The following is a 144,179-nucleotide window of genomic DNA, read 5'->3' on the forward strand; positions in this document are numbered from 1 at the left end:
ACTCAATCTTAGGATGAAGAATACCTTATTTAAGCAATGACACAAAAATAGATACTATAAAGGTAATATTGTATAGTACTTAAAAATATATTATCAGATGTCAAACCATTCTAATTCTGTCTCTATTACTGAAAAACTATGTAACTTTAGGCAAGCTGTTCAACCCCCCTGAGCCTTGATTTGCCTCTTGTAAACTCAGGATAACAGCAGTACTCCCATCATGGAGTTGTTAAGAAAATTAAAGGAGACAATGAATGTAAAGTATGTAGCATATATAATGGTAAAATTATTACCATTATGTTTATAAAGAAAAAAAATTGAATAAATTTGACTATATGCCCACATTGAGGAAATTAACATGAAAGCAATGCATAAATATACATGGCTGCCAGTGAGTTAGTATCCTTAAATATAGAAAACTCCTAATAACCAATACATTAAATTATGAGAGCAAATCATTTTCACCAATTAACTTGTCAAATAATTATATTTTCAAGTTATAAAAACAATTTTGGTGTTTGGGCAAACTACTTTTAAATGCTATAGATAGATACATACATTTCTGGTGAACAATGATATGTTTTCTTATTTGCACATTTCCTTTTATTAATAGTTAAAATGTTTCCTTAAAAATTTAATGTATTTTATTTTATTTATTTTTAAATATCTTATTTATTTGTCAGAGAGAGAGAACAAGCAGGGGGAGTGGCAGGGCAAATGGCGAAGCCAGCTTCCTGCTGAGCAGGGAGCCTGATGTGGGACTCCATCCCAGGGCACTGGGGTCATGACCTGAGCAGAAGGAATACAGTTAACTGAGCCACCCATGCATCCAAAGTTCAATATACTTTAGAAATTGAAATTATCTCTGTGTATCTATGTGAAATACATAATGCATGCAGTATCTATAATATCTATACATATATAGTATTTCTCATTATAATTGTATACTATTTGAAAGAATATATTTTTAAGATGGAACATGATTCTAAGTTACCTGATGAACTTGTATTTGTGGGAAGCCAGTCAAAGAAGGACTGTGAAAGAAAGGACACACAAACTATTCTCCATGATTATTTTATCAATTTTTATTAAATATGGATTGATTTATTTATTGGTTTATTATTGTTGCTTTTACAAGTTTGACATATCCTTAAGCAAGACGCTCTGGGAGAAAAGAGGTAATTATGCCTGAGAAAGACTAAGAGGGAATAGTTGAAGAAACTGAGAAAAAGAAAGGAAGAATTTGGAATGGGAGCAATATGGCAAAAATGGAGGATCCCCAGAAAATGACAAAGGAAGAAATCTGGGGTGGTAGAGTGGTTGAGGCTTTAGAAACAGGATTTTATAATGTTCTGCTACATATTCAGGAATTTAGTTCCCATTCTCTGAGTGCAAACTTTCAGAAGTATTTGGCTGAATATAACTAAATATCTAATGTAAGTTACGACTTTGGTTAATCTTAGAAAAGGGCAGAAGCAAAGAGAATAAATGCATGGCCAAGGTAAGTAGTGGCTTAACTGAGAGATCATCAAAACAGAGAAGGGAATAAAGAAGACTGTAAAATTAAAATTTCCTGGGAGTTTATAAAATCACTGCAATTTCCATAGTTCACAGGATAGGACTGAAAGATTACTATTACCTAACTTACTCAAACAGGGTCCAGGCATCTTAAGAAGGCTAATAGTGTTGCCAGGCATGCAAACAACTAATCAATTAATAAACAACTGCTAACTTTCAAGCAAGAGTAAGTGCTATGTACTTAAAATGTGATGGGGGAGGGGCAAATACTTACAAGAACACCCCCTATTTTCTAGGTCAATTCTGAAAGTAGATAGAAATTCTGAGAGAAAAGAAAGCAGATCCAGGAGCTGTTTCAGCTTGATGAGGCTGTTAGCTAGACCAATGGGCTGACAAAGGCATTTCAAGGACAGGCTTACAACTGTAGGAACAACTCTGTAGGTCCAAATGAATATGGTTTAAAACAGTATTGTTAGCTTTGCTCTAAAGAGTAATTAAAGACTTGAAAGGTAACCAAGAGAGTATATACAAAACCCAACCCTGGGGCGCCTGGTTGGCTCAGTGGTTTAAGTGTCCGCCCTCCTCAGCATGATCCCAGGATCCTGGGATCAAGCCTGCATAGGCTCCCTGCAGGGAGCCTGCTTCTCCCTCTCCCTATGCCTGCTGCTTCACCTGCTTGTTTTCTCTGTAAATAAATAAATAAAATCTTAACATTTAAATAAATAACTCATGGGGATAAAAAAGCACCCATCCTTGAGGATCTTTCAATATGTAGATGGTTAAGAAACTTTAAAGTTAAAACTTAAAATTGCAACCAACAGAGAATCTTCTAATACAGAGAGTCTTCTAATTCACCGTATTAAAACACAGTAGGTAACATGCATTGAGGTAATCACACTATTTATATTTTCTCTTATCCTTGCCAGAGAAAAAAGTAGAGTTGGGGAGAACAGGAATGGCAGAATATGAGGGCACAGAAGATTTAAGGGACCATGAAGATGGCTGGACCACCCTATGTGGAGTTGATGTAATTAAGTGGAAACCCGGTGCCATTGGATTCAACCTCAGCTCTGCTACAAACCCCAGCTATTTATTTTGCCTTATTAATTCTCTAACATTAAAAAGGAATATTATACACATTGCAGGGCAATGGCATAATGGTGAGAATTAAACGATATGCAAGGTCCCTGGTACAAACCAGTTCAATTAATGGATGCTATTATATCCTGTGGAAAGAAGGAGTGAGCATACAGAAAGGCAAATTTTGGGGCCTTCCTTGTCGCTTCTGCCAGAGACAGAGTAACCGTTTGAGGTTACTTTCTGCTCTTTGATCCTCAGTTTTTCACAAAGGCAGTACAAAGGGAACCTATTCTTCCCTTTGCAAAGACAAGGAAATAAGTACTTTAAAATAGGACTTTTTTTATAGCTTTTAAAACATAAAACAACAAAGGAAAATATCTTCATCATTTAAGACCTAAAGCTTTATCCACAAAAGTCAGACCAGTGTGCTGTTTCTCCCCATATTAATCTTAAAGATTCAGACTTTCAAAAAAAAAAAAAAAAAGATTAAAAAAAGAAAGAAAAAAACATTAATATATCTCTTTGCTTTGGAGCAGTAATCATTTTGGCCTTTCTCTGAGTTCTCCTTAGCTGCTCCCAGCATTACTACCTGTTGGCTCTTTCTTGCCTTTTGTTGCAGTTCTTTCTTCTCCATGCCCTGGCGTTTGTCTGAGACCTCCTACACTCTTACTTAGTTTCTTTCTCTTCAATCCCTGATTTCTTTTGGACTGCAGACATTCTATTTTTATTTTACCTTAAATTCCCTTGGCTGATAACACTTGTTCCGCTGCTTAAAGGTACAGGAGCAGACCCACTACTTCAAGAACAGAAATCATGTGGTGTATGTGTGTGTGTGTATGTATAAAATGTTGGAAATCGATGATGTTACATATTAAGTACTATCCTTAGAATCAATGTGAAAATAAAATTTTGGAATAAAATATTCCTTCAGGTCTTTGGCAAAAAGCAAATATTTTTCTCAGTGTCTGCTGGGCAAATATCATTAATGATTTAATTTTAAAATTTCCTTTCTAGTTACATTATTGTAAGTGTCTGGCTTTCAAGACCTGCAATCTGTGTTAGCCTGTCATATGCAAACTCATTCTTTTCCTGTATGCATGCCTTCTTTTCTAGTCAGGCCAGTTTCTCAATGAATCTTCTAGAAGCAAGACTAATATTTTCTTTTTGCCTTTCCTTACTCCACTACTTTGAATTGTCCATATATCTTTCCATTTAGCCACAGTTACACATTTTAGACAATGTATTTCAGGCCATGCATCCTCCATAAACCTTCTCCAACATAGCCAGCCTACAGTTGCTTGTCCTTAACTGACCTCACACAGCACCATATGCTCAAGATGATTTCCTTATACTGGTACATTATCCACCTTGGCATAAAGATGGGATTTCTACCTGGTAAGAACACGGAAGGGAATGAATCCAATATTCTACTCATAGTAGCATGAGCATGACACTGGCACCATGTAAAATTGGAATTAAAGTCCACCTCAGTCATTAACTGCTTTCTTTTAACTTTCTGATTATTCTCCCTGTGAAATGGTAATAATGCCATAGTAAAGTATTGTTTTGAGATATGAAAATGATATATAACTTATGATCAGACAGTTGATCAAGGAATGTCAATGTTTGGTACCAGTATACCTCACTGAAAACCCCACAGTGCCTGCAACATAACCATGAGGACACACATTGTATTAATGGCATTACAAGTAGAAGTTAGCCAAGACATAGTAAATCTTCGGGTAAAATCAAATACTCTGGTGCTTATCCCCCTCTGTTTCTAATTATATTTCGCCCAAATGGAGCTTCCACTTCTGACCTCTCTCAAGACTATGTTTGGACATATCCTCAAATGTTCCAATGCTGATGCTTTTTCTATTACTCCTGCTTCAGGAACACCTTATCACTGTTTTACAGCTTGTTTTTATCATGCCTTTCAGACTGGAGCAGTGGTCCTCAGCTGGAATACACATAAAGAATTTCTAAAGAAGTACAAGGACATGGATAGATTTTAAGAGAATTTCCAGATCCTCAACTAATGATGAGCCTCAACTACGTGTAGTGTAACTTTATCTTTCCCTACTTTCATTTCAGTCCTAAACTGATTCACTGACCTGAGGAAAAAGCCAACAGAGCACCAAACCAAGTGCAACTAGATAATTTTTAAAGTCAGGTACTGTAATTGTCCTCCTCCCTTTCTTTTTATAGTTGCCTAAAGTCATATAACACGTTATACTCAAAACTAGTGGTTTAAAATAATAATTATTTCTCATTGTTCTATACATTCGGTTGCTATCCATCTTGCTGGGGTTCATTCAGCTGATAAGTTGGCTAGGGAGGGGCCCTGTTTATATGCTGGAAGGACTGGATTTACTCTCTCCATATGGTCTCAGGACTTCTTTCTACATAATCTCCTCTAATTCAGTAGTTCAACTGGAGCTTCCTGACTTGATGAGCGCATTTGAGAAAGGCAATGAAAGAAACTTCAGATCCTTTCAAGACTTAATCCTGGATGTTTCACACATTTCAGCTGCATTTGATGGTCAAAGCAAGTCACTGAGCCAGCCCATAGGGGAAGAAAATAGATTCCTCCTCCTCTTAATGGGAGGAGATACAAAGTCACACAGCAGAGGAGCTGCAGGATGGGAGGAAAGATTGTGATCATCACTTCAAACCATCTACCACATATCTCCAACCATCTCATTAAATGATATTTCAACCTGTATACTACCTTTTACAGTAAGTGATTATTGGTTAAAAATTTTATTATATTTATGCTTCGATGAAGTTCCTAATAATAACTGTAATGATAACATATCCCAAAAGTATAATTTTAACACTTAGAACACTCTAGTTAAAGAAATATCTTAAAACTTCAACTTATGTACATACTTCATTTCAAAGAAATATGGTAATTGAGAAATAAAATATCAATGAATGCCATCTGTATAATTTCTAAAACATACAATTCCATGACGGAAGAGGAACAGAAATAGGATTTTAAAAAGAAAAAAAAATGGATGTAAAGTTTCCATCTGTAAACAAAGCTCATTTGTACAGCCTAGTTAAATAAACATGGGTGAATATTAAAATCACGTATGTAATTATATTTCATTGGAAATGTTACAAGAATGATTTAAAAGTTTCATTTTAAAGTATTATTTAAAGTATACCAGAATTTACACTCTTTTTAACCAATATATAATGGTAAATTTTGAAGCCAACTTAAACTATCCTTTTAAGAGATACATAACCAAACCAGTATGAAAATCCCTTTGCCAAAGCACATTACCAACTATTGTTTTGTCTATTCCATTGCTTTTAGGTTGTCCTAACACTCATAGGTGACCACTTTTTGTTAACATTCAGTAAGTCTGGTTTCCTTCTGGAACTACCCAACATACTTAGGCTTTTGCATAATATAACTCCAACATTACACAATAATCATGTTTCTTGGGGCACCTAGGTGGCTCAGTGGGTTAAAGCCTCCGCCTTCGGCTCAGGTCATGATCTCAGGGTCCTGGGATCGAGCCCCGCATCGGGCTCTCTGCTCGGCAGGGAGCCCGCTTCCCTCTCTCTCTCTTTCTCTCTCCTGCCTCTCCATCTACTTGTGATTTCTCTCTGTCAAAAATAAATAAATAAAATCTTTAAAAAAACAAAATAATCATGTTTCTTTCTCCCTCAACTTATCTTTTTATTTTTGAAATTCTTAACCTTTTTTGTGTCATGAATCCCACTAGCAGTTTGGTGAAGGCTACAATTCCTTCTTAGAACAATGATTCTAAGTGATAAAATAAACTACAAGTTTATACAAAAATCAATTATATTATAGATGTATTTTAATATAATTAAAATTATAAAAACTAAATTTATGATGCAGTACTATGTATGATTTTTGTATATATAATGCTATTTAGCAGCAGGTCTAATAACTACTATAATTTTGAATGATATTTCAAGGTTATGTTACAATAGCAATGTAATATATCTGTGGTGTCTATTATTGACAGCCTCAAGAACTGTTAATAATTCTGTGGTTTGTAACCTATGTCGTAATTGAGGGAAATGATTAAATTTAGTTACAGGTTAATGAAGAGAAATACATAGTATTTCCTGTCCAAATTCATAACCCACTGAAATCAACACATGATCTTTTGAGAGGTTTTTGGGCTCCAGGTGAAGTGTCTCACAGGTTTAATATGTTAAGTTTTTATCTCCCCAGCTAAATTAGGGCAGTTCTTCAGAAACTACATGATTATATAGGTGACAACAGTGTTCCTAGGAGATGCAGAATGTATACGCAGAGAAATAGTTAATGGACTATTAAGTTCAGAGTACATTTGGTCATTTGTCCAATACTAGTTATGCATTTCTCTAAGATATAATTTTCTGTTCATAAATATACTTTAAATTCTATAACTAGAAATTGTAATTTTCTTCTATTTATGGTTAGTGGTTATTAAAAATATCACTAATGACAAAAATGAAATTAGTAAGAAAAAACGATATTTAGCTGGCATATCTTACCTGTTGGGCCTTTTCCTAAAATTAGGTATGTATGTGTATACATACGTATACATTTTTCTCATTAATCCTCAGAAGATAACTATTATAATCCCCACTTTAGAGATGAGAAATGGGAAGTTGGTAAGAGTCAAAATTACTGGACCTAGACTGCAAAAGTAGAAGTCCCTAAACTTAGACTCAATCTTTAGGTCTGTCTCACACTAAATCGTATGTTATACTATTAGTCTATCAATCTTTTATCTAAATATTTGTCCATTTTTAACAAATATTAATTATACCTTAATTCATGCCGAGTATGTTCTAGGTACTCAAAATGAATGTCTGATTATTGATCCACTCGCCTTGCTCTCTGTTACCTATGGATATGTTCATACTATTCTGTACACTATACTGCCCGATTTTCAGGCATTTTACTTCTGGACTCCAACAGAACACACTTTATCTGAAGCTTCTATCATGTTTCTGAGATATGTTTAGGGATTTCCTGGCCCCTGAATGGAGGCATAAACTCTAGTCTAGTCAGTACTTTTAATTACCCTGGTCCTATAAGTACAAGTCTTCATAGTTTATGTATTTTATTATTTTGTTCACTGGATGAAAAATTAAATAGCCTCTCCAAGAAAAGAAAAGGTAAGATCAAAAATGAAAGGTCAACTAAAGCTAAAAAATAAGATATTCTGTCTTTGATATGAAAGAAGCTACCTGTGACCCCATATTCCCCAGAAAATGCATTGTGTAATCATTCATTCATTCAAGTGCCTACTTCCTACTTTTTTTGATAACTCAATGTGATTATCTAACATACATGAACATTCACTGCTGAAAGTGACATTCCAAGACAATTTGTCAGTGAACAAAATTTTCCTGTGTGAAAGCTAAACTTTGCCACATAAAAATACAAGCTATAATCGAAATCTAAGTTAAGTGGTATGATCTACTGAATTTGCCTTTAAAATAACAGATCTTCAGGTACACCCTCTCTTTATTTTCAACCCTTAGGTTAAGGCTGTTCTCAGGATATTAAAGACATTTGTAAGGTATTTGGCCTTACAAATATATATAATCTAATCCATATATATTGTTTCCTGTAAATTCCCTCTTTAAGCCTCCAGGTAGAAAAAGGGGGAGAAGTGCTTAATGACCCTTCTTTAAATATAAATAACAAATACCACTTGCTGCTCTTTTTTGAAGAATTAAAATTGATTTTCTCTTTCTGGATGAGATGATCTGGTTTGAGTGAACACACAGTGGCTCCTATCACAAATGATTTTGCAAAATTTGCTCTGAAGAAAACAAAATGTGGCTATGGCTGAGATACTTTTTCAAGTATTGAACTAAGTTCAAGCCATGAAAGGGTACAACCTTCTGACAAACAGAAATCATGTCAGAAGGGTTGCCTTGTGGGTCAAAAAAAACTCTTCCAAAACTCTTGTTCTGAGGCTGCAACAGGCAAGAAAGCCCATACAATTCTACAACAGTCTAGTCAACATTTAATGTGGTGACTGAAGTCACTGGTGAAGAAAGCCTAGCTTACTGTTAGTGGGACGATTCATCTATAGGAAATATAATTCTTTCTTCTCTTCTCACTAGTTTTAGGGATCTGGGGCTGAGCATCTCTGTCTCAGGAGTAAAACTGCCAAGGAAAACAATACATGTGGTCAATGAACCATCCTGGGCAGAGACCATGATTTTGTGAAAGCCACTTAGAAATGGACTAAGAAATACAGTTGCTATTCCATAAAAGAGAGCGACTGCCCAAGAGACTTCCAGGATCAATAACAGTTCTCCAAGTACAAATCCTGTCTCTTCCTCTTATGTTGCGAAGTTCCATAGATTTCTAATTCTAAGTATAGTTAAAAATTACAATATATTGAACATTTGGGCATTGCATGAAAACTTAGGCCATTCTTTTAATACTTTTCTCTCTCTCTCTTTCTCTTTCTTTCTTTCTTCTTTCTCTTTCTTTCTTTCTTTTTTTCTTTTTAAATTTCACTACCTTAGTTCCATAACAGGCAAGTGAAGGGGAATAGCATTTACATTGTCACCAGAAAGCTACAACCACACATTGTGCTTTGCCGCAGTGCCTCACATTTGGGGAAGGTTTTTATCACTCAGTACAAATACACTTTAATTGTTGCCTGAACAAAGACATCCCAACCAAGCTCTTTGTCTGGGTGTGCAACGTTGTATTTCTGAAGTATGAATTCCTGGCAAACAGTGCACCCACCTGGCACCAAAGAAAAATTACATAACAATGTGCATGCATTCAGGGCCTCGGAGCTCTGAGTTGCACTTGCTATCTCAACACTGCATTTTCTGCAGTGCATAATCTGTGGATGACAAATGGTCTTTCTCTCTAATAGACCATGAAGCAAAGGTATTCAAATATTCTTTGTGTCCTCCTTCTCCTTCCTTTTCTCTTTTTTATTTTCCTCTTTTAATATTAGGAATTACACTCAGTTACTTCTTTTCACAAGTGATAAAACTGAGGCTCAGAAAGGTTAGTAAGTGGTAAAAGAGGGCCAGAATTAGAAACTATGACCTAAAGACAGCTTTGATCCACAAGTATTAAAAAGGGGTCAGAGCAACTTCTCCTGAGGCTCTGTTAGAATCAATAACATTTCAATGAAAAACCCATTCAGCTGATTCTATAATAGACACTATAAAAATGTAGCAGGCAATAGCAAGGATAGAAAAAGCAACCCTCACAGAAATTTAGAAAGGAGAATCTTCCTTTAGTCTTCAAACTGGATATCATTCTCATGGAATTTCCTCCATAAAAGGTGATAATGTATTACAGATCTAAGGCACCCCTTCACACTCTTAGTGATTCTGTACATACAAGACTAAAACCATTAAAATAATTTTTTTCTTGAATTACATTTTCACTGAGACACAAAAATTTCCCATGCATAGTCTTATACTATAGGTAGACTGACCTTCCAATGTTAATCAATCTTTATTTCATACTTATAAGAATATTTGCACTGGTCAGTTTGTGATTTTTTGGACATACATACACATGTGTGTGATATATACATACCATAAATTCAAAATGTCATTAAATATGATGCCAGTTTTAAATTTTTTTCTAAATTGCATAATTTCTGTATAGAAACCATCTTAGTAGACCTCTTCACTGTGTCTTCATTTTTGTCACTATCACTAAAAATGGCTTTTAGTCTATCAGTTTCATAGAGAGCTTTCTTGGTCAAGCTTTCTTCCCCCCCCCCCCGCCCAAAAAAATGAGGATTACCTTCCTAAAAATATCCTTGTGCGCAGACTATAGTGGATAGTGGAGATACCCTTCAGACTTCTTTCATAACTCAGTCCCCAGTCAGACAGTCAGACAAAACACTCTTAAACAACCAATCACTGTAACTATTATGGTGTCCTCCAACCTCAAAGGTAAAGAGACTGGACCCTGTTTTCAGTCCCAAGTTATAGTTAAGATAGAATAGAAACAATTCTCACATATCCCTAGACACATACACACACAGAGTCAGGAATAATAAACAGAGACTGTAAGCCATGTAACAGGAAAAGCAAAGTCAGTGCTATAAACATGGCTTCCTGTTATTCAGAGAACAACCTGAACATTCATTCATTTTGGTTATATCAATAAATGATACTGCTACAACTACAAATCAGGTCATTCTGCTTCCCAAAACTTGCCAATACAAGAGAAAAAAAAATGTTAACAAGTTTGGATAAAATATACAAGAGGGAAAAACAGGGCAAATGTTTTAGTACTTATAAGACTGTTAAGACCTATCAAGAAGTGGTATAAATATGATATAGTCTGCTCCATTTTGTCTAGTGTTTATTCATTCCCTGAAGTCTTATCCCTATGCTCATTGTTTCAATTTTAATTTAGACTCCCTCTTATCTCCTCAAAATATCCTTTCATCCAAAGACCAAAGTTAATTTTTATTATTAACTCTCCTTTTATTAATTGGCATGTGAAGGACAGTGCCAAAAATATTTACTAGTCCAAATTCCCAGTACATTTTAATTTTGTAGCAGATCTTTATAGTTACTTGGTTTAGAGACTGGATTCCTTACTCATATTCTTTTTCTGTTTTGGGTTTTTTTATCCCATACAGTGTTAAAAGCCAATACTGCATGCTAGCCTACCACAGGGTCATACCCACTGTGGGCATCCAAGTAACTCTCTGGACAGCAATAAAGATTAGATGAATAGGCACAAAGCTATTGAAAAGGTCAATTCGTATTCATCACACATTTTTATCAAAGTCCTTTCTTTGGTTGATGTTCAAGAATAAAAATATAAACAAAACAAAACAAAAACAGAAAGGAAAAGCTTTCTTAATATTTTCAACTTTTTCAAGAATAAGTTGTTTTGCTTTACTGTAGTTTGAAAATATGTCATTTTGCGAGATTGATCCAATGCTGGGATAAAGAATATGTTCTGAAAATCTCTTTTAGAAAGATTTATAATATTAACCTCAGGCTATTTTAAGTCCCCGTCGATCTTTATGAAAACAGCCAAGAGATCCATTTGTTTTCCAAATAGTAGAAAGTCTCTGTTACCTTTTGTCAACCATGATTGAACAAATGACTTTGGGTCAAAGTGATTCAGTTGTGAAGTGCCTGGGGTCCTGCCAGCCCCCTGGAATACAGACTCAAAAAGCAGTCACTTTGGACATGAGCTGCCCATTACAGCCAGGGGCTAAGTAGTCCTATTCAATTTTTCTGGAACTAACATCATTATGGACCATCTTAAACTCAGGATTAATAGGAACTAGTGCAGTAGCTCTATGTCAATACATGGCCAGAATGCCTGGTCAGAAACTGAATGTTCTATCGCACTACTGAGTCTGATTTTTCATTATTGTTTTCTGTCTATGCAATCAATTAATTATGTGATAATTTCAGTGAAACACTCAGTTTCTTGATTGTTCTTTATTTTCCTAAACATTCTAAGATCTGTCCAAGGCACTGAACTAGGATAACAGACATTCTATTTAGCCAGTAGGAAGTTAGAATTGCTCTACAGTCTTGTTCAAATCAAATCCCTTATGCCATACCTCTATTCTCAAAGAACTTCTTCTGTCACATTTTACCACCATTATGACATTTTTCTTTTTAAAACAAGTTGATGAGCTTAAAACATCACTAATGGGCCACATAAAAAATCATTAATGGGACAAACTGCTCCTTGATTTTGTTCTAAATCTTTGCCCTCTACATCACCCACCTCCCAATGAGCATTCCTCTGTGTGAGCATGCACACACACACACACATACACACACACGCGCATAAACACACAAACACCCCATTATAGCTACAGTTAGCAGCCTAGACAATTTAGGATTCATTATGAGTCTGAGGTCTTTTTCTATGCCTGTATCCTGTCTTCATTTAGCCTTTGTTGCTAATATGTTTGAGTTGGTACCAAGACTACCTAATATATGCCAATGATGAAACTATTTTCTCAAGACACAATCAGTTTATTAATTTGTTTAATGCATTGTATATTTATACCTGACTTCAAGAAGTTCACAGTTTGGTTTTGGCATTTGTCTTTGGGTGCCCTTGAGTATATTTTTCTTTTACTGTGTTACATCTGGATGTGTCATGCATTTTTGATTGTCAGCTCCCAGAGGACAAGGAACTTGCCTACTTATCTTGCTCCACGGAGAATCACACACATATCAGTACTTAGCAAGTCTTTTCTCCTGCTGCTACTGATGATGATTAATAGCATTCTTCTCCAGCATTCTCCAAACCCTTACAAAATACATTAATTATTTCCACAGGTACCAAGGGAGGAAAGAAAGTATCATTATTGACATTTAAGGAATGAGGAAAATGAAGTACTGTGTATTTAGGTAAAGTGTCCAAAGCTGTATAATAAATAAGCAACAAGAATCAAATAAAACAGACTTGGTTGCCTCTTCTTCCAGTTCCTATTCCAATTCAACTCAATTTGATTAACACTTTAATGAGTCTTTATGCAGAGTATTTTGTTAGGTGCTGTAAAAGGAATAAGTAAATATACTCCATCTCTTACCTCAAAGAAGAAAAGTAAGAAGATCAGATATACAAATAAGTAACAATTAGATAGCATTTTATTTCAGTTTAGAGTGGATTTAAGCAATACTACCATATGAAAAATATACTGCTGGGATATGAGGGATACAAATAGGAACAAAATACACTCTTTATCAGTACTCAAAATGTGGCAAAAATGACAGAAAAATGGAATGTTTTTCAGTTTGTGATAGGTCTTATTTAAATGCTAAAGAGGATACAAATGGAAGATAACAGTTCTGATTAGTAGGAGATAAGGATCTGAAAAGGGTTAGGTTCAAAGGTGGCAACTGTAGACTCTTGAGTCACATTAGTCTGGTGGCAGACTGTATATATATTGGAAAAGAAAGAGAAATGAAGATAAGTCACTGGGGAAGAGGTATCAAGTTTCAAGTGGGAAGGCTTGTTAAGCAGCTATTGTGAAGTTAAGGTGTGGATAATGAGGGTCTACATTACAAAAGTATAATAAGATTAAAGAGAGGAGAATGAATTAGAAACTCCAACTTAAATAATGTGAAGAGAGAAGGCAAAGTGAACTAAAAGTCAATAAAAACTTTCTGCAAATAACAATTAATTTCCAGGTTAATTATGCTATATTAAGTTCAAGAAGAAGGTAGAGTTGTTGGGAAAGTTCTGGAACAAAGTCAGATTTAAGCTTAATTCTGAATGATGCCTAAGGGCAGATGTGTGGGAGTTTTCATGGTGGTCCTCAGTATTTCCTTGGCATCACAAGTAAAGGCTGTTCTCGATTTTCATTGAACCACTACACTGCCTTCTTAAGATGTGAAGAGGCTTGTTCAACTTTACCTTAGTTTCTTATATGTATTCTACAGACTTCCATTTTTGTGGATAGAACATTTTGCTTGACTTTTTTCATCTTTTCTTACTCAAAACTTCTCACAAGATAATAAATATACTGCTTTTTACTCCCTCCAATATTCAAAAATCTCATGAAATTTGGCATCTTTTGTGACGCTTTTCTTAAGTAACTGATAGAAAGAAGTTTCTGATATTTTTTTGAATGTTTAATAAGGGTTAAGCACTGTTCTCAGCTCTTTACCAGTAACTCTTTCCATCCTCCCAATAGTTCACTGAGGTTAGTGACATTAACAGTCCCAGTTGAAAAATGAGAAGTCTACATAACTTCCCCAACGTTTCATAGGCACTATGTAACAAAACCTGGACTTTTTTTTTTTTTTTTTTTTTAGGATTTTATTTATTTGAGAGAGAGAGAGAGAACCAGAGAGCACAAGCAATGGGAGTAGCACAAGGAAAGGGCAAGGAGCCTGATGTGGGGCTCAATCTCAGAACACTAGGATCATGACCTGAGCCAAAGGCAGATGCTTAACCAACTGAGCCACCCAGGCATCCCAAAACCTAGAATTTGTTTGTTTCTTTGTTTTTGTCTTTGTTGTTTTAACATATAATGTATTATTTGCTTCAGGGGTACAGGTCTGTGAATCATCAGTCTTACACAATTCACAGCACTCACCATAGCACATAGCACATCCCATAGCACATTCTTTCCCCAAAGGAAACCTAGACTTTTAAACACAAGAATGCACTATATTCCCAGCAGCACAACACTTTCAATAAGAAAACTCCTCTTATCATCACGTTCAAGTTTGGTTGTATAACTACAACTTATTTCCTTTTAAACATAGGGCTTTGGTGGAAGGTTACTAGTGTGGGAATCCAGTTCCACAAAACACCTGGGGACTTAAGTGTCCATTCTTTGAAATGGTCAAGAACCAGAAAATTCTGAAAGAACATTAAACAAGAATTGGGACCACAAAAAGACTATTAGGACAACTGCTTTACAACTGGAACAGGCTGGTAAGAAAGCATCAATAAGTATGCTTCAGATAATTTGCTTCCAGATATTCCCCAATCTTTCCATAAATTTGCTCAGGATTCAAATTCTTTAGCAAAATGACTATAACTTAGTTACTAAACTGTTCTTTCACTGACCCCATATAAAGAAAATGAAGACTAGATATTGTCTCAACAGGAAAACTGGGCTGCTATTAGGGAAAAGCAGAGAATGTTGAAAAAGAAAAACTAACACAACCTTCTAGCAATGAAGGCTTCTATCCACATTCATAGTTGTGTTATAGAAAGACTGTCCAAATAATTTATGATATTTATAGGTAGGATAGTCAAGAAGCTCACAAACTATTTTTTATGTTTCAATGTCAAAATGAACTATTATTTGTTTTCCTTACAATCCTTACATTATTCTTTATACTGTTCATTTATTACCTTACTTCAATTAATGTCTATGGTTCATATTAGATGAAACAAGAATTTATAGTTTATAATTTTGCTAACTGAATATCACCTTCTATATTCTGGGGCAATAAATAAGCCTCAGCACATTTAAAATCATTGGAATTTTATGAGTGGGTCTCTCTACCACAATGAAATCAAACTACAGATCAATAACAGGAAATTAAGAAGAAAATCTCCAAATACTTGGATATTAAATAATACACTTCAAAACAATCTTTCAATGAAACAGGAACTCTTAAGTGAAATTTTAAAAAATACACTGAACTGAATAAAAATGAAAACATAACATGTAGAATCAAAACTTATAGAATGTAGTTAAAACATTCCTGAAGAAATAATTTATTATACTGTACTCAGTTTATAAAAGACAGGTCTTGAATCAATAATATAAGCTCCCACATTAATATTTTTTAAAAAAGGAAATGAACCCAAAGCAACCCCAGTAAAAGAAATAATATAAAGCACAAATCAATTAAATTGAAAACAGAAAAACAATAAAGAAAATAAATAAAACAAAAAGCTAGTTCCTTGAAAAAGAAATCAATAAAATTGACAAACCGCTAGCAAGACTGATAAAAAAGAGTCAACACAAGTTACCAATATCAGAAGTTAATTAGTGATCATCACTGTAGATTACAAAGACATAAAAAGGATAACAAAGGAATACTATAAACAAAATTATACATGTTAATCTGACAACTTTCAATGAAACAGGAATGAAATAGACCAATTATATGAAAAGCATAAACTACCAAAACTATTCTAATATAAAATAGGTAATCTGAATAATCTTATAACCATTAAAGAATGTTATAATCCTATAACCATTAAAGAAGTAAAATTATAATCAATAAACTCTTAAAAGGGAAATCTCAAAGCCCAGATTATTTCACTGAAGAATTCCACCACACTTTTAGTGGTACTCTATCTCTTCCAGAAAAAAGAAAGGGTGGGGAATGTCAAACTTAATTGTATAAGATGGTATTACCAAAATGAAAGAAAGAAAATTAAAAAAAAAAAAAAGACAACTATAGCTCAATATACCTCATGAACACAGATGCAAAAATTCTCAACAAATAATTAAATTTAATGCAATAACACATCAGAACAAATGGGGTTTGTTTTAAAAGTCAGTCAATCAACCCATTTCATTAATGGGCCAAAGCAAAAAATCGGAAGTCCTAGCCAGTGCAATAAGGCAAGAAAAGGAAACAAAAACATAGATTGTAAGGGGAGAAATAAAGTTGTCCCTATTGGCAGCTGACATGATGGTCTGTATAGAACACCTCAAAATATTAAAACAATAAGTCCAGATTAGCAAGCTTATTAGATACAAGATTAACAAAGAAAAAAATCAGCTGTATTTCTATAAACCAGCAATGAAAATATAGAAGTAAAAAAAAATTCATTTTTTTCAATTATTTAAAATAAAACACTTACATCTAGATTTAACAAACCATGATCAGAACTTGTATGCTCCAAATTACACAACACTGGTGAAAGAAATCAAATAAATGGAGATGTACTGTGTTTGCAAACTTAAATGTTGCATATGACAATTCTCTAAAATTAATCGATAAACTTATTGTAATTCCTATCAAAATCCCAGTAAAAGTTTTCATGTAAATAAGCCTATCCTAAAATTTGTGTGGAAATGCAGAAGAATTAGAATAGTTAAAATGATTTTGGGGGAAAAAAAGAATAAAGTGAAGGAATAACTCTACCAGATTTTTAAGACCTAAAACATAGCTACAGTGTTCAAGACAGGGTGATATTACTGGTGAGATGTCACAAAGATTAATAAAGCAGGAGATAAAATCCATAAAGCAGATCCATATAAAAACCAACTTATGTTTGACAAAGATGCAAAAGCGATTCAGTAGATGAAGCATACTCTTTTAATAAATGGAGCTGAGACAATCAGGTATCTACAAGCAAAAATAGAGGAATACAATTGAATCCCAACCTAAACATCACATATTATACCAAATATAACTCAAAATGGATAATAGATTTACATGTAAATGTGAAACTATAAACTTTTAGAAGGAAACATGGGTAAAAAATCTTTAGGACCTAGGGTTAGGAAGAGTTCTTAGATAGTACATAAAAAGGAAAACCCATAAAAATATGCTCAATTGGACTTCATCAAATTAAAAATGTTAGATTTACCAAAGCCTTGGTTAAGAGGATGAAGATTGGGAAAAATATCTGCAAACTTTATAAATGACAAATAGTCTATATCTAGACTATATAAAGGACCCTCAAAACTCAACAGTAAAAACAAAGAAACAGCAAAAAGAAAAATATCCAATTGGAAAATGGGTAAAAGATATGTACAGACATTTTATTAAAAAAATAAAATATATATATATGGCAAACAAACACATTAAAATATAGTCAACATCATTTGGTGTTAGGGAAATGCAATTTTGAAATCGTGAAGAGATATCAATACATACATTTTAGAATATCTAAGATTTAAAAAATATAATGATAACACTAAATGCTGGAAAGAATGTCAAACAGAATTTATCATACATTGCTTGTGGGAATGAATACAACTTTTGGAGGGGAATATAATTCCTTTGAAAAACACCTTAAACATATGTATATGCTTATATACACACAAAAGTCTGTACATGAATGTTCATAATTACTTCATCTATAACAGCCAAACATTGGAAACTACCCAGATATCATTCAATGGGGAAATAATTAAACAAACTGTCACATCCATATCATGGAACAAAACTAAGCAATAAAAGGAACAGACTACTGATATACATAACAAATTGAATATGTCTTAAGGGAATTGTGCTGAATAGGGGGAAAAAGTGTCTATCTCAAAATGTTACATACCATACGATTCCACTTATATAAATTATCCAAATGACAAAATTATAGAAATGGAGACTAGAATAGTGGTGACCAGAGGTTAAGGATGTAGGAACAGTGGGAGGTATTTGACTATAAAAGGACAGCACAAGGGAGATCTTTGTGGTAAGGGAGGAGTTTTGTGTTTTAATAGTGGTCATAGTTAAATAAATCTGTTTCTGGGGCACCTGGGTGGTTCAGTGGGTTAAGCCACTGCCTTTACCTCAGGTAATGATCTTCAGGGTCCTAGGATCAAGCCCTGCATTGGGCTTTCTGTTCAGCAGGGAGCCTGCTTCCTCCTCTCTCTCTGCCTCCCTCTCTGCCTACTAGTGACCTCTCTCTCTCTTTCTGACAAATAAATAAATAAAATCTTAAAAAAAAAAAAACTGTATCTGGTAAAACTTCATAGAAACATATACACACATACACAAGTTCATGTACAACTGGGGAAATACGGTAAGTTCTGCAGATTGTGTTCATGTCAATTTCCTGATTTGATATTATACTACTATACATCTGTAAGATGTTACCACTGGGTGACAGTTACCTCTCTGCACTATCTTTGCAACTTCCTGTAAATCTATATTTATGTATTTATTTTCTAGTCTTGGCAAAAAACAGCCAATAAAACATTAAATAGAAGTAGCAAAAGTGGGGGCACCTGGGTGATTTCAGTTGGTTAAGCATCTGACTTTTGATTTCAGTTAAGGTCATGATCTCAGTGTCATAGGATTGAGCCCCACATCAGACATTGTGGTCACTGTGGAGTCTGCTTGTCCCTCTCCCTCCTCTCACTTGCACACTCTCGCTCTCTCTCTTTTTCTCTTTCTAAATAAATAATTAAAAAAAAAAGAAGAAGAAGTGGCAAAAAAAAGTGGCAAAAGTGTACATTCTTACATTGTTCTTGATTCTAGAGATTCTAGAGTAAAGCATTAATTTTTCACCAGTATGTATAAACTTAGGTATTGGTTTTTCATAGACACCTTTCATCGGTTGAGGATGTTCCTTTTTATTTCCAGTTTTTGAGAATTATAATTACGTATAGGTGTTGGGATTTTTTTTTCAAATGGCTTTTCTGCATCTACTGAGGTAATGAATGCGTTTTGAGCTTTGTTTATTAATATGATTCCTCACATTGATTTTCAGATATTAAGACAACCTTGCATTCCTGGTATATAAATCACATTTGGTCATGGTATATAATCTATTTTATATTTTTGCCAAAATAAAAGCTGAAGGCTTTTGTATCTCTATTTATTAGGAAAACTTATCTACTGTTTTCTTTTGAAGTCTTTATATAGTTTTGTTGGGGATAGCACTGACATTTTAAAATTTGTTCGGAAATTTTCCATCCTTCTCATTTTCTGAAAGAGTTTATAAAGGATTGATATGATTTCTTCTTTCATATTTGGTAGAATTTATTATGAATTTGGGTCTGGACTGTAGGGTAAGTTCTAAATTTTCTTCTAAGAACTGATCTGGCTGAATCTCATATATTCTAATTTTATTTTTCATATATACTAATTTCAAAATATTTTCGAATTTTTCTTGTGATTTTTTATTACATTCATTGGTTATATAAAAGTACATTGTTCACTTTTTCAAATGTTAAGATACTTCTCAATTTCTGTTACTCATTTCTAATCTGATTCCATTACCGTAGTAGAATATGCTTTGTATGATTTTAATCCTTATACATTTGTTGAGACTTGTTAAATGGTCTAAGATTATGGTCTATCCTGAAGAATATTCCATGTGCATTTGAAAAGAATGTGTATTTCTTCATGTTAAGTGAGACATTCTAAAAAAGTCATATAGGTATAGGTGATTGACAATATTGTTCTTTTATGTCCTTGTTAATGTTACCTATTTTGTTCTATCAATTATTAAAAATAATATATTTAATTTTCCAACTATTATTGCTTAATGGACTATTTCTCTTCTCAACTCTGTCAGTTTTTCTTTCATACATTTTGGGGCCCTATTATTAATTATGTTCATTTATAATTATTATATATTCCTGATGCATTAATATATTACCACTATGAATATCCTTCTTTGTCATAACCATCTTTGAGTCTTTGTTTCATAAAGATTTTAGCATTGCTCCTGGCATTTAGTAGACTTTCTATAAAAAGTACATAAATAAATAAATATATATAGTGATATAGTTATTTAATAAATATTTCTTCATCACTTTATACCTAGAACTATTCTAGGCCTTAGAATATTAACTGTTATTCAATATCAGCTTTGTTCCTGCTATTTCATGTCTTTATTTATGTACAGGTGTTTTAAAATATTTATTCGTTTATTATGGTGAGTATCTCCACTAATACTCTGTAAGACTATAAGTACTTAGCAAGGAAATTTGCTGTTTGGTTTAAGGCTTACTATTTTTTTTTAATGAATAATAATATGCTGGAGATTGTTGTTTGATGAAACAATATCCAATATCCCATGAACCTTTATTATATTGAGGTAGCTATGAACTGTGCAAAAGACTACATTTTCTAGCCTCCCTTATAGCTAAGTGTGGACATGTGACAAAACTCTGATTAACTAGTTATAATCAGAAGTTGTAGGGTTGAATTCTAACTCAGACATCTTTAAAAAGTACATAAACGTCACTTTTATGTTTTCCTCGTTCCCCTGCTATCTTCCTGGAATACAAATGTGATTAGTTATTTCTGAGTCTGCAAATGGAAAAATATGAACGCCAAGGAATATGGGGCATAAACAGAAAAGGAGCTTGGATCCACTGTGGCTTAGTCTTAAGACCTAAGGTTAGATTTTCTATTCAGGTCTCTATTACATGCACTCAAATATAATTTCTAACTGATACAAATGATGGCCACAATGTTGCTGATGAGGAACAAGTTCCTGTTTAGGTCTGCCCAAATGACATATAATAAAGGAGAAGTGAAACATATGATATCCTAAATCTCGCAGGTTCTAGAGCCATCCAAATCTGTGGAACATTTATTGCCAAACATTCTCTCTTATCAGTGGGCTGTAAACAGATTTTGGCATAGCTGCAGAAACTCATCTTTTCTTACATTTAAAGACTATGTACCTGGAGTCCCAGAATAGAGTGACTAAGAATAGTGGCCCTATACAGGATTGCTAGAGGAGGTCACCTTTTCCAAGGCATTATTCATGGAATGCAAATTTACAAAGAAACATACTCACTTAAAAAATTTCCTAGATATGCTGACCTTCAGTCTTTGTTGAACACCAATTTTCCCTGAATATTTGCTATTGCCAACGCACTACATTTTGACAGTGATTCCTGACCTTAAAACAGCCTTTACGGTCCTGGAACTGCTGGCTACTCAGCAGATACTGAGTCTGCCCTCATCTCTAGATGCTCCAGTGATGCCACATCTGCACATTCAGCTAGCTCCTGCTGACTTTCTATTCTTTCCCTTTTTGGCTAGCTAAAAGCATGACCAAGTTTATTTTTTTCTATAAAGGTCTCAAAAAATGACTAATTTTTAAAATATATTTGAACTCTTCCTTAACTGCTAATTGAACTCTGTGTGCAAGGAGGCCAGAGGTGTGCAGCGAGGTACAGCCTTCTCACAATAGCATGCGAAATCCGCCCTTTACCACAGTCATTACTAATATAGAGAGCATAGAACTATTTCAATGCTTCATAGTTTGGGGGCATTTGAACAATCTGTCCTCCTTTATCTTTCTAATTTCCCTCTCAACTTGATCCCCCCAAAACAGGCAGCATCTGAATAAAAGTTAACTACTACCTTGGCAGATGAAAAACTTGGTTAGTTCTAATGAAAGCAGGGGGTGCTGTTGACATTTCTTACTTCCAGTTCTTGCATCATGGCAATAAGGCCTAAGGACTGATTTATCAAAGAGAGTGTGCCCATCAAGCATGAGTGAGACAGAGAGAGAAAGTTCACTTTGCACAAAATGAGCTGCTAATTTCTTTTCCATTTCACTGACAATGTGCTCTATGAGTTCAGAGCAGCTGGGATGAGAACAATGGATGTTCCCAACCTGTGCTCCATTTAACTTCTGCAACTCTACAAGGTCAAACAGCAAAAGAGAAAGAAAAAAAATCTCCCTCTCTTTTTCTCTCCATTTCCGTATCTCTCTCCCCCACTACCTCCCTCCCTCTTTCCCCTTTCCCTCTGCCTTATAGTGTGGCAAAGCTAGGAGACTGAGGGACTATCTAAAAGACACAGTCCTTTTTGTTTTTGTTTTTTAAAGAAATCCATTTCTAGCCAAAGCTTCTACTGGCAAAAGTTTAAATGCCATTTTATTGCCATTTCTACCATTAAGTTAATATGATTCAAATAAATTCTGGTTTACTACTGTGAGTGTGTGTGTTGGGGTGAGGGAAGGTGAGCACGAGTACTCTCATTTAAAGAGACATGTGATATGTCTGTTGCCTAAACCCTCACTGACAAAAAATGAATTCCAAATGACTTACTCTGCCCTGGCTTTACTGCCACTAACAGGAAATTTAAAACTCCCCCCCCCCCGCCCCAATTAGCAATGTACCAGATAGCCTTACTATTCAATATGCTTCCCCATAATCCATACAGTCAAAATGGTAGAATCCTTTGGGATATAGGCTTCCCTTCTGTGGTATGATTCATGTAACTTGGATCTCAATTAACACTGGTTTGTAGCACTCTGATATTAAAGGATGGAAGGTAGAAGAACTAAGAATGTGAGCTAGTAATCAGCAAGAACATCTTCCCAGAACAGCAGTTCAGGAACCATCTCCCACCATTAGAATTCACATTTCACCACAGATTGACTTTTCTCATGTTGTAATCCCACTTGACTTGAAGCTTAGACTAACTTCTACATTTCAAAGCCTAAACTTATCCCTATTTATCTCCCCTGGTCCATTTGAGAGGTATGGATGGGACCCCTCAAGTTCTTTATCCGAGCATACCTCTACCAATCATAGCCTGTATACAATTCAAGTGTTTAGGTAGCCCTTTCCTATCCAGGGACCATGTGTGACTTTTTACTGTATTCCCAGGACCTATGACAATTCCTGACATAGAACATGGTTTCAAAAATGTTTGCTAAGTGACGAAGTACAGACTTTGCATCCAGCTGACTTTCTTAGGCTAATTAATCATTTGCTCATTATAAAATTTGCTTTCCGAAAGGCATATAGGTCTATTTAGAAGAATTATTTATCTTAATCTTAAATTTGTATTTTATTTCTTTCTACACCATATTTAAGGAAATAAACTACCCATTATAAACTTATTGCTACCAAGTTCTGATTACTGCATTTGTTTTCTCCCATGGCAACCACTGGTTGTTGTTCAGTATTTTAAATATTTGTAATATTTAATTTAATAAATAGAATAAATTGAGACATTAAACAAGTATTTCAAAGTTTTATGTCAAACTGTAAAATGTATTTAGAATAATTTATTATCCAAGACCAATGATTTGGGAATAAATTAAACTAGAAATACACTGAAAAACTAAAGCACTGTCTTCCAAGAAATACATTCACTGTCTTTTTCTACTTTTACAAGAAATTGCTTTTGTCTCTGTGTCCTACTTGAATTGAGGATGAAATGTTCCCTTGAAAACAGTCTACCAGCATGCAATAGGAATTGCATAGTTAATCTCTTTGTTTTTATCTGATGAAACTTCCTAACCTTGAATTCCATGTCCAAATTGATAATATAAAATTAAAATGAGATTATACACACACACACACACACACACATACACACACACGTGTATATATATACACACATTTCGGCAATTAGTAATATGTATATCACAGATCTCAGCAATAAGCAAATATAGAGGATTAGAGCTAATTCTGAGAAGATACTGCAAATAAGAATGGCTATTCAAAGTAGATATTCAATTTCAAATCCTGATAGAGCCCAGACTATGACTGGAGGAAAGTAAAAATGGTAGCAGCAATCTAATAGAAGAAAATAGACTTCACCAGAGATATTAAACACAAAAGCTCTAAAGTGTGAATTATACTCATGATCTAATTCTTCTTTATGTACATGACCTCTAATTTCACTTTTGATAATATAAGTAATAACTCCATAGCTTCAGAAAGTTTCCCAGTCCATTCCATGCCACCATCACCTCTTAATTCATTAAATTATTATAGTACACAGATTTATACTGACCTGGACTGGTTCCATGTCTGTCACTTAATAACTATATAATTTTTTCTGAGATTCCATTTCTTCTTTACAAATGTAGCCTAGTGATATCTCTCTCTGTCAGGTTTCTGTCAGAGAAGCAGGACTACGATGAGTGATATAGAATAAGGGATTTTCTAGAGGAATTTAACTTTACACCGCTTAGAAGCTGGTTACACAGACTACGCAGGACTGTTATCTGTGCCTTTGGTTCTGGGGACTGATGCTGGGAGTTTGGAAGGAAAGATATAAAATGAGGAAAGGTGAGGACAAGAGGGACCCACAGGATATACTGGAACCCATGAGGATATCTTAGCCACCACCCTTGGGTCTTCACTCTGATGATACAGATGACTCACAGGGGAAGCTGGTACTTTTTCTAACCATGAGTTAGAAAAGGTGACATGGGATCTGACATTAATTGAAGTGGCTGTGGGCCTGGCTGCTACCCCCGGACAGTCCGGTGAACCAGGAGATAATCAACAGTATGAGCTGAAACAGTCCTGGAACTCCTGTACCAAACTTATGATTGTTAAAGGAATATGGCCATGGCTTTATTCCCACCTTTCAACTCTAAAGGAAATAGTCTCTCGTGTCCTACATTAACTCAGAACTACACAGGGAAGAAAATTCTGAAAAATGTAGACTCAGCTCAGCTAACATGATAATGCAAATCCATTAAAACATCCTGTCAACTCAGAGTGATGCGGGGTTGATGAAAGAAAATACATATGAAATCATTTTTAAAACTTTAAAACAAAAATGGTACAAAACTGTATTATTTCTACAAAGTCTTCTCTTTATAGTGAGCTGGTCTTTGTTCTACATGTGTGTGATCTTTTCAATACAACTAGCCATAATCATAAATGGTAGATTCCTGTGCAGTGTGATTTGACAGGAATCACTAAGACTGAGTAATGAAAATTTCCAACTAAATTGTCATCTACAAAAGGATACAGACAATAGCATGGCCTGATTAGTATACTCTGATGATATTTAGTACGCAGCCTGTTTCAAACCAATAAAGAGGAAAGAAGAAAGGAAGTGAAAGGGAAAGAAAGGAAAGGAGAAAAGAAGAGAGGGAGGAAAAGAGGCAGAGAGGGAGGGAGGGAGGGTTGGAGGAAGGAAGGAAGGAAGGGGAAAGGAAGAGAGGGAAGGAGAAAGAAAGACAAATATGTCACATTAGGATGGGAAACTGAGTCAGAAATAAGGGAAAGGTGTTACAAAAATAACAACCACTGTATTTTTATTCCATAAATGTTCTGGAGAATAGAACTTCCCCAAATCTCTAACTGCAAATTACAATCCATAAACAAAAAACAACTTCCCAATTTTCTGGAACTTTTAATTTCAGGTTAAAGCAGGAACTATAAACTTATATAAGAATAAAAATACTACTGAGGTAATAGTACAGTCCATGCAAATGGGCTGAAGCAGAAGTCACTTTATAAGAAAAAGACCAATATTAATATCAGCTCCTTGATTTTTTTTAATAAAGCACATAGATTTCTAAGGGTATAAGAAAGCCTTAGATCATGATATTTCTTTCCAATTCTTAAATCAAGGAAGTTCTGATCCATTTTTGATAAATGCCTTGTATCAGTAGGATTTTGAGACAATAAGAAAAGGATTTGGGCTCTTTTTACTTTCTTTGAGATTAAAACCAGATCAACTGCTACAGGAGAAGTCACCTTGAAATTCCCAACAATTGAGTCAAATTGAGTTTAAGGAAAATTTCCAGCTCTGAATGTCAAGGTCAATAAGGATTTCAGTCACCACTTACCTTCTTAGTTATACTTACCTTTTCCTTCCAGACCCTTTCTTTATAGCAGGATTCTTCTGAGCACCAGCAATAGTTATGTTCCTTTCCTCACAGACCCCAGGCTCCAGGGTTTGCTGAGGTCTTAAATGAAATTCTCTAGCTGGAAGAAATGGACCTACTATCTTAGGCCAGATGCTAGAGGAAGCCTATAGCAGGAAAGGTACCATGGCATGTCACTACCAGTCCTCTGCCAGCATACACATTTCTGCGATCGCTATTGCCTAAAGTTACTCCAGTTTCTCCTTGCTGGAATTCTCAGTTGCTGCTCAAGGTAGCTCAAGACAGAAAGTATAAATGTATATGATGAAAGGAAAAGTATTACTGAAGGTAAAGGGAAGTCCATCCAACTGTGTAATTTGACAACATTTACCAGTTTGCTATATGCTTAAAAAAATTGATTTGTGAACAAATGAACAGAGAAAAATGAACTGGGATATAAAACTGAGGTGGACAAAGGAAGAAGGTAATCCAAAAAGCACTATCAACTATTATATTCAGAAGCCAGCAGAGGAAGTCTGTTTAAATTAGCATATGTAATAACGTATCATATAAAAGAAAAAATTATCAAAGAAAAATAATAAATATATATTATTTACAATAATTCTCAGGGCATATACTTAAAATCTTCTACAAGCCACTCCCAGTTTCACAAGGGCTGAAACCATGCCCTTTTTGTTCATTAATAAAAACTAGTGCTACTTAACATTTTTAAATAGATAAATACATAAGAAGAAAAAATTTCCAAACTATGCACAATGGAAAGCATCATACTGTCATTAAAATATGAATTATTATTTCAAAATATAATTGGGGAGAAGACTAAGTACACATATTTATTCATTTTTTATTCCTTCTATAAAGATATATCTAAACATTCATCATGTTATAAGCACTGAACTATATATTGGGTGAACAAAAGATCTAGAACTTATGAGGAAAATATACAAAACATTAGAACAAAATGAACTTGAGGTTCTAACATATGTAACCAAGCACAATTTTTAAATCCTTATATATCAAGAAAGTATAATCTTTATAGAAATCCACGAAACTGTTTATATAAGAGTTGCTATTTGACTCTTAATTTTGACTAGAAGGAGAAAGAAGAAATTAGAGTACATTAGTTAGTTATTACTATGTAACACATGGCGCCAAAACTCGTGCATGTAAAACAATGTGCATTAATTATTGTTAACAAATCTATATGTGGGATGAGTGTCTATTCCTATTAGGGGTGTGTTCATTCATTTACTTTCAAGTGTGTATCAATCAGGTAAGCACCTCTCATAATTCTGGTATGTCTGGCAGACAGCTAGCTCTGTGCTAACTTAGGATAGCTCACGTGGAAAAACTGGACTCTCCTCTTAGGTCTCTCATCCTCTAGCAAGTTATCTCAGTCTTGTTCAAATGACAGAAACAGAGTATGAGACAAAAAGAGCAAAAACAAATAAGACCTTTTAGTCCCATGCTCGGAACTGGAAGACTGTCAGTTCAGCTGCCTTCAATTGATCAAAACCACACAAGTTCAACTCAAATTCAAAGCATGAAAAAGGAAGGACCATATCATGATGGAAAGAGCTACAAAGGTACATAGGAAAGAGTTTCCGATAGAAGGAAGAACTGGGGCCATCTCTGCAATAAATCTACCACATAAGGAAAGAAGAGAAAATGACAAAAATACCAGAAGGAAGGAACCATGCCATCAAAATATAATAAAGAGAAAAGCATAATAATGGTCATGACATGGTTTCGGACCTAGTAAATAAATTCAAGTCAGTAAGAAAATATTGCACCTATTTTTTTTTCTATTTAAAAACGTTTATTGTGGTCAGAAAGTGGGAACAACCCAAAGGTCCACCAATGAAAGAGTGGGTAACAAGATATGATCCACCCACACATGGCAATATCAGCCACAAACAGGAGCAAGGGGCTAACACAAGCTGTCCTGTGGATGGACCCTGAACACATGACGCTCAGTGAGGGAACCAGATACAACAGGCCACACGATGTGTGACTCTGTGTGTGTGACATGCCCAAAACAGGCACATCCATGGAGACAGAAAGTAGATTAATGGTTGCCAGGGGCTGGGAAAGGATGGGGGCGAAGGGGTATGGGGTTTCTTGGGGGTGGGAAAGAAACGATGAAAATGTTCTAAAATTAGGCAGTGGTGACAGTTGCACAATCTTGTGAATAAACCAAAAGTAACTGACTTGTACAAAAAATAAATAAATAAAAATAAATAAAAATGTTTTTTGAGCCAAGCCTTGTTTTACGCATAGGGTATATGAGAAAAAAAAAGAGAAGTAAAGTTTTTCCTCTATTTTTCTTTGACAAAAAAGTTATTAATACAGATGAGATAATTTTAGAACCTGCTAGAAATCAAGGAGGACATTGGAATGGTAGGTGCCCCATTTTTGGTATAGTGAGATAGTAAAAGAGGGAAAGGTGAAAACAGCCATGGTCTTGGGAACGAGGTAAAGCCTTTGGCTTTTGCTCTAAGTGTAACAAGAAGCCATTAAAACATTGTTATCAGGGACGCCTGGGTGGCTCAGTTGGTTGGGCAGCTGCCTTTGGCTCAGGTCATGATCCCAGCATCCTGGGATCGAGTCCCACATCGGGCTCCTTGCTCCGCAGGGAGCCTGCTTCTCCCTCTGACTCTGCCTTCCACTCTGTCTGCCTATGCTCGTTCTCGCTCGCTCTCTTTCTGGCAAATAAATAAATAAAATCTTTTAAAAGAAAAAAAAAAAAGAAAAACATTGTTATCAGGTCAGAAAGGATTTTAAATGAACATTTGGTTATTATGAGGTTGAATTAATACAGAGGCAAGGTAGAAGTGGAAAGACTATTATAAAAGTACAGGATGGGCAAGAATAATAAAAGAAAGGCCACTAAGGAACTAGTTCTATAACCTATGGTGAGAGTTGGTGGTCGCACAGGATGCAGTTAGACTTTGTGAGAAGGAAACTAGTGGTCAGATTCTTGAACTATTTTAGAGCCCATTAGGTTTGCTAACTGACCAGGGGTGTGGTGTGCTGAAAGGAAAAACTAATGTTAAGAATGAAGCACTGAGGGGCGCCTGAGTGGCTCAGTGGGTTAAAGCCTCTGCCTTTGGCTCAGGTCATGATCCCAGGATCCTGGGATCAAGCCCCACGTCGGGCTCTCTGCTCAGCGAGGAGCCTGCTTCCTCCTCTCTCTCTGCCTGCCTCTCGGCCTACTTGTGACATCTCTCCCTGTCAAATAAATAAATAAGTAAATCTTAAGAAAAAAAAAAGAATGAAGCATTGAAATTAGCTGAGATGTAGATAGTCAAATAGAAAAATTAAGTCAGCACTGGGTAGGTAACTGATTTTCAGAGAAAGACCAAAGAGAGAGAAATAATTTTAGAGTACCTTCATGGAAATGGAACTGGATAAAATAAATTGAGGAAGACATTGTATAGAAAAAGAAGCCTAACTTAAAAAAAAATCAGAAATATTTAGAAATGTAGACATAGATAGATAGATAGATAGATGAAAATATCTTTTTTTCCTAAGGGGGGCAATTGTATCAAATGTTTCTGAGAAGCTGGGTAAAAAGAAGTTTAAGATGCTGTGTGAACCTTGGTATTGGGCATGAACTTCCCAGCATAGAGATGTCCTCTAAAATTAATGGGCTGTAGCATTTACGGAGAAGGAAAAATCTCACTTGGATCATAAGGTGACATTTAACTTCTAGTTTTGCTTTAGGCTAAAGTTGAGTTTCCAATGGTGAGGGGAAAGAGACAAAAGGAATGATAGATTGTAAGGGTTTGTCTTACAGAGATTAAATTCTGATAAAATACTTGCATATCCTGCTGATGAAAATGTCTCTAAAAACATTTATGTTGATCAGGGCATTTTTAGCTTCCATTCAAGAAGAAACAGGAATGGGGTTTACTCTCCCAAATGAAACAGTCAAAGAAGCAAACAAAACATATGAAACACTGGTTTTCAGGACCCTAGTTATCAAGCAATAAATAACAAGCGATGACTAAGAAACAGAAACCGTGTAAGTGAAATGAACACTATGATTGCCTTAGCTTATTGCTTTGAGAGACTTTTCAGGACATGAAACGTCTCTCCAAAGGGTATGGTTACAAGAATAAAAAGATAAGCAATAGATATGGAAAAATACTTGAAATCACATATCTGAAAATGGACTTGTATCCAAAGTAAATACAGAATTCTCAAAACTTAATGAGAAAACAAGACAATTTTTTAAATGTACAAAATATTTAGCATTTACTTTCCTTTACCAAAGAAGATACATGAATGGCAGATAAGCACATAAAAAAGATAGTCAGAGACATTGGGAAGAATGAAGTGAATTCCAAAAGTGAAAGTTTAACTCTTCGATGTTAAAAGCATAGGCCTGAGCCAGTCCAACAGCCATGGGTAAAAATCCTTACTACCATAGCTACCTCATGCAAATCACTAAAACTTATACCTACAGCTTCCTCACCTGAAAAACATAATAATACACTCCAGGCATTATAAAACTTAAACAACATGGTACAAAGATCTTAACATTGTCTTTGACATGTAGTCTCCAGTCAGAGATGTCAACCCCCTTCACTTTCCTGACTCTCTTTAATGTGCTCAAATTGCCCAAGTCAAAATAGTAGATCCCAGAATCCTGTGTGAAGTTTCTAAAGATCTCAAATCTGGTGAACTTTAACAGAATCATAAATAATGTTGAATCTTTGGGAAAGCAATAGCAGTAAAGGTAAAATCTCCCAACCGTAAAGAGTTAAGCACATTAAATTAGATCATCTTCTAAAAGGAGGTGTTAAAATTATGCCATAAAGAAATACCTTTATAGATAAAATTAAGCCATTTTGAGTTAATAAGTGTCTAACTGATTATCTTCCTAATGGCTTAACTGATTATATGTTAAAGATGTGATTTATAATCAATGCCAAATAATAGGAAGGTGTGAATCATCATGTTGAAAAGCTGTAGTCCAAATGTTGACAAGAACAGCATATTGATTAATTATTCCATTGAGAATATTAGGTGTGATATGATGTGGCAAGTGTTGAAATTAGGTACCTATGTACCACTCTGACCTATAGAACTATCTTACCAGTGAGGTATTTCAGAAGCCAAACACCCTGAATTTATATGCAGTGATAACTAATACATTAATTATAGGTATTTATATTATAAACAAAGTAGAAGGAATATCTTCCTTACTAATATCATGCAGAAAATCTAATGATTTAAATGACAAAAATGGATGTGAAGTCACCTTTAATCTAAAGTTCAAATGGTTACCCAAATCCTTACATCAAGACCATTATGAAATTTTAAGATAAATTGAATTTGCAAAAATATAATAATGCTGAAAGTACAGTATCCAGCAACTTCCTCTGTAAAAATGTAACAGCTATTGCTCTTGCATTGAACACCTACTGGGTAGGGAGATACAGTCTTATTTCATCAAATGCAGAAAAAAATGCAAACATGTTGAAACTCTCTTTTGCTGCCTTCTACCAACCTGTGCCTCAACCAGTCTTACTCCTTAAAATGAGAAGCAGTGGAAGAAATAGAGGAGAACTAAGTTACAGAGTGGGAGAAATTTCTGTTTCAGTCTAAAGAAATTTTAAAATAGACCTTTTCTGAAGCCAATCTAGCCCAATAAACAAGTATAATAAACCACTATATATCTGATGTAATATAAAATATCTCCTACTTTCTGAAAGTTATATCCTCTATTAACCTACCACAGTGACTGGAATTTCTCCAGTTAGAATTTGTATTTGTATATTAATGGTTAGGCTACAGCAATGAATAGCTCAAAGATCCCTATTAAAAGGCAAATCACTCAGAAGAGATGATATAATATGCCTTGGACCTGGACGTGGATGTGTCTATACAAAGTCAATCCTAGAGAAATAAGTTGTACTGTAAGAAATTTCTGAGTGAAGAAAACTATAAAGGAGAGAACAAGAACTTTGGAAGTTGCCACAAGAGAGCAGTTGAGTAAAAAAAAGAGTCCAAGAAGGTAGAAAAAGCAGAACACCAGACCTCTGAAAAAGATGTTCTAAAGGGAGAGAGTAGAATTCAGCACAAAAAAGTGGGAAAACTCCAAAGAAAAATGTTACCTATATCTTAATGTAACTGTAGTACTTTCATTGTTCTCACATAGGTCTTTGATATTTATATGATTTCTGAATTACCTACAATACACTGTTGTTTTACTCCACAGGATTTATTGAATACCTACTGTTTTACAACTACCTTAAATCAGATCCCCTCAAAGTTGACTTTATGACAAGAAATTTGGAGGAAAATAGCAAGGATGGAAATAATATAAAAAACATAATTAAATAATTATTTATATACATAAACATATATAATTTATATTATTTATATTAAATAGTATAAAAACATATATTAATGAGAAAATTAACTGAGGTTCAATACTTTAGGGACTCTCTGAGAAACTGTGGATTATGTCTTTGAAGTATTGTTCAGAGGCCAGGGAAATTGGACCATGTTTCTACGGATGACTTTTGCCCAGTTAAATCCCTGCACTTCCAGATTATGCTGGCTAGTGTGAATCAAGAACTTGTGGTACCAAAGTATCCTGGGATTTATCAGGTCTTGCCACAGATGATCTCAAGGATGAAGTTGGCATTAGTAGTGTCTAATACAATGGAAATTCCACATTTATGGTCAGGGAGAAATAACTAAAAAACAGTCATAATAAAAGCCCAAACAAATAATACGCAAACTGTGATTCAAGTTCATGTTAATTCAAAGAGTTATCAAATAAATTAAGGAGGGCTTCCTGAAAGAAGTGAGATATGACTAGCTCTTAAAGGTGTTAACATGAATTAATAGTCTTAATTGAGTAGTAGAGGTGGAGTGATGAGTATCAATATACTCATCAAGTATATTTTTTATTAATTTAGAAATTGAAAGAGAATTTGTTGGATCTTAGAACCCTTATTGCCCCATCCTGGATTGTGAGGTTCAAACAATACCTTAGTACAAATGAATAAGATTATAAAGTTCCAGAACTGAAAAAAAATCACACACACACACACACACACACACACACACACACACCCAGTCTTAATTTTAAGCAGTGAGTTTTTGGGTTTTATTGTACTTTACAACACTTTTATGGGAAACACAAATGTTACCCAAAGTTTTCCCAAATTCAAAATCAGACATTTCTGAGATCATCAGCCTAGATGCTAGAAGTGTTCAACTTCAGCCTAAAAGCAATTAAAGAATACATTAAAGAATTAAAGAATACATTAACTATATGTTCTAACCAGTTATTTCTGAATAACGCAGGGTGAATTTGTCTTTGGAAAGGTTGCTTGCTTCATTAAAATGTGATTTGGAGCTCTGAACATGGTATTTTTCTCCTAATAATATTCACACTTTTGTTGATCTATGTATGTGAATATATATCCATATTTATTAGAGCAGACAATTCTCTGTCAAACATTTTTTTCTTGCTTTTTTTGTAACCTATATGAAAGTAAGAAAATATGCAAACTTTCACTTTATACACTAAACTACGAAATATTTTTATAATTGTGTATATTTTAATTTGTGTTGTGGTACAACATTCCAATAGGTATTATCAGGTTTAGATTTTTTTATTACATATAATGTATTATTTGTTCAGGGGTACAGGTCTGTGAATCATCAGTCTTACACAGTTCATAGCACTCACCATAGCACATACCCTCCCCAATGTCCATCATCCATCCAACCTATCCCTCCCACCCCCTCCAGCAACTCTCAGTTTGTTTCCTGAGATTAAGAGTCTCTTACAGTTTGTCTCCTTCCTTGGTCCCATCTTGTTTCATTTTTCCCTCTCCTTCCTTTAAGGTACTGAGTTTCAGATAATCAATCTTTATATCAAGTACCTTTCTCCAACACACCAGACAACAGTGTTATTTTTGGTAAACCTAGTTGTGTTTTGATTATAACTAAATGTGCAGGGACGCCTGGGTGGCTCAGTTGGTTAAGCAGCTGCCTTCGGCTCAGGTCATGATCCCAGCGTCCTGGGATCGAGTCCCACATTGGGCTCCTTGCTTGGCAGGGAGCCTGCTTCTCCCTCTGCCTCTGGCTGCCTCTCTGTCTGCCTGTGCTCGCTCGCTCTCTCTCCCTCTATCCCTGACAAATAAATAAATAAAATCTTTAAAAAATAAATAAATAAATAAATAAATAAATGTGCAAAACACCGGAATAGGAATAATATTTTTAAAAATCCAAATTATCCTATACTAGCCTAGCATAATCTATATAATTTATTTGTTTTATAATTGAGACACTATAAATCAAATTTTAGGCAATAGCCCAAAATTCTAATTTTGATCCTAGGATAAGACAAAATAAGATAACATATAAACAGTTCCTATATATATGGCACATACAATGTGCCACATGTACCATATGTCATGTAGATAATGTTATATAGTTTATTTGGAAAAACAGAGGGCACTAACCCAGGCACATTTTGGTAATGGGAAACACCTAAAGATTTCTAAGTGTCAAAACAAGTCAGAGTGTCATTTTATCTGAATACTGCTGGCAGTTCTTCTGATGATAAATTGAAGGGTGAAAATCTGAAGACAGACTATGACATAGACTGATACACATAAGAAATAATAGGAATGAAGGCAAGAGAATGAGTGAAATGGATCATAGATAGTACTTAAGAGGAAAAATTGGCAGGAATTGATAACTGATTGTGGCAAGAGCAGAGGTATTATTAGAGGCCTGAGTAGATTTAGGATAAAGGTCACAACCACACATGAGTCTTTAATTATTAATTAGTGTAACAGTGGTAAATGGTGATATATAAAACTAAGAAGAAAAACTACATCCCAAAAGAGTTCCTTTAGGAGGCATTATTATAAGTTTGGCATTAGCTTTGTATTTGGACCTTTACATTAAAAATATTCAGCAGATGGTGAGTGCTGTGAAGTGTGTAAACCTGGCGATTCACAGACCTGTACCCCTGGGGATAAAAAATATATGTTTATTAAAAAAATAAAAAATTATAAATAAATAAATAAATAATATTCAGCAGACATATACATATCTGAAATATTGGGATTTAAATCCATGAGTATAGATGAGCTTTCCCAAAGTAAACTTAAGAGCAATTGTCCTATCTTGAAATTGCAGACATTCAGCCTCCAGGCACCATATTGTAGGAACAATTTTCTGTATGTCATTGAATAATTTTTCTCCCATAGGGTTGAAATCCACAGAATTCCCAAGTTTATGAATCCATTTGTGATTACTTTTCCTCTCATCCTTCTCATCCAATCCATCAACAAATCTAGTTGGTTCTACTTCCAGATATATATGCCATGTCTACCTACTTCTCTCCATTTCCACTTTGACACCTTTATACATGTTCATGTATTTTTCTCTGTCATAGCTAATACCATATTTCCTTAGGAAAAAGGCCAAGAACAACCCAAATGCCTATCAACTGATAAAGAAACAACTACATACACACACACACACACCCATATGCAGACATATAAGCCAGCAATAAAAAGAAATGAAGTACTGATACATGCTACAACATGAACGAATATTGAAAACATTATACTAAATGTAAGAAACTGATCACAAAGGCCACATGTTGTATTATTCCATTTATATAAAACGTCAAAAAGGTAAACCCATAATGACATAAAGTAGATTAGTGAGGGGCTGAGAGGTGGGGAAGGGGAAGTAGAATGATGAGTGATTACTAATTATTACAGGGTTTCTTTGAGGGTAACAAAAATATTCTAGAACTATATAATGATGATGGCTGCACAATATTGTGAACATATTAAAAACTATAAGATTTTACACTTTGAAATGATGAATTTTGTGGTATATAAATTGTATCTTAAAGCAATCAACAAGTGTGCTTAATTTGGGAAGGAGGGTGATGAAAAGCTTCACTACAGTGATAACAGTAAAGAAAGGGGTAAAATAATAGTTATATGGCAAAATTTTCAGGAAGAAATGAAAGAACTTGGTGGCAAATAGAAAATAGAGCAAGGGAAGGAAACCAGTCAATACAATTGCCTTACTGGAACAAAGTAATATGAAAGAGAATACAATTGTAGCGAGAAGATTAATTCAGTTTCAAATATGTTGAGATTTGCACGAATATGAGGTTTTTGTTTTTGTTTTTGTTTTTAAGCAGAGATGCCCTTAGGCAACTGAACATATGGGACAAAAGTTCAAGCTGCTGGAGACACAAAAATGAGAGTCATCAACTTAGAGGAAGCAGGAGGAGGCATAGGGATAATGCAGAAAGAAGAACAGAAAATTAAGGGCTGGAATTCTTATAGGAGTTTTCTTCACTTAGGGGATGGTCTTACAAAGGGGTCTCAGAAAAAGAAAGTGAAAAAGATGGCAGAAAAGTGCCTTAGCAAGGAATATAAGAGGGGAGAGTTGCAGGAAAGAATAATGGTAAATACTAAAGAGCTGTCAGAGAGTCTGGGTAAGAGTAAACAAAGTGAAGCAAACTCTTGAAACTATTTCATTAAGTTATATAATTAATGAAAGGTTAGGGCATGTCAAATTTGGATCCAGAGGAGGGAAGAGAGGTCTTAAACTTCTTCGAGATTGGACTTTTGAAATGAATGGGGAGAATTTTACCTAAGAGAGGCACTGGGCCTGGCCATGGAGACTAAGCGTGAAAGTAAGGGTAAGGGGAAAATCACTGAAACTTAGAACATAAACAGAGTGTACAGAACACCAAGTTGGGGAAACGATTTGAACGAACAAGGCAGACAAGAGAGAGGCCAAAAGTGGCATGCCTCAATCCATTCTTAAAAGCTGAGTTTAAGTTTTTAGCAATTGTGAGTTTAACTGTTTTAGCAATTGTGTTAGAAACTCTCTAGTGACTAGAGATTGAAGAAAGTAACCAGGATGGGGTAGGGAGATGGACGTAGCCTATCTAAGTAGCAGGAGAGTCATGGGTATGGTTATTTGGCAATGCACACAATAAAAACAAAATCAAGATCTCAAGTGCAGAAGTAGATATGATGTAATTTTCTCTTCATAAACTACACATATTTTTGGCTATACATTAGCAGAACACTGATCTTACAGAAGACATTTTGTGGATTTCTGCCTCTCTGATGTTAATGGTTTTTGAATGCTACTGACAGTCCATCTTTTTCCTACTACCCCTCTTCCCTACTGTCCCACATGAAAAGACAGTCTGTCAAAAAGTGAAAATGATGTAATATTTACAAGGCAAAGGAACCTTTAAATGACCTTAGAGGTTTACATGAGGTAGTCACAGCTCCAGGATGATCGGTAAGTTTGCTGTTGACAGATACCACTTGATGGACTGGAAATCAATTTGATTAGATGTTTTTATGGATTATAGTGGCCTTGGCTAATTACAAAAGATTGTCTTCCTAGATCCCACAGTTTTCAGAGCTGACTTTGAGCAGATGTACACAGGATTAAGCTGCAGGCTTGACAGTTTTCCCTAATTATCTGTCGCAAGGGCAACTCTTGGATCATCTTGACACTTATGTCAAAAACAGTCTGAACTTTTATTTCTTAGGCCACATGCCTTTTTGTCATAGTCATCTATGTTTAGGTGATGAGGCTGATCACATTATTATCAGTTACCTGGATTTGAAAGAGTGAAAGAGTCTGCAAATATGAATAAATGGATATAAAGGTTTAAAAATCTACCTACAGCAGATAATGTGACCATTGCCATGGAAGAAAATAAAATAAATTTGGGTAGCTGTAGTCATTCAGATACAACTAGAATATGTGAGTTTATAACATGATTTTTTTTTTTTTTACAAAAAGGTTATTATCTTATTAAAAGAAGGGGAAAAGCAAAAAAATGTGCTATATGTCTTGATCAACAAAATTCTTTATCAGGCCTAATCATAGGTAGGTCTTATGAAAATTTACATTCACCACCAGAGGACTAAACTGTGTCATCTCTAGGAAGATTTTGACCGATGTATTGTTGAAGTAAATGTTTTACTTTGCACAGGTAACTATTTCAAAAGAAAAAGCAATCCTTTGAAATGGAAATTATTATATATCTGTTAATTTAAGAGGGTATTGCACCTGAGGTAAATTAAAATTCCGATATGACTGAATATGAGGAAGAAGAGTTCCTGAAGCATTAGTTAATCTGCACATGTGTAAGAGAGTCTGCATGAAGACAATTTTGTGTGGAAACAGTAAGATAGAAGAGAGAAAGGATGAAAGAATGACAGAGAAGGAGAGCTAAAAGTCCCATCTTTATGTTGGCTGCATGAATGGGATCTGAGGCTTTGGAAAGTGAAGTTTTAAACTGGAACTAAAGAAATTGATATCACAGAGATTTATGTGACATGATCCAAACATTTTTGCTGGGGTCCATGAGTGGCAAGATACATCATTGAACAGAGATGAAAATTCTTCTTCCTTGTCCAGTCCAGAAGCCAACATATGCCTGGCAACATGAGAGGTTTGGGAGGGCTAGGTGAATTCCTGGGAGCAACTGCTGAGGAAGGTAGAAAGTAAAGGAGACAGCGATACTGCTTGAGCAAGAAGTGCCGTTCATAAAGACAGACTCTTTATATCTGGCTGGCATGGCAGAGTGACTTTGTTGAGGGTTAAAAACTTAAGCTACTATTCATTCAACATATGTTTTTTATAGCACACGCTATGTATACTCCTCATTTAGGTATTAGAGATTAATAGTGAAATAGAAAATAGACAAAATCCCCAAATCTTATGAAATTTGAATACTGGGGACTTTTTTGCACTGATAATCTTGTGACAATGGTGAATATTAGGTAACATTAACAAAATGTTAGAAAACATAAATTATATTATTATCCCATTGACTGAAAAAAGGATTTAATCCGTACTTTGTTCCAAAAACTAATCATTAATTCTGAAGAATTTACTCATTGAATGAAACTTACTCACATGATATGTTAGATTCTTATCTAATGGTAAGGTTTTAAAATTTTTGTTCAGATAATTACTTTTAGAATTAGAAATAGAATTACAATGGAGGTCAGTAACAGTAGGAAAAAAACAAAATAAAAATATTTAAAAGCTTATTCGTTACAAGATAGCTTCCTTAGAAGGGACACTTTGGATTGTGCTTTCAGATGCTAGATCATAAAAACAGATGACGTGTAGAAGAAACTACAACCACTGGCCCATAAAATGGCTGTAATCCCATCAAACACCAAGAACAATTATAGTCCAAACTTATATCACTAGGCCTATCAAGTCATAATTTGTATATACCTATTTTAGAAACTGCATCATTTAACCTCACTCACAAAGGTGTTAGGAAGATTAACTAACTAGATAATTTCACAAAGTGCTTAAATAATAAAAGGTAAAGGGATAAATGCCAAGGATTATTGCTTTAGACCCTCTGCCAATGCTAAAAGACCAAAGTTAATGTTTTGTTTCATTTTCCACTGTCTAGGTAGCTCAAGTTCATTAGTTCCAAGAACGGGGGCGGTGGGAGGTAAGAAGTGCCTCTACAGGAAAAAGAGAACACAGATTCACATCCCAAGGGGAGTCAAAGTCATGGGATTTTTCAGAGTATTTCTTGACTTAAAAAGTGTCAGGAGACAATTTTCCATGAGTTTTCATATATCTTCATGTCTTACAAGTAGAGGCACTTCTCTGAATGGCCTTTATTTTTAATTATTTTTTCAAGGAGGTTTATATACTCAAGAGCCTTGGAAAAAAGAGATTTTGTCTCCTTCCAGAGGCCAAGAGCAGGTTTGCTTGCAGTCTTTCATGATAAAAATAGTCTCCCTCTGGAATAAAGGGTAGGCATGTTTATTGGGCATTATAAAAGATCCACATTCTCTCTATTCAAGGTTCTTTTCCTTCAGTGTAACTTATAGGGACCTCTTGGTATCATCTGCTTCTCTGTGTCATTCTGTAAGAACTGAGGCTTAGGGAACTATGCAAGAAAATGCTGGTAATCTGGCTCTAAGTAATAAAGATTTTTGTTTCTGACCTAAGAGTCTCATGTCTTCTGCTAGCATCCATGAAACTGAGGCAGGATAGATAAAATCTCAAATCTTGACAGTACTTGAACATATACAATGCATATATTATTATTATATATGTAATTACATATAAATAACACATATATGCCTTATATAATTTATATGATATATATTAATTATATAATTAACATACTAACTATATTTTTTAATGAATATTCATTTAAAATAAGTATCCTGTATGGGTAAGTCTCTGACAGGATTTGAGATTTATTCTCAAGATTGTCCTTAGACCCCTGTAGAGAAGTAATCATAAGTCAGAGAAGGTAATTTTAGAAGTTGAGCAAAACAACATGTAGCCATGAAGCATTATTCTATTTGATGTGGGGGATTAGCTCATCAAGGTCTGGCTCAGTCACGCTTTCCTCACGCCATTCCACTCATTTTCCTTCTCAGCCTTGCACAGCTCCTCACCGAATGATTGCTACCCTGACCTGTTCCTCTTCCACCCTAAGGCTGATAGACTGTGCTTCCCAAAGCTCATTCTCTGACTCCTGATTTATGACTCTGATAGCACTTCACTGAGTGAGGATTTGTGGAAATTTATGTCATTATACAAGTTATACAAATTGCCATTAATTGATGTAATGTACTATAAAGAACTGAAAGCATGAAGTAAAAACTATCTGAATTTCTCTTCTACATGTTTGCAATACTTTATCACTTAATCTTTCCATTCAATTAATATAAATGTATACTCTTTTTTTTTTATATAAATGTATACTCTTAGAATAAATAGCATTCGGGGTGCCTGTGTGACTCAGTGGGTTAAAGCCTCTGCCTTTGGCTCAGGTCATGATCTCAGGGTCCTGGGATCGAACCCCACATTGGGCTCTCTGCTCAGCAGGGAGCATGCTTCCTCCTTTCTCTCTCTCTCTCTGCCTACTTGTGATCTCTGTCAAATAAATAAATAAAAGCTTTTTAAAAAAGAAAAAGAAATAGCATTCTGTTTATCATACCCACCTTACCCCCTCTTAATTTTAATTAGTTACATACTTTTCTTGTTAAAGTACCTCTTCTTAAGGATTTTTTTAAACTAATAAAAAACTCTAAAATATTAAATCTGCTGTTACAGCTAAAGGTTAGAGAAGGAAAGACAGAAGATTGAATGATATATTTTAAAAAAAGAAAATTTTACTTAGGGTGATTGGGTATTGAGGAAAAAAAAAATTCCTGATTAAGGAAATCAGGCTGTGTGGGACTTTATCTGATGGATGATATAAGTAAAACTGAAGTTCAATGTCAGATCTTTCCTCATTTCCATTTCCCCTGCTTCTCCTTATATTAGCCCTGACTGTTCACTTCCAGGACATGTGAATTTGGATTCTGGTCTACTTGTTTCATGTTTACTGATGGCAGCAATAATTTGGAGAAGTAATCCAATTACAGTGTCTCAGAATAGTTCAGGATCACCTTATGTAAATTCAGCTATTCTTTTGTTGCTAGGTAGCCTAACGTTGAAAGGGAGGTGAAACAAGAAGACATAACCAGCCAATCAAATAAGCATCAGTGAGTATCTATTTCATAGTACAGGTCTAAAAGTAGAGGATATTTAAGAGAAGAATGTTGGAAGTGGAAGAAAGGGAGAAAGGGCTTTTGTAGAGTATATGGTAAGGAAACAGAGACAAAGTATCTTAATACACGACTGCTCTGTTTATGATTTCTTCCTTACCCAATTCTACCTGTCATGTCACATTTTATCCAACTTTACAACATGCTGATTAGTCATGCCCCTCCCACTTACCTTCAAAGCTTAATTTCCATTGTCTAGAATCCACAGACTAGTCTTTCTATATCTGTGAAACCTTCTTCTCCATTATTCTTCTAAAACTAACCTGTGACAGTGAGATTGGCTTGACTACGTCTACAGATAAGATAGACTACCAGCTGTCCTTCAAAAAATTTTCCTTATCTGCTTCATATTTGTCAATCAAAACAGATATATCCTCAGGAAAAATAACAAATCAGATTACATTAACATTGAGAGACCCTTTCCCAAGGGAAGGATTGGTTAGAAAGAGAGAATAGAGAACATTAATGCATCTAAAAAGGACAGGGAGAAAAGAGAAAAAGACAAAGAATGAAATTTGGAAGTGATGAAGATCAACCTCACAGTGCTTATTAAACTGGAGGATCTGAAACCTCATCTTGAATCTTCACTTCCTACATCAAATGTAAATACAGCTACAGGAACTACTAATACCAATACCTTAATTAAAAAAAAAAAAAACTTGTTTATTTTTAATTTGAACCCCAATGTCTTCTAACTTAAGGGATCTGTGATTTGATTTTTTTTTTTAAGATTTTATTTATTTATTTGACAGGCAGAGATTACAAGTAGGCTGAGAGGCAGGCAGAGAGAAAGGAGGAAGCAGGCTCCCTGCTGAGCAGAGAGCCCGATGAGGGGCCCAATCCCAGGATCCTGGGATCATGACCCACTGAGCCACCCAGGCGCCCCTGTGATTTGATTTTATGAATCATCATATATCAGTTTTATTAAGAGTCTAGAATTGTTACTTAGCAACAAATGTTATCCTCAACAACCAACAACACTGAGATGCTATGGAGGCTGAATATATAAAAGCTTAGAAAATGTAACAGGTAGGAATGAAGCCTGAGGCAAGCATTCTGATGTCCCCCCTTAAGTCTTAGATTTTATTGTTTATTAGTGCTTTCTGTTAATAGCAAAATTCCTTAAAATTCCCAAAATGTTTCTAAACTGGATTGACTTGTAAGTGCATGATTTCTAAGAAAAAATAGGGTTATGAACAAGATTTGGGGGTTCTTTGAACCACTCCTAAGTCACAGAATTTGGATATAGTCCTGAAACTCAACATTGTTCTTCCCATCAGTAAATCCCACCCCTCCTTACGACTATAACTGATTTAAAGAGAGTGAGAATGAATTATAGGACAATGGGAATTGATAGACATGTACATGACCATAGATATAGAATAAAGAAGCAGAGAAGTTAGAGAAGTTAGAAGTTAGAGAGAGAGAAATCACACAAGATTGGGGTTTTTTTTTCCATTTTTATCAATTATAGGGTTTTAACATCAACATTTGATATTCTGGGCCTTATATTTCTTTATTGTAGGTGACTATTCTGTGATATTTATGAACATCCTTGGCTTCTATCAAACTAGTTGCCGGTAAAACCCTTCTCCCCCCAAGTTGTGAAAGCCAAAATTGTCTCTCCATTGTCAAATGACAAGCAAAATCACCCCTGGGTGAAAACCACTTACGGGGCTACCTAACCAAATCTACACAACTACTAATACAACAATGGAGATTGTGAAGGATTGACTATGTGCCCTTTGTCAAGTCATTTTCCATATCTGGGCTATTCTTTCTTCTTCTGTAAAATTAAATACTCCAAAATACTTTCTAGTTCTAAGACCAGATGAATTTCTTTTTTCTTCTTTCTTTATGATTTCATTTATTTGACAGAGCAAATAAGAGAGAGGGAAAACACAGAGGGAGAGTGCAGGGAGAAACAGACTCCCAGCTGAGCGGAGAGCCCATTGCAGGACTTGATCACAAGACCCTGAGATCATGACCAAATGCAGATTGGCTCTACTGACCTGGTGGCTCTACTGACTGGTGGCTCTACTGACTGAGCCACCAGGTGCCCCAAGACCAGATGAATTTCTATTCCATGAAGGTGTTCTGAACATTTTCTGGTTGCAATCAGAAGATTCAGAAGATTCAGTGGCAATTTTATATGAGCTACCTGGAATAGATATAAAACTTATATTGTGGAGTCATTTTTTTTCTGGTATAATTTGGAGTTATCTGAGAAGGAAAAACATAGTAACTGAGAATGGTATTTACAGTTATTTGCATAGGTTATGAACTACAATAGTAATGACCCCTTAGAGGGGGAACATAAAATGTATTCGTAATATTAAGAATCATATAAATAGGAAAACATTAAGTCAGGGAAGGAGTCTGTGAGCCAGGGAAGTTCTATCCAACTTTCTCTCATATGCCAAGCCATCCATAAATTAAAGGGTACATCATTCTTGTTTTTTGTTTTTGTTTTTTTAAGATTTTTATTTATTTATTCGACAGAGACCACAAGTAAGCAGAGAGGCAGGCAGAGGGAGAGAGGGAAGCAGGCTCCCTGCTGAGCAGAGAGCTGAATGTGGGGCTTGATTCTAGGACGCTGGGATCATGACCTGAGCTGAAGGCAGAGGCTTTAACCCACTGAGCCACACAGGTGCCCCTTTGTTTTTTAATACATTTAAGTCTCAATGTGTATTCTTCCATTCTCTAAAACATCAGCTAGCTCTGTCTTTTGGACTAAAAATATATAAACAGTATTATGTTATTCAATTCAGAGAAAAAGGAGCTCCTCAAGCCCCTAACATATCTTCAAGGCCTCACTTGGTCACTAAGAAGGACACAGAATAAGAAGGAAAATAAAGCACAGGAGCTGTCATTAAGAAGCTCAAGTCCACTTAAGGTGATGGGATTAACCCAAGAAACTCAATAACAAGTGATAATAACATACCATATACTTAAGTAAAAAATTGTACTTAAGTATTATGGGAGGGTTTCAGAAAGAGGTGCTATATTAGGTAAGAGGCAGAGCTTATTCCACCGGACATACTGTATTTGAAAAGTCCTAAAACATATTCTTGGATAATATCTGAATATCATTTTGCATTATATTGAATCATAAAGATGGAATTAAAAATAAATACACTGTGTGATGGGGAGCTGCCTAACAAACTTTTAAAAACTAGTAATATAGCTTTTCTAGATTTCATTGAATTTATTTGTATTGTTCTGGTCCTTTTGGAAATCTGTTCATATTTTTTAACAATTCTGCTTCATATGGTATGAGTTACACAATGTTTATCATGTGCTATTATGAGTAGGAATGCTTTTTATATTCCCTGTGTTTTTGTGTGTGCATGTGATTTTTATTTTTTAACTTCTTAAATTTAATTTAGTTTTATTTATATACAATTAATTAACACATAGTATATTATTAGTTTCAGAAGTACAGTTCAGTGATTCATCAGTTGTATATAACATCCAGTGATCATTATATCTTATGCCTCCTTAATGCCTGTCACCCAGGTACCTCATCTCCCTACCCTCCTCCTCTCCAGCAACCCTCAATTTGTCTCAGATGGTTAAGAGTCTCTTTTGGTTTGTCTCCCTGTACATGTTATACTGAACTGCATTTTGTCGGGATATGGTGACATGGCCTAGAGACCAGAAAGAGGAAGAACTTGCAAATGTAGTAGTTGCTAGGGAAAAATGAGTTATAATGAAACGTTTCTTCTCAGATCTTTCTATATTCCACATGATAGCTGCCTACTAGTCCACTAAAACTGCTTATTGGAAAAATCTCATTCTTATCTTTTCTGTCCTTAGAAACACAAAGTATTAGCTTTTGTTAACCATAAAAATAAAGGAGTTGGCTTCTAATACATCTTAATAACTAGGACATCTAATCCATAGTCTGATATTTCTATTTTTCGTTCCTTTTCTAAAAAGATTTGATTAATTGAAGCCATATAACACCAGACTTTGATGTCAAACACTGTGCCCCTCCTAGTCTAAAGTAATCATCAATTTGGAAGTTCCTCTTGAAACTATTAATAGTGTCTTTGAACCTCTGTGTTTATGGAATATCCCAGCCAAAGGGGGTGACAACAGTTAATCTTCATTGGGTAGCTTTAAAGATGAATCATTCTCCTCATACAACACCCAAAACACATTACCCTCTGTTTGTTCAAATGGTTTTAATGTTCATGTCACAATCAGATGGACTAGGTTTGAAAGTAATTTTACATGGGTCAAAGGGGTATATTTGTATACTAAAGCAATTAAGAATGAATTAAATGGACTTAGAACATATATTCTTTCACTGAATATAATTTAGTGATGTTACTTCCATAGAGATCCTGTTTCTATTCTTACTTCACTTAATTGCTCTGATACTAACAGCATGACTTGGACAAATCACATCATATGTGTGAATCTCTATTTTATCATTTTAAAATGGGAGGGTTAAAGTGAATAAACACTATGACTGCCACCCTACAGCCATATCGAAGAATTTTAAGTACAATTTTAACCTCTATTTTCATCAATCTTATATGCATTAATATACATACTAACCTTACCATTTCAAATGCACTGTTTGAAATGTAAATTAGATATTCAAAGCATTTTTATTTGCTCAATTATAATTATTTCTATGCATATCTTACTTTTTCAGTTCAGTTTTAAGTATTTTAGGGATAGCTTTAGTATAACGTACACTTTATATATTTTCAGTGTCATGATTCACAGATACATATATAAATGGCATTTGATTTATTTGGGCACTTGATTTCATAATAAGGTATCTCTGGGGTCCAGGAATGGAAGAAAGGAACCAACATTTATTTAGCACTTACTATGGCAGACATGTCTGCGAGGTGACTTTTTTTTTTAAGATTTTATTTATTTATTTGACAGAGAGAGAGATACAGCGAGGGGGAACACAAGTAGGGGGAGTGGGAGAGGAAGAAGCAGATTATCTGCTGAGCAGGGAGACCAAGATAGGGTTCAGTCCCAGGGCCCTAGGATCATGACCTGAGCTAAAGGCAGACACTTAATGACTGAGCCACCCAGGTGCCCCACATGTTTGTGTTTTTATATCGAAGTAAAATAAAGAGAGTAATAAGTAGTACATCCAGAATTTATCACCCAAATGTCTTATTCCAACAAACATACATATTTTCTATTTAACATATCATTAATTTTTTTCAGAAATAACATTCTTTGACCTTACAATTGTGCTTAAATTGCTTTACTTTGCCAGTCTGAGTCTAGTGTCATGGCTAACTATAAAATTACTATGACACTGCCTTTCTCTTCTTTAACATACACACATGTATACATACACACATACACATACAGAATACTCACACACTCCTTAGAAACTTAGAATTTACTCCTTAGAGAAAGAAAAAGGAAATGAAAAACAAAAGTCATTTCACCTAGTCTACCTCTTAATCTCTCACTTTGTCTTTTTATATGTGTGATATCAGAAACCACTTGAATCATTACTAAACAAGAAAACTCATAGTGAAAACAAAACTAAACAATGTTTATTGATGATAACTGGCCAGCTCTTGAAATTCTGGAGTATAAAGGACACTTTAAAACTCTTAAGCTGAAGAATGCAGGGAACTAAGTGAAGTTAATTAAGACATCTTTCCAACTAAAGAAATAATTAAGACCTTGCTGTAACCATTGGAAATGGAATGGTGAACAGGGAGTATGCCCACAGGTGCTTGGGTACTGACCAATGCAATCATAAAGGCAACCAACACCATGGGGTACAGAAAAATAAGAAGTTAAGAAAAACTCATCAATATCTCTCTCTGCTGATGTGGTCTTTCCATGGTGAAATCCCCTAGGTCCTGACACCATAAGTTATTTTACCATGGCCCTCAAATTATTCTCATGTTTTATTGATATACCAAATTTCATTCTCATTTCTACCAGGAACCACATCTGGCCAGAGATTTTCATATCCCATTATGAAAGTAACATTTTGATTCAATTCTTAGATTCCCTAGCCTGTAGTTTACTTAGAGCAATCACAGAGTTATATGATATTTTTGCAAATTTTGCTTAGCATATAAACAAAGGGACAGACAGGAATATATCAGAATTGTGAAGCCCAAAAGGTCGGGACAAAGTTATGCTCAGTTCTTTTTTTGCACATGAAATTTACCTCATCAGTGATACTGAAACTTTGATTCAGACTCTGTTCTTGCTGCTTTACCCACTTTTGATGATGTTGAAATTTAAGTACTGAGCATATTTTTAAGAATTTTCTTATAAAAAACACATTGGTTTTAGTATCTGGTACTAGTCTCATTTAATGCACTAAGAAGCTTGAATTTTGAGTAAAATGAAAAATTTGTTCTCTTTTAAATAGATGGGGAAGAAGATACTTTAAATCTTAAGTGAACTAATCTGATGAGAGAATGAGGTATGAGACTTGGAAGGTGCGGGGCAGTCAGAGGGATCAGGAGCCATTGATTGTTGTACAATGACAAGCACTGAAACATTGGCTTAGATTATTGAAAAATGTGAAATTCTGTGTTAACTGAGCATGGGAAAACTAATTTCCAACTCCTATAGCGTTTAAACTGCATTTAGAATGTGGACATAATTGTGTTTATTTGCTGACCTAAATACTCACTTACAACTTACAAAAACTGTAGTCTACTGAGTACTAAGAAGGAGAGCTGAAGTAACTGATGAAAATTCTTAACTACATTTCAGATAGAATGGTAAGACTATAATAACATGTTAAAGATCAACAAAACAGATTAAAATAGTAATACATACTCCTCCTAAACACACTATGAACCAATGCCCATTTTCCAGGCATAGAGAAGAGGGAAGCTGAAAATAAGCTGAAGATAGGAGTGAACAATGAATACCTGCTGTATACTTTCAGAGTGTGACATATTTTTCTGGTCATTTTAAGTTGTTGTTCAATCCCAACATGGGAATAAACAGCTTTGAAGGGTTTCTAAAGTAAGGACACATAAAATGTCTGCTTTTCAGCAGCTGGCAAATAATAATTCCCCTCTCAGAAAAGCCTTCAGCAAAAGATCAACTTAGCATATAGACAGTCTCCCAGTGACCTGCCACTTAGCTGAGAATAGGTCGGGGTTGGGGGAAAGCATCCATGCCAATGAAACCTGCCTCAGATCTAAAACTTCCACTCTATTAATTCTTTTCTTTGGCAAACATAGAAATGAAAGACGGAGGGAGGAAAAGCTGAGAAGACAGTGAGGTCTAAGAAACAAAGAGCAGTGTCTCTCTTTATCCAGGGCTTTGCCACAGCCTCCCTCATTTCCTGGGTATTGTTATCCAAGAAACCAGGTGGAGTGCTGTGCAGGCAAATATAAGATTATCTCAGACAATGAGTGGTAGTGCATCAGAGTTAATCTATGTGCAATGGATCAATAGCATGATCCTTAAGATAGAGAAGTGGCCAAATCAAATGGGCTTTCTGTTTTCTTTGTTATTTAGGCTTTGAAGCTCTATTTTTAAAATTTCACTTTGTCTTGCGTCTTAAAGGTGTTCATGCAAGTAAAAGACCATGCATTTTAGTCTGGGCTAAATACCCCTGGGCATAATAAAGGCAAGTCAGTGCTAATTTGTAGCCTAGCTTTTTTAGACACAAAAGCACAGTTTGAGATAGACTGAGTTGTACAGCACTTGTTAAGTATCAAATAGGAACTGATTTTTTTGTATCCTTTGGAGATGTATTTGGACTTTGAAAATATTTCCATTTTAACTTCTATAATCCACCTCTCTTTTCAGTTCTAGCCTTTAAAAAGAACCATATTTATATCATGCACTCACCCTACAAATGATGGATGAAATTCATCTAGACTAAGCAAATTTAATTTAGACTTTATGGCACTTACCACTGACAAAAATCAACTGGAGAAAATATTGTGACTCACTTTATATGTTTCTCTACATCTCTTACCTTAGAATTCATATCTTTCTCTAGTTCCTATATAATGTATAATCATCTATAATCATCTGTTGGCATTCCTAGTGTTCAAGCTGCTTAGAAGAAATCATGAAATTTTGCACTTATTCCCACAAACTTCTCTAAATCTGCTTTGAGAGATAATAACCAGTTCATTTAGGGAGGTAAGAGAAACCAGAGTATCTATTACATGTACAAAGGAGGTTGCTACTCTTGAATTAAAATGGAAGGTCTCTAGGAAGGCCTCTTGACCTGAAATTTTACCACAACAATCTTTTACATATGAAATCACTGGATTGAGCAATAAACTCCACTCTGTCCTCAGATCTGCCATACCCGCTGCCTATTCACTAGCATGTTTCAATGCCTTAAAGAGATTTAGCCATGACTTTTAATAATCTATTTAAACCTTGGAGAAACTTTAGTTACTGTAACAGCAGAGTATTTCAAACACAGTATTTAGTAACTTTTATTTTTCTTTTGACAGCTGTGGTTTTTGAAATATGATCTCCTAGGCAGCATCAGCATCACTTGGAAACCTGTGAGAAATAAAAGTTCTCAGCCTCAGTGTGGACCTAGTGAATCAGGAACTCTGGGAGCAGCGCCCTTCAAAGAGTGTTTTAACAAAACGGAGTCTCCAAGTGGCACACTCAAGTATGAAAACTGTTAGTTTATAGCATAGGGACATTTTTAACCACAGGAGTTGATTTATGTTTGCTTTCATTTCAAAATATATTTCTTACATTACCTGAGTATAGAGACAATAGAAGCAATATTGCCCCTAAGAAGTGAAAATTGTTTTGAGGTGAAGATGGGAAAAAAAAAAAAACCTTAGATATTACAATGATTATTGCCCTTAAAAGTCAACAATACATAAACATGCATATTGTATCTTAAAATTTTTTCTGGGTCTTCAAATTTTTTCAGGGAGGAAAGCAAACAGAAAAAAAATTCTAAAAAGTCTCCTGGGGGGGGTCAATACTGGAACAACAACAAAAAAGATTTAAGAATCCCTAATCTGAGGAAACTCTCTAATTTAAAACAAATTTTATCCTTAACCCCCTTCTCCTCTAGATTCCACAGACAAGATACTAGATTTTGGATTTCTGCCAAGAGTACATTTAATTTAATGATAGGTAATTAATTCCAAAGTAAAGACTTACTTAAATTACATATATCAAAAAATTATGTGTATATATGTATACACACATACCCATACACACGTGTGTGTATAGGTATGTGTATATGTGTGTGTTTGTGTGTGTGTGTGTGTGTATATATATATATATATATATATATATGGCATATAAAAATAACCATTTGCCAGATTAGGAAATCAAAGATCTGAAAGATTGAATTAAATATAATTAATCCATTAATTAACTCTAAAAGAATTGTTGAGTGCCTAGTATATGATACAAGCTATTTCCGGCACTAATGATTAATAATGAACAAAATGAACAAAAGTCCCTGGCCTCTTACATCCTAATAGGGAGATACTCCATAAGCAAGACAAATAATTAAAATGTATAGATTTGAGGGACAAGGAATGGATAAGTCTGATGACTATAGATTTTATGGAAAGTAAAATAGGTAATAATAATATTAGAGAGATATATTAGAATAAAACTGTTGAAATCAAAAGCCAAATAATTGCTGACCTCTCTAAAATAGGTTAATACTGAAGGTGGTTCAGGCATGAAAGAAATATGATCCAAATGGTATGTTGATGAAATAAAAAGTAGTAGGCAAGATGTATTAGAAACAAGGTAGGCAGAAAGAGGAGTCAAATATCCATCAGAGTTTATTAAACTATAAACTCCTAAGGATAGGATCTGTGTTTATATAGCAGTTAATTTCCCACATTTAGGTTTTAGGTGCCCAATAAATATTTGCACAAAATTGATCTATATACAAATGTCTAAGGGCTAGAACTAGTATTCTGTCAATGAAAAAACGTTAATAAAAGACACCTTACAAATCAAATATTCAAAAGATTCAGTGAAAGAAAGTGTGAAATGAAAGAAAAGGACATTCCGATGGTTGAGTCGGATGGAGAATTATGAAAAAGAGTATGATTATATTAGCTGAAATTGTAAACCTTAAAGATTGGGGTAAAAAATAAAAATGATGTCCCAATATGGGGTTTGATCCAAGGACCCTGGGATCATGACCTGAGCCGAAGGCAGAGGCTTTAACCCACTGAGCAACCCAGGCACACCTACAAAAAGATTTTCAATAATCCTTCAATATGCCAAAACAAGTATCATGTAAGCTACTGTTAAATATTTTTTGTAGTGGAAGAAGTTAAACTCTTGTGCTATTTAATGACACTCAATGACATTAAACTCTATGTGATTAACATTATCAACTATATTGTCCTTTCTGAGGTCAGAATGAGCCCTAGTCAAAATCAAGCTGCCCTAAAGTTCATTTTTGATAGCCCCAGTTCCCAGTTTTAGTACCTCCTATCCTACCTTAGGTTCTTTTCTTTTTTCTTTTTTTTTTCTTTTCCCTCCCTCCTTTCCTTCCTTCCTTCCTCTCTTTCTCTCTCCCTTTCTTGTTTCTTGCTTTCTTTCTTTGCCTTTAGTGTGGCCATGTGCTTCCATCTCACTATTCAGCCGTTCCACGGAATTTTTAGCTGACAAGTGCTTGAAGTATTAGCTCATTGAGGATATCTGCACTTCAAAAAGGAACTCAGGAAGACTAAACACTTTGAGAACCAAAGTGGAAATGTACAAAGATATACTCTCAAGCACTGAAGACATTGAGGTGGAAAGAGACTTGGGAATAGTGAAGAATTTTGGCGCCACTAAAATTGTGTTATAGGTGTCTTGTCCCAAGTCTTCCTGAACAGTCTCTTAACAGACTAGAAATTATTAATAGGGGAACAATATTTTACTCTCACCTGACCTTGAAGACAGTTGAGGCCATCTTTCAATAACTAATTCCAAACAGCTCTGCTGAGCTTATAAAAAGTAATTTTCACTTCTGGAGTTGTCTGTTAAAAAAAATTAATTTTTTTCTATCTAATAAAAGAAAAATCTATAGCACTACCTCCTCAAAGATTCAGACTTCTCAGTACATTAGGCATTGGAATATATTCAACAAAGTCAATGGTATCTCTTGTTTTACTTTTCAAGCAGTTTCTGGCTTCGTAGCTATCAAGGGAATTAATTTGCATCATGAATTTCATGCTTCATCAGTAAGAGCCAATCATGTACAAAGTTGATGCAGCATCAACAGAAAGTTTTATAGTTTTAACATTAGGTTTTCATGTTGTACTCATATCTTCAGGAAAAAACAAAATTCTTTCCTTAGATTTATTTTATTTCATTTTTTAAGTGAAATAATACAATAATAAATATGAAATAATAAATAAATAAATAATAAATTTTTAAAAAATTTATTTATTTATTTGAGAGAGAGACAGTGAGGGGGAAAGAGAGCAGAAGCCAAGGGGAGAGGCAGAAGGTGAAGCAGACTCCCCACTGAGCAGGGAGGCCTGATGTGGAGATTGATCCAAGGACCCTGGGATCACAACCTAAGCCACTGAGTCACCCAGGTGTCCCTTCTTAGACTTTAGAGGCAGTGAGCATAGTTGGATATTTGTTTAGAAACACTGTTATTAATTTGCTCTCATTTTGTCCAAGTCACTAAGCTTGTGTGGACCTCAGTTTCCATATTTATAAATATAAAATTATCCTCATTATAAAAATAAATGGGGAGTTGGGATAAATGCTCTCCAAAATTTTCTTCTGCCCACTTGAATATGTCACTTCCTTGAAGTCTAGCATTTCTAACAATTCTCCCCTCTCCAAAAGAAGGAAAAAGAGAAAGAAAAGTAAGCTTTCAACTCCAGTGATCATGTGCCATTGTCTCATGTGCTTGTTCATCTTTTGTTCAAGTACTGGCCATGCCTCAGAAGCAGCCTGTCATCTAACAATGCTCTAAACCTCATCAGAAATAGTGAAAACATTTCTGATCTCCCAGGCAAGGCTAGAGCTGTGAAGTAAGAACACTGTTCTTAATTTCATCCTCTTTCTAAAGTGGACTTTTTCTTCTGATAGACCTTGTTGTCTACAAGAAAGCAGAGAAGAAGCTGGATATATTGTCACTGGGTAAATTTGTTATGTCATGCCTGCCTTCTCCAAGGACGTTTTATTTTTTGTTTTGTTTTGTTTTAATTATTGAAGATTTTGTTATTTATTTGAGAGAAAGAAAGAGCAAGAAAGAGAGTGAGAGCACAAGCAGGGGGAGGGGCAGAGGGAGAAGCAGGATCCTCACTAATCAGAGTTCCTGATGGGGGCTTGATTCCAGGTCCCTAGGATCATGACCAGAGCCGAAGGCAGACAACAGACTCAGCCACCTGGGCACCCCTAATGAGCTTTATCTCATTATTACCACCCCTCTCCTAAGTACCCACTGCCTCTCCAGCGCTTACTCCCAATTCTGCGTGCTCAGTTACAGATGGTGTTTCAGCTAGGCCTTCCAGGCCACAGATGATCCCCTTAAGGTGACTGCCTATGTGCTCCATTCTTGCAAAGACTCTCATTAATTATACTAGATAAATAGAAATATGTTTCTAATATAATATAAATGATAAATATTAGAATAAGTCTTACTTTTTCTCCCTCAAATGCTAAAATGGCAGCCATGTATCACTTCAACTTCAATGCTTCAGTTGCTGAAAAGACCTAACAGTGTGATCTGTGCATTTTTTGGAACCAAGTATTTATTTGTATAGGTTTATTATAGTAGTACAGGTAGTATATAGCTTTCAAGTTCTCTTCCAGAGTTTTCTTAAAACTCTGTGTATTGTCTGTACCCTTCAGTCAAAAGACTAAGCGCTGCTTTCAAGAAAAGCTCTTATGCATTTAAAAGTTGGTTCTCCCATAACTCAAGTTTAAAACACAGCTTAAATGTAACTTTCCTAAATCTTTACTTTCATAGAATTTTGTATCTTCCTCATAGGATTTGAGAATTCAATGAACTAAGTGCATGTAAAGTCACTTAGCATAGTGAAATGGTAATTATTATTAAATTATTTATTTCTTTTCTTTTTATCCCTTTAGCACTGAAAGGAGTGTTTTACCCAAATATTATTCAAATTAATAATGAATTAATTAGCCCCAATTAACATTTGTTAATTGGTTACCTCAGTAATATAGAAAATAGCACTCAGAAGGAAAAATACAATAGTTCAAACAAACATGACAAAATCAAAACGAATAAAGGGATTTCAGTAGATCTCTGGCAGATGCTATAGAGAAAGCACTCAAAGAAGTGACTGTCTTTCCTATTTCTGGATCAATTTTCTTTTTCAAAGGAATCTTTAATAACTAACAAAAGTATTGTAGATATAGCTGCCTCATTTTTGCAATAGTTTTGTGCCTGTATGTTTTTACAGAACTCAATCAACTTTTCAGCTTTTCTTTTTAAAATCCTTTCCTTTTCCCATTAGTCCATTAATAATTGTTGCTTTCCTGGCATCCCCACTTTGTCAGGTTATTATGCATTCCTCAGCATTGTGAAAAATGAAAAGTGGAAAAATCACATATTTTTCAGCTGACTTAACACTGCATAAATGCTGAAATTATTAATTGAACATCTTGATTATAAATTAGGTGGAAATAATGTTGAAGAAGCAGCCCCTAGTCATATAGGATTATTGTTAGGGCTACACACTGAATGATTTGAATTTAATTCTGGTAGTAGTAAATATAGTTAATACCACTGCATATGAACTCAAAGATTTTGGCTGAATATCAACCAAATCAAACAAGCAATTGCCTCCACACTTTTGAGGTTTACATCCTAAAACCACATTGACTACTACATCTTTGCACCTTTAAGTGCTTGAGAACTATAGCAAGAGTTTATACCTAAGCTAATAGCTACCCCCCTTCTGAAAACATTTAATCCAAAATCACAACATTTAAAACCTATCACTCTAAAATGAAGCTTGGTGGACTTTCACCTTTAAATTGTGCCATGGAATATGTGTCCACCTTGGGCAAATTAAAGCATCACCTACATTTTAAAAAGTGTTTAACTTGTTAAAGATAATTAAAAAAACTTTAAAAAAAGATAATAAAACAACTTCAACCTCAGATTAAAATATACCGGTGTATCAACATTTAATGTTTAATTACAAGTTTGTTTTATCTATTCTTTTAAGTAGTCCTGGAAAGATATCTATCTATCAAAATATGCAATATTTTGCATATTATTTGGGGTAGGCTCAGTCAAGGTAACAAATCTCAAAATTTCACTGTTAAACAATAAGGTTTCAGGTCTTGCTCATATAACATTTCTATGTGGGTGTTCAGATTATCAAGAGAGCCCATTTCCACACAGTGGAAGGAACCTGGTAATAGTTGTATCAGCTTAGGCTATAGTACCCAGTTACTCAAACATTAATCTATGTGCTGTTGTGAAGGTACTCCGTAGATCTGGTTAACATCCACAATCAGCTGACTTTAAATAAAGGAGTTTATATTCCATAATGTGGGTGGACTTAATTTAATCAGTGGGGAGACTTTAAGGACAAACTAAGTTTCCCAAAGGGGGAAGAAATTCTGCCTCAAAACTAGAGTGTCTGATCCTGCCCAAGTTTCCAGGCTGGGGACCTACCCTATTAATTTCAGACTTGTCAGATCCCACAATCACATGATTCAATTTCTTGAAGTAAAGATCTTTATATAGTTTTCATTCTTACTTGTTCTGTTTCTCTAGAGAACCCTGACTGATACTACTACTGACTTCCTAACTTCTATCTGGTGGCTCTGCTATTGTCATCTTTCTCTTTTAACTGGCAGAGGAGAAAGAACACAGAGTATGCAAAGAGGAACACACTTAAAAGCTTTTACAGATTTGTAAGTGGCATATAGTATTATTTGTTTCTCTTTCTCATGGTCTAAATGCTGGAAAAGCTGGGAAATGCTTCCTAGATTGGGCCCCAACATAGAGAGCAGACTTTGGTGGACAGCCAGTGTGCTCTACTAAAATTTTCAGTAATGTGACTTATAACACATATTTTTTAAATTGCATTTTAGCTAATTTTTATATTTCTTATTTTATCCTTCAATGGAGCATTGAAGGTAAGCCTCACTTTTGGATGGAGAGTAATAGAGGGAATATCACTGTAGGTTTCAGGGATACAGAAAGTTTGAAGAAAGGGAGAAGGGTAGGAGGAAGAGGAAAGAGGAACCTGTAAGATATGAAGAAGAGATACACCTTTTAGAAACTCCGATCTAGTGCTCGGTTCGGCAGCACATATAGAAACTCTAATCTAATCCTCTTTGCCCATCCCCCCCTCATTCATGAATCACTATCTTGGTGAGCCACCATTACAGAAGAGAGTTACATTACCTCAAGTATGCTTGAACAACTACTACAAAAAATTTTATACACTGATTTAGATCTTAGAATAAGTAATGGAATGGAGAGAAATGAGTTTAGAAAGGTATAATCACTTCAAATGCATGCTCAAGAATTTGAATTTTCCTCTTTAGATAGGGGGAGTTCATATAAAGTTTTTATGCAAGGACTGACATGCCAATATCAGACATTAGATTTATCAGGTTGTTTTATTTAAAATGCATGGAATGAGGGAGAGACATGAATTGGACAGACTAGTTAAAAAGAAAATTGCAGTAATGGTATAGGGCAGAGCTGAATGATTGCTTTGTGGCAGGTGGCAGTGAGACTTGAAAGGAAAAAAATAGAAGTAGAAGTAGTACATGGCAGTAGTATGGACAGAACTTAATGGCTCGTTGTACACAGGAATAAGAGAAAAGTATTCAAAAATATTACTTGGTTTCAAATTGGGGTGATAGGAGGGTGGTGTAGCCTAACTGAAATTAGAAATATTTTACCTCTTTTCTGGCATAAATTAACTTTCCCTAAATAGATGATCAAGGTACTAGATCCTATCTGTGGCACACAGAGTGCCATGGGAGCCCAGAGGAGGGGGTGACCCTTACAAGAATGCCCAGTTTCCTTTGACATATTCAGACCTCTTGTATTACTATCCCCTACTTCATCACTCCAGAAAGACATTTAATGTTCATTAAGGAGATATAAATAGGTTGCTCCCTTATCAACCTGGCAACTGGGTCAATTTCACACTGAGTCATTAAATGTCTTAAGAACTGGTAATCTATCATGTTTTAATGACAACTTTAAAATGGTATTTCAAAACCAAAAGATTTATATCCCATTAAGAGATGATTGTAATATACTAATGCAAGACTTCACTCACCCATTGAGAGCTGTATTTTATGAAGGAAGTAGGGGTGGCTGGGTAAGTACCTTGCAATATTAAAAACCGCTGACCATTTTGGATATTTAGTTTAGAGCCAGCATTCTATTCAATTTGTGTTTTGGCAGACACATAAGTAGCCAATATGTGATACCTTTACTAATCTCTGAATGGGATATTTTAACCCATAAATGTGAACACAGGAAGCTGGACAAAAAAGCAAAGTAAAAAACAAACAAACAAACAAACAAACAAGCAAACAAAATAAGCAATATGCCAGTTGTTAAAAAGGTAGATTAAACCCATATATCAATAATGACAAAATAGTTACATATGCAATTGATGGGAAAATATGTATCATAGAATCAATTCCCATCATTTCTCCAAGGGAATTATAATGGATGAAGAGAGACATTCTCATTGCTAGCTGCCCCTATTCCCCTTGTCCTCCTTGTTCAAACTTGGTAGTAGCCATGGGGGTCATTTTCACAAAGATATTTTGGTAGTAAGAGTTCTCTAGAATTCCACAATCTTTGCATAAATTATTTTTATAATAAATAAATTTCTCTCTGCCTTAACTGTTCTTGTCATTATCATTATTACTCTGTAGGTTTTATTTTATTTTCTTCTATCAAATCTGCATAATTGCACATCAGTGTGATATAGCACACTGATGAGATTTATCCTGAGATTTCAAGAAAATTAGGATTCTTCTTTTATCTTCTCACTAATGTTGATTCACTAAATTAATTAATAATTGATTTTATTTCTTTATGCTATTCAAATCATTGGGTTATTTTCCCTCATGCTAATCTCTGCAGTCTCTGATGTCTCTTCCTATAAGTGCCCTACCTCTTAGACACAGAACAAAGCTTTGAGGTTTTTCTTCCTGTGTCCCTCAGTCCCCCACCCAACAAGACTTAATGACTACAGAGTTTTGGTGCCTTTAATATCATGCTTTCTAAGAGTTTAACTATTGGACCATATAGTCACAGTCTGTGATATTCCAGAAGATGGTGCAATCTATATTTACCACAGTACCTGTAGTGCTATCTCACAAGAGCTACTGTCACTCCAGTGTACTCCAAAGCAAGACTCTTTTTGATCCTTTTAATTATATGTCTTTCCCTGACAAAGAAGGATATTGCCTAGGATTTAGGGGGTCTCTGGGCTCCCCGCTAAGGATCTGATTACATATATAAATATAGCTTTAATTTTAATTCTCTGTGTCTTCCTTGTTCATCTATAAATAAAAGGAGAAAGTCTGAATACAATTCAAACTACTTATGTAAATAATTTCTGGACACACAAATAAATAAAAATAAATTTATTTTCCACTTGATTTTTCTTCTCAAGAACTTTTCCTCTTCCCTAAATTCTGCAGTAATGAATAAAATGCTCATACTTCATCTGAAAAACTTTTGACTTATATTTAAATGGCTCATATTCTTGTACAAAGGAAGATCCAGCAATTTAGCAAATTTAACTGTTATTTTCTTCTGGCTTATGTATGAAAGCTACAGTAGAAACTATACATTTATTTCTTAAGTTGTTTTAAATTGTGGGGACATAGTTGCAACTCAATATTTGTAAGTTACAAACAGAAAAGGGCAAAATTTACATTACAGAAACTAACTCACAATAAGACCCTGGACATCTAATATAACTTAAAGTTTATGTCTTCACCTTTAAAGTAATCTGCTGTTAAAATGTATTCTAGTGGCAGTACTCAGTAAATCTATGAATTATTTGACAGATTAATGATGCTACCTAAAAATTTAATGCCATTTTCATTAACATATGTTTCTGTGTTATACATTCTCGTTCTCAAATTATATACAAAGAGAATTATTAACCCTTTTTTTATACAAAGGCAATGGGCCAGGGAAGTAAAATGAATGGTTCAAGCACGTAACTATCTAATATTTGCAGTAAATCTAATTCCTTTTTTTCCCTCTGCTTTTTGTTTGATTTACTTTTATATATCAGTTCTACAAATTTACTTAAGAAAGTGAACAGCAGAAAAGCAAGTTAATAGCAGTGATCTGTATGTAATTCGTATTACTGATTTAGTAATCAACTATTTTTATGCATCAGAGCTACCTAGGTCTCTGGTGTTTAACCTCTAGCAGAGATGCAAATAAATTTTTTAAAAAGTGATAGGGCCAGAAAACAAACAAACAAACAAAAAACCAAAAAAACACTTTTAAAAATTAATAAAAACAAAAGATAGCCTAATACAAAAATGGGCAAAAGACTTGAACAGGGAATTAATAAAAGAGGTGAACATAAGAGTTTACTTTATTAGACATAAAAGACAAAAGAAAAACAAAAACTCATACACTACTGGTAGATATGTAAACTAATACAACTTTGAAAAACTCTTTGGCAATGTCAAGCAAATCAAAACTTACATATTTTTTACACCCTTAACTTCAATCCTGGGTATATATTCAAAAGAAATCTATAAATGTATTCACCAAATGATGTATAAAAAGTGTTTACAATGGCCCTATTTTTAATAGCCCCACGCTAGAAACAACTCAATTCTCAATTATCCATCAAGAGCAGAATGAATGAAATATGCAATAAATACACAACAAAAGACTATACATAATAGCACTATTACACATTCACAAGTAATATCATAAATTAATTTCACAAACAAAAAGAAACCAGACACAGAAAGTGTAGACTATATGATCCTATGTATATAAATTTCAAAACCAAGCAAAACAAATGTATGGTATTATAAGTCAGAATAGTGGCTACCCTTGAAAGGAAAATAGTGATTAGGAAAGAGCCTGAGGAGGCACTTGGATGAAAGTGACACTCTGTTTTTTACGTAAGTTCTGATTGTATGAAATATTCACATTGAAAACATATATCTAGCTCAGATATAATCTGTATCTTTCTCTATGTATGTTGTACTTCCAAAAAAAGCATATATTAATTTCTGGAATGCATGGTATGTATGTGTGTATTTTTTCCAGGTATTCAAAAGTATACATTACTGTGTACTTTCATCTTTGACACTGACACAGAGACATTTTGGGGGGGGAGGGGATGTAATTGAAGCATAAGCTGAAACTATGATGCCAGCTCATAGTTTCTAGTACCCTTTAGAGTTTCATATTTATTTTTTGAGGCATAGGATTTGAAAAATCAATTATTTTCCTCCAGATACTTAATCCATTGCCTCCCTTACCAGTGTTGCTTCTCTATTCTCCATCATTTACATCTCTTTGTTTGTTGCATAAGAGGACAACTTTAACAATATAATGGTTGTGTAAAATACACAGCTAAAGTTTATCTTAAGGGGGCACCTGTGAGTGGCTCAGTGGGTTAAAGCCTCTGCCTTCAGCTCAGGTCATGATCTCAGGGTCCTGGGATCGAGCCCCGCATCGGGCTCTCTGCTTGGCGTGGAGCCTGCTTCCTCCTCTCTCTCTCTCTGTCTACTTGAGATCTCTACCTATCAAATAAATAAATAAAATCTTTAAAAAAAAATAAAATAAAGTTTATCTTAAGAACTTTTAATGTTGAGGGATGAGCAAGATGGCAGAGGAGTAGATATCTAAATATATTCGGGTTCCAGGAGTTCAGCTAGTTATCAAACCATTTGGAACACCTACAAACTCAACAGGAGATTGAAGAGAAGAGCACCAATTCTAGGAATAGAAAATCGACAACTTTCTGGAAGGTAGGACATGCAGAGAAATGAATCCGAGGGGATATATGAGAAGAGAGACCACGGTGGGGAAAGAGGCTAGCTCCTGGCAAGCATTAGAGCAGCAGAACACAAAACTGGCACTTTTGTAAGTCTTCTCTACTGAGAGATGTAGCTCCAGAGGATAAGTGGGGGATGGAGCCCTCATGGGGACAGTGACAATGCAGTCTCAGTACCCACGGCATCCCAAAAACACCAGAGGGGTTTGAATGTGGCAGAGCTCCCAGATATCAGAGCAGGGAAGCCAGCTACAGAGACAGAGCCTAAGAGAGGGCTCTCAGCTCGGGGTTACCTTAAACTGTGATCTGAGGCACAATAGGGCCACTACTTTTTGAGCAGGGTCCCACAAGTGGCAGATCCGGGGAGACTCACCTTCCTCCCCTGAGGGAAATGGCATGATATCGAGCTACAGGAATTGGCTTGTTTGGAGAGTCCAAATGGGGCTGTGTGTCAGAGATAGAAACGTGTAGTCACAGGCAGGGTGAGCACGGAGTGCAGCTTAGACAAGGGAGAAAGGAGTGATTGATTGCTCCCTCTGAGGGTGCACCGAGGACTGGGGTCCCAAGCTCTTGAATCCTGCAGGGCAGAGACTGGGAGGCCGTCATTTTCTTCCCATCCTCCAAAGTTGTACAGAAAGCGTTCAGGGAACAAATGCTTCTGAGAGCAGACTGGCCCCTGGAGAGGGTGGTACAGTTCTGCCTCCAGCAAAGCCAGTTGAGAATAACTGCAACAGGCCCCTTCCCCGGAAGATCAAAAAGAACATCCAGCCAAGACCAAGTTCACCGATCAATGAGATATGCAAAACTTCAGAGCCATGGGAATATAGCGCATAGACTTCATGGCTTTTATCCCTTCATTCTGTAGTTTTTCAAAGTATTTTTTTCTTATTCTATTTTTTTTATTTTTCCTCTTTCCTATTTTAACTTTTTTTAAACTATTTTTTCCTATCAATACATTTATACAAATCATTTTAAATTTTCATTGTCATAGTCATATTATATCCCTTCATTGTATTTAGCCTTTTTTTTCTGTATACATAAAGGATTTTCTTTATTTAAAAATTTGGGATACAGTTTCTTCTAACAGATCAAAATATACCTTAAATCTGGTGCATGAATTTGTTGTAGTTTCCAGCCTGATCACATCCTTAACTCTTTTTTTTTTCCTTTTTTTCAACCAACTTCTTATCAATTTCTTTTTAAAAGTCTTTTTTAAATTTTCATCTTTACAGTCATATTCCATCTCTTCACTGTGTTTACCCTTATTGTTGTATATATACAAGTTTTTCTTTATTTAAAATTTTGGGAGGCAATTTCTTCTAACAGACCAAAATGCACCCAAAATCAAGTGGTGGCTCTGTTCTATTCACCAGTCTAAAAATATATATAAATATAAAATACTACTCCATGCTTATGGCTTAGAAGAACAAATATTGTGAAAATGTTTATGCTATCTAAAGCAATCTACACATTTAAGGCAATCCCTATAAAAATACCATCAATTTTTTTCAAAGAAATGGAAAAAATAATCCTAAAATTTATATGGAACCAGAAAAGACCCCAAATAGCCAGAGGAATGTTGAAAAAGAAAACCAAAGTTGATAGCATCACAATTCCAGACATCAAGCTCTATTACAAAGCTACAGTCATCAAGACAGTATAGTCCCAGCAGAAAAACAGACACATAGATCAGTGGAATAGAACAAAGAGCCCAGAAATGAACCCTCAATTCCATAGTCAACTGATTTTTTTTTTTTAAGATTTTGTTTATTTATTTGACAGAGATCACAAGTAGGCAGAGAGGCAGGCAGAGAGAGAGAGGAGGAAGCAGGCTCCCTGCTAAGCAGAGAGCCCAATGCAGGGCTTGATCCCAGGACCCTGAGATCGTGACCTGAGCTGAAGGCAGCGAATTAACACACTGAGCCACCCAGGTGCCCCATTCAACTGATCTTTGACAAAGCAGGAAAGAATGTCCAATGGAAAAAGGACAGTCTCTTCAACAAATGGTGCTGGGAAAATTGGAGATCCACATGCAGAAGAATGAAACTGGACCATTTCCTCACACCAAATACAAAAGTAGACTCAAAATGGATGAAAGATCTCAATGTGAGAAAGGAATCCATCAAAATCCTTGAGAACACAGGCAACAACCTCTTTGCCCTCAACTGTGGCAACTTCTTCCTAGAAAAATCACCAAAGGCAAGGGAAGCAAGAGCAAAAATGAACTACTGGGACTTCATCAAGATCAAAAGATTTTGCACAGCAAAAGAAACAGTTAACAAAACCAAAAGAAAACCAACAGAATGGGAGAAGATATTTGCAAATGACATATCAGATAAAGGGCTAGTATCCCAAATGTATAAAGAAATTATCAAGCTCATCACCCAAAGAACAAATAATCCAATCAAGAAATGGCCAGAGACATGAACAGACATTTCTGCAAAGAAGACATCCAGATGGCCAACAGACACATGAAAAAAGAGAATTCCACATCACTCTATCAGGGAAATGTAAATCAAAACCACAGTGAGATACCACCTCACACCAGTCAGAATGGCTAAAATCAACAAGTCAGGAAATGACAGATGTTGGTGAAGATATGGAGAAAGTGGAACCTTCCTACACTGTTAGTGGGAATACAAGCTGGTGCTGTCACTCTAGAAAACAGTATGGAGGTTCCTCAAAAAGTTGAAAATAGCAATCGCACTACTGCATATTTACCCTAAAGATACAAATGTAGTGATCTGAAGAGGCACATGCCCCCAAATGTTTATAGCAGCAATGTCCACAATAGCCAAACTATAGAAAGAACCTAGATGTCCATCAATAAAAGAATGGATAAAGAAGTTTTTTATATATATAAAATATATATAAATATATATATATATACACACACATACACATATACACACATAAATATATATATGCATACACACACATACACATACATATAGATACATATACATAAAGATATGTATACACACAGACACTGACACAATGGAATACTATGTAGCCATCAAAAAAATGAAATCTTGCCATGTGCAACAACATGGATGGAACTAGAGGGTATTATGCTAAGAGAAAAGTCAATCAGAAAAAGATAATTATCATATGATCTCGCTAATATGAGGGATTTGAGAGGCAGTGAAGGGGTTGTGGAGGGTAGAGAGGAAAAAAATGAAAGAAGATGGGACCAGGAAGGGAGACAAATCTTAAGAGACTCTTAATCCAAGGAAACAAACTGAGGTTTGATGGTGGGTTGGGGTGGAGGAGGGATAGAGTGGCTGGGATATAGACATTGGGGAAGGTATGGGATACGGTGTGTGCTGTGAACTGTGTAAGACTGATGATTCACAGACCTGTACCTATGAAGCAAATTATACATTATATGTTAATTTTTTAAAAAGAACTTTTAATGTTAATTGATATAATTTAAGTAATCAAGATCATGAAATAGTCAATAACCAGGAAGAAAATACAGTATTAAAATAAAGACAACCAGGTATTATATACCTCCTGTTATAAATATTTTATACTCCTAAACAGGTACAATTTTCAAAAAGACCAAACCCAAATCTAATTAAATCTCTTCATCAAACCATGGTTAATTTTTTAAAAATGAAGGAGATACAGAAAATATGAAACCATGTTATAAGAAACATAATTATTAAAATTCAGACTGTGGACAATCTATAGCCCAAAGATTCTGTTTCTTAGATAATTTTTAATAAAAAACAGGAGCAATCTACATATTGGAAGAGAACTTAATACACAGCAGCTATCACAGTGAATAGATCTTGAATCCACATTAAATAAATAAAATTTTAAAATTTATTAAGATAATTGATATAAATGATAGAAAGGACTTACAATTTTTTTTAAGTAGCATAAATGCCTGATAACTTTTTTTTTATTTTTTAAGATTCCTTATATTGTAGGTATGTATATGTACTAAAATACTTACAGATAAAAAATATATAATGTCAGGATTTGCTTTAAAAAAATATGGAATGAGGGAAAGGAGCAAACATAGTATAGATAAAACAGTATTGGATAAGAGTTGATGAAAACTGAACATAGGTGAAATATTCATGGTTATTAATTATACTATTCTTTATACTTTTATTATGTTTGAAACTTTCCATAAATAACAAGTTAAAGCAGAGAGGTAGTTCCTTGAGTGCATCTGAACTTAAATGACATTATCTAGAAAGATAATTACGGCAGCAAAATATGAAGACACATATTCGATTATAGAACAAATATAAAGATGTGAATCTTTGATGCAGAAACATCACATTTTAAAAGTGATTATTCATAAAAGCTAAGAGGTGAGACAAGGGCAGATGAACATATACTTGGTTGCAAAAGCCTAGAAGAAAACAACACATTCCTCGCTTATGCCTTTGCAAATTAGTCACAGTATCAAGTTGTCGGAGAGGCACTTTAATTTGATACCTTTTGTGCTTTGGGGATACTTTTACTGGTTTAAAATTGCTGCTGTTAGAAAAATCAGTGTCAGCCATGGAGTTATGTTGACCCTCCGGGCAAAGGTGAGATGAGAGGGTCAGGCTGAGAAATGAAGACAAGAGGGGAAACGTGCAAGGAGCGGAGCAAAATGTCAGAGAAAACTTTCTTTTTTTAAATGAGCTGAATTTTTTTCCTTGTGCCCAGGAAGTCATGTTATGCTTTGTCTCAGGAGAGGAGTAGAGAAGCGCCTCTTGCTGCCCTCTGCTAGTATCCTGATCATCAGTGTCAACAGAGTAGCCCTGTTACGCCTTTCTAGCAGCAGAGAAATTGAGAGCAGTTCCAGATCTGCCCAATTACAGTTTATGGAGCCTGGCCCCCAAGAAAGCAAAAGATCAGCATTTTCTCCTTTTATAGTCTACAAAGGTTCACTCTCTCTTAGACACCCTGCCCCTTCAAAATCAAGATTCTCAATAAAACAAAATCAAAAGATTTTGGTTCTGGTTCAAGATCTGCCACTTTTCCTCCCAGAATTTGAGTCTCTCATTTGCAAATGAGAGACTTGAATTATACAATCTTGGTGGTTTTGTTGAATTCTATCAGGCTTTAGGTTTACATTCACTAATTACCCCTGGTTAAGTGTGGACAAGCTTCTTCACAGCTCTTTTTTTGGAGACTGAGAGCAGAGGGAGGTAGAGGGATAAACCTTAGGATAGGGTTTATAGGATAGGGATAAACCCTCTTATTTATTTAAGTTATACAAAATTAATTTTGGTTCTGTTCTGTTTTTGTTTGTTAACTTGTTTGCTTTATTCCTTTTTTCCACATAACTACATCATTTATTAGATGTTCTTCAGAGTAGGTAATTTTTTTAAAAAAAAATAGAGTAATAGACTATTGCAAACCATCTTACCTTATGACTAGAGAAATAACCCTCCCCTATTTATTTCAATGCTGGGTATTCCCACATGTCTCATACCTTGTAAATCCATCCTATGCACAGAATTACATACCTTACATTCATGTCTAATCACAACAAAGCCCTGCTTAAGCACATCTCTGGGCCCTCACTTCCTAAAGGGGGAAAAAAAAAAAAAAACCTGTGGTTCTTTGTAACTTTATTTATAGAAACTTTCACGACTCATACAGCAATTGGTATAATATACTTCACTAATTTCAAATACAGAAACCATAATATCATAATTGTTTTCTCACATGGTTTTCTTCGTAGGAAGTTCCCTGTCATTCTCTTATCCTGTCTCAGAACCATGTGTTCCTATGGTTCACATTTCTTTTAACCCATAAATGAGCTATGAGATTTCATTCATGTTGTCCAAAGCCCAGGCTTTATGACAAAAGAACTGAGCACACAGAGGATTCAAGCTTCATGTATATATTATTTCAGAATTAGCTCAGCCTCATGAATGCTTAGTCCAGGTTAACAGACTAGACTCTGCTCCCTCACTTTGAGTTCATCATTAAGATCTTTCCCTGACAGTGAACATTAGGCAGGTTCACCCAGTAAACTCTGACAGGTTTCTTGAAATTTAATTCTCATAGAGAGGAAAATGGTATTTAGTCCCATTCCTCCCTCACCAAAGTCCTTAGTTCCCTGGGGCAAAATAAATAAATAAATAAATAAACAAATAAAATTATTCCATCCCTTCCCCTGAGCTCTATACACCAAGATCAAGGGTCTTTTTAGACACATACAAACACACCGAGTGAAGATCAATTCAAACCCTTCACGTAAGGGACTGCCTGCTAGCACTCAATTTATACATTAATGGGAGGTCATGCAGGTGTGTGTTTTCATTTTTCCTTCTAGTAAAGAATGCCTATTCTAAAGTCAGTAGATTCAAAGATTATTTGTATATGTTTAAAAATTACATTTTATTCTGTAGTTATTATAAATAGCTATTTATGAAATTATTGGTTACTATATGCCTTTTAATTAGATTATTAGTTGTGTGGATACAAGAAGAGTTTTATTCTTTTTTTAAGATTTTATTTATTTGAGAGAGAGAGAGAGAGAGAGAGAGAGAACAAGTAGGGGGAGGGGTAAGGGGAGAGGGAGAAGATCCTGAAAATCATGACCTGAGCTGAAGGCAGATGCTTAACTGACTGAGCCACCCAGGCGCACTATGAACAGTATTATTTTTATTCTTTCTTACCAGCTCAATGCCCAGGCATTTGATATATGCTCAAAATGTGTTTCTGAATAAATTAATGAAGAACATGTAGATCCCAAAGTGTTCTATGACATATAAAATATACACCAAAAGATGAAGAATTAGCAAGTAGAAAGAATAATGTGCACAAAATATTAGAGGTCTCTGGAGTATAGAGTTGGATGAGGATGGGAAGAACAGAGGAAGTACAGAGAGAAAAGATCTTAAAGATACTTATAAACATTATTATGCAGTTGGACTTTATCCTAAGGTCAGTGGGAAAATTTTACAGAATAAAAAGCAGAGAGGTGCATTCTGGAAATATTATTCTGGCTTCAATATAGAAACACATTGGAAATGACCAAAACTTGAGTCCACTTTATTAATTTAGTATGCAGTCATGAAACCCTGAATTAAAGTAGTAACATAAGAATAGTGGAAAGACTACATATTTAAAAGGTAGAACTGACAAGATTTTATAATTGATTATAGATGGGGATGAGGAGACTAGATAAGCCAAAGTTAATGTTGAGATTTTTGCTTGGACACAACTGAAAGGATGGTGGTAGCATTTGCAGTGGCAAGAAAGGAAGCATATGAGGAGATGGTTGGGGTGAGAGGAGAAGTAATTGAAATCTGTTTCAGACATTAATTTGAGACACACGCAGTTTTATCTATGTGTATGAAGCTCAGGAAAGAGATCTAGTAAAGATGTGTATTTGGTGGAATTCAATATATGGCACAAGAACGTCAAAAGGTTTTATCTTATGTTTCTATTCTAAAATATTATAACATTTTTCTAGAGTTCTGAGCTGAAAACAGAGGCAAAATTCCTTCATAGTGGAAGAAATGTGTCTATTGACTAGTGAAGTTTAACATGTATATAGAGAGAAGTGGGAACGGAGGTATATTGGTAGCATTCATTTAACCCGATCTGAATGGTAACTAATGCCATGGAATATATGGGATTATATACAGCACGTATACAGAATAAAAGCAAAATTCTGAAGTAGCCTAATATTTTAGAAACATAGAGAAAAATTCTGGTTCTGATGATTTAGGCAATGGGCCAGAAAGGAGTCTTTTGTTACTAATCATTATTGCAAAGTGAGATTAGAGTAGAAAAAAACACAAAATGCTAAGGAAATACTTTGGTATTTTTAATCTTCAATTGCCCTCCTTTTGTGACATTCACACCTAAACATTCTAACCCTTAGAGGAATTAAAAAATCACTAAGGCTGCAATAATTCTATATAACATTCTATATAACATTCTATATTGACTGCCATCATTGTGCTGCCACCTTGGTCCTGTAAGCAGATGTCTATGAACATGTCAGCCACAATGTCTGAGCCTCTGTTTTCCTACTTGCAAGCTGCCTTTGTAGCCTCCTTGATATTCTGGTTCTCCCTTCTTTTGTTGAGCTTTTGTTCCCTTAATGGGCACTGTCTTGTCAGCACTGAGCATAAGCCACATTATTAGCTATCACATTTTCCTATTATGGAACACTGGCTTGTGTATTTTCTTAGACTTTTCTAGTAATAAATTCAGTGAGGGATGCCTGGGTGGTTCAGATGGTTAAGCATCTGCCTTCAACTCAGGTCATAATCTCTGGGTCCTGGGATCGAGCCACACATCAGGTTCCCATCTCAATGGGGAATATGCTTCTCCTTCTCCCTCTGCCTCACCCCCCTGCTCATGCTCTCTGTCTCTGTCTGTCTCTCTCAAATGAGTAAATAAAATCTTTTTTTATTAATTAATTAATTCAGTGTATATTGATTATCTTCTGCATTCTAGGCCCTCTATCACTTTATTCTTTGGGTACACCAGTCCTGTACCGTAAGTGACAGAACTGGTGTACCCAGTCTTACCCAGTAAGAGACAAATTATCCAATAATCACAACATTTCCATAAATGTTGTCACAGGTGATAAGAGAGAACAGATAAATGAGAATGTTATTTGTTTTCTGGAATTAATGAATAATTTCCAGAATAGAAATCAGGGGACTGAGGTTGAGAAATAGGGATTATTTCTAGCTTATTTTCTGATCCCACTGATAGAACAATTAGATGTACAGAATAGAATTTGACTACATTTAACTGAACACTCAACAGTAGATTACACAAATAAGGGTTTGTATATCTTTCACAAATGAAAAGAGAGTGTGGAAGGGTCAGTCTAGGACTGGTATGGTGGCTGCATAGTCACCAATGACCATTCTTAGTGCTTGGTTTCCATTTTTGAGTTTACTTTACATGACAGTATGGCTGCTGAAGATCCTACTGTCATTCTACTGTAATTCACACAATAAAAAAGGAAAAGAATAAAAGATAAAGATAAGTACACCTCCCGGATGAGACATTGTGGAATATAGGAGAGGAGTCAGTTTATGGGGAGAGAATAAAGGATTGTCAGGATAGGAACGAACAAGATAGTGTCCATAATAGTTGATTTTAGAAATCAACTATGCTGTGACTTTAGAAAGAACAGTATACACAAAGCAATATAACCTCTTGCAATAAAATAACAAAACCAAAAAGTACACAACAACATATCATAAAAACTAAAGTATGAGTTTTTTTTTTTTATTAGAATGAAAATAATTATATCACTGGTGCTATTTTTAATAGCTGTGTTTTTCCAAATTTATTTCTCCCAATTGGAAGAGATCCACAAAATCCTCACTCACTCAGGATTTGGACTATATTTTGTTTCTGAACTGAAGAAACTGTTTGAAAACTTGGACGGTGTATTTATGGATTGCTTTGCCAACCTGTAGTGGCAATAACTTTTGAGACACTCAGCGGGGTTGACTTTGTCAAGTGTAACAAAGAATATTTCAAATATTGGGGGCTTGGCAAAATCTTCAGTGTGGTTTGCCAGGTGCTGTTCCATCAACTTTTAATACCCATTTTTTTAAGAGACATTAAATCTATACTTATTTCTTACTGCTTTACTTCTTAACTCATCAAAATGTTATATTTCAAGAGCTCTTTGATGTGTATGATACCTTTGGGCTCCCTCCCCCACCACATTCTTCTAAACAGGAAGTTATGTTAGCCAAGGGGATAAAAGTAGGAAGAAAACCTTTGAATTTTAAAAGCGTGTTGTTTCTGGTTGCAAAAGCCTTAAGGTTTGAATCAGTGCTGAGCATGATTGAAATTGTCATCTTGTAACGGAGGAAACTGATCATGAACGGATTTTTTTTTTTTTAATACACTCATAGATGCAGTATGAGAAGAAACCATGTATCATCTAATCCCGTCTTCCACTGAAGGACTGAATTCCTCCCAACACGTTATTGTCATGGCTCGGTTTGAACACCTCTAATAACGAGAAACTCAGTGCCTGCTAAGGTCAACATATCTTTTTTCCCAGAAAAATCAAGTGGGTATAGCTTTAAACTCTTTTCCACTGTAACTTTATTTTTCATCCTTCTCTCTGTGTATTCCCAACCTCCCTCTCTGCTGGGTGTCCCCCAGGGTCCCTCTGTTACCTCATATTTGCAGCCGTCTTCTCTCTGATGACTCGATCCCAGCATGCCCCTCTCAGGGAGGTGTTCCCAGAATCCCTCTGACCGGTGTGTCTGGCACCCCTTCTCTGAGGATGTTCCCGCAAATCCTCTCTCTGAGGGAAGTTCCTGGCATCCCGCTCTGACGGAGTGTTCGGAAGTCCACCTCGGCGCTACTCCCCACGTTATTTCTCTGAACGATTATTTCTGTGATCCCTCTCTGACGGAGTGTTTAGGTATCTTCCTCTCTGACAGAGATTCTCAGCATAGTTCTCTGACGGAAGTTCCCTGCCTCCCTCTCTCCTAAGTCGCTATCCCAGCATTCCCTAGGGCAGCGTGTTCTCCGCGTGCCTCTCTCTGAAGAGCCTTCCCCGCACTCCTTCCTCTGAGGGTGTTCCCAGCATCCCTCTCTCCTAAGTCGCTATCCCAGCATTCCGTAGGGCAGCGTGTTCTCCGCGTGTCTCTCTCTGAAGAGCCTTCCCCGCACACCTTCCTCTGAGGGTGTTCCCAGCATCCCTTTCTCTCTCCACAGTAATTGCTCTCCCTCGGTTTTCATACGCCTTGTTGAGCCGCACAGAACCCCTGCATTTCTTCCGCTACACAGATGGCCTTTCAAATATTTGAAGGCAGCTATGTTGTCTCCCTGATTGTCATGTTCTTGAAGCGTATAAATGCCAAATTCATTGAAGTACTCATAGGGTAAGATTTCACTTCCATCCAATAACTAGAGGAATCCTCTCCATGCACCGATGTTTGTTAATAGTTCTCTTGAATTTTGTCATCCAGAATTAAATAATATAATCGAAAGGGGTCACCAGCTATAAGAGTTGAAAGAATGCATGCTTCGTCCTGGACATCGTATTTCTTTCTATTCATGCAGCCTAAATCCCAGCACCTGTCTCTCTTATCTCCCACACACATTCTCTATCTACATGTATCAGGAAAGGAACAAGAACTGTATGCACAATACAGAACATAGGGAACTGCTTCCAGGACTTTATTTAGACCTAAAAGGGATATTCAATAATCAGAAACTAATGGTGGGGCGCCTGGGTGGCTCAGTTGGTTAAGCGACTGCCTTCGGCTCAGGTCGTGATCCCAGAGCCCTAGGGTGGAGCCCCAGCAATGGGCTCCCGGCTTCTCCCTCTCCCTCTGCTGCTCTGCCTGCTTGTGCTCTCTCACTCCGTCATATAAATAAATAAAATCTTAAAAAAATAAAAGAAAGAAAGAAAAAGAAAAGAAACTAATGGTGAATCAGAACACACCACACAGACTTTTTTTTTTTTTTCCCTGAGCCTGTGGACTCAAATTCACAACAGTAAATGTCTTGAATCTACTATAAAATTATAGCAGGTTCACCAATTAGTATAACGGTATTTCAAACAAATCAGCTTAGGTGTTTTAGAAATTTATAAAGGAAGAGCAGTGAAGTTTACAGAAACCTATTGTACTTACCAGGTGGGGTTTATTTATCAGATTTTACAAATGCTACAAGGACTTCTCAAACACAGCCCTACTTTCTTGATCTAAAAGTATATTAATGAAATTCTAAAGTTATCATGATTAAAAAAGAAGTATGCCCACAGTTTTGATCCATGAAATCCACCGTTGAAATAATTTTCAGCATCCTAAATTGTACACAGTGAACCTTCTGGAATTTCCTCAGTTGAAATTATTCCCTTTCTCTTAGATATTACCATAGCACTGTATGCATTCTAGCTATCATAAGTCAAATGTGGTGCAGTGGCAGGATCCTTATCTTACAGTGAAAATGACCATAAATAAAAAGGGAAACTTTGAATCCAAACACCAGTATTAAGCTAAGTAACTGTATACAAGTTATTCTGTCCTGTTGGCTCAGTTTTTTGTAAAAAGAGAATAGTATCTACCTCTCAGAAGTGTGTACGTGTGTGTGTGTGTGTGTGTGTGTGTGTGTATAAGGGAAGGAATTAATAAATAAAATACATGTAAACACTTACCTTTCAAATATTTGGTAAGAATTATGTTGTCTACTATAATGTCTGGCCCATATTTAGTTTTTAATATTTATATTCTAGTTCCCCATGCCTAATGATTAATTTGTGTAGATTTAGGAAGTATCACTGTCTATCTAGCAACCTATAGAGTCACCAACCCAAAAATCATATTTGAAAGTACACACAAGGAGTGCCTAGCTGCCTCCATAAGTGGAGCATGCAACTCTTGATTTCAGGAGTTGTGGGTTCAAACATCACGTTGTGTAGAGATTACTTTTAAAAAATTGTTTTTTAAATCTTCAAAAAAGAGAAAGTACACACAAAAAGCATAATAAGAAAAAACTCGGAAATCAAGAAACCAGTTAGAAGTCACCGAAAAATCAAAACAAAACAAAACAAAAAACTACTTAACTTGGGGCACCTGGGTGGCTCAGTGGGTTAAAGCCTCTGCTTTCGGCTCAGGTCATGATCCCAGGGTCTTGGGATCGAGCCCCGCGTTGGGCTCTCTGCTCAGCGAGGAGCCTGTTTCCTCCTCCTCTCTCTCTGCCTGCTTCTCTGCCTATTTGTGATCTCTGTCTGTCAAATGAATGAATAAAATCTTTAAAAAAAAAAAAAAAAAAAAAAACTACTTAACTTGACCGAGGGTTGTAAGTACATCCAAAAAAAAATTTACAATACAATGTTGTAAAGATGTCAACTCTCCCAAATAAATCTGTATGTACAATGCATTTTTAGTAAATATCAAGCAGGATTATCTTGGAAGTTGATAAGGTGATTATAAAATTCGTACGACAGGATACCCAAGGATAGAGGGCAAGAGGAAATTTTGACGACTACGTATTAAGTGGTATTATAAAATTACAAGGTGTGATGTGGAAAAATGAAAACTGAAAGACCTGGCATATGGGTTATTGGGACAACAAAGATATGGAGTAGAATACTTGCCTCTGCAGAACATGAAGGGGATATCAGCCCAAAAGTACCATGGAAAGTATAGCACAGAGAAAACATTTAAGATTTAGGGTGGGGCTTGAGGAATGTGTGTAGATACATTCCAAAAGACAGAGTATTTAAAGCAAAGTGACTAAGTTTTAAACTTGCCAATGATTGGAATGATATTTGAGTTTTGCAGAAAAAATAAAAATGATTTCTGGGACAGAATGAATACCCTGAAATGGAACAGAATATGTTGCCTACTGAAAGACAAGATTAATTACAGACAAAACAAAGAAAAAAATGTGCCCACTTTCATTTATGACATTCCAAATTATGCCTCTTATATGCGTATACAAAATTCTCTATACGAGGCATATATCTCTTTCATAAAAAATGTAATAAATGTTACATAAAGGGCAATTCTGGTGGTTCCAATCAAAAAAGCAAATCTAATTAGAAATTTTAGACTTTCACAAATAGAGAGCTAAAGAAATACCTGTTATGTTCATAAAACAGTATCAAAGGGAGATAAATAAGGACTTGTCAAGTTTTTGCAAAACTGCAGAATTGTCACTTTTGGGTAAATGAATTAGAGGAATGAATAAAAGGAAGAATGCTTCTCTGATACGTGCATTTATTTATTAGGCTATCAGAGAGAGTTAATCTCAACGGATTCACTTAGTGGTAGAAATTATTACAGAGCAGCAAGCTTACATAATCCATTATGAGTCTGAATTTTTATCCAGTCACCTAATTAAAACTTCTTTCCTTCTTAAACTGCTCAAGGAGGGTTGCATCATGACTCCTGGAGTGAGTCAGGGGTTTTCAAGGATTTAAGGATAAAGTAAGTAAACATATATCATGAAATATCCTTAACCATCACACAGTTTCACAGGAGTCAAAAGAACACAAACATTGTTATTTATTGCAATAAAACGCATCATTGACTACTACCATCCCTCTTGCCTCAGAGGAAGCTGCTCTTTTTCCTGAACTTTTCCTCCCTCAGACTTGTTTTAAATTTGCTTTTCCCTATTATTACCATTCCGTCCTCGTACTCCATCCCCCATGGACAACCACTCTAATAGCTAAAAGTACACCTTTTTGTTGCTAAGTTTTCTAGCAAAATGTTTATTGTTGATGTAAGAGCACGAGTGAATATTATATATTCTGCTATATAATACACTCTCAATCTATTACTTATAGCACTAGGCATCCATGTTGCTTTGTGAATATCTAGCCCATTGTATGTAACTGCATGAACTTCCCCCACCCTTTAACTAGTCACTCCCTAAGTCACAGATGCTCTCCAACACTGGCTGGGAGTGAGGATCCTTACAACTGGGGACTCTGAGGTGCCAGCTTTCTTTCACTGGTTGGGAATGTCTCTGCAGACTTCTCTCTCCCTTTAGGAATTGCCTTCAGAAGGACACCAGGGGTAGAAAGGCTCTCTGGGCTCTCAGATCCAGAGGGTGAGAATGACTTATCCCAAAGAGAAATCTTAGTTAGATAAGCCACCCCTTGGATTTCTTTCAGGTCCAAGACAGAGGCAGAAGCATCTTATGTTTTTTCTGGTTATACTATGTCCCTCTATTTGATTGCTAAAAGTAAATGCTCTTCTGGGGACCCAGGCTCCTGCTGTGGGGTCCTCTCTGAGAAGCTGTGCAGTACCTTAATTTAACCTGGGGCCACTAAAAAAGTAAATAAAAATTTCAAAATAAAAATATGTAAAACAATATCTACACAAATATAGTGCAAAGGTGCTATATTGATAGGTACAAAGTAATAGCATTTAACCATTTTGATCATGCTTCTCTGGTTACTAATGAGCTTGAGCATTTCTTCATATACTAATATCTTTTAGGACTTTCTCTTCCCATACTGCATATTATATTGTCTGTCCATCTTTCTTTTGTAGTTACTGTATTTTTCTCTCTCTCTCTTTTTTTAAGGCTTTATTTATTTATTTGACAGAGAGAGAGAGAGAGAGAGAGCACAAGCAGGAGGAGCAGCAGAGGGAGAGGGATACGTAGACTCCCTACTGAGCAGGAAGCCTAATGTGGGGCTCGATCCCAAGGACCCTGGGATCATGACCTGAGCCAAAGGCAGATGCTTAACCAACTGAGCCACACAGGTGCCCCAGTGGTTATTATATTTTTCTTGCTTATTTCCGGGAAATTCTTTATATTCTAGATATTAGTTCCCTGCTATTTTTAGAAGTAGAAAATGTCTTTGCCCATTTCTTATTTTTGCAAATTTGTCCACATTGTTTTGCATTGAATAAACCCAAATTACAAAATATATATAGTTTATGGTATGGAAATTCTTATGTCTTTCCCTACAACAGGATCACAAAGATGTTTTTACTTAAGAATTTAAAAGTTTTACATTTTGTCTATAAGTCTTTAATCCATCTGGAGTCCATTTGTAAACAGTCTTCATTAGGTATCTAAATTTATCTCCATATAGTGAGGCACAGAAACATCATTTATTTTCCTTATTAATTTAAATGGAAATTTTATTATGTATTAAGTTGCCAAAGTTCCCATACATAAGTCGTCTCTCTCTAAGCTCTCTATTCTGCTCCCCTAGACTATTCCTCTATTTTTGTGATAATACCACACTGATTTGTAAGGCTATCTCATTGTAGTATGTCATAATTTCCAAGAGGCAATCTCTCAACCCCAATTCATACTTTTTCAAAGTTGAATATATTCTTTTACATAAATTTCAGAATGAGTTTATTAAGCTCCTAAAAAAATCCAATTGAAAATTTGATTGAGATTGCTTTTAATATATAGATAGTTCTTAGAACCAGCATCTTAAAAAGTTAAATCATTTCATCCAAAAATATGGAACAGATTTTTTTATTATCTTTTATGCCTTTTTTTGGTATATTAATTTTCTCTCCATAGGAATTATATATTTTTAATTAGATAAATTGTAAGTAACCGTTAGTTCATGCTGCTTTTATGAAGAACACTTTTGTACACTGTTTCCTGGCAAGTCCATTATTATAACAGAGGCTATCACCTCCAATATTATGTTAAACAGTGGTGATACCATCATTTGTATACTGTTTCTAATCTTTAAAGAGAGCATTTAATATTTTGTCTTTCCATATATGGCTATAAGTTGGTACTATAGAGCCCTTGCCAAATTAAGGCATCCATTTCTAATCTTCTTTGCAAAAGTCACTTTTAAAATCATAAATAAATATTGAATTTTCTAAGTAAACAGTTAATTAAAATATATATTTAGAAAAATGGGCAAAATTACAAGACCATGGCCTAAGAGTTTTATTTTTGTTTTTTTTAAATTTTTTCAATTTATTTATTTTCAGAAAAAAGTATTCATTATTTTTTCACCACTCCCAGTGCTCCATGCAATCTGTGCCCTCTATAATACCCACCACCTGGTACCCCAACCTCCCACCCCCCCGCCACTTCAAACCCCTCAGATTGTTTTACAGAGTCCATAGTCTCTCATGATTCACCTCCCCTTCCAATTTACCCCAACTCCCTTCTCCTCTCTAACACCCCTTGTCCTCCATGATATTTGTTATGCTCCACAAATAAGTGAAACCATATGATAATTGACTCTCTCTGCTTGACTTATTTCACTCAGCATAATCTCTTCCAGTCCCGTCCATGTTGCTACAAAAGTTGGGTATTTATCCTTTCTGATGGAGGCATAATACTCCATAGTGTATATGGACTACATCTTCCTTATCCATTCATCCGTTGAAGGGCATCTTGGTTCTTTCCATAGTTTGGCAACCGTGGCCATCTGTTTTGTTTTTAAATAAAGTTTTTATTTGAAATAATTTTAGGTTTACAAACACGTTGCAAGGATAGTACACTGAGTTCCCAAACAATTCCTCTAATGTTAGTTCTTAGTTAGATCTAATCTTAGACCTTAGTTATTATGGTACACTTGTCAAAATCAAGGATCAATACTGCATAACTATTATCTAGTCCCAACCTTTATTCAAATATCAGCAATTTGTCCATCAATGTCCTTTTTCTATTCCAGGATACTATCCAGGATGCTACATTGCATTTAGTTGTCATGTCTCCTAGGTTGTCTGGTTGGTGATAGCTATTCAGACACTGCTTGTTTTTCATGATCTTGATGGTTTTGAGAAATACCAATCAGGAAGGTATTTTGGAGCATTTTCCTTAAATGGAAAAACCCAAGTAGACAGTTTATGGTTTGGGGAAAGAATACTACAGAGGTGAAGTGCCTTTCTCATTACATCATATCAAGGATATATAATAGTCACATGCTGTCACTGGTGATGTTAATCTTGATTACTTTGTTAAGGTTCTATTGCCAGGTTTTTCCACTGTAAAGTAATTCCCTCCATTCTCCCTCATTCCTTTATGTACTCTTTTCTATGGAAGGAAAACACAAAGTGTGTTCTATACTCCGGTGGGGGGGTGGGTAGGGATTAAGCTCTACCACCAGGTAGGCAGTTTTTACATATATCACTTGGAATTCTTTTGTAAGGAAAATTTGTCTCTTCCTCCATTTAGTTATTCAATCATTTAATTATATCAAATGGCCTCATGCACATTTGTTTTATACTTTGGGTTACATACAAAGTTGTTTGTTGTGGTTATTGTCGCTTCAAACTGAGCTTTAACCATTGGGAGCTCTTTCAGGTTGGTTCCTGGGTCCCTTTGACATGCCTTATCCTTTACTTATTTTTAGTACTTCCTTACTTTCTGGTCCTACAAGCTGTTCCTAGTTCATCTAGATAGTTAATTGAAATGGCTAAACACACTGTGTTTTTTGTTGTCAGTTTCCCACATTTAAGAAACAATGGATTTTCCCTGTGGTTTCTTTTTCCTCATCTTTCAGTTAATTGCATATTTCCTCCGTTGAGTACAATGTGGGTTTCAGGCTCACAATTAAATGATTCTCTAATTACATTTTATTCTTTGCTCTCCAGAAAAGTAAAACCCTTAAGACATGTTAATGGTCTTGACTATAGATAGGAGCTCACCCATAACAGCAGGGCCAAGCTCAGAGACTTGTCGCTCTCAGCACTGGCCTATGTGAGGCAAGAACTGTACAAAGTGAATCATTTCAGTCAGAGGGTAAGGTGGGCTTATGGGAAAGAGGTGAGATCATCATATTTGATTTTTATTGCCTATGTTTCCTAGTAATGATGACATGATACTCATCTGAGATGTGAAGCATCTCCCATTTCAGTATTTAATGGGCTGCCCCTTTTACACAGGGGCATAACAACTTCTCCTGCCAGGGAGAGAGGTGAAAGGGAGCATGGATGACCTGAATACAAATGTCCCAAAAGGACCTCAGCAAAGAGAGGAAAATGGATTTTGGCAGGGCTTTTCATTTTCTTTTCCTTTTTTTCTTTTTATTTGTTACTATTTTTGAGGGGGTTAGAAACAAAGATTAAATTTGGAAACAAGATAGTTAAAATAATATAAAAATGGACCTCTAAATCCTTTTATGACCCACAGACTCCTGGATAAGCCAGAATAACAGGAGAAAAGGAGGCAAAGCCTTCAGTGATAAATGTTCTCCTTCACCTTTTTCTGTTTTATTATAAAAGTTTAAGGAACTCAGGTTTTCTGGCTTTCCTTGGTTGAACTGGTCCATTCTCTCAATTCCTAAAGCTTTGGTATTTCATTTATACCACACAGAAAAGTAGAGTTGTTTTCATAATTTATGAGTTGTTTTAAAAATGGTAAAGGTAAAAAAAAAAAAAAAGCTAAAGGTACTTTAAAAAATAGTAATTTGTTTAATTTTTATAGCTAAAACTGTGCACTGTCCTTTCCACTACTTCAAAGGGTGAGTCTTCAGTATAAATCAATGAAAAAATTTATCTTATATTAGATAAAACTAAAGATGATTTTATTGAATTTTAATAGTTTGGTTTCTTCTACTATGTTGTTCTATCATTTCCATATTCTTAAATAAAAAGGCGGTGATTAAAGAAAAAGATTATTTTTAAATTTCCAATAAAAATTGTTTACTCTTTCCTAATCACTCACCATTCCCTAATATCTTTAACTATATACTACTGAAAAAGAGTAACCCAAAATAATCATGGGAAAGGTTTTATGTATTTCCTTTAAGGAGATCCTGAGGATACCACTAGTGTTACAATTTCATTTTTTGAAGACTCTCTAAGAGTTTTTCTTGCCCATATGCCTCTCCTCTTCTGATTTCTGGAATTCGTTGTGGACTTAAATGGTGATATGTTTGCTACTTAATGATTAATACTTTCCTTACAACATACTTCTAATTTTGTTACCTATGGCTGTGCAAAGTTTTAATAGGCATAACCTTTTCCTCCCCAGCAAGAATGTAGACTTTTAGCAGTGAGTATCTATTGGACATGGGGCTTTTTTTATGTGAACACAAACTTAAGAGTAGGAACAACATTGTTTTAATGAATGCAATATATAAGTTTAAGCAGGAAATTAATCCAACTTCTTTGAAATGTATCTGGCATTTAACAATGACTAGCATGGAGGGCCTCTCTGGCAATTGTCCTAAGTCAGTCAGAGCCAAAACTTAGCCCACGCACAGGAGCATGGAAAGCTAAGATCCTGAGGAAAGGGAAGCATCCTCAAATGATTAGAAAAAGAAGGAAGCATTTTGAGGGAGAGTGGTTACAAAGAGAAAATACAGGATGTCAAAAGGAAAAAAGTGGCTGCAGAAAAGTTAGGAGCTTTCTTTCATGTGGAACACTCTCTGGAGGCCTAGGGTCTGCAGATCTAAATTATGTAGACTTCAAAGTGGAAAACATACACTCTAGAGAATTCACAAGACATTTAAGCAGTTGTGAAAGAAAAACTTCCATTCACCTCTTAGATAAAACATCAGGAATGTTTTAATACATTGATTGACATCAGTGCCCTGTCTTAGTATCTATTGAAAATGTCATTCTGGACCCAATTCAACTGTGTGGGGTAGGAAGATAATTCTCTATATATCAATAATTCTCTATATATCAGCAGTGTGCCCAACAATTCAACTGAATTCCAAAACTATCTACAAGGACATCAGTTTAAGGAATCCCACAGATTAAGGAATCAGTCCTTTAAGAATGCTTCCTCCCAACTTCAGAAGCCAGTTGAACATTCAGGTATCATCTGTGCTTTTGACTGGCCACAGATTGGAGACTCTAAAAACCCACACCTTAGGTTTTATTAATTTGCTAGAGTAGCTCACAGAACTCAGAGAAACATGTAACTCACTAGCTTACTGGTTTATTATAAAAGCATATAACCTGGAAACAGCCAAACAGAAGAGATGCACAGGGCAAAGTAAAAGGAAAGAGCATGGAGATTCCATGTCCTTTCTAGGTGTATCACTCTGGCCAAATCTGCATGCTCATCAACTTTAGAACTCTCCAAAGCCCAGCCTTTTAGATTTTTTTTTTTTTTTGAGTTCTCATTACATTGGCATGATTGATTAATTCATTAGCCATTGGCAATTGATTCAATCCCCAACCTTTCTCCTCTATCTGGAGGTCAGGGAATAGGACTAAATATTCCAAACTTTCAATCACATGATTGGTTCTCTTGGCAACCAGCCCCATCCATAGGAGGCATAAAAGTAACGTCATTAACATAAGAAACAACATCTCTGTTAATCTCATCACTTAGAAAATTCAAGGGCTTTAGGAGCTCAGTACCAAAAACAGGGATAAAGACCAAATGTATATTTCTTATTATAAATCATGATAGTCACACTATGTAAGAAAGTCTTGTGTCACATATTGCTTTTGAGACAAGAGAGAGAATTAAGATATCCTAAAAAAAAGTAGTTCTCCAACTGTGGTCCCCAGACCAGCTTTGGGGATGGGGCCCAGCAATCTGTATTTTAAGGAGCTTTCCAATTGATTCTGATGTTTATCATCATCATCTTATTGAACATTTATACTCAGCATTCAAAAAAGGAGAAAAGAATGAATCTGGGCTTCCTAGGCTCTTCAGAAAAGGGAATTAAGAATTCAGTAAGGGTGCCTGGGTGGCTCAGTGGGTTAAGCCGCTGCCTTCGGCTCAGGTCATGATCTCAGGGTCCTGGGATCAAGTCCTGCATCCGGCTCTCTGCTCAGCAGGGAGCCTGCTTCCCTCTCTCTCTCTCTCTCTCTGCCTGCCTCTCTGCCTACTGGTGATCTCTGTCTGTCAAATAAATAATAAAAATCTTTAAAAAAAAAAAAGAATTCAGTAAAATTTCATCACCTCTGTAAATTTCCATCATTTATAATTATATTTTATGGGGTTTCTCTGAAGCAGAGTCAACCCTGAGACATGATCAGCAGCAGGGTCAAAACAAGACCTTACTGAAGATATACTTGGATAATGCATCCCAATGTCAACCAAATTATTGATATTTTTATGTTTAAGCTCTGCCTCGTTCTTTAGAATCAAATGGATATAACTCTGAGAATTAGTTATGCTCTCTTTGTAACCACTATAACTTTTTTTTTTTTTTAAGATTTTATTTATTTATTTGACAGATAGAGATCACAGGTAAGCAGAGAGGCCGGCAGAGAGAAAGGAGGAAGCAGGCTCTCTGCAGAGCAGAGAGGCCAATGCGGGGCTCAATCCCAGGACCCTGGGATCATGACCTGAGCCAAAGGCAGAGGCATTAACCCACTGAGCCACCCAGGTGCCCCACCACTATAACTTTTTGAAACTGCTTCCTACTCTTTCTAATCATTTGAGGATGCCTCCCTTTCCTCAGGATTAATTAGCTTTTCAGATGCCTGTGGATCTTATAAATTTCATGTTCTAACTTTTCTCACATCTTCAGCTTTAACAGCTTACTTAACTTCTCTGGGTCTTACTCACCTTGCCAAGAAAATGGGAATAATTATAGCTATTTCATAAGAGTGGTGTGAAAATTAAATAAGATTACTCTTTGAGTAATTTAACATAATGCTGTATATAATTATGGTATGAGCTTAGGAAAAAAAAAAGTTTTTTTTCTCTTTCTACCCTTTGTAGAATCTGACAAAGTATGAGATTCATTTGGGTATTGCCGAGCTTGAAGTGATATATAAAATTTAAAAAAATATATGAAATTTTCATATGGTCTGTGCTGTATAAAGTTGGAATAACTTCAACACTATGGAGTATTAAAGACAACTGTCTATCGTCTGCTTGCAGAATGTCTGCCATAGCCGAGCTGCTAATTAAGCTCATAGTAGCACATCATAAGGAATAGATGATGCTTTTGGCCTTGGGGATACTTCATTTTATGTGGTAGTTGGACATTTTAAAGTGATTTTTCTTAAATAAAAGAAATAGAATATTGCAGATAAAGTTGAAATTCCTTTTATTACATTCTTCTCAGGAGTAACCACTATCATAAATTTGCTATGGATTCTTCCAGTCTGTTTTTACACTTTTAATATATGAATGTATATATAAACTCTTATATTGCTCTGTGTGCTTTTAGAATTATATACTCTCTATCATACTATATGTATTATCCAGCAAATTGAATTTTTACCTAATATTTAGAGATCTATCCTATCCACATTAGGTATATATTGCTTATTTAAAAACTGGCCATATGGAATTTTGGTTGCAGAAATGGAATTAGAGTCAGTTTAACCATTGCAAAAAGAGCCAAACTAATTTCAGTTTCATGCATTTTCTGAACCCTTTAGAGAGCTTGAGTTGGAGAGCAAACAACTATTCTAAAACCTAAAAAGAGTTGATGTCTATGGAGTCAGAAGTGATACAAGCTGGTTCTCATGCTGGGCAGAAGAAATAGCCATGTAAAGAGTTAAGCTAAAAGAGTTGATAATTTAGTGAAGGCCAAGCATGAGTTTATGGGGAGTGTGAAACCCTGAAAACAGCAGAAATTGCAAGCTCTATACTCTATACCCTCTTACAGGCTTTTCTTCACAGTTACCACCAGACAGAGAGTTTAAAAATCCTTTAAAAAAGTTATCCATTGTGGTACAGAGCTAAAAAAAGGGGGGGGGGCAGTGAGGGGAATGGCAGCCATTCCGGAGGGAAAAGAAATTCTGCCTAGATCCTTCTCCATCTCTAGTGTGAAGGAACTGTGAAGGAAAACTGTGAAGGAAAAGATGACAAGTGCTACTGTTGTAAAAACTGTCCCCCAAAATCATTGTAGCTGGGAGAAAAGAACAGGAGGGAAAAAAGAGAGAGGCAGGATGGTGAGGGAAGGACAGAACTGAGAAGTCCATACCCCCAAGATCCAGAGACACAATGCTTCCTTGTCAGAGGTTTAATCAGAATAATAGGAAACATACTCCCTCATATCCTCTACCACCAAGCTACTAACCTTCAGAGACAACAGAACGTTGCTGGAACAGAGACAGGAGAGGAGAAGAATGAACAAAGAGACCCACTCTGAGGCACAGCACAAAACGAAGACCTAATTTCAGAACTAAATGCACATCGTTTTGGTAAATCAACACCTACATAAAATGGTAAACTGTGGTGAACTATAGCAACAAATCCCAAACCCGGCCCAAATCCTATCTACACTAACGCTCCTAGATAGCCAACTTCCTGTCAGAAACCTTGCAAGACAGAAGACAATGGAATAATTTGCTATTATCACTTTATTCTCTCTCAGTCCCAAAATGACCACTAATATCTTGACGTATCAAAATAGAACTAGGCCTTTTATTTTTCTTTTGCTAGTTGATATGATGTTAAGTTTTGTCAGTAAAAGGCACCACAAAGATGTTATAGGAGGAAATAATTCTACAACCCCAATGACTTCTTAGCAGATTCTTGCAGTGTCCTATGCTCATGTCCTGAAGTGTAGGGGGCTTCTCCAGCATATAGCTACTCATGTGAATAGTGATAAGCAACACCCAGCAGCCTGGAGCTTTCCCAGCAACTCCCTGGGGTGGTTTAATGGCAAAGTCCCTTCAGTGAGATATATTAGTATGAGCAGCCATTCCTGGCACCCTACAGGCCGTATTTCTGGCAAGGTCCACATGTTGGATTTACATCACATTCTGCCAGGGCAGCACCATAGCTACTACTCTAACATTCAGTGAGCTAAAGTCATAACCTTCCAAACAATTCTATATCTTATTCCTAGAAAGAAAGCTCTTCTTTGGGTGTTCTGTCTCAGCCCAAGAGATAGAAGCTATTCCTTATACTTCCTATTCCTATATTCTTTATAATGCTCTTAATTCTTTCTAGTCAAACATGTTTCTCTGATTCTCCAAGTTAAGAATTCTTTATCTCTAAGTTAATGTCTTTATAACAAATGTTACTTGTTCATATTACTGTGTGGGTTTCTGTCTTGTTAACAATTCTGACTAATATAATACTGCATAGACTCAAGTGGCGCTCCTAGATAGCTCTCCTTCACAAAGGACTCCTTTGAGTTGTCTCTTCATTATTGAGTTTTTCAATTCCAGGTGTTCAGAGAGACACAAAGAAACAGAAAGACAAATAGAGGTAGCTCAGAAGTGACTTACATGACTTTTTCTCACATTTTATGGTCCCAGTCCAGATGCCAAGAAGGATGAATAATATAGTATCCCCATATTCCTAGAAAGAAGGGATGGGCTTGGTGAGAATTTAGCCAATCTCTGAAACAACATGTGAAACTTCCTACGCTCTAAACTGGTTGATATAATACCTCTGTCCATCACTCACAAATCTTCCCCATTCTTCATCTCATTCTCAGTAAATATAAGGACCATTCACCTGTTTATCAAGCAAAAACTGTGGTCATCTGTAATTTGTGGCTATCTTACACTTCAAATCAGTGAATCATGTTATAAAACTAACTATCCTCATGTTATCCAAGCCATGTGACTCTGCCTTGGACTATTGCAATGAGCTAATTCCTAGCTGGCCTCCCTGCTGCCACCATTTTCTCTGCAGTATATCCTCCTCAGGGAAGCCAGAGGCATCATCTGAAACCTGAAAAGATCACATAATGATTCCACTCTCATCCCATCAGTGGTTTCCCATCTCACTTAAAACTAAAATTTAAAGTTATTTCATGGCCTACAAGTTTCTACATGGTCTGATCCCCAATTATCCTCCCTAGCCCTCCTTCCCCTCTGACCATAGAGGAGTTCTTGCAGTTTTCAGCTCTAGGTTTCTTCTCTTGTTGTTTCCTATTTCAGCAATGCTCATTTCTCTGTTATTTTAATTGACACAATTCCTACATTCAGACTTTCACAATCTCAGAAAATCCATCTCATCATTGGTCTAATATATCACCTTCTATTTTGACTGATTTAGATTTGTCATACCACTAATCATTGCCAGACATTATTGCATAAATTATATTATTATATTAATCTCTTAATCACTAGAATATAAACTCCATGAACACAGGACTTTGCTTTCTTTTCTTCACTTTAAAACCAGTAAGTATGTCTAAAAGTTCTGCAAAATGAAGGGCTTGATTAATATTAGTTGAGTAAATACATTCATGTTAGATTTGAAGAGAAAGCATCTATCCATCAGCCACGATTAAAGGGTAGATATATGGTGGGAAAAGAAAACATCGATAAAAACCTTGAATCTTTTATGAACTAGGAAACAATGTATGGCACAATTTAGAAACTGTACAAGTTTCAGTGAGGTGGGAAAGTCAAATGCAGAAGTACTCATGATAAAGCATGAGGACCATGAAGCAGACAGGGATTAGTTATAGAACTGGGAAGTTTGGATTTTATTACAAGTAGAGTAGGAATCCACTGGAAGTTTGACTTTAGTAGAGAAGCCACCATGTCAGATTTATGGCTTAGGAGTATCATATTGACTGCCAGGTACTAATAACTTAAAGAGAAGGGAAACTGAGGGGCAAAGACACTTATTTTAGACAACAGTCTGGGTTAGATATGACTGGCCTGGACTAGGATAATGGCAGTTGGGATACAGAGAAATGGAGGGGAACCTGGGTGGCTCAGTCAGTTAAGCGACAGCTCTTGATTTCAGCTCAGGTCATGATCTTGGGGTCTTGAGATTAAGTCCCTTGTTGGGCTCTGCATTCCTCAGGAAGTCTGCTTGAGGATTCTCTCCTTCCTTCTCCCACTGTCCCTCCTCCAGTTCATGCTCTCCCCCTAAAATAAATTTTAAAAAGAGAGAGAAATTGAAAGTTCAAAAGATGTTTAAGAAATAAAATCAACAGAATATAATTTTGCCATTGCTTTTATTATTTATTTTGTTTGTTTGTTTTGGCCATTGTTTTTAATGTGAACATAAGAAAAGTATTCTGGTGATCTTCAGATAAAGAAAAGGTAAATTTCATCTCTATACTTAAAAACAAAAAACAAACAAACCAAAAGAAACAAAAAACAAAAAACCAGCCCAAATGCAGTTTCTAGTTCTTGCCCTCAATGATAGAGAAAATGTTAATAATCAGTCTCTTTAAATTTGATAAAAACACAGTCTATGTTGAAAATAAAAGTTGTTTCCTTGAAGGACCTAGGTGGCTTAGTCAGTTAAGCATCTATCTCTTGATATTGGCTCAGGTCATGATCTCTGTGTTGTGAGATTGAACTCCATGGTGGGATGGGCATGGAAACCTGCTTAAGATTCCCTCCCTCTGCCCCATGTCCCATCTCTTTCTCTTTCACTCTCCCTCCCTCTCTTAAAAACAAAAAATTGTTTTCTTAAGAGTCATGAAAATGAAGACTGTTTTTCCATTTGTCAAGGAAACACCCTTCCTAAAGACTGCCCAATACTGCATATCTTGCTACCTGAAGTGGTCTAAGAACAAAATTCACAAACCTTTGAAAGTAAAACAGATAAATGCTACCAAACAGTAGGAGCTATTTAAATATTATTATAACATGTAATGTAATTATAATAATTCAATCTCCTGGAAAATGCAACAACCTGTTTCCCTGCTTGGTACAAAGAAAGTGAATGTGAACTGCCCAGGATGTACAACTTTTACTTCTGATAGTCTGCCAAAGAACTGATACTATATAAAACATATGGGAAATAGGAGGAGGAGTCAAGATGGCGGAGAAGTAGCAGGCTGAGACTACATCAGGTAGCAGGAGATCAGCTAGAAAGCTTATCTAAACATTTCAAACACCTACAAATCCAACAGGAGATCAAAGAGAACAACAGCAATTCTAGAAACAGAAAATCAACCCCTTTCTGAGAGGTAGGACTGGCAGAGAAGTGAATCCAAAGCGACGGGAACATAGACCGCTGGGGGAGGGGCCAGTTCCCAGCAAGCGGCAGAGCAATGGAGCATTAAATCAGGGCTTTTAAAAGTGTGTTCCACTGAGGGAAGTTGCTCCAGAGGCTAAACCAGGATGAAACCCAAGCGGGGTCAGCGTGGCCTCAGGTCCCGCAGGGTCACAGAAGGATCAGGGGTGTATGAGTGTTGCAGAGCTTGCAGATATTAGAATGGGGAAGCTGGCTAAGAGACAGAGCCGAGGAGTGAGCTCTCAGCTTGGGGTTACCTTGAACCGGTCGCAGGCTGGGTGAGCTCAGAGCATGGCGGGAGGCCAGGGAGATGGGAGTGATTGGGCACTATTCTCTGAGGCCGCACTAAAGAGTGGGGCCCTGAGCCCTCGGGTCCTCCAGGCCAGACACTGGGAGGCTGCCATTTTCCTTCCCATCCTCCGGAACTCTACGGAAAGTGCTCAGGGAACAAAAGCTCCTGAAAGCAAACCCGAGCGGATTACTCAGCCTGGCCCCTGGCAGGGGCAATTCAATTCTGCCTGGGGCAAAGACACTTGAGAAACACTACAACAGGCCCCTCCCCCAGAAGATCAACAAGAAATCCAGCCAGGACCAAGTTCACCTACCAAGGAGTGCAGGTTCAATACCAAGGAGGGCAGCGGAATTCCAGAGGAGGAGAAAGCAAAGCACAGAACTCATGGCTTTCTCCCCATGATTCTTTAGTCTTGCAGTTAATTTAATTTTTTTCAGTTTTTTTTTCTTCTACTAAATTTTTTTAACTTCTACCCTTTTCTTTTTTAATGTTTTTTAACTAATTTATCTAATATATATATATATACATATATTTATATTTCGTTTTAATATTTTTTCTTTATTTGTTTTCTTTTTTTAATTGTTTCTTTTTTTTTTTTCCTGAACCTCTTTTTATTCCCTTTCTCCCCCCCACCGCCACAATTTGGGGTCTCTTCTGATTTGGTTAAAGTGTATCTTCCTGGGGTCTTTGCCACCCTTTTAGTATTTTACTTGCTCCTTCATATACTCTTATCTGGACAAAATGACAAGGTGGAAAAATTCACCACAAAAAAAAAAAGAACAAGAGGCAGTACCAAAGCCTAGGAACCTAATCAATACAGACATTGGTAATATGTCAGATATAGAGTTCAGAATGATGATTCTCAAGGTTGTAGCCGGGCTCGAAAAAAGGCATGAAGATATTAGAGAAACCCTCTCAGGAGATATAAAAGCCCTCTCTGGAGAAATAAAAGAACTAAAATCTAACCAAGTTGAAATGAAAAAAGCTATTAATGAGGTGCAATAAAAAATGGAGGCTCTCACTGCTAGGATAAATGAGGCAGAAGAAAGAATTAGCAATATAGAAGACCAAATGACAGAGAATAAAGAAGCTGAGCAAAATAGGGACAAACAGCTACTGGACCACGAGGGGAGAATTCAAAAGATAAGTGATACCATAAGACAAAAGAACATCAGAAAAATTAGGATTCCAGAAGAAGAAGAAAGAGAGAGGGGAGCAGAAGGTATATTGGAGAGAATTATTGGAGAGAATTTCTCTAATATGGCAAAGGGAACAAGTATCAAAATCCAGGAGGTGCAGAGAACCCCCCTCAAAATCAACAAGAATAGGTTTACAACCTGTCACCTAATAGTAAAATTTACAAGTCTTAGTGACAAAGAGAAAATCCTGAAAGCAGCCCAGGAAAAGAAGTCCATAACATATAATGGTAAAAATATTAGATTGGCAGCAGACTTATCCACAGAGACCTGGAAGGCCAGAAGGAGCTAGCATGATATATTCAGAGCACTAATCTAGAAAAACATGCAGCCAAGAATACTATATCCAGCTAGGCTATCACTGAAAATAGAAGGAGAGATAAAAAGCTTCCAGGACAAAAAAAAAAAAAAAAAAAAAAAAAAAAAAAAAAAACTGAAACAATTTGCAAACACCAAACCAGCTCTACAGGAAATCTTGAAAGGGGTCCTCTAAGCAATGAGAGACCCTAAAAGTAGTAGATCAGAAAGGAACAGAGACAATATACAGTAACAGTCACCTTACAGGCAATACAATGGTACTAAATTCATATCTCGCAATTGTTACCCTGAACGTTAATGGGCTAAATGCCCCAATCAAAAGACACAGGGTATCAGAATGGATAAAAAACCAAAACCCATCTATATGTTCCCTACAAGAAACTCATTTTAAACCCAAAGACACCTCCAGATTTAAAGTGAGGAGGTGGAAAACAATTTACCATGCTAATGGACATCAGAAGAAAGCAGGGGTGGCAATCCTTATATCAGATCAAATAGACTTTAAGCCAAAGGCTATAATTAGAGATGAGGAAGGACACTATATCATACTCAAAGGGTCAGTCCAACAAGAAGATCTAACAATTTTAAATATCTATGCCCCTAATGTGGGAGCAGCCAACTATATAAACCAATTAATAACAAAATCAAAGAAACACATCAACAATAATACAATAATAGTAGGGGACTTTAACACTCCCCTCACTGAAATGGACAGATCATCCAAGCAAAAGATCAACAAGGAAATAAAGGCCTTAAATGACACACTGGACCAGATGGACTTCACAGATATATTCAGAACATTTCATCCCAAAGCAACAGAATACACATTCTTCTCTAGTGCACATGGAACATTCTCCAGAATAGATCACATCCTCGGTCCTAAATCAGGTCTCAACCGGTATCAAAAGAGTGGGATCATTCCCTGCATATTTTCATACCACAATGCTCTGAAGCTAGAACTCAATCACAATAGGAAATTTGGAAATAACACGAATACATGGAGACTAAACAGCATCCTTCTAAAGAATGAATGGGTCAACCGGGAAATTAAAGAAGAATTGAAAAAAATCATGGAAACAAATGATAATGAAAATACAACGGTTCAAAATCTGTGGGACACAACAAAGGCAGTCCTGAGAGGAAAATATATAGCGGTACAAGCCTTTCTCAAGAAACAAGAAAGGTCTCAAGTACACAACCTAACTCTACACCTAAAGGAGCTGGAGAAAGAACAAGAAAGAAACCCTAAACCCAGCAGGAGAAGAGAAATCATAAAGATCAGAGCAGAAATCAATGAAATAGAAATTAAAAAAAAAAAAAAGAAAAAATAGAACAAATCAACAAAAATAGGAGCTAGTTCTCTGAAAGAATTAATAAGATTGATAAACCCCTGGCCAGACTTATCAAAAAGAAAAGAAAAAGGACCCAAATAAATAAAATCATGAATGAAAGAGGAGAGATCACAACTAACACCAAAGAAATACAGACAATTATAAGAACATACCATGAGCAACTCTATACCAACAAATTTGACAATCTGAAGAAATGGATGCATTCCTAGAGACATATAAACTACCAAAACTGACCCAGGAAGAAATAGAAAACCTGAACAGACCAATAACCAGTAAGGAGATTGAAACAGTCATCAAAAATCTCCAAACAGGGCGCCTGGGTGGCTCAGTGGGTTAAGCCGCTGCCTTTGGCTCGGGTCATGATCTCGGGGTCCTGGGATTGAGTCCCGCATCAGGCTCTCTGCTCATTGGGAAGCCTGCTTCCCTCTCTCTCTCTCTGCCTGCCTCTCTGTCTACTTGTGATCTCTCTCTGTCAAATAAATAAATAAAATTTAAAAAAAAAAATCTCCAAACAAACAAAAGCCCAGGACCAGATGGCTTCCTGGGGGAATTCTACCAAACATTTAAAGAAGAACTAATTCTTATTCTCCTGAAACTGTTCCAAAAAATAGAAATGGAAGGAAAACTTCCAAACGCATTTTATGAGGCCAGCATCACCTTGATCCCAAAACCAGACAAGGATCCCATCAAAAAAGAGAACTACAGACCAATATCTTTGATGAACACAGATGCAAAAATTCTAACCAAAATACTAGCCAATAGAATTCAACAGTACATTACAAGGATTATTCACCACAACCAAGTGGGATTTATTCCAGGGCTGCAAAGTTGGTTCAACATCTGCAAATCAATCAATGTGATAGAACACATTAATAAAAGAAAGAACAAGAACCATATGATACTCTCAATAGATGCTGAAAAGCATTTGACAAAGTATAAGCATCCCTTCCTGATCACAACTCTTCAAAGTGTAGGGATAGAGGGCACATACCTCAGTATTATCAAAGCCATCTATAAAAAACCCACCGCAAATATCATTCTCAATGGAGAAAAACTGAAAGCTTTTCTGCTAAGGTCAGGAACACGGCAGGGATGCCCATTCTCACCACTGCTATTCAACATAGTACTAGAAGTCCTAGCCTCAGCAATCAGACAACAAAAGGGAATTAAAAGCATCCAAAATGGCACAGAAGTCGTCAAACTATCACTCTTCACAGATGATATGATACTATATGTGGAAAACCCAAAAGACTCCACTCCAAAACTGCTAGAACTTGTACAGGAATTCAGTAAAGTGTCAGGATATAAAATCAATGTACCGAAATGAGTTGCATTTCTTTCACCAACAACAAGACAGAAGAAAGAGAAATTAAGGAGTCAATCCCATTTACAATTGCACCCAAAACTATAAGATACCTAGGAATAAACCTAACCAAAGAGGCTAAGAATCTATACTCAGAAAACTATAAAATACTCATGAAAGAAATTGAGGAAGACACAAAGAAATGGAAAAATGTTCCATGTTCATGGATTGGAAGAACAAATATTGTGAAAATGTCTATGCTACCTAAAGCAATCTACACATTTAATGCAATCCCTATCAAAATACCATCCATTTTTTTTCAAAGAAATGGAACATAACCCTACAATTTATATGGAACCAGAAAAGACCTCGCATAGCCAAAGGAATATTGAAAAGAAAGCCAAAGTTGGTGGCATCACAATTCCGGACTTCAAGCTCTATTACAAAGCTGTCATCATCAAGACAGCACGGTACTGGCACAAAAACAGACAAATAGATCAATGGAACAGAATAGAGAGCCCAGGAATAGACCCTCAACTCTATGGTCAACTAGTCTTTGACAAAGCAGGAAGGAATGTCCAATGAAAAAAAAGATAGCCTCTTCTATAAATGGTGTTGGAAAAACTGGACAGCCACATGCAGAAAAATGAAATTGGACCATTTCCTTACACCACACATGAAATAGACTCCAAATGGATAAAGGAACTCCATGTGAGAAAGTAATCCATCAAAATCCTTGAGGAGAACACAGGCAGCAACCTCTTGGACCTCAGCTGCAGCAACATCTTCCTAGGAACATCGCCAAAGGCAAGGGAAGCAAGGACAAAAAAGAACTATTGGGATTTCATCAAGATCAAAAGCTTTTGCACAGCAAAGGAAACAGTTAACAAAACCAAAAGACAACTGGCAGAATGGGAGAAGATATTTGCAAACGACATATCAGATAAAGGGCTGGTGTGCAAAATCTATAAAGAACTTAGCAAACTTGGGGCACCTGGGTGGCTCAGTGGGTTAAGCCGCTGCCTTCGGCTCAGGTCATGATCTCAGGGTCCTGGGATCAAGTCCTGCATCGGGCTCTCTGCTCAGCAGGGAGCCTGTTTCCCTCTCTCTCTCTGCCTGCCTCTCCGTCTACTTGTGATTTCTCTCTGTCAAATAAATAAATAAAATCTTAAAAAAAAAAAAAAGAACTTAGCAAACTCAACACCCAAAGAACAAATAATCCAATCAAGAAATGGGCAGAGGACTTGAACAGATATTTCTGCAAAAAAGACATCCAGAGGGCCAACAGACACATGAAAAAGTGATCCACATCACTCGGCATCAGGGAAATACAAATCAAAACCACAATGAGATCTCATCTCACACCAGTCAGAATGGTTAAAATTAACAAGTCAGGAAATGACAGATGCTGGCGAGGATGGGGAGAAAGGGGAACCCTCCTACTCTGTTGGTGGGAATGCAAGCTGGTGCAACCACTCTGGAAAATAGCATGGAGGTTCCTCAAAATGTTGAAAATAGAACTACCCTATGACCCAGCAATTGCACTACTGGGTATTTACCCTAAAGATACAAACGTAGTGATCCGAAGGGGCACGTGCACCCGAATGTTTATAGCAGCAATGTCACAATAGCAAAACTATGGAAAGAACTTAGATGTCCATCAAGAGATGAATGGATCAAGAAGATGTGGTATATATACACAATGGAATACTATGCAGCCATCAAAAGAAATGAAATCTTGCCATTTGTGATGACGTGGATGGAACTAGAGGGTATCATGCTTAGCAAAATAAGTCAATCGGAGAAAGACAACTCTCATATGATCTCCCTGATATGAGGAAGTGGAGATGCAACATGAGTGGGTTATGGGGGTAGGAGAAGAATAAATGAAACAAGATGGGATTGGGAGGGAGACAAACCATAAGTGACTCTTAATCTCACAAAACAAACTGAGGGTTGCTGTGGGAGTGGGGTTGGGAGAGGGGGGTGGGATTATGGACATTGGGGAGGGTATGTGCTATGGTGAGTGCTGCAAAGTGTGTAAACCTGGAGATTCACAGACCTGTACCCCTGGGGAGAAAAATACATTATATGTTTATTAAATAAATAATGAATTAATTAAATAATTTTTAAAAAAATCATAAGGGAAATAGTTTAATGCAATTTTACATTCATAATTGCTGTTTTATTTTTCCTCAAACATGGAAATTTAATATAAATTTACCTTTGTAAGTATAGAAGTATAGAAGAACATATCTTTACCTTTTTAAGTATAGATAGGTGGTTAGGGCTAGGAGGGAGTGGTAGAGATGTTGAAGTCAATCCCATCATGTTAGAGACTGTAATTTGAAATCAAGCATGGTTTCAATATCAAGATCCTCTTTTTCCTATATTTCCAACAGCTCTCCTGCAAAACTAGCTATTACAGTTGTGGAACCCAATGCAAAATTAAAATGTGAAGTCCCTTGTTCAAAAAATTATTAAGAATTTCAAAAGAGCAACAGAACATTAAACCCAGTGTGAGGCTCTTCTGAGCACAGGGTCCCAAGCAAGCCCTCAAAACCAGTCCAGTTACTTCCATACTTGAACAAAAAGAGTTTCTAATTTTGATTAGCTCAGATGAATTTTTATTTCAATTTTTATATTTTCATCCTATTGATCATCTTATAATTCCATTTCTCCAGCCAGACAGACTGTTTCCCTACCAACATAAACTGATCTAATGTGAATGACCAGAAACCTGGGCATTTCTTCATTTCACTCACTACAAAAGCAAACTTTAATAGAGTCTTACGAATTGTGCCATGTAAAAATACTCTCATCTCTTTAGTAAGACTCAGGTGTAGTATAGTTTTGTATACTGAGTTATCCCCCATCTCTTTCAAATCACTGGGGAAAAAATGCACTATCACAGCTGGTTCAGCAATTTTAATAGGCAAGACTAGTCACTCCACCTAAAACATTGGTTGATTAAGGGGGGTAGGTGTTAAAAGTCAGTTAAGCCAGTATTGTATTGAATTTGATCAATGCAATCAAATGACTAACCTAGAAATCCTTTGTTATGCCAGTGTTAGAGATGTCACTGGCTGCTACAGCAGTTCAGCAAGGGGCAGTGAAGGTGCCCTTGGAGGTGACACCATTTCGTACTACTGTCCCTCCCACAAGTTTGAGCTCCTCCTGTCTTTCCTCAGGGGCTTGTAATTTCAAGCAGGTAGCTTCTACTGCTACCCATACCCCCAGGCTGTACAGGCTCAATCTTTTTTTTTTTTTTTTTTCCTATCTTGTTACACCTCTCCCCTCAACCCTCATATTAGTGCCATGCATACCATTCCTTTCAGGGCACATGTATGCACACTCACACACACACACACACACACAATTCCTGCAGTAAATTCTCTAGTCTAACCGGAATTATGAATGTGGGTAGTTGAAGAGCAAGGACTCATGATGAAATTCAGGTATAATTTCCACATATTCACAAAGGACAGCTGGTGGGTATAGCTTTTATTCAGCATGAGACAAAGTAGAGAAAATCAGCCTATGGAATTATCTTCCTGCTACTTTATTGTTAAAACCCCAAATAGCAGTTTTGACCACTGTTATTTTCCTATAACAAGCTTCATTTAACCAATGTGATATTGCCTTTGAAGCCAGGCTTATTCGATGTTAGATGAAGTGGAGATGCATCAGTTACTCAGTGTCTTTGAGTATCACTGATAAGGTCTTATTTTAAGTAAAATGATTTGGCAGCTTCTACTATGTAAATCTAACTTACCACACTTTTCTGTCTTTTTTTATTTTTATAAAATTTTGTTAATATTACCATATCTCTGAGCCATTCTGTCCTTCACTTGCAAAAGTCAGTCTCTGTGGTCCATAATGGAAATTTCTTTTCAAACTATTAACCATTCTAAAATAATCATTTTCAATCTATGTTTATTCCTCTTATTCATAAATAGGCAAAAACATCATTCTGACTTTAAAATAAATCAGTCATTAATAATTCATATGAAAGTTATGATCCCTGATAGCATGTAGACCGATTCTTTATAAGTAAATCATTTATTTGATCTTAATTTGTATCCTAATTGCTTAGATTTGCTTGACTCCATTACTATGATTTTTTTACCCTTATTTACACAAAATATCTTTTATATATATTTATGCGTATCTATCAAGTAAAAGCCTTTGAAAATGCTAAGCCACAAATCTAATTATATAATTATTTTTGTATTCATGCATATATACACATATACCCTCAAAACAAAATGGAGAATTAATTCAACCTTGTGTTTGTTTTCATGTTTTCATTAAATTTGAGCATGAAATGTAACATATTTTTCATATCTCAAGTTCTGCTAAATTCCTCAGTTTTGACAGCAAATGGACCAGTTATATTTCTTTATTTCTAGAACAAAATACAGAGGGTGTGGTATTAGCAGATGAGGTAGATTTATCATGACCTCTGTTTCTCAAAATTATTAGACTGATAAAACTATTTGAGAAAATAAATAATGACTGGAAATTCTCATATTACTTTCTTTAGGATCAAAATCATGTTTTTAATTGAAACTCCTCTGGGTTCTGTAAGAAGTACTGTCACAGATGAAGATTATTGTACAAAAAATGCTAATTTGTCTTGTCAGCTAAAAAGGTCTGTACAAAAATTTTGTGTTGCTTGCCTATCAAATATTCATGGAAGTTATCTTCTGCTTATACTTTGATAGCCAGTACTGAAGATTTTGCTGGTGATATTCCAAAGTTTATTTATTTTATTTAGTAATCTCTACCCCCAACATGGGGTTCAAACTCACAACCCCAAGATCAGGAGTCCCATGCTCCTCTGACTGAGTCAGTCAAGTATCCCTCGCTGGTAATATTCTTAGTAAAATTCTCTTTGCTCAGTCCTATCAACTAATTTCTGCCACATCATTATAATTGGATTTAATAAATCAAATGAAATAATTCATATTTCAATTTATCAAACTTCCTTTGTAGGAACAAACAAACTCATGGTCATGTTTGAAATCTATCCTCATTTTATGGCTAAATATTTGGAGCTGAGCTAAGTGAAAGAGTTAAATTTTCCCTATAACATTTGCATTGCATTTAATTATTATTTTTATCTTCTACTAGATTTTTATTTTTTTAATTTAAAAAAAAATGTTTTATTTATTTACTTCCATCTCAATCCCATCTTGTTCCAGAGAGAGAGGAAGACAGAAAAAGAGCGTGCACACACACAAGAGGGGGGAGCAGCAGGCAGAGGTATAAACAGACTTCCTGCTGAGCAAAGTGCCCAATGTGGGACTTGATCCTAGGAGCTTGGGATCATGACCTAAGACAGAGGCAGATGCTTAAGCAACTGAGCCACTTGGGTGCCCTCTACTGGATTTTTAATTAGCATATTTCCCAGATTTTAAGTTCTTGCTATGGTATGATATGGCAAAAGAAACTTGCCTTAGTCCATTTGGGCTAATCTAACAAAATACCATAGACTGGGTAACTTACAGACAACACAAATTAATTGCTTACAGATCTGGAGGGTAGAAAGTCCAAGATCAAAGTGTCAGATTTGTTATTTGATGAGAGTCAACTACCTAGATAATTAGTTTTGTTTGTTTGTTTGTTTGTTTGTTGTTTTTGCCATAACTTCATGTGATGAAATGGGTGAGAGAGCTCTTTTCTTTATATAGGCACTAATTCCATTCATGAGGCTGTACCATGGCTAATCACCTCCCAAAGTCCCCCATCTCCAAATTCTATGACTTGACAGTGAGGATTTCAACATCTGAATTGGGGTGGTAGGTGGGGTAGAGGGGAGGGGTAATAAATATTCAGACAATAGCAGAGCCCAAGAATGTAAAAAAAAAAAAAAAAAAGGTGATTCATTCTAGACTATATCCCAGAATTTGTGCTATGACCAAGGGTATCATGTAAACTTTCTAATATTTAGGCCCCATCTCTGACTAAAAGGCATATAGTACCCACCCCATTAGTTGTTGGTGAAGAGTATCCAACTGAAGAAATTGCGTTAAGGTACTCTTACCAACTCTGAACCTAATATAAATGTCTCCAGAAGCCATTATTAAACATGAAGCAAGGAGAAATCATTGCTCAGAAGAAGAGGACTGACAATTTAAAGATTTCCCATGAAATATTTTAGTACAATATCAACCCAACCAACTCCATGTGCTCCTATAATAGAAATGAGAATGATCCCAAGGCTAACTGGTGCATTAATATGGAAATTAATTTAATCATAAAGTCTTTTCAAAACCTGTGTTTTAATTCTGTCTCTCTTATTAGCTGTGCAATCGTATATAAATCATTTAGCCTCTCTTTGTCTCATTTACTCCATCTGTAAAATGGTAGTAATAAACCTGCATCATAGAGTTATTGGTGAAATGTAATGAGTTAATGTATTACAAATGCTTATAGTAGAGCTTGACACACAAGTCTCTGAGCTGGTCATTGTTGTTATTATCAGTCAACACTTATTACAAAGCATATGCCATTTGGTTGAGACCATGACTGTTGAGAATGAGGTCACAGCTGATGGGAGAGTCAAATACAGAGTTTCTATAATCCAACTACTTGTGTTCAAAGCAATGGGTAATTTACTTAATAACTGTGACAAACCTCAGTGATAATTAATATCATGAACTAGACTCGGTGTTTTAAGCATGGGAATAAAGATAAGAATTCCAGAGTTGAAATCAAAATGGTAGGTCTTCACATTTTAAAATCCCCAACTCTCCAGGGATGTGGTAGATGAGATACAGAGCAAGGTAATGTTTGGGATAGAGAGGACTCACTCTCCCTAACTCTGTTCTGTAAACATTTCCATCAGATCTACAGAAACTTAAAGACAATACAGACATTAATGAGAACGAACATACATAACATATTAAATGAAATAATGATTATAAACAGCTAAGAACTTTAATAAGACTTTGTCATTATAGATATGTGGGTGGTCCTTTATCATTTGTGCCTCAGAATCCATAAAGTCAGGAATTCTATCTTGTCTGCTCAATGCTACCAGACCTGCATGATAATGCAGTAATTAAACAAAAAATAAAACTTCCAAAAAATACCGGAACACAATGAAAATCTTTATGGAAGTGCCTTAAAGGCATATCAAGGAGGCAGTTAAATTCCTTAACATGTGACAAATGCCCTAACGACCCTTTCTACCATTTTTCTTATATGCTCTCATAATCTGTTCACTCCAAACGTCTCATTCTCTTTTTCAACGTCAGGCCAAGTTGGCTCTTCCTCCCTCCTACTCTTCCTAATCTGAACCAACATAGCTTTTCTCAGTATTCTACATTTTCTCTTCCAGAATTCTCCTTAGAACATAGAAAAGGAAAAGCTGTGAAAACACAGGCTTATATGGAAAAAAAGTATAGAAAGAATGAAGGTTTCGAAGCATAAATTCTATTCAGCAAAGACATATTTTGGTAGTTTGGCCTGGATGTTTGGAAATGAATTAAAACCCAATGTCTACCCCAGATAAGAACAGAATGCACAAGTGGATTAAGCAGAAACTCAGGAGATTATTTCATATTGCAAAAAATCTGAAGTAGAGGACCAAAGCCTTATTTGGATTTATTATTTTAACTTGGGTTCAGATTCAAGTGATTCTTCAAGAGCTCCTTTCAGTCTCCTGGCCTCTTTTCTCTCAGACATTTTACTGAGTCCCCACTTCTTCCTTTGACACACTCAAAATTGCAAAATTGCTCTTTAATTTTTCAACTGTGACAATTTTTATTTTCCCTTTGGGTGTGTTACTATCAGGAATCAAGTTTTCTGTCTCATGGATGCTTTTCTTTTTAAATACGACAACCACAGATTGCTTATTATTGCAGCTTTTAGACGCACCTGAACTAATGCTTCTCTCCACATAAAGTACATTTTATGTTAAATGACTAAACTGTTATAGAGTTTAGTAAAAAATTAATTTATGTTTTAATTTTCCTCATTATAAGCCAATATAAGCCCCTTAACCTTAATTCAAATTCAAGAGGAAGAAGGGAGAGAGAAGTTTTGTAAAGAGAAAATTTTAAGACATCACAAAATGACCAATAAGCAGAGAAATGTTTTTAGGAAAACAAGATCTCTCACCTCATGCACAAAATGTTAGGGCCAGAACTGTAGAGGAAGAGTAGTTCAGCTTCCTAATTACTAGCCCTTGGGCCTTTACAAATGGAGAAAAATGGATTCCCCGAGTTTCTCACATTTGGTCCTTTGATCGAGTTTAGTTACAGAAACCTGAATGCTTAGTGCATCTTGAATGTTTGTTTTCATTTAATTTTCAGCCAAGACACTGGACATTGATTTCCTCTTGCATTTTATTTAAAGTGAATTCACAATTGTGGATGGGAAAACCAGAGCCAAAATCTTTGCCCTGAGCATAAACCAAAGTAAAATCAAAGCATTTCTGAGAGTGTGAGTTGTTCTGTTAAATTTGCTTTAAAAAAAAAAAAAAATCATCAAGCAATTGCACTGCTGAAATGGATCAGACATGGAGGCAGAAATCAGACGAGAAACTCGTGGTGTGCCAACTTGTGCGGTATAATTTTCACATCAAAGAACTTCAAAATAGGATTTTTGCAAGTATTTTAACTTTTAGCTCGCTGACTCAAATCCTTTCTGGAAGTAAGCAGGTTACAAATTATAACTACATAAATAAATAAATCTCATGGTAGTATCGAGATATCACCCAGTGCAAGGTTTGCCCACCCCTTCCTGTGTGGTTTGGGTCAGAGCTTTCTCCACATCCTAGCTCTTTTCCTTCACAGAACTGGGTGGGTGTGTGGAAGAAGGACAGGCGTGTGCTTGAAGGTCTGGAAAAGAGAATTGGAAGGCTAAGTAACACTGATAGTTTGGTGTGAGGAGAGGGTTGCGTGTTTTGAGGAGATGAGGCCAGAAATGTAAATTCAGATGAGCCTGAGAAGAGCTTCTGTGCTATTGTAAGGATGTTTTCCTATGTACAATGCCATCCAGAAGCTGGATCACTTACAGTTCGTTTATAGCTTATTTCTGTTTCTAGCTATCTGTATGAGCTGCTTAATTATTCTGACATCAGTTTATTCACCTATAAATGACATAATTTCAATTAAAACTCTATGTTTCATGTGCATTTATATATAATGTATATAATACATTATAGGTATTAGGCACCTACATGCGTGCACGCACACACACACACATACACACACACACTCATATTCTGAAGGAAAAAATAAGTAAATGCTAAAACAATTGGATTTTTATTCTTAATAATTATTTGGAATGTAAACATCTCTGCAGGGTCTAAGTTTTTAGCTGCATTTTTCACTATATAGTCCCATTTATTCTGTTTATGCATGGGTTTTCTTGCTCCCTTCTTCTTCCTCACTTTGTCCCCTCTCTCTGCAAAAATTCTGATCTCATTATAACTATTAAAGTCACAGTTATCCCTCAGAAGCTAGAATAAACTTTCCCTCCTCCAAGAAATCTTCCTGGTATCCTCACAATAAATTTAGAATCAACTTTCCCCAAATTCCCAGAGTATATTTACACTCTTTCTTGTACCTATTCTGTCTTTACGTAGAGCTCCTTCAAAGTCATCCTTCCTCACTAGATTATCAGCTACTACAAGAAGGACTACCTGTTCATATTTGTTACTTTCCCATACACTTTTCCCTAGTAACTCCAAATTATTTTGTGGACAGAAGTTGTTCAATAGTACTATGTGAAACTGTACTGAATGCATAATTTGGATCATTTGATAGAGAAAGCTATGGTATTATTTATCAGTGCCTACCTACATAAAGGGGTTCACTGAAATTAATTTTTATGTAGTAAATAGGAAAATATAAATAGTATTTACACGGGCAAGAAAGAAATTCTTAACAGACTGCATTAGGAAGAGTGGGTGCATCTTCTTCTCCAAAATTTCTCAAAAGTCTGTTTCCATTATATGAACTAACCATCCTGCATTTTTCTATCATGGTGCATCTTCCTCATGAAGTATGAATTCGGGCAACGGTAGTGCTTACACAGAGTAACTAAATGAGAAATCTGAAGGCCAGTCTTCTAGAACCAGATCTTCCTCTCCATTATACTTTAAATTGGGCATGTAACTTAACCTCTTGAACTCCCATGTCCTCTTCTATAAAATGGGAAAAGGAATGCCTATGCTTTCCATTTGATAGGGTTCTTTTTAAAAATCGAGATGAATGTTCAAAAACAAGTCAGATTTTATTCCATCTATTTTTTAAGTTCCTGAATATGTAGTGGAGGTCAATCCTCCATAACTATGTACATGTTTTCTGTATGTACAAATCCATTCTCGTCTTTTATGTGATTAACTCTAATTTGCCTTATAAAATGCAGCACAGTGATTGTCTTCTCAGGAAGACTTCATAGAAGCCCCCACTTGCTATATGCTATAGCACAGCTCTTCTTGTGCTGAATCATAATCCATGATTTAATTTTCACTCTCGCTCATGATGATTAAAAACCTTGACTGCAGGAGCTAAAACCTGGATAATCACGAAATCTTTAACACATTGGTGTTCAGTAAATATTTATTGGCTGAATAAAACTTTGAATGACATCTTAGATTTCACCCAATCTCCTGTGAGTTGGATACAGTGATTTAGTTTTTAAATTCCATGAAAGTTGTAATCTGGTTTCATAACTGCCAGTGGTAAACCTTGAACCTGAGATCTGGTGGAGAGCCCAACTCATATTTATTTATAAGGGTATCTTACCTCCAGAAGGTTTGCCTCTATCTATTTTGTTCTATAGACATGTCACAAAATATTTCTTAGGAATAATAGTGGAAAAAAAGAAAAAGAAAGAAAGAAGCAGCTTGGGCACAGGACCTGCTTTGTAAAATGGCACGCTTCACTTGGTAATTTATTTTTCTTAAATTTCTCCGTAATCCTGTTTCAATATGCTAATCTCCCTTGTTTCTTGATCAAGCCTGCTTTTGAATTGTTTTATATACAATAGCCTCGCACTCTGGAGAGGTGACTAAACTTTAATGGCTGCCTAAAGTCCCCCTGCATCAAAGTACTTAAAGACACAGAAATATGGGAACAGAATAGGCCATAAAGATAAAATACATTATTAAATGGCATTATTGTCATTGTTATTATTCTCCCATCGAACAAGGAGATGAAGAGCTGAATTGCACACCATATGGTAATTGCTTGGAAGATAACCACAACTTACGGTCGCACCTTCAGCATCCAATGACATTGTTTGCTGCATTTCAGGTGCCAGTGTGGCAGAAGGCCAGCCCAGGAAAGATGAACTGGCAGAGAGAGAATGACAGACATTAGGCATAAGTACTTTTCATGTCAAGCCTTTGGCATGTTCATTGTCGAAAAAATCTGTTCTCAGAAATGCCTTCCAAAATACGCAAGTTATGCTATGAAGGCATATGACAACTTCTGCCATCCAGGGATATGTTAATATGGGCCATCCTGGGAGATGCCAGCTCACAGCCAAGATAATGGGTGATTCCAGATGTCTGTCCATTCCTGTTCCTAGTGCCCAAGGGAAGTTCGGAAATTTTTAAAAAAATGAACACTTATATGGAAGTTTTTAGTGTGCAATGATATTCTCTACCAGTGGTCAATTTTGAAAGAGAAAAAGAATAACTTGAACCTTTACATTTTAGTATGTACAACTTTTCATTGTTAGGATGTGATTTAAACCCCAGATTTGAATTATCTCCCTTCCCAACAGTAAGAAGGTGAACTTTTTCAAAAAGCAGGAGTCCTACTTTAGATGATTTAAAAAATATCTTAGTTTGAACAGTGTTGTTCAGCTTACTAAATGTTATTTTCACAGATGATATTATTTTATTGAATCTTCCCAAGAACATCATCCTATAAACATTTTCCATTTTCTTTCCAGATGAACCACCTTAAGGAAATTGAAAAATGACTTGCCCAAAGTCACTCAACTGGATTTTACTTGGGGGTAGAACCCAAATGTGTTTCCCATTTTCAAGTCAAATGATCTTGAGCGATCTGGCTTATGTCAGTGAGCCATCACTTACTATAATTTTCTTCTAGGAACCAATTTGGTAGCTCCAATATTGTTAGACTTGCAAATCGAACAAATGGTATTGCTCTTTATAAATTGTAAGATGTATTTAGGGGCTTATAATCATATCTTCTTGATTATTAGAAAAATAAGTAAGAATGATTATCTCATATTTCAAAAGGTAAAAAGAAGTACTCAAAGATCAAACATGCCCTCACACAACTATTACTCCAACTGATCTCTTTGACTTAGTTCATATCCCTGCCTTAAAAGAAATCAGCAAATCAAATTCTCTTCTTATAGTGAGCTAGCCTTTCAAGATGTAATAGGACCTTAAATGTAGAAATACTTTTGGAATTTATTCAGAACAGTAGAAATCTCAATCCAAAAGCACAGCTGAATATTCATGAAGCATTTTTATTTATCCAAACTTATCCTTGGAAAACACAATTTTGGAACGATAACCATAATATCTTGGGCAGCAAAATTATCTTATATATAAACGTTCGCTGTTGTCATAGCTGTTGTTGTGTTATATGTACACACAAATACACACGTGAATATGCATATATGAAATTAAAAACACATTTAGAGCTCTAGTAGTGTTTTGTATGAGTCTTTCACTCTTTCCTGGCTATGAAAACTTTCCTAAAGAAGAAAGGAAAAATAAAGTGTTTCTGTGCTTAGGGCGTTATTGACCTGTCACCATGAACTGTCCTGGTCAGGGCACTAAAGTTCTTAGGGGAAAAAAATAAAAGATGCTTCTTAAGGATGGTGCATTTGGGGCGCCTGGGTGGCTCAGTCAGTTAAAGCCTCTGCCTTCGGCTCTGGTCATGATCTCAGGGTCCTGGGATCGAGCCTCGCATCGGCCTCTCTGCTCAGCAGGGGGCCTGCTTCCCACCCCTCCCACCCCCGCCTCTGTGCCTACTTGTGATCTCTCTCTGTCAAATAAATAAATAAAATCTTTAAAAAAAAAAAAAAAGGATGGTGCACTTATACTTATTTCTTATAAGAAATACAACAAATGGGGCGCCTGGGTGGCTCAGTGGGTTAAGCCGCTGCCTTCGGCTCAGGTCATGATCTCAGGGTCCTGGGATCGAGCCCCGTATCGGGCTCTCTGCTCAGCAGGGAGCCTGCTTCCTCCTCTCTCTCTCTCTCTGCCTACTTGTGATCTCTCTCTGTCAAATAAATAAATAAAATCTTAAAAAAAAAAAAAAAAGAAATACAACAAATGCAACACATGGGTACATGCTCAGTAGGGCACTATAGTTATTTTAATAAATAACAAAGAGTAGCAGATTCATTAGTGAACATGCATATGTAGGACTAGCTCCTGACAAATCACTGAGGCCAAATTGCCCTCTGGCTTCTTAGACTTTGTGTTTGCAGGAGCCATTCAGTCGCTATACAGAGAGAAGTCAGGGGAGTACTGCTCCAGGGTTTCTCAGAATGGCTTTACTCCTTCTTTGCACTTTGCTATGGGTTTAGTTGTGTCCCACACAAATTCTTTACATTGAAGCTCGAACCCCCAATGTGACTAAATTTAGAGATAGTGCCTATAGGGAGGTAATTACAGTCCAAGTACAGAGAGAAGTCCAGGGGAGTACTGCTCCAGGGTTTCTCAGAATGGCTTTACTCCTTCTTTGCACTTTGCTATGGGTTTAGTTGTGTCCCACACAAATTCTTTACACTGAAGCTCGAACCCCCAATGTGACTAAATTTAGAGATAGTGCCTATAGGGAGGTAATTACAGTCCTATGAAGTCATAAAGGGGAGGGCCTGATATAATAGGGTTGGTGGCCTTTTCAGAATAGATACCAGAGAGCTCGCCCTCTCTGCCATGCAAGGAAACATAGTGAGGAAGACTGCAAACCAGGAAGACTGAGCTCCAGGATGCAAAACAGTGATCACCTTATTTTAGATTTGCCAGCTTCCAAAACTGTGAAAAAATAAATCTTGGCTGTTTAAGTCACCCAGTCCATGGTATTTGGTTACAGCAGCCCAAATGAACTACAACAGGCTTTGTCACTGAGGGCACCCACACGGCCCTGACTGACTCATTGACTGAACTCCCGTTTGCTTACTTCACTCCACCCATATTGACTCCTTTCTTTTCCCTCCTGTATGTCAGACAGGCTGATGCCATTGGCCATGGTGTATGCTCTATCCCCCATTACCAGCACAGCTTACTTCCTCACCCTTCTCTAGCCTTTTTGTAAATGGCAACTTATTAGGAAGACCTCACTGACTACTGTAAATTGCAACCCCCTTTAATACTTCCTATACATTTTCTCTTTCTCCTTTGCACTTATTCAACTTACATTCTATATATTTAACTTATTGTTTTTCTCTTTTCTCACTGGAATGAAAGTATCAAGATAGAAAGATTATCAATTGTTTTGTTCCCTGAAAAGGCCTCAATATCTGGCACATTGTACATGCCCAATATATATGAATCATGTTGAATATAATGTGGTAATAGGGCTTGTAAAATTCAGAAGGGATAAGAAAAGGTTAATAAGGGTTAGAAACCAGTGGCAAAGGAACAGATTGTGGTGTAACAGTATATAGTTAAGCCCCTGCTTTAACAAGCAGGTCTTGAGCATATACTGTATACCTAGTCCGAGAATTAGTGACCTTTAGAAGCTCACAGTTAGAAAGGAGAGAGAGGAAATGAGGAGGCAAAAAAGAAAAGAGAGGATGAGCAGAAAAGTAATGAAATAAGAATAAATGTAAGATAGTTATTATTCCCTCTTCTCAGTTACAAATCAATTAAAAGATCACCCGTTGTTATTATTATTCTTTTTATAACTGTATTAAATAATACACATTGTGTATGAACAGAATGGCAAAGAGAAGAGAAAAAGTGAAAGGACGGAACAATAAAATTATCTTTGGATCACCTCCCAAGTTTAGATTTATTTCTTGATATATATGCAAAACCATAGTTAAAATGACAGTAACAGGTACTGGAGGAAAGGTAGAGGGATGAGGAAACCACATATTATATGGATTAAGAAACCATCAAAGTGACTGGTCAAAATTAATATAAAAAGACTAAAAGCAAGAGAAATGAAACATCTGGTATACTGAGTCAATAACTGTGGTCTCCTCCAAATGTATTTCAAGAAAGATAACTTTCAGAGTGGGAGGTAAGGTAATAAAGGAGAAGTGGATGCTCTTAGAATTTCATTTTATTCACTTTGGAGAGAATAAATTAGGATTAGCCTAAACATATCTAACACACCATATACTCTCCTTCTCCTTGTTGTTATTCTTTCAATCCTTGTCCTTCTGGGAATAGAAAGCTTTATGGAGATATAGCAGAAAGAAAAGCTGCTTAATGGGGCACACTACAGCAAACATTATTGATCAATTTTGTTTTACTTGTAAGAATGATTGAATGTGCAAGTAATTCAGATGTCATTTTGTAGCCTGAACATTTTATTTTCTAGAACGTGTGTTTTCTCTGAGAGAATTTATTTGAGAGAAAATAAAGAACCAGAGATGATGTATTGAACAGGAAAAACATACCATTTGACAAGAAGATTTGTCTAGGTCACCCCCTTGATTTCATGGCACCATTTTGTATTATCCGTGGTGAAATTCTGCCAGCTCAAGGCTAAAGCAAAGATTCTCTTCTAGCATCTCCCATTTTCCCTTCTTTCCTAAACTCTTTATTCTGTTCCATCAAACAACGTCTTTCTGTCTCTTCTGGTGCTTTAAACTTTTTCCTCAAAACTTGCTGTAAACAAGATGGGATCAGGAGGGAGACAAACCATGAGAGACTCTTAATCTCAGTAAAAAAAAACTGAGGGTGGCTGGGAGGGGGGTAGGGAGAAGGCATAGGGTGGCCGGGTGATGGACATTGGGGAGGGTATGTGTTATGGTGAGTGCTGTGAAGTGTGTAAGCCTGATGATTCACAGACCTGTACCCCTGAAGCAAATAATACATTATATGTTAATAGAAAAAAATTGCTGTAATAAAAAGATCTGATAAACCCATTTGTATTAGGTTATAAATAATTGATAAGCTCTACCTAAACTGTGGACACACTCGGCCTACACCTCTTCCATCTGCAAATACACATGCAACCATCTCCAAACAGCTATGTATTGTAAGAGAAAGATAAAGAAAGTCAGAGTGATGTTGCAGTAATAGGCAAAACTGTGTAGGGAGAAAAGTACCCCTTTCTCTCTCCACATGTCAGGTTCGTGGAGACTGACTTACTGTTGCTACTGAAAGGAAGTTATACAAGAATGACATAAATCATCTAAAAATATAACCAACCTATCTCTCTTCAAGCTTTTAAAATTCTAAAACACTTTATCTTTGTGTACAGTATGGAGACAATTGTTTGAAAATAGAAAAACAAAAAATTAACATTGAAACCATGTCTGAGTCTAGATTGAGGCCAAACAGGCAATCACTATGAATGTGGCTTTGAAGGAATCTCATTCAAAAATACCTCCCCTCTTTACCCCATTATTTGCTATCATCCCTTTAGAAATGTTTCCCTTCAGGTTACAGGACGGTTTCTAGTTAAACTGCAAACTTCCCTGAAATATGAAACACTGGAAGTCCACTCAATGATTAACACTTTATGTGATTAGGGTTCAGTCCTTTTTCTAATACAACTAGCTAATATCGACTTCCTCAAAAAATAAATCCACAGGTGAAATGTGTCTGGAAGGGAAAAGGCAATGAGAGGTTTAAGACAAATGGTATCCCAGGTTCAGGTTTACAATCCTGAGTATTTAAGGAAAAGTACTGGAACTCAGGAAGAAGTGTCACCAGGACAAAAGATTCTAACAGAAAGCAAGTGAACATGTTTGCTGACCCTATGATAGTGTCTGAACAATGACTGTCATGATTAAGGCATTATCCTTGTCCTCAAAGATTGTTTCTACAAAAAAGGGGAAGTTCTTCGATACATATATGGACTGGTTACCGTGAAAGCCTGAACTCTTTACAGGTCTGGAGATCCAGGCTCTATTTTACTAGTTGCGAATCCTTGAGCAAACCAAGAATCTGTAACTTTTCTGAAGCTCAGTCTCTTCATCTAAAAACAGGATGACAACATCTTCCCATCAGGTAGTTATAAATAAAGTTTATATTTTTGTAACCTATAAAGCAATATATATCTGGAAGCTATTGTGGCAAAAAATAAATCTTGACTCCTTATTTTAGGATGTGTCAACCCTCAGAACGTATCATTAGCATTGTGTGCCCAGAGATGATACTGGATATCAAGTATTTCCTAGGGTAAATATGAGGCCAGGTAAGAAAGAATCACAACCATATTATTCCAAGAGATTGAAGTAGTTTCCCTGGAGTTCCTCATCAGGGAAGACTTCCCTGGAGATTTAGGAATTATCTGATCCTAAGCAACGGAAATTACTTCAATTTGCAATAAGAAGGAAGAGAGAAAATTTTCATAAAAATGTAAAAGCATCTGGATTTCACTGGGGTTGGAACAGAGAGTGTAGGAACACTGCACCTTAGAAGGTTTTGAATCCAGTTTATGTTTTTTAATCTTATTCTATAAGCAAGAAAATCCTCTTGAACAACAGTAATAGCATTAGGCACACAAGATGGTTTGAAATAGACTGAGGCTAGAGAGGAACAGGGAATACAGTGTGGGGGCTCCTGTCATTACCCAGGGGTGGCCTAATAACAGCTTCCATTTTAATAGGGGGTGGGATCATGAGGAGGCAGAATCGTAGGCAGAGAATAGCAATGAGAATGGAAAAGAGACTTGATTAGATAGAAATTGAACTGACAGAACTGAGAGGGCTGAATGAGGGGAATGAAGGAGCAGTAATTGCCAAATCAGAAATGTAACACTCTATGCAGCCATGGTACCATTCTTCTGTTTCAACTCTTCGTAATGTAGATGGTTAACAGTGAGATTCAGAAAGTCTAACCCATCTGCCTGCTTAGCAGGACAACAATTTTAGGTATGTTTTCTGCTTTACAGTTTATGATTTTTCTACAGTTCAACAATAACAGCAACAAATTCCATCCTGGAACAACAGGAATAAAGAACCATGTTTAACTGAATTAGGGTCATACAAGGACACTGTGAATAAGTTTACATAAGGCTTATCTTGATGGTAAAGGAATATTTAGATAGAAATTGCCCACAAGCAGATAGAAATGAGAGATTAAAACTCAGATGAGAGATTAGCAATAAGAATATGTCAATGAGCTTAATTTAAATAGGCTTTGGATTCCAATCCTCAAAATAGTCTCACCAGCATTTTAGAGCAGTAAGAAGTTGATTATGAAAATGTAAAAGGCAAGTGGAGCACAACTGGTTTCTGAACTTGCTTAAAACCATTGAGTGTCTTCCTACTACTCCTGAGAGAGTTCAAATTTGTTTAAATTAACTAAAAGGTTATCCATTATCTAGCTCCCTCTCTACCATTCTAGGGTTTATCTGTTACCACTCTCTCATACCCACTCCATGACCCAAACATAGAAAATGATTATATATATGTGCCCAGTATGGATGGATGAAGGAAAAATTCCTGAAGATCCTGTCTGAGTGTTGACTGATGTATGAAGTGAACTGAGAAATGGTACTGGGAGTTGGCTGAAGGAAAGAAGAGATTCCATACCAAAAAAAAAAAAAAAAAAAAAAAATGGAGCAGAGGCAAAGGTAAAATCATGGGACAGGAAGGAGAACATCCTACTCAAGGAACTTCCCCAGAATCAACAAGACTATTTTTGTAAAGTGAAAGTGATTGGTGAAAATAGGCAGAAGACCACAAAAGGCTAAGTATACCATGAACCACTTATTATCTGTGTTTCTTTCGATGAATAATAGACTCACAGAGATTTATGTTTTATTATTTGGGGAAGTTGTACTGCAAACCTAACATTATGACAGCCACAGAATATTTCTTTTTAAATGTTTAGTGTCAATTTTGAGAAGAAAAACAGATTATTTCAATTTCATAATTTTTGATGCTTTAGAATCACTTCTTCAAATACCATGATGATTTGATGTTTTGATGATTTCTATTTGTGATCTGATATGGACACCATGTTTTTACCACTTTTATATTCCATTTTCTAGGTTTTACGTTTTGCCGCTAGGAGAACCACCTAGCATTGATTTCTACCGTATTTTAATGGGTAGTTTTATAATTATTTCACTCAAGGGAATTCAAAATTCTATTCCTAGAAGAACAATAATGTTTTATCTCTTCACTAGACTATGAGTTCCTTGAAGTATTTCTCAGTCTTTTATGTTTTCTACATCCAAATAATTACGCAGTGCCTGGAATATAGCAGAAATTCAATAAATGTGTGTTGAATAAGGGAACTTAAGAAACTATGGGATCTCATTCTGCAATAAATTGTAGAGACAACAACTGGTATAGGAAAACACCAAAGGATCATCTAATTAAAAATTAAAGAAACATTTGTTAATGTTGTAGTCCGTGTAGAGGCTACTTTTAAGCAACAGGCTTGAGCAATGGAAATCTGAGCAAAGCAAAAGGGCCTATAGTGACTACAGAGCTGAACACAAACAGACTCATTAAGCGACACATCTCAAAATAGCTGTAGGCCCTAAATGACCAATTAAAACCAAGCACAGTTCCTAAGATTACCAAAAAGGGGGAAAATTCCATATGCCCCCATACTTTCATTCTGCCCTGTACCCATAGCCCCTCACTTCCACCCCACGGCAGACAGTCTCTCCTTTGCTGTCCTGCCTATTGCTCCCTTACAGTGTATTCAGTAAACTTTTATATCTCTTTGGTTTTGCCTTGAGTGAACTCTTTCACCCCCTGCACTGCTGGCACCTACTCAATCTGAACACCCCACATTCAGTCTTGTACAAGTCACCACGCCCATTAAGAAACAACGATACAGTATCACAGGCTTCCATTAGCTTAACATTTAGTAAAAATTAACAAAGAAGTTTAGGAATATTGTGAGGGCACTGGGCTAGATATCACTTTAGTATAAATTACAGTGAAAAAATTAAATAATAATCAGTGAAAACATTTGGAATAGGGCTATTCAACTCAAGAAAGCGGTTGTACCCCTGGGAATTCATATGGGTTGTTTTTTTTTTGTTTTTTTTTTAATTTGTTGGTGAGAGAGCAAAAGAGAGAGCAAACAAATGGGGGAGCAGCAGGCAAAGGGAGAAGTAGGCTCCCCACTGAGCATGGGGCCCCATGCGGAACTCAATCCATCATGACCTGAGCCGAAGGCAGCCACCTAACCAACTGAGCCACCCAGACATCCTTGGAATAGTTTATTTAATAGAGGACTAAATAAGAGGAAACTATCTGAAATTCAATAATTTCACATAATTTCAATACAACTGAAAGAAAAATAAATAAATAAGTAGATAAATAAATGAATATCAGAGAGTGTGATAGATTACTTCCCGAAATAACTACTTAGTTGTCCCTAAATGTCAATTTTTGTCCCCATGAGTCTTCAGAAAATACTGTTCAGCTTCCTTGGCCACTCAGCTATAGCCTTAGAAATAAGAAAATGACTGGAGAGCAAAGGCAATGTCAAAAGCTCGGTTCACCTTTCTGGGTTTTATTTTTCTCCAATATATTAGCTCCCAAAATTGTCATTAACTTAGAAGTTCCTTAATGTTTTCCTACAAATTTACTCTTAATATTTTGTTTAACATTTTTAGTTGTTCTCAGCAGGAATCGTAGTCCAAAATATCTAGTCTGCTATTGCTGGAAGAGATACTCCCCAGATGATGTTTTTAAGCCCTTGAATTTCATAGAATTCTGGTGCCAAGAGTTCCAGGAACCAGACTCACTCACTGCCTTAGGATAAGGATATCCCACCTTTGGGATAAAATAATTAGTTAGTGGCACTGAGAGAAAACTAATTATCTGCAGGCAGAAACTTCCCCAAGAGTCTATCTAGAATTAGAATTTACTTTCACAGCCATTGTCAATAAGTAGTAATTCTACTTAGATTTCACACATTCTCTAACTTTAACTCTGTTTTTGGCAGAAAAACCTTTTGAAATCTAAACTTTTTACTCCTTCCCCCATTCCAGAAAGCAAAACCAGCATGGGGGCAAATGTTTTGTGTTCAGCACCATTCTGGCTCAGCGTTTTCTCCCATGCCTTTTTTTCCATTTTTGTATCTCCTCAGTATTTGAGACATTTCAGTGCCTATACTTCCCCCCATAGATTCCATGTTCTGGTATTTTTTATTATATTTTTTTCTTGCAAAGACCTTGTTCAGGGGCACCTGGGTGGCTCAGTGGGTTAAAGTCTCTGCCTTCGGCACAGGTCATGATCCCAGGGTCCTGGGATCAAGCCCCGCATCAGGCTCTTTGCTTAGCTAGAGGCCTGCTTCCCTTCCTCTCTCTCTGCCTGCCTCTCTGCCTACTTGTGATCTGTCAAGTAAATAAATCAATCTTAAAAAAAAAAAAAAAAGACATTGTTCTGCCCCTAGTATTTTGGGGGTTCATTTGATTTTCTCTCCCCCCCCTTATGAGTGACTATTATACACATTGCAAGTAACTAGCATCTTTGATGCCTGGCACTAAATACCAGTCATTGTTTATGGTAGATATTTTGAAATTGTCAACCTTTCCAACCTAAACTGCAGGTATGTTTTAAGATGATGTGTAGGGGTTGGAAGTGGAGATCAGATATTTAATTAGACTAAAAAATGCATAGCTTTTTAACTGGGACTGTAGGTTCATTTGTTTCTCAAAATAATAGTTTCTAAACTCAACAAAATGGAAGAGGAAAAAAAATTTTCAAGGGTCTTTTTCAAAGTATTAGAGTGATATTATACCCTATTAGTCCCAGTACTTCTGCAACAGTTTTTACACAATCCCAAGTATAAAATGGCCTTTCTTAATAGGAAGAAAAGGTGACACACCATTGCTAAGGCCAATTTCTTGAAGCATGGATGACTAGTGGTCTATGCTAGCAAAATATGCTGGGCTTGCAAATATTCTTCTTGCCTTTCTTTTTTCTTTTGCATTTCCATTTATAAATGTATATAATTTGCTTGGTAGAGCAGACCAAAGAGTGGTTCTTGGACAAATTCCCATCTGTTTAGAAATACATCCAGTTCCCCAGGAGTTTAGTTGAGGTCAGATAAGGCGCTAGATTGGTTTAGTTTAGTGGTCAAAATAAATAAATAAATTTGGTAAGTAAGTACATACATTCAGCTTGATGTCCAATTTGTTATACATCATGGTTATATGAACAGAAAAGTAATAATTTAAAGACTCCAATATGTACCACTGGCCAAAATGGATAATAGACTCAGCAGAAAAAGAGAGTTGCTATATCAGCAATATTGTTTCCTCTCTCTGTACTGAAAACAGTTCAGTGCTAGCTAGTATAAAGTGAAAAATGGCCTTGAAAAATGTATTCCAACCTAAAGAATTGTTAAAGATTAAAAATACACCAACACTGTAAATAGAAAATAAATTATTTTATTACAACCAATAAAGAAACACAGATTTAAAGGGATTAGTTACTATTAGCAATGTAAGAAGGTAATTGGGGGAAGAAAAAGAAATTATTTTTTTCAATGGCTATCATAAAAGGTGTTGCTCACAGAGGTGAATACAACTGAAATTTGCCTATCTGAACTTAGAAATTAATAATGAAATTTTTACTAAATTCATCATAAACCTCACCACCTTTTTAAGGTAAAGCTCAGAAGTAAGATTCAACATTTTATTGTAAACATTATGGATTTATTATTGCACATTAATGCTCTTAGATGGTATGGAGATAGGAAGGACTTTCTTTCTTTCCTTGTTAAATTATCCTGAATTTTGACTATTATTTTGAATTTTGACTAACTCTTCATTGATAACCATTAATTCAAGTTGTAGATAATATGTTTACCTCTGGCAAAGTCATTCTACCTCTCATTGTGCCACTGTATTTATTGTTCTAATGTTTCACAGACTAAACACCTAGATTGCAAATTTATTATTATATGTGTGTAATCTTAGAGTAAATAATCTTTGAATCACATCATGGTCTGAGGTTAATCTACTCTGAATAGAAGAAATGAGTGTGCATACTTTATATTTACTTTGGATGCTTATAGACTTTAGATTGTATCTTTGATTTTAGAGAATGTAATTTATTAGGTAAGAAAGATTTGGAAAAGTGGAGAAGGAAGATTTTCCTTCCTATCAATAACAGACTAGGTAATTCAAACCAATATTTCAGCTGACTACAACTAGAAAAACTGGACACAATTTCAATGTCTCTTAAGTGCTTATGTGGGGTGTGTATGCAGGTGTGTGTATAAAAAGCAAAAAGCACCAGATAGCTAACAAAATTGTTCACAATTCTCAACTTGGTGCCAGTGGAAGCAGAAAAGGAATTTGATTCCTGCACTAGAGTATGCTTTCCATTAGGGGAGTGTAGGTTCCAGAAATGAACCTGGGAAATAAAGGGACATTTTTAACAGCTCAGAGAAGCCAGGGATATAAATATTAAAATCCACAGCATCCCAAGGAGAGTGTGATGACCTCTCTTTTGATTGGGATCCCATAAAACAGCTACAATAAAAAAAAAATAATAAAAGTGTGAACCCCAAAACAGAAATGTCCTTTCAAAGACTACAGCTCAGATTCATATGCCTCATTTTCTTAAATTAGACAAAGATGTCCCTGGATTTCTAGTACTACTTGGTGTCTACAAGGAGCAAAGGTAAATCATCTTTGGAGAAAAGCATCACATAGGTATCAAATATAACTGTAAATGTTTTTCCTAATGTCATCTCCAGCATATAATTAATAACAGCAAGAATCATTTGGAGATTTCAAAATGAAATGTGAATTTTTTATTAAAAAAAAAAACTATACTAGGGTACCTGGATGGCTCAGTTGGTTTAAGCACCCACGTTTCGATTTTGGCTGAGGTCATGATCTCAGGGTTGTGAGATCACGCCCTACTCTGGGCTCTGAACTGGACTCTGCCCCTCTGCCCCCCCACTCCAAAAAAAAAAAAAAAAAAAAGAAAGAAAAGAAAAGAAAAAGAAAAAACTGTAATAAAATATTTTCAAGTGCTCCAAATATTAGAATTATTAGTCATGGCTTTATAATCTCTGTCCCTGAAATGATGGAGAATTTTTTCAGAGATCTGGAAATTTACCAAAAAAATTGAAACCCTATAACTAAAAAATGCAGTAACTGAAAACAGAACAGAGAATGAGTTTTATTTAAGACTGGACATAGCTGAAGAGACTATTAGTGAACTAGAATATAATATCTAAAATAAAGAATAGGGAGAAAAACAGACTAAAAATACAATACAAAATTAGCAGAGAATGTAGCAAGAGAGTAATATAAAGTAATATAAAGATAGAATATAAGGGATAATGACTTCCTATTTTTATATTTATTTGACAGAGAGAGATATAGTGAGAGAGGGAACACAAGCAGGGGGAGTGGGAGAAGGAGAAGCAGGCACCTCACTGAGCAGGGAGCCTAATGCAGGGCTCGATCCCAGGACCCCGGCATCATGACCTGAGCAGAAGGCAGATGCTTAATGACTGAGCCACCCAGGTGCCCCAAAGGATACTGACTTCCAAAAGTGATGAAAAACAACAAGCCACACATACAAGTCCTAAAAAGCTTAACCAAGATAGAAATCGACATCAAAGCTCATCATATTTTAATTGTTAAAAAATAAAAACAAATAGAATATCTTAAAATCAGCAGATTTAAAAGGCCTTCTAAAACAGCAACAATTAAACTGGCATCTAACTACAACGCAAACAATAGAAGCCAAAATACAATGAAATACCTTTAAAGCAATAAAGGAAAATAATGTCCAAACTTAAGATTCTAAATCTAGTAAAGCTTATCCTTCCAAAGTGAAGGACGATAAAACATGGTAGTTGAAACAAAAAAACAAAACAACAAAAAACTGAAAAGAAAAAAAAAGTGATTATCAGAATTGAACTTAAGGAAATAGAAGACTTTTGTTTTGTTTTTTGTTTCTTAGAAGAAAAATCACTCCAAGTGGATGGCAGGAATGATGCAAGAAAACCATAGACAGTGGTAAATTATACTAAATATTGACCTAATAAAAGAGCAATAAAAATTACTGAGTTTAAAATATAGTAAGAGGGACACCTGGGTGGCTCAGTCAGTTAGGCCGCTGCCTTCAGCTCAGGCCATGATCCCAGGGTCCTGGGATCAAGTCCTCCATCAGGCTCCTTGCTCGGCAGGGAGCCTGCTTCTCTCTCCGCCTCTGCCTGCCACTCTGCCTGTTTGTGTGCTCGCTCTCTCTCTCTCTCTGACAAATAAATAAAGAAATATTTTTTAAATTTTTAAAATAAAATATAGTAAGAATTAATATTCATGATCTACAACTATAGAATATACATTCTTATGGACACATAGAATTATTCTAGAATTAAAAAACATGTGTTGGTTTATAAAGCCAGTTCCATTAAAATTAAAATGACTGAGAATCAGGGCACCATTAGTGAAGAGTCTGACTCTTGACTTCAGCTCAGGTTGTGATTTCAGGGTTGTGAGATTGAGCCCCACACTGGGCTCTGTGCTCAGTATGGCATCTGCTGGGATTCTCTCTCCCTCTCCTTCTGCTCCTAGTGCTATCTCTCTAAAATAAATAAACTTTAAAAAAAAATAATCAAGGGTCATGCAGAGTTCATTCTGTGACCACAATGTTGTTCAGCTATAAATCAATGATAAAAAAATAACTACAGGACCACTTTTTTTTTGTTTTGTTTTTGGAAATTAAGATATGTACTTCTTAGTAACCACAGTTTTGATGAAGAAATTAAATAAAAAATAGAATACATGTATTTCTGGATGATAGTGAAAATTATGCACCTCAAAAATTGTAGGAAATAGCTAAAAACGTGCTTAGAGGAAAATTTATAGTCATATGCATATGGCCATAATCAATAAGCTACAAGACTTTTTTAACGCTCAGCTTCCCTGTAGCTAACAAGAATCAGAACATAATTTTCAAAAGTTAAAAATATGACTCCAGTACAAATACAGAATGAATATATATCAAAGATTTCTTAACTCACTCATAAGAAAACAAATAAGCTTTAAAACTGGTCTCAAGAGCATTTAGTTTGGTTATTTTAGGTAATTTTTTTAAATGAATATTAGAAATAAAATTACTACATTAAATATAAAATTGGCAATATCCTACAAGAAAATAATCTTTAAAGTTTTCTTTTATAGCAGAGAACCTACAGGTAAATATATAACTAAAATCATTTGGGCTTTAATCAAATGGTTAAAAAAAAGTCAAACAGGTACATTTTCCTAGAGAATTAAATAATCCTTTTGTGAGAATGATAAATGATGCCCCCCCAAATAACCTTGAAAGTATATCATAGTATCTAATATTTTTTTTTTTGTTTTCTTTGGGTGGGGAGAGGGAGAGAATCTTAAACAGGCTCCACACCCAACAGAGAGCTCAACAGTGGGGCTCAATCTTACTCAGGACCCTGAGTTCATGACCTGAACCAACATCAAGAGAAGGCCACCCAGGTGCTCCTAAGGTATCTAGGATTTGAATGACTTTTCTTGACACAGGTATTTACAAAATGTAAAGTTCTATAGCAGATGCCACAAAGAAAGCATAATCCTTGCTCCAGGCATTTGTGAAGTGTTTTGCAAAGCAAGAGAAGAATCAAGCACAGAATGACACAAATTGTTTTGATTAATGCAATTCATATGTAATCGTTAAATAAATTCTTTAGCTGCAGTGAAAAGCAGCCAGGGAACTCGAGCAGACAATCAATTTTCAATCCTTCACTGCATATATGTTATGGGCTAAATGTTTGTGTACCCAACCTCAAATTCATAGGTTGAAATCCTAACCCTGAATGTGAAGGTATTAGGAGGTGGAGCCTTTGGGAAGTAATTAGCTCCTGGTACTGGAGTCCTCATGAATGGGATTATAGTCCTTTCCTAGAAGATCAAAGAGAGCTCTCCTGTCCTCTTTCTACTATATGTAGGTCAAATGAGAAGATAGTGGCCTTACAACCCAGAAGAGAGTTCTCATCAGAACATGACCACAGTGGCAATCAGATCTTACACTTCCAGCCTCCAGAACTATGGGAAATGGATTTGTGTCCACAAACTCTCTAATCCGTGACACTTTGTTAGAACAGCCCAAATTAAGACAATATTGGCTGATAGAGACTGATAATATTATAATATTGTTTTAAACTCCAAACAAAATTGACTTTTAGTGAACCAACTAAGAAAAGCTGAATTTAAAGATAAACAATTTATATGATCAATGGAAATCAAGGAAAAGAAAAATCAGCCTTTCTCCCTAAAGCCAAAGCCAACTTTTAAGATATCAGACCCATGCCTTTTCTTCCTGGCCCCCAACATGACCCTGCTTGGACTTCCAAAGTGGAACTTGTTTTAGGTCTGCATTAACACAGCAGCTATGTAGACAGATGAGAAATAAGAATATTAAAGAAGTACATAATACTAAAAAAAAAAAAAAGGGAATTATCTGAAATTATCTTTCCTACTGAAATCACTATCACTAGCCTTGGGCCCATGGTGTGTTCCTTAGAAGTCTTACAGTTTTGACCCAATCAAAAAGTTAGGTATTGTTGTTACAGTTTCTGTCACTACATGACAAACCAGTCCCTCCCCACAAATGATGAAAAGCAACCATTTTATTATACTCCAAATTCTGTAAAGAATTTAGACAGTACTAGGCTGGGTCAACTTATCTAAGCCCTAGGACATTGATGGGATGACTCAATGGCTGGAGGCTGGAATCAGCTGGAAGCACACTTAATTCAAGTATCTGGTGGTTGACACTGACTGTTAGTAGGGACCTCAGCTGAGCTTCAAGCTGGAACTCCTACTTAGGGTCTCTCCATACAACTTTACTCTGGGCCTCTTTACAAAAAAAATGACACCAGGATTCCAAGAGTGAGAGTCCCAAAAGAGCAAAAGAAAAGTATGTGACATTTATTCCCAAGGTAAGGCCATGTTTTAAAGCTAATAAGTATAGGTGTTTGATTGATTTAATGTCATGGAGCATCGCTTTTACTTCTACCATACTTTCTTGGTCAAAGAGGTCACAGAATTCTGCCAAAGATCAGTGAAACAGAATCACTGAATGGGAGTAATGTCAAGACCACATGGTAAGAAGAGTATTTGCAATAGCAGATATTGTTGTAAGCAACATGTTCAACACGTTGGCATGAAGGTATAGAGAATAAGGAATCAAGCAATGCATTCCAATGTTATGAGCACTGCTATTTATATGGCCCTCCAAGAAGGGAGAAAGATTCTCTCAGTTCTCCTCCTAAAATATTGGTCAACTCACTGAAAGTGATGATTAATCTAAGTCAAGCTAGAAAAAAATATCAGTGTTACCAGTAGCTTTATTATTTGGCCAGATGTTAGCATGTGGCTTAGAGGTCACTGGCTCTTCTTCTTCATACTCAAAGTGTTTCAAATTTGAAGGATGCTCAAGAGTAATCTGGGCAAGGATGAAGCAACTCCAGGGAGAAGAGAGGGCCTGTGTAGAATCTCAGGATGAGAGAGAGAGGAGAGCACGGAGGAGTCAAGGAAAGGCGGCCAGTGTGAGTGAGCAGAGACTGCAGGGTTATGCCTAGGGCAGCTGAACCCAGAAAGTTACTCAGGAGTAAAAATCATTTACTTTGGGAGCTTATAAAATAATATCCCATTGTCATCAGAGATGTCATACGGGTGTCATCAGAGATGGTCTTTGCAGGTGGTGTAGTTTGAACTGGGCACAATGTAATGACCATCACATTGCCACCTAGTAGGCATAAACCTACTGCAGGTAACAACAGATGATCTGTACTTGCAGACTCTACCTCACTAACCCCTGCCATATGAGTCACCCTAATTCAACTTTCTTGTCATTTCCTTTCTCTTCCCCAGGTTTTCTGAGAGCACCATATGGACCCAGTTAGTCTCATGAGCATTAATTCAATTTCATAAATGCTAATTAAATATCTGTGCCCCTGGCACTAAGAGAAAATAAGAACTAAAGTCTTGATTCCTGGACTCTAAGAAACCATGATACCATTTACTCATGTTCAAAAGCAAACCACCGGAAAACAATAAAATACAGAAGACGGGGGTAATATTTAGTGGAATACCATGAAGAGATAGATATGCAGTGATATGCAAATGCCATGTCAGTCAGTGAATGGACAGAAATTCTCTACACCTGGATCTTAAGGTTCATATAGAAAATAGAGGGACATTAGTTGAAAAGGGAAGACAGTGGTCACAAAAGACATTTCCTAATCTCAACAGGCCATTAGGTCTCATGTCAAAAGCAAGTTGAGACAGGACCAAAGCTGATTCACACTAGTGCCTTTACTAAGCCTTAAACAACACATCACACCAAGCGTATGGACAAAGTTAATGTAAACTTCTCTGATCAACTTAGGATATATTTGGGAAAATGAATTTGTTGTTGCTGCCTTTGGCAATCTAAGGAAGATGCCTGAGACCCAAGGAAAAAGGCTGCAAATGGTTTTCTAGCCCATAGCTTATTAATTTCAAAGAACTTTGATGTTTGTCAATATTCCAAGAAATATGTATTAAATTTGTAAAAATCTTTGGGTGTTCTCAATTTTAAGTAAATTTTTCTTAGGGCTTTCTGAGCAGTACAGCACAGATACGATCCCTTTTCCACAAAGATGGCTGCCTCTAGCGCCTCACACAGAAAAATGCAATTAAATGAAAATCTAATTTTCAAGTGCATCTCACAGTTTATTCAAAGTGGAGAATAACTCACATTATGAGCTTTCAGACTCCAGGCAGAGCACATTAATGCTGCTTTCCTTTAATAATCTATTTCTGAAACTTGATTTTTATTTTACTTTTATTTATTTATTTATTTATTAAAAAGCTCGGGGATATGAAGAAGCCTATAACTAATATGACCAGGTTTAGCTCCTCTTTAGAAAACCTGATGAGACCAGCAGGTCCAAAGTCCAATTGCAAAAAGAGAGGGCTAATCTCCCCTTACTTTTTGTTCATAGCTTTTACCCTGATGGGATAGGATCTGATTTAAACTCTGCCACTTTAAATCAGCTTTCAATCTTGCATCTAACTCTTCTCATGGGTTTTAGTGCCATATTGCAATGTTAAAGTGTAAAACTCTGCATCTGCCGAGGCATTTGGCTGGAAAAGCAAGTATGTCAATGGCCGTCCCTTGCTGCCATCACACATATGGAATTTCTGTGTTCAGCTTTGCCATCTGGTCGTTAGGCCTAGATTCACTCTTCATTGAATAAGGACCATCTACCATATCAGCGCCTCTTACAATATGCTATCCTTTTCACACTGTTATTTTGCAGTTCTTCTCGGATGACATTCTCTCTTCCCCACAACCCTTTTCTCCCCCACAAATGTTCTACAAAGAGCAACCTTTAATGCCATCAAGGAAAAAAAAAAAAAGTACGCACAATGCATTTTATATAATTAGGACCAGAGCAACCAAAATTTCAAGTAGTTGCAAACACAATGCTAGGATTTTCATAATTACAATCACTGTAGAGGGTACCCTGAATGTGTACAAGATCGCAGATAAGTAAGTATAGTAAGTAAGTAGAGCAGCCTTATCCAAGAGGAAGAGTGTGCGTTAATTGTCCTTGCCATTCCATTTCCCTTATTTATGACAGTCATTCTCATGAGACTGGATGACATTTTCTTTTCTATCACAAGGATATGGTTCCAGGATAGTATATAATTTCTTTAATGATGTGTGCTATGTTACCACTCAACTATCCCTACCTTAGAGATACAAATACCTGACTCATTCATTTCCTCCTTAAACACCTCATCTTGGGAGGAAAGAACAAAGTCTTAGCCTGAAAACACCAACCGAACTTCAAAAGTTTAAAGAAAAACCTTCAGTAACCAGTCAACACGAGTCACCAGATAATCACAGATAGAACTGGGCTGGAATATCATTAACTTGATAGTAATCAGAAAAGAAATTTAAACCCTGTAGCCAGATTCTGTGAAAAAGAAGAGGGTGGGTTAGGCAGGCTTTTAGGATAACTGTGTAAAACTGAGGCTTAAATTTTCTTGTCTGAAATCTTTCTAAACTCCCTCCCCAGCTCCACCCCATCCCCAACCACCTATCTCCCCTCAATTCCCATCAAAATTTAGCCAATATGTGTTTCATTCTATCAGGCATTTGCCAGGATACTTGCTTAAATAATGGCACATACAAATCACCTGGGTTTCTTGTTGAACTACAAAACCTGGGGTAGAACTCAGGAGTCTGCATTTCTTTTTTTTTTTTTTTAATTTTTATTTATTTATTTGACAGAGAGAGATCACCAGTAGGCAGAGAGGCAGGCAGAGAGAGAGGAGGAAGCAGGTTCCCTGCTGAGCAGAGAGCCGGATACGGGCCTTGATCCCAGGACCCTGAGATCATGACCTGAGCCAAAGGCAGAGGCTTTAACCCACTGAGCCACCCAGGCGACCAGTAGTCTGCATTTCTAAAAATCTCTTAGGTGATATCAATGCCAATGGTCTGAAAAGGATGCTTAAGTTTATCCAAAGGTCTGTTGCCCCCATTCCTGATTTACCTTATATCAGGGAAAAAGCAATTTGATAAAAGAAGACTTGGAGCCATGAAAATTTAACTTGATAAGCATCTTCTATATACCAGGCATGATAAATTAGCTATTTTTCAACATTTAAATCTTACAGGCCAAATCCTGGGTGATGGCTATTATTTTCCAATTTATGGGTGAAGAAATCAGAGAGATATTGGCAGGGGCAGGGTTCAGCCAATTTCTGTCTGACTCCAAATCATGACCTATTTTATTCCATTCTTTTTTACCAAGTCACAATATGCTATTAGATGTAATATGCCACCCAACCCAGAATTTCTCCCATTTCAAGAGAAGCACCTTGATCTTCTGAAAGCCCAAGGACTTCCATGCATTTTTTTTTAAATTTCTGCATGCCTGACACTTAATACAATGCCTGTTATAATCAAGGCATATTTGTTAAACGAAATAGATGAGTCCACAAAAGGTAAGATTCACCTATAAGGAGTGGGAAGAGATAGAGTATAATGGCTTAGAGTAAATGTTCTGGAGTTACAGAGGCTAAGTTTGAGTGTTTACTTTCCCGCTTACTGGTATGTGTCTCAATTTCCTCAACTGTACAGTATGAAGATACTACAAATTACAGGGAGTTCTTAGCATAATGCTAGCATACATTGCAGCTTCAGTAAGGGATAGTTTTATTATTATTATTATTATTATTATTATTATTATTATTATTATTATAAAATAGCCTTGTTATGGAATAGTGTACTGTAAGAAGGACCTAGAGCACCGGTTCTCAAACTTGGTATGCATTGTAATCCATTGAGGGATTTTTAAAACTACTGTTCCTGGATCCTATTAGAGTTCTGATTCAATTCGTATAGGGAGTGGTCTGCACTTGGCATCAACAGGTTGGTGAATTCTCTAGGTGATTATAATATTTTAAAATTATGATGCTCATGCTGCATTCCAGATTAATTAAGTAAGAATCTCTATGGGTGAGACCCAGGCATTTATACTTTTTAAAGCTCCCTAGATGATTAAAATGTGGAGCCAAGTTTGAGAACCACTTCTCAGATAAACTTCTCCTGTGGATTTAAAACCTGGCTGCACATTAGAATTATTTTAGGAAACAAACAAAAAAATATTGATCATGAGGCCCCATCCCACAACAATATATATTTAATCTTTAAGGATGAGACTAAATAAGTGGCAATTTTTAAAAGTTCCTACAGGTGATTTTTAATATACTGGATTTCAGTGTCCTGGATTGAGATCCAGTATTCCGATGGTTCTTAAACCTTTGCATGCATCACAACCACAGTTGTGATGGGACAGTTATAACACAGATGACTGGGTTCCACCAACAGAGTTTTGCATTAGATAAGTCTGGAATTGGGCATGGGCATTTGTCTGCATTTCCAAGATGTTCTCAGGTAATTCTGATGCTGATGTTATCATTAATAAAATAATAAACGATGAGTGCATTCAGATATATAGAAAAAATAAATGTGAAATTTTATGAAGAACGGAATACGCCGTTACAAAGTAGCATCTCACAGAATACTTATGAATTCCAACTTTACTTGGAGAAGCCTGGATGATATCACCTTGATTAAGTGATCATGAAGTTATGGGACAAATATCACCATCTGACTGGGTGACAATGAGAAACTGGCAACACCATTGTGATTTTCCTGCTAAGAAAGCAGAACTTGAATCTAACCATAGGGAAACACCATACAAACTTAAGCTGAGGACCATGTTACAAAATCACATCAAAAGTAATCTTCAAAATCATCAATATCTGAAAAATCAAACAAACAAATAAACAAAACTAAAACAACTCCTGCAAAATAGTACAGGTGAAAGAGATCTAACAACTACTGGGCTCAAGATTCTGAGTGGATCATTTTTTTCCATTACTCTATTGCTCCAACTAGGGCAATTGGCAAAATTTTAACAGATCTGAGGAGTAGATGACAAAAATGTTATCAATGCTCATTTCTGATTTTAAATACTCTATTGGAGGATGGCCTCATCCACTGGCACCACCCACTAAAATATTTTAGGGAAATGGGATATCGAGTTGTTAACTTACTATTAAAATCTGTAGGAAAGTAAAAACCTTTCGTTGTACTATAACTGAAACTTTTTTATGTTGTGACTTTTTATTAAACAAAAATAATTTTGAAAAAGTTAAGCCAATTTTCACTCTGCACAGGCCTTTTTTGGAAACAGGAGTGCCAACAACGGCTAGAGATGGGTTTGCATCTTAGTAGAGACAGAAAAAATTATTCCTTAAAAAATCCTAATCAAAAGTGGCTTATGTTGCCTTTTTTTTTTTTTTTTTAAATGGCTCAAAGTTAAACTCCTGTAATTCAGGTATTCTGAAGTGTCTTCCCTTATCTCACACTCAAGTTTCAGGAAAGTTCAGCTCAGGCTTGAAGTAGTCCTTGTAGCATTTTCTATGATTACCTTCATGTTTCTTTACAATTGCTTCATGTCTGTAACTTGGCATATTTCTTCACATTCCTTTTCTCTAGTTTCATTATTTTGCTTTTTTCCTAAGTATCCGTAATTTCTGCCCAGAAGTCACATATTATGTAACCTTTCTATGTGATCAACATAAAGGGATATTTCTACCCCAACTGTTTTTTCTCACCTGGTGAAAGCATGACGTTCTTTCTGGCCTATTTGCTTTTATCCTGGTCTTGATTTTCATCACTGATAGGGATTTTCTCAGGTAATGAATCTCATTTTTACTCTTCTCATTGTTTGCTCTGTTCTTTTTAACCAAATCATGTTATATTTATTCTTAATCCTATGATCACAGTCATCTTTATTCATTCGTTCTTCTAGTCATTTATTCATTCATTCCACAAACACATGTTGTACACTTTTAAAATGCTAAAACACTGCTATACACTAAAGAAGTATAAGAAACAGCATGGTCCTTGGCTTTAAACAGCCCATGGTCTAATTGTAACTCTATGAGGCAATGAAGGGTGAACAACGCTATCCAGTGTTGGTTGTTCTTTAATGATTCTAGGGAAGTCAATACATCCTGTGTTGAAGGGAAGAGCTCCACAGTGGAAGTTACATTTGAGTGGTTCTTGAAATATAATTGAGTTTAATAATTATGAAATGAGAACTTTTATGCCTATTCAGAAAGGAATGAATCAGCATGAGGATTCAGATAAAACTGGGCCTCTGGCATGGTTTAAAAGAGAACGGAAGACTGGAGAGTCAGAATCCAAGGCTGGATTACTAGATAAAGCTTGTCCTAGAGACAAGGTAAGGTGTTTGGACCTGAACCCATTAAAGAAAAAAAGAAAGAAAGAAAGAATAAAAGAAAGAAAGAAAGAAAGAAAGAAAGAAAGAAAGAAAGAAAGAAAGAAAGAAAAAGGGGCCATAAAATAAGATTTCAAACTGAGGGTTGATGTAATCAAATTTATTCATTGGGTAGAAGAATAAATGAAACAAGATGGGATTGGGAGGGAGACAAACCATAAGTGACTCTTAATCTCACAAAACAAACTGAGGGTTGCCGGGGGGAGGGGGTTTGGGAGAAGGGGGTGGGATTATGGACATTGGGGAGGGTATGTGATTTGGTGAGTGCTGTGAAGTGTGTAAACCTGGTGATTCACAGACCTGTACCCCTGGGGATAAAAATATATGTTTATAAAAATAAAAAATTAAAAAAAAAAAAAATACTGCTGTGGAAAATGGATTGGAAATAGAATGAATGGATTCAGTAGATATACCAAGTGATTCTGTCAAGTCTGGAGGGAAAGAGAAGATCCAAGCTTACACAAAGGCAGTGACATAAGGAAGAGGGAGAAGGCAGCTCACCAGAGATATTCAAGAGATCCTCTGGTGATCAGCTGATGACTCTAGAAACTCCTTCATTGCCTCTGAAAACATTTTGGATTGCTTTGTGGATTCTTCTGCTCAAGATTTATTTTCAAAGTCAAATTTTGAAAGCCTAGAAGGTTTGCTATTGATATGCAAGGTCAAGTAAAAATGCAAAGGAACATGAATAAAGCATGAATGCTACTGAAACCAAAAACAGACAGTGAGTGCCTGAGCCAGAACTGCTATGGTAGGATTGAGGAAAAGCAAAGGGACTCAAGAAGAATTTAGGAGAAACATTGAAATTCGTGATTTATTAGATATGGTAGGAGAGTGAAGTCCAAATGAATTTCATGTTTGTCCTTGGACTGACAATTCCTATTTCAGTGTCCAGAAATTAGGATATAAAATGAGTGAGAAAAAGCCAGTGAAGGAAGATGAAAGAATTAATTATATTCTGGATATCTGAATTTTAGCCATCCATAGATATCCAAATGAATATGTTCAGGTGGAAAGCAGATGTATATGACAGAAGACAGGAGAATGTCTGTCTAGGAGATTTAGATTTAGAAATCATTATGCTATCAGTGAGTATTGAAATCATGACGTGGAATATTCTAGGGATAATGCATGAAGAGAGGAAAACAACATTTGCATGAACGCAAAACATACAGAAACCCATGTGTAAGCATTAGGTAGAAGGGATCAACAGCCAGAAATGTTATCAGAGACCAAAGAGAAGTGCCACAAGACAGGCACACCTTTTTTTCTCCTATCAGTACTTCCCACAGCACCCAGAGTAATCTTGAAAAATAATAGACACTCAAGGAGGTCACTCCTCTGCCTAACGCTTCTCAAGGCTTTCCGTGACCTTTACAATAAAAGCTACTCACTTTCCCAGGCCCAGAAGGCCCTACATAATCTGGTCTCTGTTAATTTCTTCATATCTGTCAACTCTTGTATCCTTTCCCATACCCAGTCACTGGGTCCTTCTTTGGTTCTGCATCTCCAATACCTATACCTACAATATACTCTATGGCACATGAGTTCGGCTCCATGTTCTTCACCAGGTGGGATCATCATGGTAGTGTATGTTTTATACCACAATTCCCTTCTCAGAGAGAACTTCAACTGCCAGATCGAAGCTCGCCCACTACCTCCTTCAATACCTTGTTTGTCTCTTTCATAGAATTTACTACCAATAGAAGTTAATTACCAACTCATCTATTTATTTATTTGTCTTTTACATCCATTTGAGTATGAGTTTCATGTGCAAAGAACTCTCCTTTCTTTTTATCTTAATATTTCCATCACCTAGCACAGAGCTTAATATTTGCATATATATGTGCAATTTTTGTTTCTAGCAGACATGTATTTGTTTTTAGCAGACATCCTACCCTGTTGAAGAGACTGTGCTAGAGGCAGTGAGGGGCACAGGAGTGAATATAATTATATCACTGTACTAAATATACAGTATTTAGTAACTAGTAATCAGTAAGAGCAAAGAATAAATGTTAGATCAGTCAGTGAAAAACCAAATGTGAGGCTAAAGAGTTTGCAGGTGATCCAACATACAATGTGCAATGTATTCGATATATGCTCACCCTAACCATAAATGTGTTTGAATCTAAAAGTTAGGATATATCTTATATTTCTTACCCTTTTATAGTAATTGCCTATTGCACCTTCATTATATCATGAAGGTTACAATCCAATAGGTGAAGTAAAAATACACAGAATGGATGACATTAAAATCTAAAGAAATGTGGACCATTAAGGAAGTACTAAGCTTTAGAAATGATGGTTAATAGTGGAAAATCAGAAACCTTTGTTATGTCTGGACTTTTTTAGTTACTGTGTGTGTGTATATCCATATACATATTCTTATATATATTCTACACTATATATATATACATATATGTATATACATATTCTTGGACCAATTTTTCTGGACTTCTTTAGTTACTATATATGCATATGCATATATATATTCTTGGACTAATTTTTCTGACAGTGAATATTGACTTCGGGGGGACATAAAGAAGAGAAAGGATTAAAAAAGAAAATTTAAAAGCAAATATTTGCTATATTTTTTAAGAAAGATGATGCATTTCCTAGAGTTCAAATCTTAGTGATTTTCCTTCATAATCTTAAAATTGTGTGACTGGAAATCAGGATCTCTAGGTACTGGTCAAGTACTACTTTACATAGAAACACTGGGTGAATGTAAACTGCTCTTCTCCACACACCAGAAAAAGGCTTCCTATCATAATACCACTGAAAATAAAAGACATGAAAGCGGTTTTAGTAGTGTAATTTTTCTAATTTGAAACAGACATTTACTTCCACTAATTATTTAATTAAAAATCAACCTACATTTATTTGACACCACATGACTGCCAACTTATATAGTAGTTTTTGGAAAAGAAAAAAAAAAAGAAGAAAAGAAGAGTCAAAAACCTAAATCTCAAAGAATTATAATTCATTCATCAGTCAACAAATATTTATCCATTAAACATTCAGCAAATACTTAACACTCAGCTGGAGATAAGACATACAAATGGAATTGCTAGAGAACATGAAATAACATAATCAAGCATATAGTTTAACAGACACGTTTTAATTGTTTTAGGGATTTAGAAGGGGAACTCTACCTTGGGTCTGAGTTTTCTGGGAGAGCTCCATGGAACAAGACCTGAGACAGATGTTAAAGAATTAATAGAATTTGAGTTGACAGAGGAAAGTGGCACACATTCTAACAAAAATAGATAACATAAATGAAAGCTTCAAGATAAACATGCATATCATTCTATACATTGCCCTGCATACAGTATTTAGTAACTAGTAATCAGTAAGAGCAAAGAATAAATGTTAGATCAGTCAGTGAAAAACCAAATGTGAGGCTAAAGAGTTTGCAGGTGATCCAACATACAATGTGCAATGTATTCGATATATGCTCACCCTAACCGTAAATGTGTTTGAATCTAAAAGTTAGGATATATCTTATATTTCTTACCCTTTTATAGTAATTGCCTATTGCACTACTGCCACTTTCAATACACTTCAAACATACTTTTTTCTTTATTCTAAAGAATAGCCTTTGATCTCCTTTAAATTTAAAAAAAATCAATAAATTAAATTTTAAATGACTAATTTCATTGTTTATACAAATATAAAATTGCAACCAATTTCATTGTTTATATAAAAATGATGTGATATGGAATTACACAGGTATAAATTTCCACAAGTGTATAATCAAATACATTTTTAAAAATGTTTTCAATGGATGAAATTTAACTTTGCTTTATTTTATTATTAAATTGATTTAAGTTGAGTCTAATATCTCAACAATTTTGAAATGATTGCTTTTCAGTGACCCTTCTCATTTGTTAAAAGACCTGTTTTTCTGCAATATTTTTTCTTCAGTATACATTTGCAAAATCCATTTAACATTTTTCACCTTTATTCCCCTTCTATTATCATTATCTCACACTGTTCTTTTCATTTTTCTATGTGGTTGTTCCTACATTTGATTTTGTGACATATGCCATTAATATATTAGCTTGAATTTTCAAAGCATAATCTCTAGACCAACAGTTTTCTAATTATTTTTCTAGCCAAGAAATCATTGATTTAAACAGAAATCATGTGCTTACAACTAAAATATAAAACAAGTAAATGGAGCTGCTTTGTTACAGTAGATGTCAGGTGCTCAGCATCATGCACAAGTACTCTGTCCTTTCTGCCTCCCACTGCTGTCCCCAAAAAAGCTCCAAGGACTTCCTAGAATTTTGTTGACCTCAGCTGGAAAAGCCACTACTATAGATGCCGGTTCTTATTAATCATTGCCTTCATTTTTAGTGCCTATCACTGAGCAAATGGTAATATCTTGGCTAAGAAACATAATCTATAATCTTTCATTTCCTCCAGAAAACACGACAGAAAAAACTGATAAATGTACCCTGCCCAAATACCAGCCACCTACCATCCCCCCACATGTATGTTATAGATGTTTTGTTTGGCTCTGTCCTCTAAAATAAACATTAAGATATCAATATGTGTGGATGCCTGGGTGGTTCAGTTGGTTAAGCCGCTACCTTAGGTTCAGGTCATGATCCCAGGCTCCTAGGATCAAGTCCCACATCAGGCTCCTTGCTCGGCAGGGAGCCCACTTCTCTCGCTGCCCCTGCCTGCCTCTCTGCCTGCTTGTATGTACTCTCTCTCTCTCTCTCTCTTTCTCTCTGGCAAATAAATAAGAACATTTTTTTAAAAAGATATCAATGTGTAATAGAAGTTTTCTTATCCAGCATATTTGAGACCTATATTTGGCCAAGGAATAGAAAAAGCTGAGATAAACTGGGAATCCTGGAGAAGATACTTGTATTGCTTGCACATTTTAAATACATGCACTGGTATTCACTTGCTAATTTTTCAATGTGGAGCCAAAGTCTTTTCTTGGACTGTGAATTTTCTGACCAGAGTTCTGTCATTTTCTTTCTATATATATCACACTCATTATTCATTATTGACAATTACCAGTGTTGATTTCTTTAAAATGGAGAGGACACTTATAAGGTGACTAAATTGTTTTCTTTTCTTACAGTGTCTCTCCCACAATTAGTCAGAGAGTACTTTTTTAAGACTTTGGTGATCAATTATAACTGGTATGGCTAGAACTTAGCACAAACTCAACTGACTCTGGGTTAGTAATGTAGTGCCCATCCCTAGGAAAAGATATATTTTGGCACTGACTGGTCACAGGCAGTACTGGCATAAGTCACCTCCTCAAACCCAGGCAACCACTGATCTTTTTTTTTTTTTTCTATCTTCATTTGGTTGTTCTGTTTCTAGAATACCTTACGGTTAGAATTACACAGTATGTAGTCTTCACATACTTCACTTCTTTCACCTAGCAATCTGAATTTAAATTTCCTCCACGTCTTTCCATGGCTTGATACCTCATTTCTCATAATCATTGAGTAATATTCCATTGTATAGCTGTACCACAATGTATTTATTCACCTACAGAAGGGCCGACATTTTAAAGTTAGATTTCACTCAAGAGATCATTGATATTCTCAAGATTTACTGCTGTCTAGCACTAATACCAAAGTTTGTTCCCTTAAAAAAATCTGTATAAGAATGATACATTCCACCACCCTCCCCCCAAACCATACATTTCCTCTTCTTTTACTTTCAAATATATTTTGGATATAAAAAACAGATTTCAACAAGGATTTAAGATAATCACTCTCATAAATAACAAAAATATCTGATCCCCTATTTCATCTGTCTGAGAATGGTGAGGAAGCAACGCATCTCACAAACATAATTAAATCATTTGTGCATCCAAACAGTAATAATTGAGCATTTGCTACATTCTTGTCTCTGAGCTAATAGAGATATATTAGTGAAAAGTAAACATTTTCAATCCTTGTGGTCAGGAATCTGTATGACTAGAATGTAGATGATAAAGGTAGCATCACTTAGAGTAGTCTGTTCTTTTCTATATTCTTATTCTTGGTTTGAGTTTTATTACTGAAATATGATTTTATGGAAAGATAGGTAAAGCCACATGATTGAACTTGTTCACCCATCACTTTCTTTCAAAAAGAAACTAACTGTTTGCTGATCTTCTTTCAGACATTTAATTGTTTTATGTGTTTCATAACTATGAATATTACTGAAGTCCTACACAATGTCTGGTTCCTCATTTTCTTCATTTTTTAAAAGAGGAAGTTATTAAGATTTCTACTTTTCCAATTTGATTTTGTGAGGCACTAAATCTTTATCTCACAATTCAGAATTTTTAAAGCTACTTATATTGCTCTTCTTTGTAAGTTGGCCTTTAGAATCATAAAAAAAGAAAGAACGAGACATCACTTACACCCTCAATATGTGATGAACTCTTCTTGATTTTCTCCCGTATCTTAACTCAGACAATTTCTTAGAATGTGGGCAAATTAGAGCTGCTAAGTAACTTTCTTCTCTCATTGTATGCCTTGGATTTTAAATGCATGTGGCATAATCGGCACTAACAACGTAGGTCCTCTGCACCCCCCACCAATTCTCCCAGCACATCTCACTAATTCATCACCATCCAATCAATAATGGCCCCTGCTGAGAGGGGCGAGAGAAGGATGCCTTTCTTTTTCCCATAAATATTTGAAATTGGCCTAATTATAATGTCCTGTGCTTGGATGCAGTGACAATAGCCTTTCATTTAGACGAGAGAGATACACAGGTGGAAAAGTACCCAGTTAGGCAGATTAAATAGAAATGTTCCACTGAAGTGTGTAACTGCAGAAACCATCATCGGCCTCTCTTCCAATTGCATAAAATGAGTCCTCTTAAAGAAGGGTGACACCTGACAGAAATCAGCTATACAGAACTTTGCTGCTTTTCCTACCTCTAGGCCTGCTTTTCTTTTCCTACTCTTCTCCCTTCCTATTTTCATCCCTCTTTCCTCCTTACAGAAACTTTTGTTCTCCCGCCGCTCTCTTTATTCCCCTCCTTCTTCACCGATCTCCTGTTCTCTTCTTTTCCTTATCTTTATTCTTTTTTTTTTTTAAAGATTATTTTTAAAAGATTTTAAAAGGTTATTTGAGAGAGAGAGAGAGAGAAAGCACAGAGGGAGAGTAGAATCCCCACGCGGGGCTTGATCCTGGGACCCTGAGATCATGACCTGATCTGAAGGCAGAAACTTAACTAACTGAGCCTCTCAGGCGCACCCCCTTATCTTTATTCTTGGATCTGGGAGCAACACAATCAGGAGAGTGATTTGGGATGATCAGTCTTGCAGCACTAAGAAGCATGAGCTTCAAGGGGATTAGCCTATATGCGTGGAAATGATTAGAAAAATACTGCAATTTTCCAGGGTAGGGATGACTCGGTTCTGAAGTGGTGGTCATGGGAAAGGTAAAGGGAGGATAGATGTGAGAGGGGTTGTAAAGACAGACCTGACAGCTTCACAGTTGTAGGGGAGACTAGAGCACACCTTCAGAACACTCAGGGAATCATCTGCACATTGTAACCGTGAATTTTTCAACTGCTAATTTGGTCATTGCAATGTGAACTTCAGCAATCTTCCCTTTATATGCATAACAATATCATAAATAAATCAGGGGAAAGCTAATGAGAAAATATATATCAAAGACCAAGTAAGCCCCATGCAGAAAATCAACAACAGTTTGTAATTCAGTTCAATCATGTGCCGGGTAATTGCATATTATGCAATCCAAAAGCATGTGCAATTTCTATTGTAAAATCAGATTGAGTCCTGAATGTAGGCTATCTATGAACACAGACTTCTATGTAGGGACTATGGTGAGTTTGCATGTTTAAATGTGCTGAAATACACACTTGAAAAAAAAGAGCAATAACAACAACAACAAAAAAACCTTCTCTCCTGTGACCTCTTTGGAAAAATAATACCATTGGGCATCACGCCTTGGAAACCCACATGGCACGGTTAATGAAAAGCCAGGAGTTTGGAGAGAATATTGAATTTGAAAGTCTCTGAGAGTGTTCCCCAAATGGGTTGTTAAGTCCCTGTGACAGAGAACATTAGTGCTAGATGATGACAGTCATTCGATTCTAAACACAAACCATATTGTCTGTGATTAAAGGCAGATGCCGGAGGAGGGCATCCAGGGCATCGTGGTCAGAGCTGCATTAGAACTATCCCTTGGCAATTTCAAGGCTGGGACCAAAAGTGATAATAATAATCATAATAAAATAAGACAAAATTTGCATTCTCCCAAATATTGAAAGGTGGCTGTCCATGACGTTTCTAAAAGCTTAAAGTCCAAATTTTCTTCATATTTGGGGGAAGATACAAAACTCTTGTTTATACATATTTTTTTTCATAGATACAAAGACTACAAAATAAACAAACTGCAGGCCACAAGATGTCCAGAGCAACTGTTTGGACTATTAAGTGAGTGAAAGCCTATTTGCCTGTAAATCTGTGTTACGTCTGTTGATGTGGACTGTTCAATAGAATTGGGGAAAAGACTGGTGAGTAATCTGTTTTTGTCTCCATAGTATTTTAATACAGAAAAAAACACAACTATTTTCCTATATCAGTGAATACTTTTCCCATATGTTTTTATGGTATTTTTGGTGAAATAACCTTCCCTTCTTTAAATTCTTATAATAGTTTCATTGTATCACTTATGGAGCACATCACATTAGATTTATTACAATTATTTATATACATCTTGCAACTGTCTTCCTAGACCATAAATTACTTTGGGGAAAACACTATATCCATCTACCATTAATTGAATGTTTACTTATAGGTCCAAAATTTTCTATATAATTATATTATGTTAGATAGATTTTTCTATCTAATACCATAGCCAGATCCAGTAGAGACACTGTTTTCTCAGTCGTACAGCTCAGGGGACTGACTGAAGGGCAGAAAGGTGAGCCTGCCCGAGGACCATGGTTAGTACGCAGTGAAGCTGCCATCTTAAACCAGTCAAACTGGCTTCAGAAGCCATGCATCAAATGAGGGGAATGAGGAACAGAGACAAAGCTTAACCTTCCCCACAAAGGAGAGAGTCTCATTACACCGCACTATGTTGAAAAAATGAGATGCCATTGGGCTTACTCTCAGTTTAAGGGTAAACCAAAGAGTTTCTCACTCCTCATTTAGCACATGTACTCCGGGGACTACAAAACAAAGTGTCTTCCATGTAGAAGAGGAAAAGAGAAATATCCCTAAGAATTCAGAATTATAATTTGCAGTGCTGAGACTGGAACACAAATTCTTATCTCCTGGGTGGTACAAATAAACCCAAGCCATGGATTTAGTTTAATGTGTCTGATGGTCACAAAATATGGTCGCCCAAAACAGACAGAAGTACTTCCCAAGAACACATCTTCATTCTTGGCTTCAAACAATCAACATAATTTTCTAAAGAGAAATGAGCTTATCGCTCTCAAGGAATTGATACCATGAGTGAGGACCAACAGAAACAAGAGTCAGGAAAAAAATTGATTTAGAATTATCAAAAACAGATTTTAAACAACTGTTTACTATATTTACATAAATAAAATATGAGATTAAAATATCTATAGAGAACAGAAAACTATTAAAAAAAGATCCAGATTTAAAAGGAAACTAAAACTTTGGAAATAAAAATATATAATTAAAACTAACACCTCCCTACTGAATTTAACTGCAGATTAAACATAAATGAAAGGAGAATTAGTTTAACAGAAAATAATTTGAAAGAAAAATATTTACTCTAAGTGGTAAATTTATTGGCATAAAATTGTTTATAATATTCCCTCATCGCCCTGTTAATGTTTTTAGGCTCTATTGTGATATCCTCTTTTGTTATTAATATTTGTAATTTGTATTTTTCTCTCTTAATCAGTTTAGCTAGCATTTTATCAATCTTGTAGATCTTTCTGAAAGAATGGACTTTGACTTTAATTTTCTCTATTATTTATCAGTTTCCTGTTGTGTTGATTTCCTTTATTTTTATTTTCTTTTACCTTGAATTTATTCTATTCTTCTCTTTCAACCTTCTTAAAGTAAAAGCTTACATTACTGACTTTTGAATTTTGTTTTTCCTATTCTAATAGAAAAATTTTAAACTGTAAATATATCTCTAAGCATTGCTTAACTCATCTTACAAATTTGTCACTCAGTTCAAATAGTTCAATTTCCTTTGTGATTTCATTTTGACCTGATTATTAATTATTGTTGGCTTTTAAATAATTGGAGATTCCCCCTTATCTTATTGTTATTGACTTTAGTTTAATTCTGTTAGCTGCATCATTTCATTTCTTTTAAAATCTACCAAGACTGGTTTGGGGACCTAAGAAAGAGTCTGTCTTGGTAAATGTTCTTTGAGTGCTTGAAAAGACATGGATTCTGTACCTCTTTGGTATATTGTTCTACAAATACCATTTAAGTAGCTTTGTTTTAATAGCATTATTCAAATCACCTAGGTCTTTCCTGATTTTTTCTTCCCAGTCATTTCATCAGGGACTGAGCAATGTTTAAATCCCCAACGATGATTGTGAATTTGCCTATATCTTTTAAAGGCTCCCAGTTTTGGTTTCATATATACTGAAGTCTTGCTACTGGACATGTAGGCCTTGATGTTTATGACCACCATGTCCTCCCATTGAGCCGCTCATCATTATGAAAAATCTCTCTTTGTGCTAATACCCTTTGTCTTGATGCCTATTTTATTTGACATTAATATAGCAACTCCAAATCCATGTCTTTCATTTCTCTCCCATTACATTCCTGTTCTTCTGTAAACCTTTCAGCCTTTTTATCATAGCTATTTTGAAGTTATTTTCTGCTAATTCTAGAATTTCTGTGATTTTGGATGTTTTTTTTTTTTTTAAAGATTTTATTTATTCATTTGACAGTAGATGGAGAGGCAGGCAGAGAGAGAGAGAGAGAGAGAGAGAGAGAGAAGCAGGCTCCCTGCTAAGCAGAGAGCCCGATGCGGGACTCGATCCCAAGACCCTGAGATCATGACCTGAGCCGAAGGCAGTGGCTTAACCCACTGAGCCACCCAGGTGCCCCTTGGATGTGTTTCTAATGGCTGTTGATATTGTTCTGGTAGACAGTTAAGTCAGGGATAAGTTTGTTCTTCCAGAGGCCTTTTATTAAGGATTTATTAGGGTGAGGTTACAGTAAATTGTGCTTTTTAAAATTTTAATCCATTTCTCATTTATTTTTGCCTTTATAATTAAAGTTTATTGAAACACAGCCACTCCCAGTTGTTTCCATGTTATCTACAACTGCTTCCACGCTAAAATGGCAGAGATGAGTAGTTGCAATGGAGACCATATGGTCTAAAGAGTCTTGATACTATTTACTAAAAAGTAAACAGCCTATTTACTATCTGGCCCTTTCCAGATCCACTCTTTTCCATAAAAGGAAAATGAGGCCTAAAGAGATTTAATTTGAATAAAATCAAATTAAACACAGATCTCTCCTACACTAAAAAGTCCTATTTCAGTAATCTCCCCTTATCTCCAGTTTCATTTTTCATGGTTTCAGCGAGCCATGATCAACCGCAGTCTGAAAGCAGATGATCTCTTCCTCCTGACTAAATGTCAGAAGGTCAACAGTAGCCTAACACTAGGCCACAATGCCCACATTATTCTCCTCACTTTATCTCATAGGCATTTTATCATCTCACATCATTATAGAAAGAAGGGTGAGTACAGTATAATAAGAGACTACATTCACATAACTTAATAACTTTTATTACAGTGTATTGTTATAACTTCTATTTTATTATTAGTTATTAGTTAGGTGTGTATGAATAAGAAAAAAAACACAGTATATTTAGGGTTCATTACTATGGTTTCAGGCATCCACTGGGGGTCTTGGAACATATGCCCTGTGGATAAGGCAGGACTACTGTAATTCCTGTAGTGTATGACTTAAGACGAATAATTCTGTTTGGACTTTGGTTCAACCAACATCGTAAAAACGTTGAACACAAAGAAGTGTAAACTGATGAAGGAATATCTAAAATGCCTTCTCTCTCAGGAATGTTTTAAAAGTTTTTTTTTTTCCTCTTACTCCACTTCTGGTCCCCTAAATTTATCTTTCATCCTTTCTGAGAAGGCTTCTTTGATGATCCTTGCACAAATTCACTCAATTTTTAAAGTTTTGAAAATTATGTCATTCAATCTAAACCTTTATCAAAATCTAGTTAGGTTATATATTTATAACCTCACCTCAAGGAGTCAAACTCCTTCATTATTTTATCTGTGCCTTCACAGCATATACTGAAACTATGGCTATAGCTTATTAAGTAACTTAGAAATATTCATTCAGATAGTTAACTCTCAATCAAGAAAAGTTGATCAGGTACCTCTAGTAATTTAAGACTTGAAAGGTGCTGGTGCTAATATAGCATTTAGAATGATAAACATTGCTTCTCTATTCATGTAACCTTATACTTGAGTGGAAAAGAAAAATATTAAACAAATAAATAAATTAGGATTCAAAGAAAGTTAAGCCACTTTGTCTCATTCTCATTAATTCCCATATATGGCAGACACTCTAAAATCTCTTCCTTCCCATTGCAAACTTCCCCCAAAACTATCTTCAACCCAACAGTCTGCCTTGAAATATGCCTCCCTCACTCTCAGTGGCAATAAATTTCATTTCCTTTCCCTAGAGTAAGTCTGCTCTCTGCAATATAAATCAAGCTTGCTTCACCTACTTCTCCAATTCTCCACTTCACCAAATTCTACAATCAGCAGAATGCAAGTTTAGAAGGTGATGAGCAAGCAAAAATGGAATTTGCTTTGGTGTGTGAAAGGAGATGAGGAGGCTGTGAATAACCATACATTAGAGAACAATTTTACTCTGCTTTTAATTAATTAAATAATCCTGAGTATGTAGACTGCTACAAAGGAAAAGTAGAGACTATCTGTGAATGAATAACAGGTAGCTCCTAATTTAGTCCCATGGTCAGAAAATACTCATTGTAGGAAGTGTTGCTAGATGAAAAGAAATGTTTAAATGTTGAATACATAGTTAGGTTTAGGATCTGAGGCTAGAGGTTATGAAGGTGAGTATCATTAACACAATAAAGGGTAATATAAGCCATGAGAATACATTCAATAATCTAAGAAGAGAGTGTATATTGAAAAGGGAAGGGGACTTAGGGAAAGAAGTAATAAGGGAAATCCCTGTACTATCTGTGTAAAAGAGAAAAAAATAACAACAAAAACAAAAAAGCATATCCAGAGATGCATAAGCAAATGAACAGAAGCCCAGAGAAACCAAAGGCAAGAGCTGTTTGGTAAGGGAGGGGCTGTTGGTACAAGCACAATTTATATATGTAAGATAATCACAGAAGCACCAAACACCTTTACCTACACATGCAAGCATACCCCATCTCTTTCTTTTTACTTAATTCTGTATTTTCTTTATTTAAAAATACAGGATTTGAGGGAAAATTGGAAGAGACACTTTAGTGATGATGTCTTTATTTTATTTTCAAACAAAACAAATAAAAACTACAGAAGAGGTACTTGAAGAAAACTAAGAAACATGATTGAGTGAGCGATGCCAAAAGAAAAGTAAAACAGAAAGTTGAGGCGATCCATTTTAGAGCAAGACTAGGTGTTCTGTATGGCAGGCATAGTATATGGCCAAATGAATTTTTGTTTTGGTTAATGATGGTGACTCTGATATTGAAGAGTTTGGCAGTATAGTAGTTGGGGAAAAGAAACTGGTATTGGCTCAGATTTTATCTATACACAAGCATATTCACAAAGTATTCTGGTCTCTGTTTCTAAATAATGCTTAGCAAATGCAAACATCTAAAATATATAGACCTGATCAAAATTCTGGGCATTAATTTTCAAAGTGGATCATGTGGCAAAGTCTATGGTATTCCTTTCGGTGATTACTAATCTCTCTTATGAACCATCAGTCAGAAACTGATCATATTACATTTCATTAAATTGTATTCATTCATTAAATTGTATCAATCTAAGTATGATCAGATAGCTACTTTCAACTTTTGCTTTCTTATCACGAGTAAGACCAGTTTTGGCAGACATCAAATACTCAATTAATACTTGTGGAAGTAAAACTGAAATTTGAGAAAATACTATCTATTAACTTATTTGCTTCTGAAAACTAACAAAACCTGCTTACACTGAATTTGGTGGGTGAATGTCTGCATCTAAATTGTACATGAGATTTTTTTAAGGAAGCCCAGCTTCCTTAAACACAATTAGATTGGCCAAATAAATAGCACTGGCCAAACATACTGGTGTTTTTACTTTAGTTTTCAGAGTGCTGGACATACTTTCTCCTTGTATACTGAAAAGTAGAACCTCATCCTTATACCCAGAGAAAAAGGCTCAGTTTCACTGATACCTTCTTACTAGGTTGTCTTCTGCAAATAGATTTCCCAAGTCACTATCCTGAACAGTGCAAATTTCAAACAACTGTCCCAAATTGCACTGAGGGGGAGATAGAGGACATACAATCTTAAGCAAATGTCCCCAACTGCACTGAAGGGGAGGGGAGCAATATCACATGTTGAGCTCTTACACCAAGTTTCATGAATCTTTTGCATTTCAGCAAGAGGAAAGGTACCCCACTCTCTCATCCCTATTTTCTAGCAGTCTTCTCAGATTTGCTTCATCCAGTGTATGTGCCCCTCACTTTGCAGGTACACAGCATCCCTGTCTATGAAGTAGCAAAGAAGTTCTAATGATTTCCATGAAACAATCCATTGCCTTGGTTGCTTCCTGTGTTTTATGAAATCTATACCTTGAGGTGTTAACTGTTCATCTTATTTAGCTTCTGCTGACTCCAAAAAAGAGCTCTACTGTCTATTTCCTACAGCCTCTCTTGGGACTGAAAGGAGATGGTGGTAAGTTTTCGCTTCCATGAGAAGTGTTATTCAATGATTTTGAAGATGTCTTACCTTTGTTGTAGGGGAATAAATTATAAAGAGAGCCAAAAAGAAAAAAAAAAAAGATAAATCACAATTGTTGGTGACTATCTTAGAAAAGAAAAGAACCAAGATCTCATTTAATCCTTTGCTATTCATAAACAGTGCATGCAGTGTCTGGTGATTCAGGATGAATATATTAATTATACAGTCCTAACTGACCTTAGTCTTCTAACTGGTTTCTAACCTCCCCTCTTATTGCATTCCAATTTTGTGATATAATAACAAGAATACATGCTAAAGTTGCCCAGAGAACACAGGGACTATAAGTCAATGTAAGTTTTAGGGAAGAAGTGTATTTGGGTTCATTCTTTAAAAATTAAGACAGGGCCACCTGGGTGGCTCAGTAGGTTAAAGCCTCTGCCTTAGGCTCAGGTCATCATCCCAGGGTCCTGGGATCAAGCCCCACGTCGGGCTCTATGCTCAGCAGGGAGCCTGCTTCCCCCCCTCTCTCTGTCTGCCTCTTTGCCTACTTGTGATCTCTGTCAAATAAATAAATAAAATCTTAAAAAAAAATAAGATAGACACAAAAAGGAAAAAGGCCATTGTAAGAGAAGGTAATAG

The sequence above is a fragment of the Mustela putorius genome, unplaced genomic scaffold (genome assembly GCF_011764305.1).
Source record: "Mustela putorius furo isolate JIRA1106 unplaced genomic scaffold, ASM1176430v1.1 tig00003858_pilon_pilon_pilon, whole genome shotgun sequence".
NCBI classification, from domain to species: Eukaryota; Metazoa; Chordata; class Mammalia; order Carnivora; family Mustelidae; genus Mustela; species Mustela putorius.